The 144,179-nt window shown below is 41.9% G+C and overlaps 2 protein-coding genes across 4 annotated transcripts; both read right to left on the bottom strand.

Moving 5' to 3' along the window:
* Positions 1 to 35,541: 35,541 nt before the first annotated feature.
* Positions 35,542 to 101,759, bottom strand: TGFB2 (transforming growth factor beta 2). The gene is made up of 7 exons (XM_030499798.1): positions 100,282 to 101,759; positions 59,176 to 59,339; positions 44,305 to 44,437; positions 44,083 to 44,193; positions 41,671 to 41,845; positions 40,949 to 41,102; positions 35,542 to 39,115 (listed from the first exon to the last, which is right to left on the bottom strand). The coding sequence occupies exons 1-7, from the start codon at positions 100,622 to 100,624 to the stop codon at positions 38,957 to 38,959; spliced, it is 1,239 nt and encodes a 412-aa protein (XP_030355658.1). The 5' UTR covers positions 100,625 to 101,759; the 3' UTR covers positions 35,542 to 38,956.
* Positions 101,760 to 110,720: 8,961 nt separating this feature from the next.
* Positions 110,721 to 135,743, bottom strand: RRP15 (ribosomal RNA processing 15 homolog). Of its 3 annotated transcripts, XR_003993497.1 has the most exons (6): positions 135,633 to 135,743; positions 132,565 to 132,839; positions 130,560 to 130,657; positions 129,508 to 129,709; positions 116,600 to 116,718; positions 110,721 to 114,774 (listed from the first exon to the last, which is right to left on the bottom strand). XR_003993497.1 is itself a non-coding variant. In XM_030499642.1 (5 exons), the coding sequence occupies exons 1-5, from the start codon at positions 135,694 to 135,696 to the stop codon at positions 114,622 to 114,624; spliced, it is 792 nt and encodes a 263-aa protein (XP_030355502.1). In that variant the 5' UTR covers positions 135,697 to 135,741; the 3' UTR covers positions 110,721 to 114,621. The 3 variants fall into 3 exon arrangements, 2 of the variants coding, with proteins under 2 accessions (XP_030355502.1, XP_030355503.1); XM_030499642.1 differs by lacking the exon at positions 116,600 to 116,718 and having other exon boundaries at positions 135,633 to 135,741; XM_030499643.1 differs by lacking the exons at positions 110,721 to 114,774; positions 116,600 to 116,718 and adding an exon at positions 128,000 to 128,726.
* Positions 135,744 to 144,179: the final 8,436 nt, after the last annotated feature.

The raw sequence follows: 144,179 nt of genomic DNA on the forward strand, positions 1-144,179 counted from the left end.
ATAGCAAAAGAATATATACTGTCAACTTTAAAAAACCTGCAAATTACAAGTTGAGCCCAACAAGTCATGAAATCAGCATGGAAATTACACGGGCTTTTGTCTGTATGTTAATAACATGTTTGGGTTCATAGCAGTTGATGCCTTGTATTTGAGATTATAAAATGACTTTTTCAACCAACTCCTTTCCCCACACCTCCCAAAAATACTCAGCTCAGTGTGTTTTTGTGCATATAACATGCACAAAGCAGAGCTCAAGGTAACAAGTAGGCTGGTAAGGGACAAAGGCTTTCATTACACTAAATGTTCACCCAAGCAGACTGCTCAGGCATGCATATGCATACTGCAGCAGCCTCTGCTTTCAATCCGTGATTCCTGCAGTGCCATCACGGGAGATCAGACACCCTTTCCATGCTCTTCCTGGCAGGTACTGAGTTTGCCAGGATGCCAGGAAGTGGGATTTGAAGTATAAATGAGAAGACAGGCCCCTGCCTGCTCCAGCAGCTGGGTATGTGTGCATAGAAGAGCTTCTAATGAAGAAGAGAGAAACTGAGGCTTTTTCCAGAAGTGTTTATTTCGCAAGAGGTGGTTTTGACAGTCACCCCTCAAGGTACTTCATGTTTCGCACACCCTTATTCAATGGCACAGTGCTTTGTATAGCCTATGGGTTGTGCAAATGGATATAGGGATATAGTACTGTCCTTGAAATGAGAACAAAGGTTTTCCTGCAACACCCTGATTCCAGCACCTGGAAAGAAAGTCACTTATGACTCCAGACTGATAGGAAACTAAGCAATACAGGTGGGGATTGATCTTCATCAGTATTCAGCCAGGGACAGAACAAATTCATTGAGACTATGCTGTGACAGCTAGGACTGCCACAATTTCATGATGCAGTCCCTAGGGATGTATGCAAAAGGGATATTTCTCTGAGGTGCCAATGGCATCTGCTGTTCTTTTCCTCCTCTGTAAGGGTGGCCCTTTAAAATCATATACTGGTAGTTCTTGACCTTTCTAGGATCAGCCACAATGGCCAAAGGTTGGGAGGGAGCCAAGCCTACACCCATTCCCTGGCCTTCTTGCACATCTACTGTGAGGAGAACTCCGCTCCCAGCAATCAGGGTCCAAGGCCTGTTTAACACACACGGTGTAATAAGGAGATTTCCCAATTTTTCTTACTCCTGCAGCCTTTCAGTCCAAGTCACAGCTGAGTCCCAAGAGTTGTCCTATTAGAAAGCTGAACTTATTACTCACATTCCTTTTACTTTAAAGTTTCATTCAAATAGTTCTCTGCAAACGACAAGTTTTCTCCCTTCAGTGTAAAAGGGATACGATGTGCTGCAGAACAAAAGAACTAATTCGACAAAATTAAACATAAGCAAAGCCTCATCCATGTGACTTCTGCATAATCCAGCACAGCAGCACGTCCTGATAAGCAGAGCTGTGATCTCAGGTTTTAGACCCATTCATTTTAAAGACTAAGCATTTGATTCCTTCCCGCTGAGCTCTGTGAAGAGATAACTGACATCAGTTTTCTTTTTGTCTTTGCAGTTGTTGTAACCTCATTATTCTTTGAATTATCTTGGCAGTTAGTAATTTTTTAGGTTTAGTTGGTGCCATCTTGTCTGTAGAGCTCTACGGTTGAAAGTACAACATAAAGGAAGGTCACAGCACAAAGGAAAGGCAACCTTCATCTTCTAGTGCTTTTAGGACTCCTTTTATTAGTTATTCATTTTCTGCTACTTGCTTTTGGTTTTTGGCAATTGCATGATTTCATCCTGCCTTTGCAGCTCATGTGAATGCCCTGTGAATGCTAGAAAAGTTCCCTTTCTTTCTTCATGCTGCCTGTTTTTAGCATTTCAACTGGAGCTCTGTAATTGGGGTGAGGTAACACACCCTCATGACTCAAACCAGCTAATGTCCAAAATCACAGTAACCAAAAAGCCTACCATACATTGGCTTGTCGCTAGAAGCTGATATTCAGCAATGAACTATGAGAGGATTTGAGTAAAAGAGTCTGCCCTCCTCCTCCCACCCCTCTCTCTCTCTTTAGAAAATAAATGTCTGATTCATGCAAAAATAATGTATGAACCATTTGCACTGCATTAAAAAAAATCTGCTTGTTATTCTGAGACAATTCTGCCTTCTTTTGCCTGGAATCACATTGCTCTGCTTCGGATAACTTAGGGGTGAGCCAAAAATATAGGGCGGTATTTGCCAAAATATAGAAGCTAAAATTACACAAATGTAAGGATAGAAAATGGGAAAATGCAGTTTCTAATATGCTTTAGAGCAACTGCAAGAGCAGGAGCAACATTCCTACGACAACTGCTTCCCAGTGGCAAGTATCATTTCTATACATGCAGTAATTGCCATTAAATGTTATACTATCACTTGCCAACAGCGTTTACAGAGCAGTATCAGTGTGACCGCAGCATTCCACTGCACTTAAAATAGAAATTAGCAGTGGTAGGTTCGTCCTTATGGTCTAAGGGTGGGTAACAATTACTTGCCATTGCAAGGTCATTCTATGTGAGATGGCTGCTTTGTTCTACGACCACTGTAGCAGGGAGGAGGTTGGCAACGCTGCTTCTACTTTCATAACTCTGCTGCCTGTCAGATGGAAACTGTGCTATCAGATAGTAGACTGATCAGTTAATAGATGACTATCAATATTTGTCATCAATATGTGTGAAAAAGTTATTTCTCATGAGATGCAAGGAACTCCAGAAAAGTAAAGTATTAGTAATGCACGCTACCAAGTAGACATGCTCGATCTTCTGTTGTTTTCTGTGTTTAATTTCCGTCTCCAGTTGACTTCGATGGGTTTTCAACATATGCTTGAGGTTAAAAAGGCTTAAAGGCCATTTCTGAATTGTGATGCTTTCTAAATTAGGAGCTCCATTAATTGCTCATCTTGCAGAATGGAATTAAATTTAGTTGGCATATTCTAAATCACTTTCCAGGAATAAGTTAAATTCTGATTACATGCATTCCCAACTTCTATAAAACTCTTTTTGCACAGATTGCTTTCTTCTTTGTAAATCCCTATTGGATTCATGAGTTGTTATTTTATTTCACTTCTCTTCATATATTTTCAAGCCTCTGAGGTCTAAGTTCACTCCTGAAGTCAAATGGGTGAAATGCTGTTGACTTTCTGGCAATTCTGAAAGTGACAATTTTCTCTATCACATAAATTACCATATTTCCTGTTATTTATTTTATGATATTGGTATTTCACTCACACAATTTTTTCTGTACCCATAAAATTTTCCATCTGGGATACAGTTTTCTAATCCTTTTGTAAGCCCCTGTATTTTGTTTCACCTCTTAAAGAAATTTAATATTGTCAATCTGCAGTATTCTCTCTCGGAGACTGATGATCTAAAGTTTACTTTCTTGCTAAAGAAATCATTGGCATACAACCTGCCTGCACACATACCACCTGAGAATGAGGAAGGTGCTACAGTTTAAGTTATTCTTGTATGATATCATCATCATCATACATGTGAACTTCTTGTGGCTGAAAAGTCATTTTTTCCATGCAAACAAGGAAAGTGTGGGTATCCCTGGAGTTCTTTTGCAGAGAGAGAGACTCCACAACCCTTCATTGCTCTTCATCTTGTCACTGGGCACCACTGTAAAGAGTCTGGCATCATCCTTTTGGCACCCAGAGGATGAGATATTGATCTGCATTAATAAGATCCCCTCTCAGTCTTCTCTAGACTAGACAAGCACAGCTCCTGCAACCTCTGCTCATAAGAGGTGTGCTCCAGACCCCTGATCATCCTTGTGGCCTCCACTGGACATTCTCCAGCAGCTCCTTGTCTCTCTTGTGCTAAGGCTATCAGATTTATCAATGTCATGACCTACCCTTGGTGAATCTATGCTGACTGCTCCTGATGACCTTCTTCTCCTCTTCTGCTTGGCAATGACCTCCAGAATAACCTGCTCCATCACCTTCCCAGGGGTGGAGGTAAGGCTGACTTGCTGGTAGTTTCCTGGGTCCTCCTTCTGGCCCTTTTGAAGATGGGTGTAATACTGGCCTTCCTCCAGTCATTGTGCACCTCTCCTGTTCTCCATGATTATCAAAGATGATGGAGAGTGCAGAGCAACAACATCTCAATACTTTTATGTTATCCTGAGAAATGTCTGTTTGTAAAAGTCTCTTTGTGGTGGTAAATTTGTTAGCCTGATACTATAAAACTGTTTGAGAGCGGTCAGGTAACAATGATCCAAACATGTCCTTTGTTGAGGCTGCAACTCACCCAAACAGCTAAGGCAATGAAGAAGGAAGGCAGGGAGAGTCTGGACGAGGAATGAAATGTGCTGTGAAAGGGCTGCCTCCACTGCCTCCTGGCATATTATTATAGTGAGCTGTGACTGTAGTGTTGAGTGCCACAGCAGTGATATATTTTCATTTCACCAAATAATATTAGAGACATATGGTGCCCTTCACTTTGAAACTTTACCCAGACTTCAGAAACCTTGGGGCAGGGTTTTTTTATTCATCAGAGAAGATACTGTACACTAGTTCTAGTGTACTAATTTCATTGGAAGAATTTACAAATTGTTACAGGAGTAAGAGAAGAGGATTAGGTCTCAACCTGCTACCCAAATATTTTTTGCTTGATGGACTGTGGAGATACTTCTGGTAGCTTTACTTGAATTATCTCAGGTACCAGAAGTAGTCCAGCCAGAGCAGCTTGCAGCATGGTACAGGTTAATTCACATTCATAAGCAGGTAGGTTTATTAAATTTCTTTATTATTTGATATCTGGCACTACAGAACATTTTGCAATTCCAATTAAATGGAGCATTTTAAGACTATGCTAAATGTTTTCCTCACTTAGAACCTTGAAATCATGTTCCAGCTTTCAGCAGCTTATCTAAAGACAGCAATGTGCAAACCAGAAAAGTAAGAAATAGTGAGTTGCAGGGGATTCAAAATCACCTACAAATTCATGTTCCTGTTGATAAACAATTTTAACAAAATAAACTGGGAGGGGAATTTTGAAGAATCTGGAATATTTAATTCTGGAATTAACTGATTCCGCCCCCCCCCCCCCCCCCCCCCCCCCTCCGCTTTATTTTTTTATTTACTTACATTTTAAGAATCTGATAATTCTTTGGAACACCTAATTGCCAGTCAATATAATTTCCATTGACCCAAATCACATTTCTTTTTTTCTGTGTGTGATTCATACATCATCAAAATACATCATCAATACCCATGAATTCCTACCATGGAGATGCCTAACTCAAACCAAAGCCTTTCTCACCTCAAGCAACTTTTTGAAGCCAGACAAACATTCAGAGGGATTTTACTGGAGAGTGGGAGGGAAGCACATGGAACGAGAGAGGGTAGAGGCTCTGTAAGAGGAAGGTCAGTAAAAGCAGTGTGATATTCGCCAGGTGAATATGAGGAGTATCATGCTTCTCTCATTAATTCCTTAAAGCAAGTGTACTGAACATAAAACATAAATAACAACAGACACTGCTCTCTTAAACTGCTCAGAACTGAGTCAATTCAGTTGAGAAATGAAAAAAACCTTCTGAACCTGCAGCAAAGAAGCTAAATTCAGGATATCTTCCCAAATTCTGTTCTTTATGGCAGGACTGTAGAAATATATTTTTTTTCCTCTGAGGCTTTAAATTGTCTTCTGAAGAATATTGTTAACAGAAGGAAATCATCTGTTGAATGACTTATAACAAAGCAGTATTTGGCTGGTGCAGAATTCTCAAAGACATGTAGACTTTTCGTTGTAGTCAGAATATTAATATATGAAATTGTAATAATGATTTATTAATTAGCTGAGACTGTCATCACACTTTTCTATAGCTAATCTAAATGGCAACCACACTGGAGTCTGTTTTGTCTCATGTTCTCCCTTTCAGTAAAATCAAGCAGAGACACTTTGTTGGCCATCCGATATACTTTTATCTTTGCCTTCAAGGACCCTGGGGAAATGGAAACAAGGAAAGAATATGGAAAGAGGATTTGTACCTCATGACTTTGAGACTTTCCTTCAAGCCCTGCATTTTTTCCCCCTCCCTTTTCCTGTTCAATAAGATATCAAGAAAGAAAGCGAGCAAGGGGGGGTGGGAGGGGAGAGGGAGAGGAAGGAGCATTGGTTTGAACTTCTTCCAATGTCTAAACACTCAAAACAAAAGAATTATCTTTTAAGTTTTTTCTGAGCCAGGATTAGAGATGCATTTTTCAAGCTATAAAATTAAGAAAGTGTGTCTGGTTTTCATGTGTTTAGAGCAATCATCTCCAATCAGCAATTCAAATAAAACAGGGGAAGGGAGGAGTTTCAGTACACAGGGAAGCAGTGTCCCTAAAAACACCCAACTGTATAGCAAAAAGTGTTTGCAGAAACAGGTCAATTAGTTCAATTTCCTCCAAAATACTTACCATGCTTGCCAAGGTAGAAGACAGGGAGAGAGCTTATCATGCTACAGTTCATACCTAAAATATATTCTTAAAATATTCAAAGTGTTCCTTGGAGACTCAATAGGGATTCTTAGGTAGTTACTGAAGATATATGGAGTTAGTGAATGCTGAATTCCAAATAGGATCTACTAAAAGCTCATCTATCTTGAAACAACTTAATCGTCTTTGTTTAAGTCCAGGTGCTTTTTTAAGTTAACTCTGACGAGGTTTAGCAGAGAACTGGAGAATGAAGCAAGTAGGTGAGGTTAAATGAGTGGGATGAACAGGGAAGTTCATCCATAGAGTCGTGCAAAGAAGGCAGCTGCTGGGCCACTGAAGCTTATTTTCAGTTCTTCATTGAAACAAGGAGCAGAAGGGGCAAATAGTCATTTTGGAAGAATGTATTTTTCCCAACAACATTCAAAGCTATGCTTACTTCTGATTAAAATGAGGAACTTCACAAAGCATATGAGATCACCAAAGGCCTTTTAAAAATACATATATAGTTATTCTGCATTAATGAAATATCTTGAAGTATCAGGGAATGAATGACACTGCACCATTGCGTCTTCCCCTGTTAGGAGCTATGGCCCTTGGCATAGGCTCTTTTTCTTTTACACAGTCTAACAGACACAATAGTAGATGGCTAAAGCATCCCATAGATTTGTACTTTGTCTATAACCTCTTTCCACATTGTAACAATTTGTTGCTTGAGTGTAAACCTGATACTTTTGGCTTGAAAACAAAGTGTTAGGCAATCTGCAGAAATGAGCTCATCACTTTGGGCAAGGTGAAAAGGGTGTCTGTTGTGGTATACTCATTGTTGGCCCCCAGATATTAGTCAAATCTCTGAAAGGAAACCAGTTTTTAACATGGTGTCTATTTTCCTTTTTGTTAGCCTTTTTTCCATCTCTGGCTCTTCCATATTTTGGTATGTAGTCACTCTTTTCTTTCTCTCTTTTGGTGTGTGTTATGATTCAGACTCCTAGCATGCATTATCAAGCAGCTCTGTCTTGTAGGAACACTGTGGTAAACTTGAGTGAGGAGGATTTTTATGTCACCATTTCCCATACTCTACACTTGCATTTCCCTAGCTTGAGTAGTCTTGTCTAGGAGCAAACGTTTACAGATACTGTGGGAAAAGAAACAAGTATGGGAGAGAACTAGACAGTAGAAATTCCTTCCCATTCCTACACACACAGCAACTACTTCATGCACTGCTGCAGTTTGCTACATCAACCAATCTATACAATCACTTTATATAGTGCTATATGTTAGATGTTTGCACTTCTAGGTGGAAGTGAGAAGGGGACAGGCAGTTCTAAACATCCTATATGCATACAAAGGCAGGGTGCAAACATGAGGTACTCTTGGTCCTTGTGACTATCAAGTACAGCTCTCAACATGATGGAAAGACAATCCACAATCCTTCTGGAATCAGGCTTTCCCTTCAGCAGGCACAAAGCCTTAGTTCTTCATTACACTTGTAGTCTGTGCACCTCCTGCTCTCCGTATGGCTCTGATCAGTCAGCACAGGGCTCATGGTGTGCTAGCCAGTGGCAGGAAAGAGTCGGTGTTTCACTGCTTCACATTTGCAGGGCACATTTTAACTTAGAAACGCTACCGCTATTCACCAACAAACTTCTTCCTGAAAATGATGACAAACTCAGGTGACCTAGTAGCACTCAAGCTTTTTTTCACACATCAGACAGTGCAAAGTGCAATATATTCCATATCCAACTACAAACAGTCCAACCTTTCTTAAGTTGTCCTAAGGAGATACACAGATGCACAAAATTCAGGTATCCAGACACAGCTTATGGGTTTTGATCAAAATCCTAGAGCAAAGAAACCTGTTCTTTATTCATAGTTTCACCTGGCTCTCAGTTAGTTGGGTTTTTTGTAAAGAAACAAGCAAGCAAGCAAACAAAACCTTGACATGAACTTTGAGTTGGAAAATGCTTTTTTCTTATTCTTGGTTTAACTCACATCTTTCATTCTTTCCTCTGTTGAATATTTCCCAATGAGTTCTACAAACTAAGACATCTGAGGATTTTTCTTTTTTCTTACCACTGGGAGAAGAAAGTCTAAATTCCTTACTGAAAGGCTATTAAACGGGATTACTGCCTTTCTGCAGACTTGTTACACTCAGGTTCTCCCTCACTAGATCCCAGGCTCATCAGGTAGAGAGGCCAGCCACAGGAAAACCAGTTAGCAAGACATCTTTTTGACTGACCTCCAAGTTCTTCAAGCTCAGAATGAAGTCATCATTCTGGCAAACTGGGGGACAGAGGACCCTAGTGTCAACAGAGCGCAGTTCTTACTATGATGGGAAAAGTCTGAGATGAACTGAAAGTCAGCAAATTTTCAGATGTCTTCCTTGGAGGCCTCTCAGTAAGGAAGATTACTGAGACAGAACTACTGCAAGAGACATGAGTTCTAACTGGTTTACTGTTAAACTTGGATCAGAAACTGGCAGCAGACACCTTTTCACATGAATCATTTTCCAGCACCTTGAAGCACAATAGCATGTCACTAATAACACACATGCCCAATGTTTAGAACAGGAAAAATAGGAAACACCTGCGGTAGCTCTCTGGGGCTTGGCTCCTGCATGTGGACTGCTGCAATAAAAAGCACTGCAACAGTATAGTGGTTCCTATTAAAGCCTGTGGTATGTGGCGGTCCACTATCTCTGCCTCAGAGAATCCCCTGCTTAAGTGTAGAGTCCTGGGAAGGATAGGAAGGGGAAGATAACAGAGGGAGGAGGACAGGAACTTGAACTGCACAGCTACCTATAAAGGACTATTCAAACAATGGGTTTAGCACTGTAAAGGAGTGTCTGAGGTAGAGGGAAGACTATGATAAACTGGAATCTTTTCAAATCCAAGCACAGCTTCAAGAAGAAGAGTGTGTCTATGCAAGCAGGAAATGGCCCAAGACATCAGGCTAGAAAGAGACTTGGAGAGAGGTCCTCTGTGTCAGGCACAGGGTCCAGATTGGGAATGGCATGGGCTCCAGCTGAGAACTGGGGAAGTGAAAAGAGAAACAGATTTTAAATGAAGGCATAAACCCTGGGAAAACTGCAAATTGTAGAAAGGAATCATCAAAGAAACTGGTTTTGGTTTTTTTCATTTGGATCCTTTTGTGAGACCTTTATGAGTACGTTGCTTACAGCTGCTGTATCTGCAGAGGAGGAGCTGAAGGATGGTCGCAGTGCAGCACCACGCCACAAGATGGCAAGAACCAAAAGCTGACCTCAAACCATAATTCGGCTAGAACAATGCAATTACATTAACATTTGAAGATCCAAACCACCAAAAACACAACGTTAATGAAACTGGAAGTTGTTTCAGAAGATTTCTGGGGTTTTTTATTTTGCTCTTTGGCCTGTAGCTCTTCAGACAAAATCGGATCTGCACAACACGTCACGCACAGAAGGGATGAATACCCTCTGCAGTACGATCTCCTCCACGTCCTCCTAATTATTGGTCTCTTTGTCTGAAGAAACATGGGGGGAATCTTGTTTTCTCTGTCACCTCCTGTCTTAGTTTCTTTTACCTCCATTTCCCCCCTTTTCTTTATTTATTTCATGCCATACTTTACTTTTTCTAGCTCTCTTCTCAACTTGAAGTTTAATAAATTCTCATCCTTTTTAATGGCCTTCTCAAGTCCCTGAGCATGTTTACTTGCTGTGTCCCAACATTTTTCGTTTTCTTTCCAACTCCAAGTGAAACGCCACCCCCTTGGTCTTTAGGGGATGCTAAGTCCAGGCTAAGGGCAATCATTAGTTGTCAGATTAGAATCTAAGCTGTGCAAATTCCAGGAACATCATCAAAAGCCACAGCTCCATTCATGGTTTCAGTTTAGGTCTTTGGGGGAAAATGTCTACATTGCAAACACAGCAAGCTCACATAGCATTAACATTCTTGGTCCTGCCTCAGCACAGAGGTTGCATTAGATCATCTCTTGCAGTCTTCTTCCAGTGGGATGGTTCTTTGATAATCAGCAACTGTGTTGATAGAGTCAACACAGAGGCCAAACACCACAGAGGAGCTGCTCTCCTCCCCAAGGGTTGTGTTGTGGCTGAAACGAATTGACAGGCCAGTGTTAGGCAGTTTGCGCAGTTGTGTATGTTCTATGAATAAAGACAAGAGATAGTCTGCAGCTGGCAGGTTTTGCCAGCTCCACATTTACATGCAAAATACAGTTCTTAATGAGGTTGGGCTATATGGCCTCCTGAGGTGTTTTCCAGCCTCATTTATTCTATAAGCCTATGAAAATGGCATTAAAATTACATTACAAAACAACCCCAAGTATTCCACTGCAAGCTTTCATTTCACTCGAATGATGATTTCTTCTTAATAGCCTCGCTGGGGAACTTCTGAAAGTTCTGGGAACAAAACTTTCCCCAACCTCTGCTTTGGCAGGTGACAAACGCTGGCGAAACAACCTTCGATCAGGAACAAGCTGTGGCTCTCACCGTGCCTGACTTTGCAGCCCTGAGCTCCCGCTGAGCACTGCTCGCTCCTTAGAGCCGCTATGTCGGAGCCAGCGCAAGTCCAAAGTACACTGCCCACGCTGTGGGTCAGGTCTGCGTGTGCTGTGTGTAAGGGCTGAGGAATCTGGCACCCAGCACACACGATCCGCTGTACAGTCGGTCCCGAGCCCAAAACAAATACAATCGGTGCACTTTAAACATCCTGCCCACTTTGTGAGCATCTAGCGACTAACAGCCTTTATTTGTGCGCCAGCCTTTTCACATCGCCTGCAAATTTCAAACGAGTTCATAGCCATGGGAGTGCTAATTAAAACATTCAGCAGTTTTACTGTCTGAGCAGTGTAAATATGATGTAAAAAGAAAATTAAAGAGCATTTACACAGATGCATACTTGTTCATTGTAGCTATAAAATCTAGCTGCAGGGACCTGGCAAGAGCAAGAGTCTCTTATTCTTCAAAACATGTTATTCAGCAAAAAAAATTTAGACAACAAGCTTTAGCCTGGAAGAGTTATTCTTTGTTAGGTTCATTTTTTATTCATTTCTCCAAAGCCACACTTCCCTACATTTTTTTTTTTTCCCTGGTTTATAATACTGGTCACTCAATTTGTTGCTGAAATGGTTTAAGAGATGATTTGAAACCAAATATTTGTTTCACACTTTTGAGGTCACAGTCCACACACAAAACTTCTTTCCCTTTTACTCATGCAACAGCCTCTTTCGGACAGTGAACGCCAGTCACAGGGAATAAAATCCCCTGAAAATATGAGTGACAGGCTATGCCTAGCATAGGGAAGGCATTCTGGGGAATCTTATTTTCCAGTGCTGGTTGGTGTTTCAGTCTGGGATTTCAAGAACACCGACTACAGTTGTTTACACTGCAAAGAAAGGAGCTTTTTGATCAGGGGAAGCTGAGTCACTACTCCCTGTTAGTTTTATCATTTTGCAGAGAGCGAGAGCTGATGCCTGATCTTTCTCTGACCTTTTATTCAAACTTTTTTTTTCCCCTGCATTCCCGGGCTGTTATATTCTGTTTAATCATGTCTCTTTGATATCCAGAAGAATCAGATACTTTTTAGTTTGGGGTTACATGATGTCATAGGCAAAAGCAGCATAAATCCCATGAGGTTACACTCCGGTCGAAATGGTTCACTGAGAGGATGAGACTCAGTCCTAGAGCTTTTTTCTGGGTCCAGAGCTATTTCCAGGGCTGGGGGAAGGGGGGAGAAGGAGGGAGCTGGCTTTTTGTTTTGTTCTGTTTTGTTTTCCCACAGACATCGTAAGACAAAAAGACCACGGGTCGGGTAATGTAAGCAACAGACTGCAAAACCATTGCCAGAAATTGTAACCACCCCATCGTCTCCGAAGGAAAAAATTCATTTAAGTGACACATGTTAATAGTATTGAATTCAAAACACTTGTTTTGACATCCAGATGTTGGAAAGTGCCATATCCTGATTAAGAAAAGTATTTTCTGGTCTCTCAGATCTTCCTTCCTTATTTTGATCGCAGTTCAAGTTTTGGAGAAATTCTTTCCCACTACTGTCCACTGATCACATCACTGAAGTATTTCAAAATTTTAACTTGTTTCCTATAAGGAAAAAATGGAAAGCATAACCACAAATATTTATGTTAGTGTCAGTGCTTATTATTGGAAGCTTAGTTCAGTCTGCTGCAGTGCCATTGCAAGAGCATACCATCAGATATGGCATCCAGCTCCTCCAGGCATTTAAGAACAGCAGTAACAGGCACGATCTCTGTAACCTGGGGAAGACAGAGTATCCCAAATGGAAAGGTGTGAGTAACATGCAGAAATGTCCCCATGCAACTGCTTCTAATTGGAAAGCTTTGCAAAGGGATGGCAGTATTATCAGCAGGAATGAATTCTAGGAGTAAGCTGGTTTTGGAGTGCCTTGCTCATGGAAAAAATGAGAGAGCAAGATTTCAATGTTAACTCCTTCAGAGCAGGCACTGCCACCAGTGATGCTCTGCAGCTATGTGGTGGCTTAGCTGTCTGCTATTACATCAGGACCCAGAATTTTCCTGTAAGATGATGGTGACATTGGGAGAAATTCAGGGAGAGGGAATTTCAGCCACCATACAGCGAAGCCTTTTTGGCTTTCAGTACTTTCTAAGAGTACAGCAGGTAGGTGGTGAAATTCCCAAGTTTATAAAATTTTATTGACTGATAAAATGGGGGCTGTCTTTTTAAGAGGGAAGTGTCACTGGTGAGTCATGATGCAAATGCAGGGTGCCCTTTCCACAGCAGACAGACCATGTTTCCCTAGCTGAGTGTTGTGTGCTCTTCTTGTGGTTGTCCATCCCTGTAGGGATAGCATTACTCCTAACAGTGATAAGAAATGAAAGACTGTTATACTACTGAATTCTACAGTAATAAAGGGGAATATAATTATCTAAGAGAAATAGGTTTGGGATAGAAGGCTCAACAATGTTTCCACTAGCCTGCCTACTTCCACTTCTCGTTTAAATATGGTAGCCTAAATCCCACTGTTGTCTCTGTGACAAAAGATCCTCATTGTAGTCTTACTGCTGGGTTGTAGTCTTACTGCTATCTGTATAAATAAAGTCTAACAGCAATAGTGAGGGTTTATGCAATGTTGTAGCTTGCCTTTTATTGACTCTCTCGGGCTGCTTTAAAACAAAGACACAAAATACTGCCCTACTGCAGGAAAGCCTTCTCCCACTCCTCCTTCCCAGGTGGACAATCTCTTTTCAGCTGGGAAAACAAAGGGCCTTCTTTTGCTACAGGTTCAAATCTATCAACAAATAGAGCTAACTGACAGGAAGTTATTGAACTGTAAGGGCAATAACAGCAACAAAGACAGACAGCATCTCAGTAGCCTAATCAAAAGCCAAGAAGTTTGGGGCATGGTCAAGAACAAAATTCAAGTTCCCCCCATCCTTAGATCAGAGCCATAACCACAACTATATTCAATTTCTCTATTTAATATATGCTGGGGCATTTTCACCTATCAACCAAGCAGCCTCATTTTCTGGCATTTTGAGGTTTATGGCCCATTTCAGTTTCTTCCTTTACTTTATGGGAAAGACACATTTGCAAATATTGGGCAACATCTTGCAAAGTCTTGTCCTAACCTAACACGACTGAGCAGTGTGGGAGGAGGAAGCAATGACTTCCCCCTGACCTGTGTAGCTGACATGAAGTCTGCCAAGAATCACAGCCTCTTTGCTCAAGGGAACACAGGAGCAACTCTTCAGAGAGGAGGCGGGGAAGGGGGGAGCGGAGGTGGGGGCAGAAGTATGTCTCTACCCCCTCCTGTGCTCCATGTGGCAGAAGAGAGTGGCTGCACCACTTAAAAAGAAGTAGTAAATTCCTCTCCACCTTTTCCCCTCATCAGTAATTCACTTACGAAGGGTGGAGAGGTGTAGGTTTGCGCTGCTGCTTTCCGGATTGGTATGGTTTTGCAGTGCCCACAACGTGGGGTAGCGTATAAAATACAGAGTCTAGCCCATTTGGAAAAGAAACTGGTTTTCCTGCGTGGCCAGCAAGACAGAGCTGTGCTGTAAGGATGGAATTTCACAACAGAACAAAAATAAAGCACAGCGCTGTTCCAGGATTTCTCGATTCTTATTCTAAACAGCAATAAACCCACCTCCCAAACCCCAGGCCGGACGAAATATTAGCATTCCCTCCACTCTGGTTACAGCTCACATCTCTCTTAATACCTCTTGCTCTGCCATGAACTATTTGTATAAGAAAGGCTTATGTTTGAACTGGAATTGGCACAAATAGTTACCCATTGGATATTCCTTTTCTGCAGAAATCTGATCTCTTTCAGTGCTTCACAAATCACAGAATCCACTGAGGACAGAAGCCTGTGTTTTCTTCTTCTCCAAAGAGAATAAAAAATCATCAGTAACCCTGACAGCTTCCTGTAGTGTGGCTCTCACAGCTTATTCCAGATGAGCTGAACATTAAACTTGCCATAAAAATGTTATGATGGGAGGATGTATCTCCCACAGTACTCAGAAATTATTCAGTGAGTTTTACCATAATCATCCCCAGGCTGTAACCATTCCTCAGCTCTTCTAACAAGCGAAAACAGCCAGAATAAACTTAAAACCAGACCATAACAATGACAAATAATAGCAACAATTATCATAAGCAGCAAAAAATGACCCAAACTGGGCGCAGAAATGGCCATTGCTTCAGTGTGTTTTGTGAACAACTTTACCTCACCTGCTTGGGCACAGGGAAGCCACCGAGAGCAGCTTGCAAGGATTCACCCAAGCCTGTGTGACAGCAGGACTGAGCGGCAGCAGGGAGGCTGGCCCCATGCTTTTAGCAGGATATCTTTTATCCCTGCCTCCACCACATCCTCGCTGTGAGATCTTAGTGACTCAGCTGGCCTCAGGTTCCTCGCTGCGTAAAGCGAGGCACGCTCCTTTTACACGTTCTCAGCTCACTTTACAGTGGTGTATAAAGAACACTCAGCAGAGAAGTGGCTATTTGTAGCCTTTATTGATTGCTGTGAATGATCAGGCACTGACATCCATCAGGCTGCCTCTGGTTTCACCAGTGATTGCCAGCTGAGGATCTGCCCCCTATGGTTTTCTTCTCACTGAGCAGCTGCTGCTCCTTTATAGTCTATTTGGTTATGTCATCATTAGCTTTTTAAATAGGGGTAAGGAACCTTACAAATGCCTTATGCTCTCAAGAGATCTGGAATTTCTTTAAAAAAAAAAAAAGGAGTTCTGATGTTTCTCAAGCCTCCCTTCCTTTCCCCTTCTAAAAAGGCTGGAATGTTGTGGGAAATTACTCAGAATGTAATAAAAATGTACATGTTAAAAAAAAAAATTCAAATCTAACTCACAGCTTCCTTGGCTGGAGTGATGTCCCAGGGCTGGATCCAGCTCAGCAATGCTGTTTGGCCTTTCTCTAGTTTTCTCTTTCCAGGACCACATCCCTCATTTAGTCTCTGCTTCCAGGACCCTCTCTCTCACCCACACACACCACATAAATATACAGGCACATACAGCTCTGACACACAGTTCTTTCTATGGCACAGGATACCCCCAAAGCTTCTTTTCTCTTTTACAAAGTTAAAGCAGTCGCTGTGCAGAGCACCTCCCTCCTCTGCTCTCTGGTCTCCAGCTAGATACAAACAGTCCAAAATGCAGTTTATTTAGTGGATCTGCTTTTTTAACCATTTGGTCACTGCATCATTCATTTCTCCTCCAAACATATCTTACAAGAAGTAACAAAACCACTTCTGGAAAGTACCTGCTGTTCAGGTTTTCTTGTATTTTATATTGTTATTTTATGGCTGCTCATTTTACACAAACACACTTACAATTCACCAAAATTTCTCTGACAAATAACAACTGAAAATGAAAAGAAATGGAAAATGTGGATGTTAACTTTATGAAAGATCTTACTGAAGATTAAAGACACTTCAATATATAAAAGGGAGTTACTTCAAAGTTTTGCAAAACAAAAACAGCCCCAAATTTTATTGTTTTGGTAACAATTTGAACTTTCTGATCCAGAAGTCACTTCAAAAGGAACAGCGTTCAAACATATACATACATGAGTCAGTCTCTCCACCTCTTTTATACCCCTAAATACCTCTGCCATTACCATTTACCAATTTGCATGCTGTTTATGCCTTTTCCATAAAAAAAGGCAGAGCATTTTTGTAATTGACAGATCTATTGAAGACGATAATTGCTATTCAAATGAATATTACAGACTGAAGCTTGCTGACTTGAGGCTCAGGCTGAATTAAATGACTCACATGCATTTCAGCGGTGTAGAGATGGGTTTTTGAAAGCCAATTAAAAGCATAAATTGAGGAAAGCATTTCATGATGAGACTCAATCCTGAGCATGTAATAGGAAGTTGATCAGAGTGCTTGCACGCTTAACTACAAGCTTTAGTACCTTGCTTGGACATGCCATAAATGAGTATAGCTTAGATACATAAATAGTTTAGAAAACACTGTGTGCTTAAAATAACATTTTACCCTTTAAAAGCTCTTGTCCATTTCAAATTTTCCATCTCTTAGGCGGTATTGCCATTGAAGGACAGAGAGCTGAGCACGTTCTGTCCCTGGGACTTCCCAGCTGGGTCACTTCAGCTCCTGCAGGAACTCACCTCAAGATGGCCAATGTGCCCCTTTCCGTCATGTCATGTGGCCTGGACTTGCTCTGAATGAGTGAGATTTTCCTACTGCTAAATTCCCACTCAGCTCTGCTCTGAGAGATTTAAGCCAAAGGAGCTAAGAAGGGACCTCCGCGAAGGATGAATTTCACCCATTAAGTGCTCGTGTCTTGCCATTGCTGTTGCAAAGGCCATCTTGCCACTGCACATGGCCTGCGGCCAAGGAAAGGGAGCTCCACAGCTGAACACAGTAGCAAACGCAGACGGTCTCCCAGTCTTATCATTTGCAGTCATTTATTCAAATCTTGAATACACTTCTGGATGCCCTCATAAGTCCTCGCAAGTGTCGCATGCTGATGCAAACTGTACAGAAGTCACCCTTTCTCTGCACTGTGCTAGTTTTTCCAGGTTGATGGCTGACACTGACACTATCCAGTTTTACAGGATAGGTGTTCTTCAGATGAATGGCTCCCCAGTAATACTACAAAAGCAGTTGCAAAGAGAAAAAGAAGTAGCATGTCTCTGCTGCTCTACCACATTAGGACGCTGATATATTTAGAGAAGTATAGTGTTAAACTTAGACACAAACCCAACGTGCTGCTAGTCATGCTGCCGGGCTGAAGTGAACTGTATGCAGAGAAAAAGGAGCCAGCAACTGCCTTGCATGGCGTGGTTTCAGCAAAAACTCTCTCCTTGGCACATGGGAGCTGTCTGGGTCCAGAGCAGGGGACCAGGTGGGGCTGAGATGGTCCAGGGTCACTTCATCCTCTGCCTCTCCTGCCCTTCACAGTGTTATGAGCTCTGTGCATAGATGTGGTGATGAGGAAAATCTATGTTATTGATAAAGATATTAAACAGTCCTAGTCCCAATACAGACCCCTGAGGGATGCCACTTGTCACTGGTGTCCATCCAGACATTGAGCCACTGACTCAACTGACATTGACATTGACTCATTGTCATTGAGCACTGAAAAATTCTTTCATCATTTTCTGGAAAGTTCCATTAAAAGCTCTGGCCACAGAAGTCCTTTGTTCATTTTTGCTGCCAGAGCAGGGCTGGAGTTTGCAGAGCAGGTTTTAGGCACCCAGCTCCTACTGGCTTCTAGGGACACTTAAGGCAGCCAAACTCCCTGAGGCATTTCTTCTCTAAGACATGACAGGGTAATTCAGCAGGGTTTGTATATCAAGTAGGAGTGGAACAAGCTCTAACATCTCTGCTCCCTGTTGTAATAGTCCCTTTCTGTGTGCTGTTGAGTAATCTGACATCTAAAGTACTAGATGACTACTAGTTCCATCACTAGGAAGATGTCTTTCCTAACAAATCTTTCTGAAGTTCCTTTCAGGCTGGGAGCGTGCACCAGAGCCTCATCTGCACTAGAAGCAATTTGCTGGTATACAAGGTGTTGCTTATGCTTATTAAAAACATAGGCTATTTCTGCCCCAAAGTAATTACAGTCTAAGTGAGAGATGCTTTGCAAAACCTTTTTGTACTGAGAAGCTTTCATGTTTGTGCAGAAAAATAATTCTCCAGGAAATTGTGTTGAGGTTTGACTGCAATGATAATTTAAATTTAATATAAATAACATTTACAGATGAGAAAACATGAAAGAATGCAAAGGAGTACCAACAGCCCACTCCAGAGAGTTCTCAGAGCCATGATCCAAAATTATTATGGTTTGCTGGTAATGCCATGCATGCTTTGGTAGTGCAAGTCTAAATCTGATATTGGTGGGCATTATTCATCTGCAACAGCTTGTCACCACCACAAAATATAACACAAAAATCAAATTCTGTTGTAACACCCCAAATTCTCAGTGCTTTTTACAAATACCAACTACATCTTAGCTCCATAAAATGCTTAAAACCTCCTGGAGAAGAGCCAGGAGTGGAGAGCAGCTGTGTTGGTCTTAAAATTCCAAGTTCAGGTTTTGGAGCTTGTCTGAAGGAATGACAGTAAGCAATCAAATAAAAAGAAGCATAATTCTATAGCTGATTGTACTGGAATTTCTTGGAAAAAGAAACTCGTAGAATCACTGAAATGTCATTTTAGTGCCAGTGTGAAAATTACATCCAGATTACTTTGCTTGAACATTAATGATACTGGAGAGACAGGCAGTGTTAATTGCAGATTGTGTTGCAACCTAAGAAATCAGTGAATGCACCTGCCTTGCATAGATGGCAGCACTCTGCCTGCAACGAAATCACCTCTAAAACAAACATAGGCAACACTTCCCGATGCTGCTTGTACGTCAGAGATGTCTGATCCACATGGCACAGGGAACTGTGGCTAGTACTACAGCGTTTGAACTTTATGGTGGATGGCAGACAATCTAATGGGTAATTAAGCTAAGGGCTGTTCTACTACTCAGCTTTAATGAGGACTGTATTCCAAGGGTTTGAAAGTATGGAAAAGCATTCAGATATGATTTGCTGAGAGAATTACAAGGCATCTCAGTGCACACATAAGGACGATGCTGAGATGGAAGAATAGCTGACCATTTCGTCTGAGTAAACTATTACATAACAGCTAAGCTATAATAAAACCCTAATTCCAAATCAAATAAGTCTCCCAGACTGCTTAAAATGAGTCACCAACAGCTTTATAAACATACAAAATACTTGACAAGGAAGTCTCTGATAATTTTTTAGTAATTATGTCTGTGAATTGTTCTCTGCTGACATCACCATTAGGAATGGTTTCCCATAAGTTTGCACTGCCTGTTAACATCTGCTCATTAATCACTGGGGCTTTGAATATTTCTTTCATTACAAGTTTATTAGAGAGTTTACACTGTTTGTTCAGAGAGTTGTTTAATTAGCACAGAAACAATAGCTGAAGACAATACAGTTTTGGTTTGTGTGGGGTTTTTTTATGGCTTCAAAAGCCTCTTGACAAGACGTGATTTCACAAGACAGTCACAGATGATGAAATATCTGTGCATCTCAGAAATTTATAAGAAACAGAAAACCATTTTTCATGGGCTTCAAGGACACTTTCAAGCCATGTCTGTCATCTGAACAAAACAATAAGGGTTGAAATATGATTTGGAAGCAAATGCAGAACTAAAGCTGAGAGGTCAAGCAGTGTTTTTTTAAGACAGTTCTACAGGGTTGATACAGTGAACGGATAAAATTGGCCTAAAAATGAACATGAAAAAGGAAGGATGTAATCAGGGCCTGAAGAAAGAAGATCATCCCCAGGAATATGATTTTTGAGGAGAGAGGAGAGTCTAACAGTTACAGCACAGTGTTTTGGAGGCAGGAAGGTCCTAAGTTCAATGGCAGCTAAAGTATCACCACAGGCAGTTCACTTGACCTCTCTGGTACCTCTGTCAGCTAAGCTGTAAGCCTGACTTCCATGGAAATCCAGATGTTGCCTCTGAATTAAACTGTTCTGGGTAAATAAGTTACGAGAAGAACTGCATATCTGAAAAAACCTTTAGCCAGAGGTTACTAAAGGATATTACTAATGACAGACAAATGAGGAACATCAAAGACTGCCATATTTGTAGATACTGCAGCCAGAGATGATACTTTATGTAATGCTTGGAGGAAAATGAATAATGAGTTTCATTATATTTTTAGGAAGAAATAAGAACACCACAGTACAAAGACAAATGCTATTGTTAAATGAAAGCTAGAATGTTTTCAGAAACAGCAAACCTATAGCAGTAACTCAGCCATTTTAATAGGCTATAAAAGTGCAAATGAAATCCCATACAATCTATCTTACAAAACACAACACTAGGACCACTCACAGGCACTGCTTACTGGCAGAAAATATTTCAGATGCTCTGTAAACTCTTGTTCTGCACTACCTATGAAGATGCAAGCCTGTTTTCACACCAAGAAAAGGAATTGGAGGAAAGGGCCCATGAGAAGCCAGATAGGAAACAATGGTGATTGTCCCAAGGCCTGATCCCAGCCCAGCCTTGTGCCGAGAAGGTGAATGAGAAGCCTCCTAACTGGCAGTCCAGGTTGTGTGCAGATAACCCCAATCAGTTTTGCATTTGCATCTAGCATTTCAGCCTAGAAACTACAGGATGGCAGCAGCTATCTTTCATCTAGTCGTGCAGGAAAACACAAAGAAATCCTCAAGCAAGTAGGAAATTTGAGCTCTTTTTCCCTTCATTACCTGTAACCTACTGGGTAGAACCAAACCCACATCATGACACAGTAACTGCACTGCTCTCCTCATTAGCACAATGAAGTATTCAGCTGAAATAGATTCCTAAATAAATAAAAGAAACACTAATTACAGGACAGCAACCAAGGTTGTCAGAGGGAAATGTTTCTAGTGGTGGGCTCTTTGTCCTGAGTGGATGCACTGACTTGTGGTTCTGATAAGAGGATTAAGAGTGGGGCTGCCTCCTGTTTGCTTCCTCTGAAGAACAGTTTTGGAGGGAAGAGTGGCAGTAGAGGGTGATAGATGGTAACAGCTGGATGCAAAGGACAGGCTTTAATAAGTGGTTTTTGTCTTCATCAGGACCCAACTCCTCAGTACAGCTCTTCGCAAGATTAACTCCTGTGACAAGTCACATTTATGCACTCTCCACAGCTGAGGACTGTATGTAACGTCATACATGACCATATGTAGGTCCTGCATCATGGACTAAACCACAGAAGGAAGAAACACAGTTGATGGTGATCATAAGCCCAATGATAATGGACAGATCTGTTGGTCTTGTGATAATGTTTTTCAAGTTCCTCATGCTTGCTTTATTTTTATTCTATTTTTCCTGTATATCCTTCCTCAACAAGCAGAGTAGCAAGAGCTCCATCTAGGATGGGCTACTATACTGGAGTTGGATGGACTTTGGTGTTTACACCTTTCTTTGACACAAGCAGCTTTGGTTTGAAAACAGTGCCTAGAAATGAACAGGGATTTTGCCACTTTTTTTATTGCGTGCAAAATGCTAGGAATGTTTAAAAGTAACAGTAACCAAAGTAACAGTGAATAGGAAATAGGAGAGACATTTATCCCCTTAGAAACAGCTTTATTCCCCTTGCATTTGTACAGGAGCATAGACGTTTTCTGTCTGCTTTGGCACCAAAAGCAACTTTTTCAAACATCAGGAATTTTTCTGCCTTTTACAAGGGCTGCATATATTGGATGTGAAAGCAAGAAAATGGACCTCAGTTTTAAAGCACTTTATCGCTGCTACCAGCAGGACAGTGTAACAAATACAACATTCTCTTGAATGAGACAGGCTGCTGAAGAAATATATAATTTCACAACACTCCAAAGCCTTTGTCAGATGCTCTCATCTGAAGACATCAAAGCAACTGAAAAATGTGAACCAGGCTAAGATGAATGTATGTGTCACTCTGACTCCCCTGCTTGGGAGGTAAGTACAGTTCAGCATTAGAAAACAGGCATTTTTATTGCAACAGTGATCCAGCAAAATCAGTCACAATGGACCTGTTCCAAAGTCCATTAACATTCACAGAAAAATGAAGGTTTTTTCATTGATTTAATAGGCTTTTAATCAAACCTACTGCCTCTTCTACAATATCCATCTACTCTGATCTTTCAAAGAGAAGATTAGTACAAAGGAAAAGATGTACATGCTGCCACGAAGGTCATATTCACTGATCAACTACAGCACATGCCACAGACAGAATGTTGTGTACCTCAAGTTGACATCAAGAGCAATTCAGAGTTTGAAGAGAGTATTGAATAACAGCCTTTTAAGTACAGTAATTATAAGGTCTTTGAAACAAATACTAGCGTTGTGATTTGGGAAGCCTAAGGAATTTAATCAGCCGTTCTTGATCTAATTGCCAGTGTGACTTTCACTCTATCAGATGTGAGTTGTAATTGATTTGGAAAAGTTTTGCATATGATAGGCTTCTGGGTTCTCCTAACTTAATGCTTTATTTGTTTTATCAGACAACTTTCTAAGCACAATAGGTAACCTGGTCTGAAACTCTCACCTTTTTTCCTAGGACATAGGTGCTGAAATGACCAGAAGAATGAGTCTGGAAAGAGATTAGGTTTTGATAGTTACAAAGGGCCATAAATCACTTTCTATTGGCATCTAGTATTTTAATTTTAATGGAAAGAAAAATGAATCTTTATCTGAAATCCCAAGGACAGCTTCAGGAAAATGAAGGGAAATACTTCTTCCCAGAGTGGAATTCATTGCTGCAGGAAACACTGGAGTTAAATACTGTGTCTGGATTTCTACAGGACTGCAGTGGCATCATGAATAACAACTGTAATTTCAATGTATGGGTTCAAGCCTGCATGAATAAAGTCCTTGCAGGATTTGGACTTAGATCTCCAGATTTACTGAGGTAGGAACTTGTGTTCAGAGTTATGTGTGCATACAATGGAAAGAGATAAGGAAGGCTGAGCTGGCACAAGTGTTGTGGGAGGCTCCAGCAAAAGTTAATGCCCCCTATCAAAATACCTGACTTAGGTAAAAACTCTCCTTATTCAGGTGCAGAAATTGCAAACATAGTTGTTATTCGAGGGTAATGCATTTCACAGTCTTCTCTCTCTCCTAAATTCAGCATGGCACAGGGACTTTGGGAAGAGCAGCAAGCTGGTCCCATTAAGCCTGATTATGTGGCTGTCCCTCTTCCTATACAGCAGAAAAAGGGCAAGTGCGTTCTGTCAATGGAGGAGTGCAGAGCAGGGGACGTAAGGAGGCTGTAATGTGATGAAACACAACCTGGGCCTGATCCAGAGCTCAGTGAAGCCGATGGAAAGACTCATAATGAGCCTTGGATCCCGCTCTGGAGGGATTGTAACTGTGCTCCATGGGGAGCCCAGGACCCACCTTCACGGGCTGCACAGTGTGCCCTTGTCTTCACGCCAGGCAGAGCCAAACCACGCCAGGTTGTTTGTTATTGTTATTGTTATTTTTATTGTTATTGTTGTTATTGAAAGAAGTATTTTCACAGCAGTGAAGGTCAGATACGAACGATGACTCACTTGCACCGCAGATCTACACAAATAGCATGTGCTAAGATTACCATCTGGTATAACAATCTACATCACAAGACACCACATTTCCTGTTACCCAGGGTAAGTAAATTTCAAGCATGAGGGAAAATTTTAGCAAGTTTCCCCAAGTACCTTTGCAGAAAGAATAATGTGGCTTACACAGAGAGGGGAAGAGAAAGGGAAATTATGAGGTAAACGTTATTCCCCTCCCTCCTGCCCCCTCATCTCCCAAGAAGAAAAACATATTAAGTTTGCAGCTCTCATTTCTATCGTATTTAGAAAGTCAAATCTATGTAATGAATACCTGCCTGGAGGGAGGCCAGCAGGATGCTGACAGCCAGGCTTTCTGGACACTGTGTGAAATGGAGGGTGTACGTTTCACTCCCTTTCTCTGTCTCTTTTTCTTTCATTATTTATTTAACGTCAGGACAGCAGTGTGCGTGCCAAGGGCATTGGATCTCAGTGGTGCTGACAATGCTCTCCTCTCACAGAGGGAGCACAGCGGGGCTCATGACGAGCCCCCAAAGGGGAGAAAGGGACCATTCCTGCCCTGCCACAGCCTGGCTGCAGGGGATGTATGCACAGCCCATCTCACTGGGGACACTACTGGGGCAGCTTCCTAAGCAAGGCACAGGCAAAAGCACAGAGATGGAATAAAATGGCATATTTCCATGGATGCCAGTGGTTGTGGCAGGAGCTGACAGTCTTGTCCCAGCCAGAATGGCACCCACTAGTGTTACATCCACCCAAGTGAGCAAAGGGAAAAGAGGCTTTCTGTGACAGTGCTTAGCTCACCCATGAGAGGTGCTAGGGGTCATTTTTACTGCCTAGTCATGTTTCCCGATGTCGCTGAATATCAGTTTTCCATCTCCCTCCATCCTATCTGCCCTTCTGATCATGCTCACTTGAGAGGAGGCCACATCCCTGCTGGAAGCCCAGACCAGGGCTGAAGCTACATCTCAGGGTGAAGTTTCAACCCCACATCCTTTGCAGGTTGCCAAACATCACAGCTCCAACCTGCCATCTCACCCTCCAGCCATGGCACTGCGTCCCTCTCCTCGCAGGTCCAGTCACTTCCCATGAGCTGGGATGCGAGCTGACTCCTCCTCCAAACAGACTCCCAAAACATGTGGCTTTGGGATTTGGCAGGAGCTGAAAGAAAAGACCTGAGCTGCAGGAGGAGATAGATAAGTCTTTTCCAGACAAAACAGAGGTGAATAAAGCAAATAAATAAATAAAGCTGGGCAAGCCACTGGGTGCCAGAGGCGTTGTGCATGCGTGAGGTGGCTGGGAATCCCCTTTGGGATGCTGGCAAGGGTTTCTTTGGCCTGGAGGATTTAATGATGTCTTTCACCATGACTCAGTGCCGTTCACCATCAGCTGCAGAGAGACAGGCCTCTGCAAGGATGAGAGAGATTTCATCTCTTGCTCACATTTTCAGCCAAAATCTAGCACTTGGGACAAGGTTTCTTTCTTTCTGCTCATTTCTTTGCATGCTAAAGGGCTGCAGCCTGCTCTGTGGTGGAAATACTAGGAGACAGGGAGACAGCAGGGCAAGAAACACAGAAATAAAATGCAGAACCATAAGTGCTTTTCTTTCCCAGCCATGGGCCCACTTCCTGCCTGCCCTGCCCTACCCTACCCTGCCCTACCCCAGCACATCCCTTCCAAATTTCCCATCCAAAACTCTCTGTGACTCACACATGTTTTAAGCCATCTCAGGGTCAGTGCTGATGCCTAGCCATGATCAGATCTTCAGCCAGGATAAACTGGTGTAGCTCTGCCAGAGAAGCCTGAGATCAATGTCATCAGGAGAGAAAACCCTTTTAAGCGAGAAACTCTCTTGGTTTTCTCCACAGCTTTAGCTATTTACCTTGTGCAAGGGCAAAGATCAGGTCTTCCTCTATGCTCTGTGTAGGTCTAGGACTACTGTCAATGCCTACAAAATAACTGCTACATTCTGAATTAAAAAAGCAGTAAGAAATGCAAAGATCACGAGTTGAAAACCTGCACAGCCTGCTTGCTCGCTATTTTAATCCATGGCATCAACATAACAAAATTAGGATCTATAGAGCATGTAAGCTGGCAAACCTTTGTATACCAGCTTCTGAATCTCCATGAGAACTGCTGCCCAGTGGTGCTGAAAGGAGAAATCTCCCATTCTGCATTGGCTATTTGGTCCAAACAGCCTACAAATGCAGTGACTGCACCTCAAACTAAGTAAGAAATCAGCCATTATGCTTGAGAAAAGACTCAATCGTTATATGTTGGATTAAGAAGGTAATGTTTTTAGCACCCTGTGATCCAAAGAACCTTTAGAGAGACTTCAGAGAGTGAGATGCTCTCATGAGCTACTAACAGACATCAAGCATGGTAGTGTTCCCTGTGAAATGCAGCGCCCATTGAATATATGATGAAATACTCTGGTGCCCCAAAGCTAGTACCACCCACTTTTGTTTCTCATTCTGGTTTATCAAGGCTTGGCTCAGACTTGCACTGATGTAAATCAGGCCTTGCTTGAAACCACTGGACTTAACTAGTGCAGCAAATGGAGACCCAGCATGAAGGCTCAGCATGCATCAGGACAGTTTGAGATGTGATACAGTTATGCGCAACTTCACATCGTAGTGAACTGAAGCAAAAGCTCCCAAGCCCACAACTAGTTTTACATCATTTCTTTAAAGGATGATGTGCTGGACACAACAGATTTGGAAAGTTTTGAAGCAGGGCAACTGTAGGGATGTTGCACTTGCCCTGAGGCTGAAAACTGGGGGTGAGGGCTGCATTTTTAAAGGTATGTTTTCAGTTTGTAAAAACATTGCCTAAACCCATCTCTGAAACTTCAGTACCAAGAGTACAGATTTCATTAGCAACCCTGCAAGAACAAAACTGTGACTTCAGCACTTCTGAGTTATTCTTAACATATGAGCCATTTTCTGGAGAATCCAAACCTTTGATCAACTCTATGTGAAATACCTGTGACAGGAAGAAAACATTCAATGAGCCAGAGATTTCAACTATGAGCTTTCAAGCCATTTTATACCCTATATAATGCATATAAACCAATATAGTTTAAAGGGTATTTTATCATTCTATAAACTATCTTTTTAATATTTCAACATTTTTTCATTAGTTTCAAAAATGAAGGATAAACTCCTCTTCACATGTTCATGGTCTTTCATAGCATAAGGCAAAACAAATTGGGAACAAAGCAACAGGACTGCACAGAGACTGTAAATTTCAAACAAATGAAACTTCTGTATTTTTTAATAAAAATTTGTTGAGGTGGATTTGTTGTTGGGTTTGTGCTTTTTATGATTTGCTGCTTTTTTGATATCCTCCTATTTCGACCACTGTGCTTCAGGACCTGACCCTGCATCATCAATATTGAGGAGAAACTTACCACAAAAGACATGTTCATTGGTCAACACCTTTGAAGGATTATTTTAGACATCTTGATTGCTGGTCTCTATTTTTAGGTATATTACCTTGGTGTTTAGAAAATGCTGAATTCCAGTCTCCTGAACTGCACAACCATTATGTGACTGGAAGGCAGACTTCCCATGTATCTGTTTGCTTCAGTAAATCTTGCTCTTCAGTCCTGGAGCTTTGCAAAGCTGTCCATCAGCATGCTAAGAACCTCCAACCATTGGTAGAATAAGTAGTGATAAAATAATTCTACTTTAGCCATTCAAAGCTCATGAAGAGCAAATTCTACTTTTTGCTATTATCAGTACAGTTCAATTGAGAAATAACAGGATGTTTCCCTTATGCAATTAGACAAATGTCCTGGACAAAAAAGATGTTAAAACTTCCAAATTAACTTAGGTACTCAACCAGCAGACAGGCTGAATCCAGCTGCTTTAAAAGTGCTTTCATTCCTTCACAGTCTCTGGGCCTATCTGTAATACCTTCTGGTTCCATCTTGTGAGGTTTCTTGCAAAACATATTAGCCTCAGTAAGAAATCTTCAATTCCCACAGAGAATTGCATTTCAAAATGATGCTCCGTGCTAGTAAGTAATATTTTTCCTGGGCTTCCACATATGGCAGTATTTATCTTCAAAGTTTTCCTCTTTGGCTTGTAGGCTGGTTTGCAAACCAGATGGTCTTGTGTGGCCTAATTGTAAGATGATTTGTTGTGTGATTCAGTAGCATTGTTTATTTGTACAGTGGTTTGATGGAATTTGTAAACTGCATAATATTGTTTTACTGTGTTTTCTTTTATGAAAAAGCCACATCTTGCTCTGGCATTTGTGGCGGCGATTGTAATTAAACGTAGTTCTCAAGATACTTTGATCTCTGTTTACTTGCTGCATTAAACTAGGAACATAAAAACACAATATTTCTCATTTAAGCAGGAAACCAGTGCTGGATTTGAACGCTGAGTGAACACACGAAGTTTTCTCTTAGAAACCCCAGAAATACAATAATCAAACAAATCAAACAAGTAGGATGTTAATTGAATGGTGGAAATTAGATGGCTTTTCAGCACTGTCAACTTTATGATTTACTTAGGGCTAATGTTTTCGTCCCACTCCTAATAAGCCTTTCATACAGTTTCTGCTGAGATGTCTTTTCTTTTTTGAGACAGGAGTAGTTTTGCCCTACTTGATCACTGCATATGGTTACTTGTATTAATATAAGGGTTCCTTAGCTGTGAATACATTTAGGCTGCCAACTCTATAAAAAGATCTAAATTCTTTCTGGCCTTCCCACTCTGTTTCCATCATGAAAGGTGCCTCCAGTGGTCTGTTCAGTTTCTGGTAGTCAGATTTGTGGAGGGGTGACTGTGAAAGTGACCCCAAGAAAAACTTTGGAGAACACGGCTCCAAGTTTAGGAGATTTGGAGGCTTCTTCCAGTTTGAGGAACCCAGTTTCAAGCCAACCCACATTACTCAAAGTCACATGTATGTCTCCTTGCTATCGATGGTCTATACGGCAAACTGATGGACAGAGTTCAATGCCATACTCTTTCTCAAGAGATGTCTACATCAAGTCCAAGAAAATCAGCACCATGTACTCATGGCACCAATATAGCCAAACCTCAGAAGACAAGCTGCAGAAGGAAGAGATACAAGAAAATGATTTGTCCTGATTTAGCCTCTGGAAGTAGTTCCCTTAAAGCAAATGAAAAATTTTTGGTATGGATTAGGAATTATTTTAGTACAAAGATGGTGAGTATGCAACCTCTATTGAGTGATTTACAACAACTTGGGAATAAAGCAGAAGAATCACAGTCTTCTAAACAAATCCTGTAATTATCCCAGCAGGAAATATGGGTGCAATGATGAATCACACAGGAAGACTCTGATTGACCCATATTTTTTTACTTTGACATTTGCTACTTTTCTTCCCTTTTTACAATCACATTCTGTGGCAGATTACTCTTGAAAAGATTTCAAAGAAATAGATCAAGATTCAGAGACAGACACATAGCACCAAGTAACATAGGATCATGTCGAAGCTGAAACTAGACTGCTATGAAGCTGTTCTCACACAGAGCCTGGCCAGCCTAGGGATGTGCCATTGACAGAGACATTCGCTTCTAATGCACTTTCCCAAGCAGGTCTTTCTTTGGTGTAAAACCTTCTCATTGCTTGTTTCTGGAGATGCAGCTTACAGTTCTTGCTCTTTTTTGTGGTCATTTTTTGCTGAATCAGGTTCCTTCATGCTTAGATTTTCTCTTAGGTCAGGCAGTGGTTGAACATCAAGACATGTCTGAACACAGCTTGTCTTCAGCTGAGATTTACCTTATCTTAAAGGGCCATCGTGGCTTTATTCTCTTGTCAGGTTGCCACTACTTAGCAGTGAATAAAAGCCCAAAAGGAACTGAGAAGTGCAGCTAAACACTCCTCTAAGAGACCTCTGCCTTCCCTTCTCATTAGCTGGTGGAGGGTATTTGCACCAAGGTGCTTTGCCCAGTTATCACAGACAGGAGGGGACTGGGCTGTTTCTGGACAGGCTTGCCATTAGGACACTTCCGCAGTTGGACCAGTTCATGCTACAGATATATTTATATTTATTTAAAAAGAAAAATCCTGGAGAGAACATTGTCAAAGCTGAAAATATTTCAGATGTTTAGCTATTTCTTTTTCCTCAGATTCTTTTTTTTTTTCTCAACAAGAACCTGAAAACCTGACCTTTTCATTCTTGTTTCTAAAGCACCAAAGAAACAAGAACATGACTGTTTCACCTGGGAGGCTTTTTTGCTGTATGCCAGAGGCCTGGGGGAGAGGCCATTCCTCTGAAAAGAGCATGTTCTCCATTGAAAATCTGCTAAGAGCACAACTTCACTCTATTTCGTGCTCTGTTTCGGTTATTCTGCAGACTCAAGTAGATGTCGCCGTGTTATTTCAATACAGCTCATGGTCTCAAGCATTTCTTTCCAGTCAGGAACACTGGAAACTTGCTTTCATGTTTGAAATGAAAACTGATATAGTAATCTGACTGTATGACCCCAACAACCTGGAGTGCCAGTGACCGAATTCTGCTCTCAAGCTGAGCTATGAGTGCACAGCATGTCTGATTGGAGAGGATAAGGCAAATATACTTACCTGTTCTCTCAGAAGTCAAAGATATCTCAACAACCTCTGATAAAACTTTGCTGATAAATTCCTCTCTGGGCTGAATTCCAGCACCAAATCTTCAGCCTGAAAACTATTTGCAAAAGCTATAAGCAACTGAAAATGGTAGTTTCCCCTAGCTCTAGCCATGTAATATACCCATGCAATAAACACAGCACAAGAATTGAATCCAGCATTAAAGAATGCTATTTTCAATACTGCTGGATGAGATAAAAATGACAGCAACACCTTGTAAAATATACCACTTTAAGTGATAGTAAGATCTATTTCCTTCTCCAGAAAATCATCATATTCTTCATTTTTCTAGATTTCAAATATAAACTCAAATGTGTAATATAGATGGCATGTATATGTAGGCTACTGTGGCAGTCAATGTTAAAACACTTTACAAACACACAGGCTTTGTGTGGAGCCACCAGTAAAATGGCAAACTGAGCCTGACTGTTCTTAGCGAAATGACTTTAAAGCCTGGTTTGTGTCCCCTGTTGAAGTAGTTGTGCTGGAGTAAAGCTAAAGTAAGACAGCTGGGAATAAGACCACTTAGTTCAACTCAGTTGCCTCCAAAAGCAATTTCCTGCATCCAGCAACACAAGTTGCAAAACCAACCTGCTATGGCTGGAGTAACCCAGAAGTGGAACAGTCTCTGAAATTTCCTTTTTCCCTCCCGAGAGCCATAGAATAAGACTGCTAAGAATATAACTACTGAAGCTGCCCAGAAAGTGCAAAGATACTTAGCAAACAGGGGGAGAGGTTTACAAACACAGAAAAAAACCCCTGTCTAAATATTGCAGTCCAATGCAAATTTTAAAGAGGTCTTTAAGCTTATATGCACCACTTTAATCTTTGCATCCATAGAAATGGACCAAGCATGAGTCGATTCTTTCCTTTCTTGCTATGTGCATTCTCGCTCGCAGGTATGTGAATGCAGTTTCCATATATGCAACCTGTGACACATATTTTTGTATATACATATCCATTGGCTTCTGAGGACAGATCTCCCCCAGTGTGGGAGAGAGTCACTGATTCCTGCTACGCTGCTTACAAGGGGGAAGGAGGTCTGATCAGTGAGGTATTGTTTGAATGAGTCCATGAGGGTCTTGTGGAGACCAAGACACAATATTTTTGCACTCTTTACATGGATAGCCAACTGTTGAGAGTGTGTTTTAGGGCCTGCAGAGCACCTGGGGTGTTACAGCATTGCTTTAAGGAGCATGGCACTAGAGAAACCCAGGGATTTAATGCTTGAGATCTCTTCCTCAGTCCTTGGGATATGCACTGAGATTTCAGCTACTTGATAGACACCATCTGCTACCACAAAGCAGCGGAGCAACTTTTAATGCTAAAACATGAGATAGAGGCCAGAAGAGCAGTTAGGGTGCTTTGCTACAGGAAATGTTAACCAAAGTCATGTTAACAGCTCTCTTGACTGATAATGATCTCAAAACATATCGGTAACTTTCAGTTATTCCTAGGTAAATTCCTCCCTCTGTCCCTAAAGAAGCCCTCATTCCAAGACAAAGAATGAGAAATGGAAACAGCCCCATGGAAGCACAGCCAAGTCCAAAGCAAAAAGTACAACAAAAACCAGCCCAGTTTTCCTGTGGCTTTATGTAGGGCCTATACTTACGCTGACATAAACCTTCTGTTGTGTTCATCTTTCCTCCTTCACTTTTTGTGACCCAACTTCGTGTACATCGATTGGCTGTATTTGAGATGCAGGATCTGCAGTTATTCACCTCCTGTGTTATCCATCATAGCTGGATATCGATGGGAAAAAAATAAATTCAGCTCATATTCTTATTTGCAGTCTTTTGGCTTTTTTGTAATTGAGTGTTTCATAGAAGAAGCAGAAGAAACAACATATTTCAGAGTATCTCCAAATCCAGCTTTCCCTCCCAAATGTTCACAAATTGATCCAGACCACCTCTTTGAGAACAGGTTACACACTGCAGAGGAATGCATAACTTGCTATGAACTGCTGCGTATTTTGTCCTGTGTATTTACATTTTTCCAAAGGGGAGAAAAAGCAGTTTTTTCCGGATAAAGATATTTTCTGCTTTTGATGGATGAAATTAGTCTGCATATCCTTGGAGACTGCCAACAAGTTTACACTAGGAACTGGAATGAAGCCATTGATTCGTTTCACATGGGTTCCATCAGATGGCAAAAACCCCAACACATAGCCCCATAATGCTGGTCTTTTATCACTGAAGAAGGTGACCTAAGGAGTTGGTGACCCACTACTGGTTCTCTGGGAACCACCGTGATTATAGGGACACTGTGACTGTCTCTGACTGCCATTACTACGAATGGCAATTACATTTATACAACTTTGTGCTTTGGAAAAAAGAAATACAAGACTATTCTGTGAGACTTGCATCTGGCACGCTCAGAGCTATTCAAGTGCAAGAACTTCTGGCATGTTAAGCTCAGAGCCTTACACACCCCAGCAGTGAATCTGATGATTAAAGTCTGGTTACAAACCAATTGCAAGGATTGGACCCAACTGAATTCTGTAGAAGTGTTTCAGGTTTGAACACTACATCAGAGCCCCAAACACTTGATTTTCAACTTAGGTAAAATGTGTACTCGCATGTTTGTTAACATTTTGGTTTGATCCATCTCTAGTTAGTTGGACCAAATAGTTTGTAAGAAAGGACTCCTTTTAGTCATGGTGTACTTCACTGAACAAAAAGTGAAGTACACGTACTTCATCTACACTTTGCATATACTGTAGTCAGGTCGCATGTGTCATTTGTATCTTCCTTTTTCCCTTTCTTGTGGCAAATGTTTTTGCTGTGAGTTGCATGGATCTTTTAATTGGGACCTGCCTACAATACGTACAAACAGTGCCAAGACCCAGACACCGGTGACCACTGACCCCTCCTCCATTCCTGCCATCATCCTGGTTTGGCACTATAACGCCCCATTCAAAGGAAATATTTGTTTCTTGGACCACCATATGTTTTAAGAAAGGTTTATACCCCAGGGATTCTGTATTAGATTCCAGCAGGTTACTTCATTAAATGAGCATATCAAATTTGATTGGGAGTTCTCATCAACTTTCTGTTCCATTTAATTTTATTTTTATACAGATGAAGAAATTACTGTTACACCCATACCCACTGACAAGCCAACTACATTACTTCACATCTACTTTATAACCGCATATAATTACATAACCTCTTGGTTTATTTTCTTCCAGAACTCATGGCTCCTCATAGAATCTGTTCCGTCTGATCTAAGAGGCAGAATTTGGCCTAAAAAAGGGTTTTCAAGACATTTACATTGTTTGGTTTTTTTCCTGTATATTCCACATTTATTAACCACAATTCGATTCAAGCAGAGCAGCAAGGGCTTCACTGATACAGTCTGGAGAGGCTGTGTTAGCAAAAGGAAAGGGCAAGCCCAGCATCAAAATATTCTGCATAAATCTCATTATTGTGGGAGAGCTTCCATTTCTTCAGCCCCAGGCTATAAAATCTCTCTTAGCACACTGTGTTCCCTCCACTTTGTTCCTCTTTAGTTACAGGCACCACAACCAATTTCCCATATAGAATTTCCAATCAACATTCCTCCTCAAACCCTCCTGGTCTTCAGGAGATTTCAGAAATAAAGCAGAGATTAATCAATACTGCAAAGTATTCTCACCTCACTGCATGAGGGCTACCTTGGATAAGAATGGGGCTGGCCAATTACATCCATGTCAAAGCATATGGCTGGTTACAAAAAAATAGATAGGATGAAAATTGGTATCTGGCAATTTTTACAGGAACATAGTTTTGTGCTAGTATAACCTCACTGAAGTCAATTAAGGCAGATCACTGTAAGGCTGGAGTGTATCTGCAATGAAATGGCCTCTAAGATTGTTTTTAATGCTCATCCCAAGTTGCATCCTTAAAACTTATTCACAGGCCACATGGACCATTTGTTATAGTTTATCACAATAACACTAAACAATCTGGCATAAACATATTCTTTCATTCATGCCAAGAAATGGCATGCACCTCTCAGGTCCCAGAGAAGGCACCAGAAAGCGCAGATGTTCACCCCTTCGCATCATCAGTCCCTGGTCTGGAAGCATTTTCATATCTGATTTTATCAACTTTTAAAGTAATGACCTTTCTCCCATCAGTTTTATTTATTTAAGTGACCAGAGCTGCAAAAAGTCTGATAAAGAAAAGCTGCAATACCAGGTTGCTCCAAGCCCCGTCCAACCTGGTCTTGAACACTGCAGCCACAACTTCTCTGGGCAACCTGTGCCAGGGCCTCACCACCCTCATAGTGAAGAATTTCTTCATTAAATCTAATCTAAATGTCCCCTCTGTCAGTTTAAAGCCATTGCCCCCTGTTCTGTCACTATATGCCTTTGTGCAAAGCCCATCTCCAGATTTCTTGCAGGCCCCCTTTACGTATTGGAAGGCTTCTATAAGGTCATGAAACAGATGACCTTCTCATTTCCCAGAGCACTACAGACATGAGGAAGAAACTTCTTTGAGATCCTCTACCATAGAGGAAAGCCCCCCAGACTGGTGCCTGCAGCAACAGGACTGCCAGGGCATGGTTCTGGTGAAGGATCAGGCACAGTGGGGCTATGGGGTAGCATCACTCCTGCCCAGGGCAGTATCTATCCTGCACACACATGGGACAGCGGCGGCTGCTCAGAGCAGTCAACCAGAAGCCACTTCTTGTCTATAGCCCGACATATATACTGCAGTGGCTGAGGGAGAAGCAATCCTCAGAGCAGACGTGATTCATGCTCACCCTGGATGACTGTTCTTCATCTCAGCCTGTGCTGGACCGTGCGAAGGTCGCACACACTAAAATCACACACTTAATCAAGCTTTGCAGGGATTAAGCTGAGCCAGAGCTGAGGAGTCACCTATGCCAGAGGAACGCTACCATATGAAAGCAACACCAGCATATAATTGAAATAATTTATTTACCACTAGAGCACCACAAAAACAGACATACAATGTGTTAAAATACAGAGTAATCGATCACCAAAGTACAACACAGCTGTCCTTGAAGTTCCTTGGGTTTTTTTTTCTCCTTTAAACCATGCCAACCATACAATTGTATTCATGCTAAACACGTAAAAAATGCTGTCCTATCCCACCCAGCTAAGTGCTAAGATTGCGCCTCAGCCCTAGCCAACCCCTTGGATCCCATCTTTTAAGGTAATGACTGTTACCCACCAGTTCTCAGGGACTTTGCTCAGATCGTGGCAATTCTTCATGGTAAGGCCCCTACCACAAAGTCCTGTTGCAGACCCATCTCAACATCATCCAAGGGGAATTACATCAGACCTGAGTGGTGCTTAGGACTCATATTAACCCCCTCTTGTAGAGGGGAGTTTCACCCATGAGTTCCGCACATTGTAGGATCAGGCCTAACATCCTTGGTAATTAAAGGGAAATACATGCCTAATGAACAAAAAAACCAACCAAACAAAAGTAGGAGCTTTATAATAGAGTATTTTAAATACCATCAGTGCATTTTGAGGAAAAAAAAGTGAAAATAAAAGTATTCACTCTTGGGGTAATGACTTGGAGAAATAAAAGTTTTACACTTAAATTTAGAGCAAAACTCCAAACCCAAACCGAAATTTTCAGCAGCGTCCAGCGCATAGTGAGTATAGTTGGACAACTATGCTATCTCCTATTCCACTTTTTCAAGCTTCAAAACCAGTTTCGAGCTGCATTCCCATCGCAGGGAATTGCAAAAACATCTTTATGTTCTGCAAAATGCATTCATCCTTGTCTCCTTTCCTGTCCAACAAAAATACAGTTCCCATACTGAACCTGATAAAACTAATTTTGCTGCCGTATCCAGCAAAATCCAGAGTATTTCCTACCCTGAGGAGTTTCACTGAGTTCAGTGCATCTTCTCACTGGAGTAAGTCTGGCTCAAGCAAGTGTTAGCAGGACAGATTTTTCACTTGTTCATCTCAACTCACTAAATAAATCAGAAGTCTAACATACCTCCTCCTCTGCGCTGAGTCAACGGGTGGGATTAGATCATCTCTGGGGCTACGTTTCCATCTAGGCCATAAGCACAGGCTCTCCTGAAGTCCCGAGGAGCCGCGTGTGTGCAAGCTACTGCAGTCCTTCAGCTTTGCATCAGTGTTCTGTTGAAGCCAAAGAACATTGCACTTCTCAAAACTGGAGCTGACAACATCAAGCTCAGGAGCGTCCTCCTGACACCGCTCGGGTCAATGACAGAAAACGTCCTTCTCATCCAAGTCATATGTTTCTAACGCAGTTTTCCAGCTCTGCTGTGCAAAAGCCATTCGTCATGTGAAATGAACCGGATGTGCCTTCTTCAAGCTGTTTGTGCTAATTTAGGTTGGGGCTTTATTTAAATGAAGTATGCAACGTGGAACTTACTTTTTTATTTCTTGTTTTTTACTCCCTCTACAATATTTAAACACGTGTAACAACAACCAAATCCTAGGAACCCCATGTTCTTTTTTCCTTTATTTTTAAAGAAGCTTTAATGTAAACTCAATTGAAACACAAAAATTGGCAAAATTGCAAAAATCACAGGTCTGATCCTGCAAATCCTCACACACACACCCCAATAGCCTAAAGGGGCCTGCCATGCCAAATTAAAAGCAAAAGCTCCTCTGTTACCTGCAGCAGGAGCAGGACCAGTCACATGGACTAACTGCAGGGACAAATCCCCACTGCGTGCAAGGCCAAGGACACGGCCTCTGACCACAAACTGATCCCACTCAGAGCATAGCTGCGTCAAGACGCTTCCTACCAGCCTTCTGCACAGTGGTGAATGTCATTCCCTGCAAGGTTTCGCCTCGCTTCAGCCAGGCTGGGACATCTCTTCTTGCAACACCTCACTCCCTGCCCATCTGTTTGAATGTCTATAGCCGAAAGGAAATAAGAAGGTCAAGGAATCCGAACCGCATTGTGATTCCAAGTGTAAGAAATGGGGAACAACGGAGGAAGGAGGGGAAGGGGGGAGAGGGGAGAGATCGCTTTAATCCATCCTTTTTATAAAACAGAAAAACAAATGGAGTCAGGTAGCTTATGTCATAATGATGAACAATATACAAAGCACATGGATAGCAATTATTATAAAACATGTATTTGTAGTGCAAGTCAAAATATAGGGACTCTACTCATACTGGCCAGCTAGAGGGAAACACATGATTCTGAGTGATCAAAAAGAGCCCCAAATTCAAATTCAAACTCAGGAGAGCTGACAGTATTACAGAGTACAAAAATACGGTGAAAATTTACACATTACACATAAAGTACTTATTTTTTTAATAGTTTACAAATAGAGATCTACAGATATGTTTCCAATTAAGCTGGCTTTTACTACCCACCTATTGTAATACTCTAGGTATGGTTACATATACCAAAAGAACAAAAAAATCCCATAGCATAGCTATACAGCAACATATTAAGGTCTGAAGATTAGACCAGTACATGTTAAATATTTCACTGGTTTACTAAACTGACATTTTAAATCATTTACAGTAAAAAAAAAAAATCTTATAGACTTGTCTTTGAGACTGAAACAGAGTGTCCTTTATTAGTAAATTATTCAGTATTTAAAACAAGGGTTTGAGACCTTACAAGAAGCCTCTCTAGGCAGCTGGCATGAAAAAGAAGGTATTTTAAAGGCAGAGTTTCTCAATAATGTAATAACTGATTTCTACTTTAATGGAACTAAACTAACCATTACTTTTCTGATTCATTTGAGCTCGTGTTCCGTTAGGCTTTATATGCATTTCTGGCAGTTCTATTTGGTCTCCACTTTGTCCTCATTGGCTGGTTCTCTTTTTTCCAATGGTGATACTGAAATGTTCATTTGATAGTTTTTACACACAAATAAATAACGCACTGTTAACTCTACAACTAAGAGGAATGGGTAGGATGCCTATTGCGTAACGATACAAAGAGATCAAGTAAGGCACGGGACAGATACAGCAACTCCGCTTCATGGGATTTTCCTGTTTTTTTTCCTTTCACATAGTAACACTAACAAATTTCTTCCAGTGTTTATTTTTTAAAGGTTTTTTTTTTTTCTTTAACTTTGCTTCTTGTCTATCTCACACTATGTGTAGGTGAAATGTAGGATAAAGGCCTTCAATGTTTTGCTTCGGATGCCAGTTTAAAAACAAAAACAAAACAAACTTTCAAACAGTTCAGTCTAGTACCACTTTTTTTTCTTCTTTTTTGTGTTGGTTTTTTTTTTCCTTTTTAACACTGATGAACCTGGGTTTTCATTTGTCTTTCTTTCCTTCTTGCTCCCTCTTTCTGTTTTTCCTTGGTTATAATACACACACGTCACACTGTTTCAGGGGTATCCTTTAGCTGCACTTGCAAGACTTTACGATCATGTTGGACAGCTGTTCGATTTTGGGTGTTTTGCCAATGTAGTAGAGGATGGTGAGGGGTTCCAAATCCTGGGACACACAGCACGGAGAGGCAGAAGCTTCTGGATTTATGGTGTTATACAAGCTGAGTACCTAGGAGAAAGGAAAAAAAAGAGATTTAAGACAGCTACCTCATGCTCTCCTGACACTGAGGAGCAAATTCCTTTCTGCATCGCTTCCTCCCACAGAGCCTGAGAGAAAGCCCAAAGGAAGCAGTACGAAGATTCCTGGATTTTGGTATATTTTATGCTGCTTCTGTTCAACCTGATGTCACAACCTGCCTGAGTTTCCTAAGGTTTTATCAATACAGTCTTAAACCTCATTGCTGGAGCCTGCTTTGAAAGCACAGCCCTTTGAATCAACACACACACTGTATTGATATGGAAAGAAGAAACTGAAAGGTGTTTATCTGCGTCTTCAGACTGCCATTTGCTGTTACAGGATTTTGGCTTTACAAGTGCAGCAAAGGGAGAAAAGAGCCCGCCAGAGCAAAAGCTCCGCTCTTCCTTTCTGGCTTCATTTTACTAAGTCCATCAATGCCACCCTGCAAGCACCAAGACTCAAGCTGCAGTTACTCCTGTTGAGATCCAGCTGTGGTGAAGTTAGCAGCGCTGGTGCTTTATGGCACGTTGGATTCATATGCGTGGTTCTCTGCAAGGGAAGTATGTAGGGTTACCCGCTGATGATGCATAGGTATTTCTGAGGATGCCATTAATGTGTTTGCCAAACACCAAGTGACCTTTTCCTAGAACTTCAACACAACATTTGCAGCTTAGAGAGACAGAAGATCTGTTCAGGACAGCAACACTAACTACTTTATTAAGCAACTTCTGACTCCTTGGGCAACTATCCAAACCACGTATTTGTGACCATGATAGTTATTCTTCCTCTTTCCTTTAAAAACAAGTGCTGCTCCAAAATGCGTACGCTACTACTCCACACCAGCACAGAAACATACTTACCTTATTTATACCTCTGCCTGCTGACATTGCTAATAGTACAATGCCACAGCCAGTGACAGCTACAAAGGATAGCTATACCTGGGTCTGTAAACTCAGGATGAACATGCTACCGTGGCTTTATAGCCCAAAGGGAAAGCAAACTGCCCCTTGGACATGGAGAGTTCTCCCTGCTGGCTGACTTTAATCTGGTATTTTAAGGGAGGCTTGAAAAAGGGGAGATGTCATTCTTAATGTGGACATAAGGGTGAAATTCTTGCCTTATGACAACTGCGGTGCATACGTCTGCCTCTTGCATTTGCTGTCTAGACATCCTTATTGACAGTTGAGAGAAATAAGCATTTCACAACAGAATACTACTCATCCTAAGGTAGCTGGCTAAAATACTGCATCTAATCCCTAAAATAATAAGTCCCATCTCAGATGACTATGACAGCATCCCAGACACAAAGTTCCTCCTTTGCATTTAAATTTTCAAAGTACAAAAATGAATACATATTTTGGAGTAAAAGAACTACATCTATCAGTACATCTTCAGAAATTCAATGAAAGGTCATAGTAGGTGATAACTAGGCAATACAACTCAGCCCTTTTGTTACTCTAATAGTGCATCCCTCAGTGTCTTTGCTGACCAAACTTATTGTGCCATCTTCCGCTCATGCTGAATCATGAAAGGTCCCTTCCCAGGCAGCCTCCTAAAGCCACAGCAAGCTCATACTCCCCAAAAGCATTCAATTCCATCCACATCTCGTATCAATGAACACATTAAAAACATAAAATCTTTAGGCCAATACATCCTAATGCTTGAGGCCATGTGTGAGTCCCTCTAAAGGGCCACATTTCATCATCCTTAGTTACTGAGACAATAAATACAAGCTTTGGGCACTGGTGCTGATGTCAGTCCTAGAAACACATTTCACCCTGCAGTTAAAAACAGAAGCTAAAAATTAGGAAAAATGTTACTTACTCTGCTGTGCTGAGTATCTGAGCTCCATAAATATGGGCAGGCTCCTGCACAGAAATTAGCATGATATCCTTTAGGTTCATGAATCCATTTCCAGCCAAGATCCCTCTTGAAGTCAATATAAAGTGGACGCAGACAGCAATTATCCTGCACGTTCCTGGGAAATAAAATGCAGACAAACACATTGGTCATAAGAAAGACAACACAGGGAATAAAGATAATCCAGCTTCTTGCTCCGTGAATGATGCTTTACAGGCAGGTAAGTCTGAGTCCCAAGAACTCACATCCAAATCACATAAACAGTAGCTTATACTGTAATTGAAATCGAATACTTAGATATGGCAGGACTTGTTTACAGAGACAGTTAATGGTTTCCCTGGAGGACTAGTATTTTACTCCAGGACCTACCAAGTGGCCTCTCTGAGCAGGTGAGCAGAATAGAGGCGATAATTTGGCTGTCATTATGGGGCTGATGAGTCTGGGAATCATCCCAGGTAGAACTCAGCTTCTGCTTTCTAGAGCCACAACCTTCCCCGTTTGTCACTGTCTCTGCGAGACTGAAGACTGCTAGGCAGATACCTGCTGCACACAGACCCTGTGGGTCCACAAATGAGGGTGCAAGCTCTGTGTGAATGCATACCATAAAGAAACATCAAAAGCAACTGCATTACACCTCACAGGCTGGTACTACTGAGTAAGTATATGGAATATAGATGCATAGTTACCTAAAACAATAGGCAGCATCTAGAGCACGCTTCTTCCGCCGACTGGGCTGTTGCGACTCAAGTCTGTAGGAGGGTAATAACATTAGCAGAAGATGTGGGGTCTTCCCACTGTATTTTTTCCTATTGGACTTTAAAGCTTTCACATCACCACTGGAATATGTGTAGTCATCAATACCTTCAAAAAATACATTTTGGTGATAAACATTGTGTTGCTTTTTCTTCACAAATTAAATAAACCATCTCTTTAAAAAAAAGTCTCTCAGAAATGCTGGAGTCTGCTGAGCATGTTCACTGAGCAAGTGGGGGTGAATTTCAACCCAAGATCCCTAAGATATTCACAGTTGTCATGTTATCTATTGTTTAGCCCTCCCACATTTGTTTAGCCATTTAATGGCCTTTCAGCACGTTTACCAGAACTGTTGAAATAAGTAACAGAAAAGATAATTTCAATCGTTCCATCTGCATTGCTTAGTTTCAAATGCCCCAAAGCAGTGATGCTTTTGCAACTTTACTTACAGCAATATTCCCATCTTTTAACAGCTATGTACCCTCCAAAACCTTGTACCACCATTAAAGCCACTCTGGATACTTCACCTGCATTTCCCACTGCTCAATTCCATCCCATCAGTTTTCTCACTCTCATTTATCTTGTAAATTCTGTCTCCTATTGCCAGTTTATATAAATCTGCTAATTTTCCCCAGATAGTCAGTTATTCTAGCCCCTTCTTTTGAATGGGCATGGCAAGGACATTGATCGAAGTATTTCTTCTTAAAGTGGCAATACATGACCTCACATTTTGCATTTTCTCTTGAAACACTAACTGCCTTACTAGCTTCTTCAACATGGCAATATCACAGGCAAAAGTTCATAGCTCATGTTATGCCTGTTGTTAAGATCCTTTTGAAAATTAATCTCCTGAACCAGGTATTATTTAAAGAGAACACTTTTGGTTTTGTAACTTTTACAATTACAGCGACTAAATATAATACTAAAAACTGTTTAAATATACATAATGGCTTTAATCATACATACAGCATTTACTTCGAGAAAAAAAATCCAATACAGTGAAACAATGGTTAGAAAAGCTTAATACTTGACGAACAATATAGCCAAATCCTTGGAAAACAAATGAACCAAATCATGATATACTTAATGAGAACTGTATATACAGAATTTGGGTTCTAATATTGCCATAGTTTTATATGTACTGGTGGATGGTAACTACACCATGGTCAGTTAAATAACATTTCCCTTTTTGAAACTGAAACTTTAATGGCTTAAAAACACAAGGGACCTTACGTGAACTTGATATATTTACTCTATATCACCTTGTCTGCTGTCCATAAGAAGCACATATATCCATAACCCTAACTACACACTGTTGTTTACTTTTTAATGCCCACTCAATCCAATCTTTCTACCAAGCTGACAGCATAAAAAAATACTGCGTGTAACTAATATACCAGTATCTTGCAATAAAATCCACATGCCAATATAAATATATAGAGATAATCCATGTCAACTAATGTAGTTCTGTTGACTTCACATGAGAATCAGACTTCCACTGCTGGAGGTAGAAGCACATAGACAGACATACCATTACTGTTTCTTCAACTCCACAGTGCGCTAGCAGTCAAACACTGCAGGACATTTATACATGTCTAGAACCTACTGTTCAGCTCTTCCCAAAGTGACTGATGCCATTGCTCAGAGTAATTTAAAATATTACTGCTGTGAAAAGAAAAAATCCCAAACCAACAAACCCAAGAGTAGCTGGAGATAGTGGGAGAGCTGGAAGTACCTGTGCAGGTGCTCACAAAGACAGCGACCCTCTATACTCAGTAAGGACAAAGGAAGGTGTCTGAAGCAAAGCAGCCAGCTGCTGCTTTACCTATACTTTGCCACAATGAGTATTGTTTAACACTCATAAAACTCTCACACACGTATCTACTGCAAGTAGTTACATGCGTGCTAAACACCGTCCTAACTCTACTTTCCAGCAACAGCCTTCTGTCCTAAGCTTGAACCACTACAGTGCTAGGATGGACAGCAGTCAAAGGGTTTATCTTGAAAATATTCAGCAAGATTTCTTATGACTATTAACAGTGGATTGCCTACTGTGCAATAGTCTTCCCTACACCCCAAACTGTATGTGTGTGTGCATGCAGCAAACTACAACACAGACACTTAAGGACGCTGAAGCTGCCTTCATGCCATCTGGTTTTAGAATAGTTCAGCTGATAGTTCTACCCTTGTGCCTTCAGTATCATTTCTTACCAGCTGAGAATCCAGACTCTCAAACAAGCAAGTTTTCAATCAACTGAATGCCATTTAGAGAAGCAGTAACTGCTGTTTCCCTCCTCAATCAGTAAGTACCACAACATTTTAAAAAGGTTTTTTTCTTTCATTACCTGCAAATCTTGCTTCGAGCTCCTCACTTTTATTTGGGATGATATAATTATTGGAAGGCACGAAGGTGCAGCATGGACAATGTAAGCTAATCTTAAATCCAAGGTTCCTGTCTGCAAAACATAAAAGTAAGTTGGTTTTTTACACATGGAATGACCCTGAAACACTGCTGAGTTAATGGAGGAGCAGTTAGGGCAGGAGTGAAGGCAAAGAGCACTTGTCACCTCTGTGATGGAGCCATTCGTGTACAGCCTCAGTGACATCAAAAGACAACCATTCTCCTTCAGCTCTTGTTTTAACTACTTTGCTGTCGATGTAGCGCTGTCCTGGTGATGACAATTCTTTAGATTTTAGAACCTGCAAGAAACAACAAATGTGATGGCCTACAGGTTAACGTTTACCTGATTTTCCTTAAAATGGACTACCCACATTATAAAATAGTAAAGGAAACTATTACAGCTCAAACCTCTATGGAGCAGATGTACATTCAGACACATTTTCAGAAAGAATTTTCTTAGGGTGCATGGGGAAAGGAAGGTGATATAAAAACACACTAATGAAATCAGCTTATGCTCCCAAGCAAACATGTCACCACATTCCTTCCTAAGACAAACCACACAGAAAGACTGCCATGAAAACTTGTCCTGCAACACCAGTGGTCGAGAGATCATAGTAACTGGAGCATCGGAAGATGCTATTTTACCTTCTTCAGTAATACACTGGCTAGAGCACAATATCACATGCTAAAGTAAAGCCTGTACAATGGAGTCTGTACACTGAAGATATTATATTGCTCACCCATAACTAATCTGTATGGCATTGCCTTATTCATGCTTCCAGCCTTCTCTCTGATTCAGGTACTAGTCATACACTATACAGAAGAAAAGTTATTGTCCATCTAGGCAACCTGGGGGCATGCAGAGCCAGCCTGGTGTGAATTGTGGCCACACATGACTTGTACAACAAGGTGATGCTGCTTTCATCCAAACACTGATGCCAGCTGTATTTGTGTCAAGTTCCAGCTAAGCTTCCTACTGAGCATACAATAAAATAAATACCTGTGCAAAAGGAACCCAAGACACAGCACTGCAAGCCTAGAATTTCATATGCCCACAGTCTTCCTCTATCTCAACAATTCACCAAGTGCCTTCCTATATACAAGCATAGCCTGCTACTATTTACCCTAACTCTAGAACAAAACCAACCAGGCTGTTGGCTGCTAACAGGTTTCTGTTTTCCTGGTTATCACTATGTTGATGGTTTTGTGATGCAGGAGGCTGGAATGCCACACAACATTAAATCAACTTCAATGAAGATGCCACACGATAACATCACTTTGTTAACTTCTGGCATGCCAGCTGTGCAACTTCATATATTGTTTCAGGTTCTTCCTCTCTTCAACCATCCAAATCCATCTCCAAATGAGTAACTGACAATATCTCATTGTTTCCTTCTATTTTCTCAACCCAGACCAACCTGACATCCAGCAAATGCTGCTGGAATAAAACAATGGTGAAACTGTGTAATACATGTAAAGAAAAATATTTCAAAAGAGGTGTGAAATTATGTCATCATGATAAAATTAGGCTTTTCATAATTAAACAGAAAAGCAGGCTTGAAAAAGCCAGATTTTGTCCAACATATATAGTCTCCCTATTCGTTTCAAGGGAGTGCTGGATCTCTCACAGGCCAACAGTGCAGCTCCCACGGTAACATTTGTCATATGAGAACACCAGCAGCATGACAAGCTCTCTGCCTTCTTTCTGATCAACATATAAAGCAAAAAGAGATGAGAAGATGTTGGTCCAAATCCAGAAAAGTACTAAGTGGCCCTAGTAGGCGATGCTGAGTTCTCCAGTAAGAACTGAGGGCATGCAAACACTGAACACTGGGACTCCTTTTTATGAGGCAACCTTCAAACAAAGTGTTTGAACAACTGTTTATAGAGAGTCTGGCAGCAGCGAGGGGACTACCATTGCTCAGAAGTGCCAGAGGGATGAGAGAATCAGTAATCAATGCTGGGAAAGTCCCAGTCAAGTACAAATATAACTCTGCCTTCCCTTTGGTCTTTATCAGGTCAACCCGAGTGTTTCTGAGGATGTAATGCAGCTGTCATTATGCAAAGATGTGTTGGGGTGTGGGGGGGTGTGTAAGGCAAATGGGACACAAGAACTTGGCTCATTTCTCTTCCTTTCTGCACAGTCATATCTTTCCAAAGACTCCAGAAACTGCATACCTCAGTTTTGGCAGTGATGTAAGGATCTAAAAGCAAATAATGTGCCAAAAGCAATCTCCTGATGTTAACTCTAATTGGTCTAAGATATGTTCTGAATACTCAGCTGTGCCTTGGTATCCAAAATCAAATGTCTTTATCCCAAAGCCACCAAAAGACAAAGTTGAGGGCTGGCAGCGTGTACCTTGCATGAAAGACATTTTGTAAAAGTACAAGAAATCATCACTACACATATCCAGTGGTACAAAGAACTTCCATCCTCACTGAAGAACTGAATGACAAGAAAAGTTTTTGCAGGTTTCACAACTGTAGGACACTGTGGATTGAAAGAGCTAGATATTATCCATATTGTGGTATCTATGATATCTGAAAGTAAGGCTTCTCTCCCTGTTGTTTATGCTGCATGTTCAGGAAGAAAACTATGAAGAATGAGCTAAAAAGTCAGAAACTAAGTATGGCAGAATTTCCACAGCTGACATCATGGGTTAAAGAGGCACTAGCCTCTTAAGCAAAAGGCTGTTAAGTGTGATGAATGCCATACATAATGAAATTAGCACCTCTGTTTCAATCTCCTGAGCTAAGTAACTTTACAGTGTTAGGGTGATGTACTATCTTAACAACCTGATTGCTTGTAAGCAAGAATGTTCTAGACTCACCATTTCTATTTTTGCTGTCTTTTTCTGTTACATTACTGCAAGTGTGGAAAGCTAATGATGATACTGATGACACTGGATCCTCAGAGTCTACTGCTTCTCACAAAATAACCTGATGGACTCCACTTCTTTTCCTACACCAAACTCTGTTTCCATCCACACTGAAGCAATTGCACTTTACATGGTGCTAAACAAAGTGGCCTCTTTGTAGGAACCCATCATAAATTTTTACAGCTACAATATATTCTTCAAGTGAGTCTTCCAGAAATTACTACATGAGATAAGCCTTTTTTGGTTTTTTCTGCCATTTCCCCGTTGGCTTGCATCTTTGCCCTTTGCACTACATTTCTGGTCTTACCTTCTCCATCAGCAACATACCATTTTCTTCAAATACACCCTCAAGCATATATTCCCACTGAAAAAACTTCTCTTTCAGTATTTCCAATACTTTCTTTCTACTAGATCAACTAGTTGCAAAAACAAAGAAGAAAAGCCTTTTCTGTGCCTTGCAGCTTTTGTGCTTGAAAGCTTGTCTACTTCTTCCAACTTCACTGATTGGTCTTAGAAGAGATATTACCTTTACCTATAAACATTGCTTTGCCTCCCTATAAACATTGCCTTACCTTTATGCTTAGCCCATTGTAACCACATCAAACACTGTTATCAGAAATGTTGATGAACAACTTGTATCTGCAGGAGCGAAATTAAGCTTAAAAGGTCTTTGTGGAAAAGAGTTTTTCAGTGCACTAAAAATACTAACTGAAGACAAGGCGGGGAAAAAACCCCAAACCACAGGGGAGAAGGAAGACTGAGTTAAGTTTCCCCTTTAACCCTTTCTCATTTCGTTCTGGCACCTTGTCCATACGCTCCCCCTTAAAGAGGCAGAAAGAGTTTGGTGTGTCTGTGGGTCATGACGTGGATGGCCAGGGCTTTTGGGGTATGGAGTGCAACGCCACCTTCATGTAGAGATGACAGACTCAATCACTTGTGTGAGTAGGAGACAAGAGTTCCGACACACACAGCCTCATCTCCCTCACTTCTGAGTGACACATTTAAGTGCAGTGAAAGCTCAAGATCAACTAACTCAGAATTCAGGTTGTACAAAAATCTTTCTGAACATGGGGATGTTCTTCCAGGTATATCTATTTATTTGGTCTCACTTTCAGTAGTCATAATCCAACGCTGCCTTTTCTAATAAGGGATTACATAGGGAACATATGCGTGCGATCACATGTGGGAATGAGCTGAATAAAGGTGGAAGTGTTACCAAAAAGTTATCCAGCAGACTTCTAGCCCAGTAAGCAGAGTGATTTTAATTCAGTAGCAGTGCTTTAAATTCTAAGGACAATTTGGTTTTGTCTACCCTCTTCTTGTGCAGGATTCCTCTCTTTCACAGGAAGTCAAATAGTTAGCTAAAATGCTTGTTAATCTCTTCTTGACAAAGTATCTTGTACACTTACGCCCTGCCTTCTAGATATCTTTTTCTACGGCTACTATTAACCTTCCCCTCATCAATTAATCTTCTACCTTCTAAACAACACTTGGGGAAAAAATTATCCCACAAATACCCATGAAGATCCTCTAGATATCACATACATGCAGCTACTGTCAGCAGATCAAGGGAAAACAAGCATGTGAATAGACAAATAATACAGTTAATGGCAGAAAAGGGCTCATGAAGCAGCCAGATGCAAACAAAGCATTACTCTTGCCTGTACAGCTACCCATGTTGAGGAAGCCCAGTCAGGGATCTCCGTGATGACAGTGCTCACATGCCACCCTCATCAGGCCTGCCAGATTTCTGGTATTGTATAAATCCTGCAGAAATCTGCTCTTCACTGGTTCTGCAAAGGCATTCTGCTCAATCTGCAGAGGGATACCCTCTGCTCTGCCAGCAGGGATCTGTCTGTGCTCCTCACTGTCCGTTAGAGGAGCCCAGACCAGGATGCTATCTTGGAAGCATATCCCAAATCACCACAACCAGGGCATTCAGCAGTGAAAAGCTTTGGTTTTGTCACAAACTGGTTTCAGAACACTGACAAGTTGAGACTCCAGAAAATACTGATCTTTAAATTACTTCTGCCACCTGCTATGCTTATTTTTCAGATCAACTGGAGAGAATTAACTGATATTTAAGTATCAAGTAGCTGAATCTTCATTAAAATACCAGAGGATTAAATTGTTTATCCGTATGTACTCATTTACACTCTCAAGTAACTATCATGCAAGTTCTGTATAAAAACTGTATTAAAAAAAAAAAACCCAAGAATTGTCCTAATTTATATTTTATAAACCGTAAAGTACCCTGACAACACTACATAATTCATGATAACAAACAAGGCAGAACATTTGCAAAAGTAGCAGAAACATGGCTCCCTTAAAAAACAGGCCGTATCAGAGGCTGATACAAGCAGAACAGATGCATTTGGTGTCACTGTAATTATACTGGTTCAAAAACAAACCCAAAAAACCTCCAAAACCCAAGACTCTGTTAATAGAAACATAATTATTTTGCTCAAATTTTCCTTTGCCTACTTCCCTTCTCAAATATATACAGGCAGCTAAAGCAGGGGATAACTGAATGAACACATCAGTGTATGTATTCTAGACAATAACCACAGAGAGCAGACGCCAGAACAGCCTGTCTTCATGACTCATTACACACCTAAAAGGAAAAAAAAAGTGAAAGACACACTGGTTCTTTCAAATAACTAGAGCTCCAGAATAGCAACTTGCTCAGTTGCTATTCAGTTGCTATTTCAGATTCGATGGTCCGGCCAAGAACTACTTCTGGTCTTCTATAGTTACCACAATCAGATACAGAAGAATAGGGAAATTACAATTAAGCATAATTTACGATGGAATAGCTTTGGCTAATAAATTCATCAGCTCCCCAGCAAGCAAACAAACAACTGAGTGTGGTTCAGCAGTGATGGTACACAGGCTGATGCACCGACGACATACGTCAGCTGCAGCCAAGAACATCCTAGGACACATCAAAGCACAAGCTTTAGCAACAACAAGGGCATTTTATAGCTGGGTTTGAGAATTACAGTTGCCAACTGTTAGGAAATATTTTGGGTGACTGAGAGTTTCTTAAAACAAGTTGATGAACTTTCAAAGCATAGTAAGATCATATGGCCACTTAAAAAACCCTATCCTGTCTGCTGCATTGCCCTGGAACTTGGGATAGTCACTGCTGTCAGCCAGCGTGGGTTCTGCAACCACTGAATAGCAGTAAATATGACATTATCTTGTAAAAACCTGCTATTAATCTGGTTTTCCTCTCCATTCATTCTGATCTCCTCCCTCCAGATGCTGCTGGCTCCCTGGTAACTTCCTTCCTTCCCTTCTCTTCTCTGACATTTCAGACTCCTGTGATGTTCTTGAGTATTACAGCATCTTGGCAGGCTCACCAATCTCTCTCCTGCTTATCAGCCATTATCCATGGTTTCCATTGGAACTTCAAGCACCTTTTAAAATAATGGAAATAACCTGATATGTAAGCTCAAAGTAAATAAGCCCAAACAATGAGATCCAGTGGTAAATGATGTACTAGTGCTGGTTAACATCAGAACAGAGGTAAGTACACCTATCATGGCTGAAAACTGCTGTTGAGGAGAACCTGAACCAGAAGAAACCTGCAGGGGACTCTAGTCTAACCATCTGCCGTGGAATAACCACAAGCAGCCACTTGAGGTTTCCAAATTCTTGTGTACTATTCACCCTACTGAAAGATTCACTCGCTGCCTGGTTCCAGATTTCAAGTGTCTCCTCAGACAGCTCTCAGGGGCTTCATCCAGCCCTTTCTGAAGCTTCAGGTTAAGAAATGACCATGCTAATTCTCAATCCTTTCTCACATCCTAGTTGATCTTGATGTCTTTGATCCTGTCTTGGACACAAGAATAAGCAAACCCTTTATTCTGTTGCAAACCTCTCCAGTTTCTTACTCATTATATGTGGAAACACATGTTATAAAGTGCCAAGGCTCCATATAGTACCTTTTGCCAGGTAACTTGGAATCTACTGACTATCAAAATCTTAGCTTCTTCTTATCACCACTAGTGCAAGAGACTGAGTGCAAATCTCAGTGCAAATTTCCAAGCTCTTTTAGTAACCACTTCTGCAAAGGAGTAACTCAGACTCTGCCTTCAGTGCTGTGGAGTTAAAAGGGCTTTACAGCCCCCCTGCTTATCAATGGAAGTCTTTCCATTACTTGCAAAGGTCTCCGAATAAGGCTCAAACTGAGGGCAGAATCTTTAGAGACTAGTATATGAGATGCAGAGCTCCTGCCAAAATACAAAGGTATGGAGTACTTGCCAAAGCTTTAAAAAAAACCCCATAGCTCTCTGATCCATCTGCTCAGAACTTGCCAGACACGTTCTTCATGCAAACTTGCAAATAAAAAGAACATATTGCACACATAACCCAACCCCTTTTATATCTGGATGGGCTACAGCTGCAGTAGGATTCTCTTACAGTGTTGGCTGCTACTCGCTTAAAGGTAAAAGAAGGTGAAGTGGAAGGGGGATAAAGAGATGAGCAGCTAAAGCAGGCCAGAAAGAGAGGGGAAGTCAAGGATGCCATGGAATCACTGTGACTGACTCACTGCATTGCCCTGTGGTGAGGGGATAAGCTCTGGGAAGAGAATGAATCCTGAGAAGGGATTTCCCCTCCATTTGTTCCCCAAGCAGGGCCTTCCTCCTGCCACTGAAGATACATGTGCAGTGTAAGTTGGGGATACAGCCCTGAGGCCATTCAGCCTGATTTATGCTTAAGCAGGCAGGAAGACTCTGCACTGTATAAGCAATAAACAAGAACGGAGAGTCTGGGGTCCTTCTCCTGGAAGATTCAGAAATATTGAGTGCAATTTCCTGCTGTTTAGGAGATGTTAAGATAGCTCCAAAGAAAGATTTTATATAAAATGAAGCAAAACAAAACAAAAAATCCTGTAAACTTATCTAGCATTTAGTTTTAACTTGCCAGAGGCACATTGTGTTTTATTAAAATATCAACAAAGAGGAGCCAAAGTCAACAAAAACAGAGTGGGTTCTCCTGTCTTCCAGCCAAATCCCCCAGATCCTGCAGGATACTTCTGTGTTCACCTTCCCTCCTCTTCCTCAGTCTGTCCCTGACGCTGTATCTCATACTCATATGCACTTTACTGCAACACTTTGGAATGCAACTTTCTTTGCTATCTGAATATTTGAACCTCTTTTTCTTAGATGCTGTCTTCTTCCACAAGCTGCTCCTCTTTCTTCCCTTCCTCTTGCCTGCATTGTTCTCTGCAAGTCATGATTCTCCTTGTGGGTTTTTTTCCCCACCAGTCTGACTTCCAGCACATGGGGACCATCTGCTCCTGCGCCTTGAAGATTTCATTCTTGAAGAGCGTCCAGCCTTCCTGGACCCCTTTGTCCATCAGTAATGTTTCCCAAGGGACTCTCAAACAGCATCCTAAACAGGCCAAAGTCAGCCGTTCAGAAGGGTAAGGTAATAGTTTTGCTGACCTTCTTCCTGACTTCACCAGGGATAGAAAATTCAATCATTTCATGACCACTTTGCCCAAGGTGGCCCCCACCATTACATCACCCACTAGTCCTTCTCTGTTTGCCAACAGCAAATCCAGCCAGGCATCTCCCCTAGCTGGCTCACTCACCTGCTGGGTTAGGATGCTATCTTCCACACCATCCAAGAGCCTCCTAGACTGTTTCCTCTCTGCTGTGTGTACTTCCAGCAGACGTGTTAGGTTGAAGTCCCCCATGAGAACAAGGGCTAGCGATTGTGAAACTTCTCCCAGTTATTTGAGGAATGTTTCATCCATAGCTTCATCCTGGTTGGGTGGTCCATAACAGACTCCCACCAGGATATTAGCTCAGTTGGCCTTCCCCCTGATCTTCACCCACAAACATTCAACCTTCTCACAACATGAAATTCCAGGCAGTCGATGCAACCTCACCACCTCTCTTTCCTTGCCTGTCCTTTCTGAAGAGCCTGCAGCCATCCACTGCAGCACTCCAATCATGCGAATCATCCCACCACGTTTCTGTGATGGCAATCATACCATGATTTCTCTGCTGCACAGTGGCTTCCAGCTCCTCCTGTGTGTTGCCCATGCTGTGGGCATTGGCACAGACACATTTAAGTTGCCCTGTGGATTTGGCCTCCAACAGTGACATGCCATCTTCTGGCTCACTTCCCCAATGTATAATGTACACACACTGCAAATAGCAATAAATCTATCAGCTCAGTGCCCCACATTTCTGCGCACAGCAGTGTTGAGTTGCACTGGCTCATGCCAGTAGCTAATGGGGTATTATATACTTCCTAAAGTCATCTTCAATAACTGCTCTGTTCCTGGCAAGAAGTAGCTGCATCCGAGATAAGCTCTCAAATCATAGTGAATATGACACAGCAATAAATACTTCTCCTTGCACACGCTCATAGATTATTTGCCAGAGGTACTCCACACATGGTCTCCAGCACACTGACTTTTTTTGTAGGGAATACAGTATTTCAACCCCCCAAAATGGGTTCTAGAACAAGGAGAAAGCAGCAATTTGACTAAATACACTGCAAATTAACTTCCCCCAGTCCTGAGCTGCTGCTGAGGGGGCCAGGAAAGGAGAAGGAAGTTGGTATAGTAGAAAGTTATTAGGTCCACACTTTACACTGAGTTTGGCACATCAAAGAGCACCATACTGTACATCTGCCATTTAACATAACCTTGTAACCTTTCAAATTGCAAGAGTCTGGCTTCAGGACAGCAATACACGAATTGTGAGATCCAAATATACTACTTCAGATGTGGGTCACAGCGACGGCAGTCGATTAAAATCAAATGCCTCAGGTGATATCTGTAATACAGACATCCTGCGCCAGCTCGCAGCCACAAATCCTGCTTCCTGGTATTTTCTTCCGTGGCATTAGAGACGGCACTTTTTTGGCAAGGAAAGAGAGCAAGGCCCCTCTGTTCCTGATTATACGGAGATCAGTCTGGAGTAGCTCTGCTGCAGTCAGTGTAAATTGCCTCAGATTTGCACCGCGGAGATTTGGCCCACATCTATAGTAGCTCACTCTAAACGTATTCCCTAACTGAAAAACAAGACAAAACACTGTCTGAATTGAAAGTATTTGAACAACCGACTGTGGTTTAAATTTAAATCTGACTCATAATGGGGTAATATGTTCCACAGCATCTTCCTGCTCATACCTCCAAGCAGGGAGAGAGGCCCTTAAAGAAACGGGGGTTACCACTGTCTGGAGAGCAGACGGTCCTTCCTAGACCCTAAGCAAGCTCCACAGGAGCCCTCACAGCATGGATCAGGCCCCTTCCCAACATAGACCAAAGGTCTGCTCCTGCTTGCTCCAAATTCTTCATCACAATCCAGTGTGTCCCCAGGCTTCAATCTGGCACCGATTGCTTGCTGCAACACTGCACTACACTATGTTCTATGATATACCCCCCTGACCTGCAGCCTCTCAGGTACCCACACTCACAGCATCCTCTGATAACAACGACGATCAGAACCAGCACTTCTGTTGCATTTTTCATGATGCTTCATGACGTGTTAACAAAACATGGCACCGCTTCCGAAAGAAGTAATTATTACCTCTTATTGCTTGACCATCTGTACATAATAAAACTACCTTAAAAACAATACCACAATGCTATCTGAACGATGGCTTTTTGTCCTGTGAGGGTTTCCACTCACCCAGCTTTGCAGTGGTGCCTATTTACTTTTTTGTAATGTTTACTCATAAAAGACAAGCTTTTATTTTTTGAAGGGTGCAGGGACTTTATTCATAAATACAGAAGCACCTTAATAAAAGAAACATGTGACAAAGCCTTCAAAGCAGGCAAGAAAACTGATGAACAAAGACATTCCCGTAACAACTGAGCTTATCTGATCAAATTCCAATAAAGCCTGCATTTGGCATAAATCTTTAAAAACATAGCAAAGGCCACCGGAGGATGCTAAAACTTGTTTATTTAATACTATTCCTCCTCTCTTCCCCAAAAATAGTTTATCCTTTTATTATTTTTTGAAGTCTCAATGCACATTGGGAAGCTCACCGAGTGAACCCGGCGCAGTGGAAGGATGGGAGGAGAAATGTGGGAGAGCACTCACAGCATTGCTTCCTTCCTTCTTTCCTTCCCTCCAGCTTCCCACTCTCCAATGTGCTGATGATCAGCGGCACCAGCAGCACATTAACCCTCGCTTTCGGGCAGAAGAAACAACAGAAAAGATAGTGCATTTAAAGTATTTAAGTCTTCGTGGCTTCACTTATCCACAGCCAAGAAGAGACAGAAGCTTTTATATCAGCCTTATAAAAGAAACTTAATTCCTACTTCTATGAGATATATTATTTTCCATCCTAAGACTACATAATATGTGCACTGCACTTCCCATCTGCACAGGAATCCTTGAACACCAAGAGAAGTGTTCTGGGTGAAAATAGACAGTAAAGCAACTGTTTCTGCTCTCAGATATTACCACTTGGCCAACGGTGACAGACTCATCCAGGGCACCTCCGTGAGAATTCATCTCCAGGACCCACTGCCTGAAGAAACCTGGGGGGCAGCATGACCTGGCAAATACATCCATAGCCACTTACTCCCAGCATTAATATGATGGGGTGCTCCCTGCTCCAATCCTGCTTCTCAGGGAGGAACAGGGTCCTGCTGCTGCTGCACTGGGGAAAGGGAGCAAGGGGCCATGGCCGTAGCTCACCATGCCAAGCAGCCCCAGACTGCTTTCCCGAAGTCAGTGCAAACAAGGGCTGCAGGAAAACACAAAGTCCTTTTCTGATGTGGTTTGGAAAAGGGAGCCAAGTATAGCCTGAGGAGAGCTTAGCTGAAAAGGTGCAGTCTTGCAGTTCTTTTTTTATTTTAAGGGGTAGATCCATAAGGTCAGAGGACCACACAAAGAAAGAATCAGGAGGAGAAACAAAATATTTATGTTCTGCTTGCTTATTTTTTCCATTTACCCTGCACATCTGTCTCTGGCTGTTCCTAAAATAGTCCTTCAGAATAATATCGTCCCTTCTGCACCAATGGTATATATACCACTATTAAACTGCCACAGGACTAAATCAGAGCGCTCTTAGAGAGCAGTTAGGAGACTTGCATGTGTTCAGGGATGGTCACTTTTCTAGCAAACCACAAAAAGAAGGCTTCTGTCCCTCTCTTCCTGCTTGACTAAGAAAGATGAGGGGACAGGGGAACAACCATTCCCTGAAACTGCAGGTATGAGAGGAATTTCAAAATCCCTCATCAAGAAGATCTCCTCAAAGCAAAACAGCAGGCAACCCGAAACTTGAAAAACACCCTAATAATTAAATGTTGCTTATGCAAGACAAAACCCCACATTGTTCCTTCTGGGCACAACAGCCCTGGCAAGCCCTACACGTATCTCACAAGACAGGATGTAGTGCTTATGCATGGAGGAGTGGTGGATGCACATGCCAACTCCACTAGTAATCTCCTCTGCAAGGCTCACCTGCCGTGCATGGCTTTTCATGCTGAAAGCAAAGATACCTAAGTAAGTCTTCAACCCTTATTTGCCTCTCCCACTTCCACTGAAATGAGCATCTTCCTCATTCTCCCCTTTTACCACCAACATTTGTACCTTCTTCCACTGCTAGACACCCCTACCTGCACTATAAATATATCATTACACAGTCCTGAAGCTTATCTAGCATGACTATGGCACCAATGCCTCCTACCTATCCTTCAGCTCCTTACATTTTCTTCTTTCTAATCTCTAAAATTCACATACTAAGTTTTAAGATTCTTTCTATAGCACTGACCTACAATACATCATAGAATATCTCAAGTTGTAACGGAACCATAAGGACCATGGGTCCTTATGCTCCAATTTCTCCCTGCTTTTCCTTTTCCTGTTAAACACTGCATGCCAACCTCATGCGTTGTGATGGAGATTAGATGCAGCAGTATTTACAGACTCAGTATTTAGGGAGTAGATGCTCCTGCAGTAGAGCTGCTGGCAATGAACCCATGCAGTTCAGACCGGCCACCACTGAGCTAGAATACCTTTGTACAAGGTTTTGGGGAAAGCCGCATACAAGATTGCAAGAAATAAATATACCTAAAAGCAGTGAGAGAAATAACCACCAGAAGAAGGCTACAGGAGCTTGTAAGTAGTAAAGCAGAGAGAGGAACAGGCAGCTTTTATCATTTTAATAGGTGCTCTGCAAGGGAAATGCTCCAGAGACAGCTTGTCTCTCTACAGCAAAGTGACATGTCTAAAATATGCCTGGCACAAACACGCACTGAGAGCTCACTGCCTTTGGCTTGCCTGTTGCTTGGTGGAGAAAAGAGCTAATCCTACAATAACCTACACTCATTACTCACCTAACACTTCACTGAGCATACCCCACCCAGCCTAAAAAAGAAACTGCCTTATTCAACAGCTATATATTTATCCAAAGGACCCGAGTACCTGCCCTGGATGCAGGTGTCAGTCACTTCCATGGGCACAGGCTTGCTGGAGTCAGGCTCTCGCAAATAAACTCCAGCTGTTTCCCATCACAATGTGAAATCCCAGCCAAGCAAAGGCCCTTTCCTCCCTACCTCTGCTGAACCCTTTGTGTCCCATGTTCCTCAAACACAGAAAGGTGATGAACCAAGCTCAGGCAACCGCAGCTGTATTCCTGGCTAACAGCTCTCAAAAGCAGAACAACAGAAAGCCCGGAGATGCCATCAACTCCTTTTAGGATGTCTGAACAGTGAGGTCAAGCGAGAACAAACAATTGTTTCAACAGGCTGGTGCGGCAGTGTCACAGGGACTCTGTTATAGATGGATGACACCAGTGACTCTCATTAAAGATTCTTAGCTCTCTCTTTTAACAAATGACATGTTATTTATGCAACTCTTCTGCCAGCCTGCTCTTGGGAAGGAAGGCAGTCAGGTTGCAATCATGAAGCCAAGCACTCAGTAACCACCTGTGGATGTGAACAACATTCAGCTGAGAATCACACTTCTATGTTTAAACAATGTCTAACCAGTCCTTTCCTGCTGTAAGCCTCTAAGGCTGGCTTATATCATCACTTCAGCAAGCATGTGAAACCAAATTCCCCCCTCTCTGCACCAAGTCTGGCTTGCACTTGACCAGACCAGGCAGAAAAAGGTGAACACTGAAAGTGATGGAGAAGACTAAATCAAATTTACACCCACTTGATCTGAACCTGACTCTACAGTCAAATCCAGGACAGTGCTCAGGCATAGCTAATGAGGGCAGCAAGAACACAGCCAAGGAGGGGCTCAGTACACTTTAACAAGGTGGTATCCTATCTGGCAGGGGTTTCTGGAACAGTCTCGGGTGCTGAACAAGTCCCAGGTTGCTGGAACCATAAGTTTTACTCCATATAAAACTGCTGGGAGCTGAGCCCCTTTTGGTTGCTGTGTTTCTCAGCAAAGCAAACTATGCTTTAGATGAAATATGCTTTAGACAATACATGCAAAAACACACAGACTCTCTGTAAGTGACTTTAATGGCTTTAAAGTCTTTAAAGAGTAAATGACATCAATCTTATCAACAGGAGAGAGAAAGTCATGGGGTCATTTTCTTCCTCATGCCTCAGTCCTTGCATTGTCCACTCACTTGCCTGGGTTATTATACAGAAGCCAGGTCTGACACTCAATTATTAACAATGCCATTTCTATGAGGAACGGTTAACAGGCTTCTCCTGAACACAGGCCAGAAAGAGGAATTTGACTTCTATTTAAATTACAGTACAGGCCAGGTGCTGGGAGACAGAGATTCTGGGAATGATTTATTTGGTGTACTGTTCTGTCCTTTATCATTACATGATGAAATTATGGAGTCCTGAGGCACAATTGCAAGAAAATGCACATTTCAGCTTCATATGACTTTGAATAAAGTTCTTTCTAGGAAAAGCATGGGAAATTGAACCATCCCTGGCAGCGCTCAAGGCCAGATTGGACGGGGCTTGGAGCAACTTGGTCTAGTGGAAGGTGTCCCTGCCCATGGCAAGGAGTTGGAACTAGATGATCTTAAGGTCCCTTCCAACCTAAACCATTCTATGATTCTATGAAATAAGAGGCTACTTTGGAAAGATGGAACTCAGTTGCTTCTCCCCATGGTTTGTTCCACCTGCTAGATGGGTACAGGGTGGGTTTGCTAAAGAAAGACAGGGAGCTGACACGTGCGAGGTGCCAACCTACCTGGTACAGCTCTATCCTCTGCTCCGAGACACGTGCCTTCGAGTTCTGCAGGCGGAAGACCCTGAACTCGGCCTTCACCAAGTTGGAGGCGTTCTTCTCCATCGCTGAGACGTCAAATCTGACTATTCGGAAGTAAAGGCTGTAATAGCTCGGTGGGATGGCATCTGCAAGAAGGCAGTATGACTTTAGCACTTTATTTTATGATAAAATACACTGTTCCTTCAAACTGAAATACAAGACAGCCTCAGTAAGGGAAATATCTGCAGCATGATTCAGTTTCCAATGGACAATTTAATATTATTAACAATTTAATATTAAAAAAACCAACCCCACGTGTGTTTGATTATAGGAATACCATATTAAAAGAGATTAACAACTATTTCCAACTCTACATTCAGGTCATGCATTTAAACCTCCTCTCTTTCAACATAGTGGTGGAAAATCCCAGATGCTTATGAATTGGGAAAAAATCATAGCAGTTGGCATATGGCAAATGCCTTCAGACTTGCACAGACTTCACAGGGATCTGCTAAGACAACTAGTAACAGCAACCCATCCGATCTGTATGTTCTCTGAAGACCATTTCCCCCCAGAATATGGAGCGTAAATTAGCCAGCTGCAGATTTTGTTTCATATTTAGTTATTAAAGGATTTTACTGGAACAAAAGATTCATTCTGATTATAGTTACAAGGGCAGGAAGAGAAGAGGAAGAAGAAAGGGAGGGAAAAGGCAAGCAGAAGGTAGATATGGCTTTAAACTGAAAGAGCGTACATTTAAATTTGATATTAGGAAGTTCTTCCCTGTGAGGGTGCTGAGGCGCTGGCACAGGGTGCCCAGAGAAGCTGTGGCTGCCCCATCCCTGGCAGTGTTCAAGGCCAGGTTGGACACAGGGGCTTGGAGCAACCTGCTCTAGTGGAAGGTGTCCCTGCCCGTGGCAGGGGGTTGGAACTGGATGAGTTTTAAGGTCTCTTCCAACCCAAACCATTCTGTGATTCCATGATTATAAACTGGATCACATGCATTTTGACCACTTGGAAGCAGTAAAAGCCATAAACATAAAACACCTCACCATTTACCGGGAGGAAAGCAAAAAAAAGCAGTTAGAAAAATGGACTCAAGTATTCCGTAACAGTGCTAAACATATCAATTTAGGTTTCAAACCAGTCTTCTTCCTCCTTTCCAGCTGTAAACCCTGACTGAGGCTAAGCAGCAAAGCCCTTCTGCACAAGCCGGGTTACCCTAAAGGTTTCAGCAATCATCTGATGCCTTTCCACCCCATCCTGGCCAGCAACACAAAAAGAAACCTATTCTCTTAGAGTGTGAAAACTGAAGTGGATAACAGAAAGAGGAAAACTGCATATGGGGAGCGGGGAGGGGAATTTTCACTGAGGAAGTGAAGCTCACAAGCCTCCCTGCGGCCATGCCAGCAGGAAGACTCCAGATCATAATTACAAAACACGAAGTTTTCCCACATAAGTCAAGATTTGTCACGCAGTGGCAGGAGATGACAGCCTCATGTTAGGGAGTTGAGCAGTTCAGCAACCATGAAAGACCCATGCCTTGTCCGAAATCCCAGCAAGCCTCCTGCTCTGCTGCCTCCCTTGGCTACCGAGGCAATTAATCCAAGCATTTATCAATCGAATAAAGTACCTTTTTCTGGAAGATAACCTAATTCTTAATAGATAGAATACACACAAGTTATCATTTCTATGTAAAGAAATGGGGGAAGCCAAATGGAGTACATTTACCTTTATTTCTAAATGGTAAAAATTAAAGGTAGTTGGAATAAATCCTTCATAATATTTATCCATCTCAGTAAGGTATTAAAAACCTAAAGACCTTCTTCCAAATATTTAATGTTTCTAGACCGGCTGCTATTACCAGAACTTCTGAGCAACACAGGCCTCCCAGCTACACAAGGCAACACCAGTCGCAGTTACACATTTAATAAAGGGTTTGTTGGAGCTCTTTGAATAGCTCTAAGTTCAAACTGACTAGAGAATAAATACCAAGTATGAGGGATAAAGCAAATTTATTCTGTCTTCACAAACTTCATGAACATGCTGCCTCTACAGAATTGAGCCAACCACTCTTCCTTAAATGACCAGAGGTAAGAACTCCTGAAAATAACCCTAGCTATGAGAAAATCTTTGACAATAAAGAAATAATCTTGGCCTTAACTGTAGATGTATTAGAAGTGAGAGATGACAAGTTCTCAAATGCTTAAAGAAGTCCTCTGAAAGAGTACTTCTGAAAGCAGACCCTCAGTATGATCAAATGAGTAAGAGAGATAAACACGAACAGGAAGCCCCAGGGCTGCTTTATGATCCCATTTAATTAAAGAAACAGAAATAGGTTCTCAAATTTTCACATCTGCAGTGCTCGAGAATAAGCCCCGATGCATCACAATCAGTACTCTCAGCTACCAAGCTTATTGGCAGAAAACTGCTACAATCCCATAGTCAGAAGTAAAAGAAAAACGGATGCAAATTACCCCCACACCAGAACTGTTCCTCTCTCCCATGAGCAACACATTAGTGCTGGTCTCTCTCAAAATACCAAACGATGATCTTCATTTCAAAACATTTCGCTAATTCTTACAAAAGCTACTTGCTTCACAGATTATTTCATCATTTAAGAGACGAATATCTCTTCAACTTATTTTTATGCTATAGGAAACTCTGAGACTACTGCCTATTCTTCAGCCAAACCTAATCCTACTAGGAATATAATTTGGTATAATAATATGTATATATAAGATTGATGCTTCTGGAATGAGCTGTAGATTGTCCTTTCCTGTCATTTATTTGAGGCATCACCCTACCATTTCATTCCCTGTGGACAAGCCAAACAAGCAGCCAGCCGCTTGCCCTGGCTCAGACAAACCCTGTCCATCTTGACTTTACTGTAGATTGAAAAGTCCTATCTAACTGTCTGTTTGATTTCTACTTAGCTTCTTATTTCTAGAACTTTCTTGTGCTATACTTGTAGTCTTTCTTTTCAGTTTCTATATTTTAGATGCTGTATGTTACAAATCTGTGAATACGTATCTAAACACATTCTCCTGAGCCATTTTGCTCTCTTTCATATATCAATAGAGACAGAGAAGGAATGCTCTAGTGGTGAGCATGGTTTTGTGTTTCAGTATCTGCCTTTGTACACACAAAGAACAAGCATTTACCTTCCACTGGAAGGCAGGCATGGGATACCCACCATGAACAAGAATTCTTGTCTTACCGAAGCCTCATCTCTCTAAGATGGCTTTATACTTTGCAGAAACCCACACATGAGATTTGGTTTCTTTATTCGATCATTCATGACAGGATCCATGGGAAGTCAATTCAGGAAAAAGCATTATTCATGGACAGCTGAAAAAATTAGGGGTTTTATACTAGTTGGAACCCTTCCCCTGAAAAAGAATGGCTGACTACAGAATTGGGGATTATGTGAAAATTAATCAACATTAAGACTGAGAATTGAGACTTGCAAGTCTCCTTAAGGGAATGGAAAGAACCCTATGGAGTCTACAAGCTTTTGGATTAGCCTTTAAGTGATCTCAGATGCTGCCATTTATCTCTCTTTGTGATTCCACCTTAACCTGACAGTTCTATCAATTCAGACCCAGTTGGAGACCTCTGGACTCCCCTCTGGTTTTGGCCCAGTGACTCCAGTGGATGCCAGGATGACTCTGACCAAGTCAGTCTGCAAACACAGTTACCCCACTGCAGACTAGGCTCCTTAAGTATTCTTTGAACTATTATCATTAATGAGTGGAATTAAGTCAATATGTTCCCTGTAGCTAGAAAAACAGAGATTCCTTTTGTTTTGGAGAGAGGGAATAGTAAACGCAATGAAAGACTCCACTTTTATCATCCTTAAATTATTCATTAATTCAACCCTCAGAAAACTGAAGACTTCCAGCTGTAATAATCATAATCACAATCATCACAGTACAGTTGAGACAAGAGTTATAAAACACAGTTGGAGGGTGAAGGCATCATGTGTCCTTCTCCCCTTAGCCTGTTGAACACCAAGCATGACAAGTTTGGCTTTTTGTTCTTTTTGTTGTTGTTTTGGGGTTTTTTTGGGGGGGCAGTGGCATTGTTGGGTTTTTTCCCCCCTGAAACTTCATCAGTTGCTTTACACAGGACAGTCCAGGTTAATGGATGCCAGGTTAAAGCATATTCTGGTATGTGAGTGTTTAAGTGCATAGGACACTGTGGCTTCTGTGCCTCCTACTGGCTTTGTCCAGCATCCTCTAAGGTCCTGTGCCAGCAACTAGGACAGAAAGCAGCCCTGCTCTGGCAGACCAGAAAACCACTGATGGGAGACCTACTCCCAAATACTGAAGGGTCTGCAGTGTTGCTCCAGGTTGGAGCATTGTCAGCAGGAGAGACTGAACACATCCTCTGACCGACTGTCCAAAACAGCACGCAGACCCCGAGGCATTGCTTCTAGGAGAGCAAGATGCAGTCAAGCTCCCTTAAACCAAAAGCAGGAATGGAAGGAGTTTGTTTCATGCTGGAGATATTCCCCAAATCAGCAATCTCCTGCGTGAAAGGAATGACGCTTCTGCCTTCCACAGTTGTGTTTGCTGAGCTAAGCCCTGCACCCTGCATTTCCACAGCTTCCCTCACAAGTACTGCATGTGCTGACATTTCAGGAGAAACAAAACAATCTGACACAGCTCTGCTGAGAGTCCGGCTTTCATTCTGGAGAGGAAAAGGACCTCAATTCAATTGTATCCAAACGAGGCTTTCTTTTTCCCCTCTGAATTTTCATTTCTGCTATTCAAACAACAACAAAAAACTCAATTATATGCACAGCCCAAGTTAGGAAATGTAAACAACTTTTCTTTTCTTGTTGGAAGAGGCCAGACAGGCCGACTTCACACATACACCCACACAGGAAAGGCTGAGAGCTTCAATCTAATCCTTCCATCAAGGGCTTGTAATAAATGCTCCAAAGATTTATTTTTATTCTCTTTTTTGTTTATTAAACTTTGGAGGGTTTCTTTTCCTTTTTCTTTTCTTCCTGGTGCTTTGCCCATTCTTTATTACAGCAGCTACAAAACACGGAGTGCCCTTTTCTTCTCGCCCTCTCTTTTTTCCCCTCCTCATCTTTCTAACTGCAGTACATGAATGACCATGTAGTAGGCTTTGAAGCAGCACACGCAAATATTTACAAGAGTAGCTTGATTGTTATTAAATGCAGTTGTTATGCTTTCCACGCTCTGGCTAGCTTCCCTAACCCCTCTAACTATTAGGACCATTTAGGCTGTTTAGATTTCAGCTAACTGATAGCAAATCCTACAATTCTTCTTGTAACAAGCAGTATAATGTGACGTTTTTCTCCCTGTGTGAATTTTACTCACTGCTAAATAGAGAGCTGCCTTTAAAGACAAAGTAAAGGAAGCAGCATGAGCAAGACTGCTGGAAGGATGGGCAGCCTGTCAGCTGCAACGGCACATCATTCCAGCAGGATTGCATCCTTCCTGTCAGGCACACTCAGGTCACAAATCCTCCCCTTTTTTCCAGGGAAAGTCTCTCCAAGAAATTAGAAACTTGTTTAACACATCTGGGCTCCCAAAGCCCAGGGATAATTACTTTGCTCACCCCTCCTGACCCTGATGTGGCTGCAGAATCCTGCTGGAAACTGCCTCTCTGCAATGAAAGGGGATATGTAAATACAGTGGACCAAATTACGGAGGCCTACAGGTTATATTTGCGAACTGGGATTGGCCCTCGGAGGTAAATCAGTTGTACATCAACTTTCCATTAGCTCTGAAACTCTATCCTGCTGTGACACTATGAGCACATCCATTAGCTAATCAGTGCTCTTGGACAGAAACACTTCTACCGCTCTCCGCTCAGAGATCACTTCCAGCCTCTTCCAGCAAGGCTTCAAAGTCAGGCAGTACAAAAGCAGTGCAAGAGACTTACTCCAATATTCCAGTTGTTACCTACAAAGCTGCCAATGAGCTATTACCTTCATCTGTCATCAACCATTTGCTATTAAGGAGCGACACTGCACTGAATGTCAGAAAGGCCCAATGGCTCTGAAGCAGCTTTTCCTGCAGAACAGGGTGTGCATGCACCTACAGCACAATTTAAGACATGATACTTGTTATGACACCTGGTTTTGGTGAAAAACCCATGCCAGAAACTGGCAGCCAGGAACCTTCCACTGAATAACCCCTAGATACATAATTTATCCATGCAAAATGTTCACAATTGCGATGTGAACCATGTGCAGATGGTTCACAATTCCACATTTCCTGGTAACTTCAATCTTGGTATTTACTATATGTGGATATGCTGACACTTAACAAGAGGAACAGGCATACATAAAGGAAGACAGAGCCTTCTTCATCAGAAGAACAGACAGAAAGGGAACAGGTTGGGGACCCAATTGCTGCATGACCCTTTTGAGCATCAGAACAACTGAAGACTGAAATCAGAAGCCGCTTCGCTCTTTTACCATGAACACTGACCTCTGGACCTGTTAGTATGCAATCACTTCCCCTGCAGTCACACAGGGAAGCCTCAACAGAGCTTCACTAAGTGGAATTTAGAGTCTTGAGGTGATTTCCCTTGGAGATAACCCAAATAAACAAAGCCTCACTCCTACAGGGACTCCTACTGCAGCTCTTTAAACATGACTTTCTTTTACCAATTACACTAACAGTAGCCAATCCTGAAGATGTTTTCTTGTTTTGGTAACTACTTTTTATTTCAGTTAACATATTTTCCACTGCTGAACCACTTGTTATTGCTCTTTTAAAACACACTAAGCTCTATGACAACATATGAAAAGTAAACAACAAGCCCAGGACGTTCTCCAGACTGAAGAGATAGGTACAGTGAGGCAAAAATGGAATTTTCTGAAGATATTTTTATTAAATTATGTGTTTCTTACTTAAAAATCTGACAAGGGCCTTCCGGTTCTGCTGCTACTTCCTCATTGCTCCACCAAGCCTGAATCAAAAGATGACTAGCCAAAGCTATGACCTCAACAGCACAGTGATCTGCCAGTCTGGTTGCCAGTTAGCCAAGTTATTCCTTCAAGATACTCCTGTTGCTCTGGAGTTTGATGGACTTTGACACTATTACACTATTTTCTTTTGTACTCTTGGTTCCTTTCTGTAATGGTGAAAAACATTCTGCAGTTGTCATTGGGTCAAAATGCAAGTGGCACAGTAAGGACACCAAGACACTGATTAGCCACTGGAGAATCATAGAGTTAAACTGAAGTTTAGGCTAAGTTCTCATGAAAACAAGTAGTCAAACGCAACTCACATCATTGGTGCTGCCATAGCAAAGCTGCTGCATAGGATTCTTGATACAAAACAGGTTAAGTCTTTGTAGGCTCAGTCTGAAACACTATTTGGCCTAAAAAAATCCTTACTACACACATCAGCTAAAAAGAAGGAAGACAAAATATTTTGAACAATCAGCTATGGCTTTTTCTCTCCTCCCTCTCCTATGGGTGCCATATATGTTTGTTCATGTCCTATAAGGTGCAACATCAACAACCGAAAAGTCTATGGGGGCTATGACAGATTCCCCAGAATGAACCCTTCTTGACAAAGGTTCGAAACTATTTCATCACCCAAAAGGCAAAGAAAATTAAAATTTAATACCAAACAGAAAAATTGCAGGAGTATCTTCATGTGAAGATGACCAAAAGCTTCAAAGTTCACAAGATCATTCTCCTGGGAATGACAGAGGCATCACTGCCTCACACACTGCTGCTGCAAAGGGATGCAGAGGTAACATGGGTGCAGGCTCCCACAGAAAGACCCTGCTTCCCTTGCCAGACCGTGTTACAAATGCTCACGTGCAGCAAGCAGAAAGGGATTAACCTCTTTTCTCCTTTACGACAGGCTTTAAGGACAAAACTGGATTCCAAGTGTTTAGCACCCACTATTTTGAGGCTTTTTTTGTTAATGCCTTTTTTCTTTTTAATTTTTCCGAATGTTCCTAGAATGAAGCTTCCAACTGAATGGTTCTGGACTGATTTTCAAAGGGCCTGTCCTTCACTGTAAATCTTGCCTTCTCCTTAGCTCACCTTGCCCAAAAACACAAAGCAAAAACTCTCTGTCAGTCTGTGTGAGCTGACGTGTAGCCGCATATGTCTACCACGCCCCTGGGCAGCCTGTTTCAGTGTTTTACCGTCCCTCATTGTAAAGAATTTTGTCCTCACTTCCAGCCTGAATCTCCCCTCTTTTAGTTTAAAACCATCACCCCTTGCCTTATCGCAACAGGCCCTGCTAAGAAGTCCCGCCCCATCTTACAGGCCCCCTTTAGGCACTGGAAGCTGCTCTAAGGTGTCCCCGGAGTCTTCTCCAGGCTGAACAACCCCAACCCTCTCAGCCTCTCCAGCCTTCACCTAACTGGTCCATACAGTACCGGTCCACTGGTCTGTGCTGGGTGTCAGTGGGATCAGCTCCTGTGTTTTCCTGGACTGGGCCACTAAAGAACAAATACCCCACAAAAGCGACGCCCTGTGAGAGCAGAGGCAGCAAGAACTAACCAGTGTGTGTGATCAAAACACGATGCTCGTAGAATAACTCTCTTCAAGGGGAGGCTGTAAGCCCTGCGGTGTATTGCCATGCTAGTCTAACCTTCCCTCTACACCTCCCCTGTCCCCCACCATTGCTCATTTGCAAAGAAGATACTTAAGAAGTGCTTAATAAAAGTCCTTCCAAACAAGCTATGCAATTTATTTTGGAGGAAATCAGTTGCCTATGCAGGCTGACTTGAACAAAAAAGACAGACTTGTGGAACATATAGAAAAACACCTGAAGGTACGGACTACAGAGTGCATGCATGAGTTTACACCCTCAAATCTATGCTAAGATAAATCAGCAGAGATTGCAAAAGCTTGTGTTATTACTACGTTACAGCCATGGGGCAGTCATGAGGCAATTACAAGCCACAATCCTGGTCCCTTAAGAACTCTGTTTTGAGAATGCTTTCTGCTGAGTAAGACCGAATTCTTCTAAGAAAGCACACTTTTCTTTTGCAACAAGAAAAGCAAGGATTGTCCAGAAGACCACTTCTGCTATAAACCGAAACTGAGTATTAACTTACAGAAGACTCAGACTGAGTACTGAACCTAGAATCAACTGGCTGGATCCAAACCCCTGAAGCTGAAGCAGGATCAAAAGCCAGCTGGTATCACTGAAACCTCTGTCCTGTCCCTTTCACGAAAACAAACCCAAAACTCCAAGCCAGGCAGACTTGGTGTAACCACTGCCAAATACTACCAGTTCTTAACAAGGAGAGTGGGGCCCCTCGGAGGGGATGGCCCCTCTGCGAACAAAGCAGCACATGTAGCACAGCCCCACGCCTGACCTTTCTCCCCCAGCAAGAAAAGCTATTTGCCTATTTGCAAAAGCTGGAGTAGCTGGAAACTGGGATAAACTAGCACCTCGCATGGCAACACCTCTGAGTCCCTCTCAGGCACATGGTGCTCAGTGGACACCTTCTGCCCCTGCCTTTAATATTGCTTCAATATAAATCTCCAGAAGAAAAATTCCCTCACATGAACTCACCAGACCCTCCCCTCTGCTTGCCTTTAAAGCTTTCCAGGCCGTTGGCTTATTTTCTCTCTTCCATGCTGAAACGCAGAGGTTGGGTAACACGAACACCACTGATGCATCACATGAGAGCTATTTTCAGGTCTAAGTTTTGAGCTGTTGAGCAATGCTTAACTGGGGTAACCTAATTACTCAGGAGTATTCTGGAGAGCAGCAAATGCTGAATTTTCCATTCTGGACCATCTTTAAGCACACACAAATCTTTCAGCATTTTAGAAAGTCTGAAAGACCTGACCTCAACTCTCCTCTCCTCAAAGTCCTATTTACACATCACCCATCATGCAAAGGAGCCAAGTGGGAATGTAAACACAACCCATACTGCTATCTTTGTTTCTCAACAAAGAAATGTTAATCTTGTGTCAGGTTTAAACATACGGGGTAAAGAAAGAGAACAACAGCCTGCTCTCTCAAACATAACCCCTCTATAATCTCACTGCTGCTTATGCAACCCTACAGCCTTAATAGTGAGAAAGAAAACATCTTCGATGCATCCCTAGCTCCCGGGTCGAATGCCATTGTAGCAAGCCTGCGTCTATGCATTCCCAAGAGGAGTCTGACAGATCCTCTGCTGCTGGGAAGATGCATGACAAGCTAACAGGAAAGCTGCTGCATCCGTCGACAAGCATTAGAACAAGTTATAGAGTTACTAAAGCCTCTCCCAAACCCGAGTGAAGTCACTGACAAAACATTCCCATCACTTTCAAAAGGACCAGGAATTTACCCCGACACTCGTAAGCACAGAAAGGATTTTCAACACAAGAAAACAGTCTCCAGCCTCTCTGCCTCCTGTTCTCTGTGACTTTAGTCTGCCAACAAAAGGTCGTTCAGCTTTCAGCAGTTATTTTGTGAACATTCAGGGAAAAAGAACTCCTTTCAAATCCCCATCAGGATCCTTTGAATGAAATCCCGGGTTATCATGTATCACCACTGAAATCAAATATGTAAATAGATGTGTGTTGTGTTTGGAAGCTTCTCAGGTATGTACTTTGCTATTCTGCTTACACTGGAATGCAAGAAAAATACTCCTAGTGTCTTTCATCTCTCTCCATGAAGGGCTGTTCCTCTTTCAGCTAGGAATCATAAGCAAGAATTGCAAGTACAATTGCCTATCTCCTCTTAAAAAAAAAAAAAGAGGGAGGGGGGTCCAAAAAGTTAAAAATGACACAAAGCTTTCTCAATGGCAAACACCTGACTTGCTGGCACTGTTCAGCTGAGTTTTTAAAGTGAACTGACTTAAACTCAGTGACTTAAAACAGATCAACCTTCCGCCATTCACAAGCCTGACAGTTTTCCTTGTAACAATGACCTCTTTTCTTTTTCATTGAAGAGGTTGCCCCATTCCTGGCAGTGTTCAAGGCCAGGTTGGATGGGGTTGAAGCAACCTGGTCTAGTGGAAGGTGTCCCTGCCAGTGGCAGGGAGTTGGAACTGGATGAGCTTTAAGGTCCTTTCCAAACCAAACCAGTCTGTGATTCTATCTATGATTTCCCAACCTTCTTCTAGTTAAATGCTCTTGAAGTGGTATCTTCACAAGCAATCTTTTAACAGGAAGCCTCTCCACTGGTGGGCTGAGGAAGCAGACATGACCACAAGTCCAGCTGCATTACTTGTATATCGTGTTGCTTTACACAGAGACATTGGGCTGCTGACTGCAGTGGCTAAAACCCCCTCAGCAGCTGTCATACCCCAAAACCCTACGTAACCTTGAATAGTTTTTATATACAAAAACATTCTACCTTTTCTTAACTATTCTAGGATTCTTCTCAAAGCAGATTCGGTGTAACGTTAGGTATATGTGCGTGCCTTTAAGGAAGTCTATGTATGTATGTTTATTTATTTATGTTTTTAAATCTTTCTTCTTCCTGGCTCCTTTCTCCTGAATTTCACTTGCACTGACAGCTTCTTTTAAGGTAACCCATCATATATCTATGTCTGTAAAATTAGGCCATTCACTAAACATCAGTTCAGTACAGCATCCACTTCGACAGCAAACACGCTCATCACAGGCTCTGGCTTGTGTCTTTAGTGCTGGATGACTTGAGCTGTGTTTTAAACCTGCGAATACGCATCTGCAGTTTAATCTTCTGTGGAAAAGAGCTTTTAGTCACAAGTATTGTCATGAAACGCAAGAGGATGGCTGGAAATCCCTCGTGTATGTCCTAAGGATTATATACCGTCACGATGACACGATTCTATGTAAAAATCTACTTTACAAGGACTTTGCAGAACAAAGCTGCACTGGAGAGAGAAACAGACAACTGGAAAACATTTTGAATTATTTAAAGAACTAAGAAAACTTTCCCCAAATCCAATTTTCTCTAACAGTGTCACAACAACCACAAAGCGTCATACATGACAAACTCAGTGGTGTTGAAATCAAGGAAATGGCAGGGAAAGGACATTCCCAGGCTGTTTCACAACTCAGTTTAAGCTGTTCATTCTGCTGTGTTTATGTGTGTCTCTACCTTCGCACAGAATAATCCAAGTTTCATTTCTCTTGTTTTCAAGTCAGATGTTTTATTTCCCCTCTTATTCATCTGCAGGGTGGTTCAACCAACTGGAAGTGAATGTATGTGAAGTGGTAAAATCATTCTGAATATGTAATAGAATAACCAGGCAAAAAGCCTACCACTCTGCTTCAGAGAAAGAGCATAGGCATTAGTTTCACTTTAAACACAGCCCTACCAAAGTCATCCTATTAGCTTTTCTGCACAGCTATATGCTTGAGAACCTTCCTGGCAAAGCCCCTAGCAGGGAGAATGGGATGAATCCAGCCCTCATGAAGCTCCTCAGCCTGAGAAGAGTTCACAGGACCAAATCCTTCATGCATCTCACATTTGCACAGCAATTTTTGTTACTGCTTTCCCAACCCACCCAAGCCATGTTTTGGAAAGGGCTCTTCTGTGCAGGAGCAATAATGGGTGATAGCTTTCAGGCCTATGCTGTTAGCGGCCTTCCGGTTCAAACTGGAGAGGTGAAAATGAGTGTCAACTTCCTGTGAGCATGCAGAGATTTACTTGCTAGGCTGAGCTCATCCCATTCATCTCAAGCTGGCCAATGCTCCACCGGCCTCCCCAGCCTGGATTAAATTCCAGTCTAGACAGAGCCATCCAGTCTCCCCCCAGAATTTGCTTTTTAAAATCAGGAGTACAGTTTTAACTGACAGAAGTTCGATAACACAGATCCCTTGCACAGGAATGAAATTGAACAGTGAACCCTGCGTCCCACAGAACCCAGAAGGGCGGCAGTCTTTGCCCTGTCATGGATGACTGTACTGAGCAAGAGTATATACTATAAACCATATCCTAAGTTGCTTATCCTGTTAACATGGGCCTAGAAGGGGTAAAGTCCTACTGCCATAGGTCTGGAGCACAAAGTGCTGCCTGTTACCTATGGCTGCACAGTGTGACACATACAGTGATGAACCTTTGAACTGCTGTCTCCTAACAGTGAGCTGTGCGTTTCCTCCCTCCATCTGCATACTTAGCCCCATGACCACAGCTTTTAAGCACGCATCTATTATTCATCGCAGTTGGTGGTAGCTCTTTTGCTGCTTCACCTCACTTGGAGATCTCCCATCATTTCATTCCTTTAAACCACTCAGCCATTTCCCCTCTTCAATTAGTCCTTCAAAACTCTCCTTCCTTTTTAAGCTTATTATTATCTTTCATTAGAGCATTTTGTGGTGCCCTCTAAAGGAGAACAAAATGAAATACCCCTCCAATTACAGTCATGGGTACAGTGGAGTAATATACAACTTGTAAGAAACCGAGCCAATGCACAGATTCATAATGAAGGTAACACCATCAAGTTTCATTCTCTTCTGGAAGAGAGTAAAATTGAATATAAAATCATAAAACATACAAAATAGTCCTCTGCAAATGAAAGGCCTCTGCCTGTGAAAATAGTTTCCAGGTCCATGGTTTTAATTACTACATAAATGAATGGAAAACAGGATTAAGGAATTTGCACAATTGTTACACATCATATTTGGAATTGTAGCTTTTTTTTTTTTTTTCAGCTATAAAGGAATAATCTAATAAAGTCCAACTGAACTGGATCCAGCTTCTCCCTGATATGTCGGTTTGGTAGACAAGAATCTGAAATAATTTTCCAGCAGCACTCACATGGGACTGAAATATCCAATATTGGGATGATTTTGCAAAGCTTCCTCATTCCTTCTCAGGCTTTGGATTTTATGATGTGCACAGATTAAAAATGTTTAGGAGTTCCAGTCATTCCAGTTTGCTCATTTACCAGCTCTGTTTGTAAACAAGATTTCAAGCACTGATTGAATGATCTCCTCTAAAGGAGAAGTCCTCTGGGTAGACAAACCCATCTAGGTACAAAAGCAAAGTGTGCACAGGACCAAAAGTGTTAAAACTGCTCTTGTGCCCTTGTAAGAATCCATTCACATTCACAGACACAAAAGCTTGGGGCTTTTCATCCACGGCTAGAGTAGACCTTTCTTTTTTCCCCCTTTCTTTTTCTGTTTTTCCTTTACTGCCATGCACATTGATTTTAGTCTGAATAAACTGCCCATGAGTGATTGTTCTTTACATGTCTTCATGTGTCAGTTACCCAGGAAAAATTTAGCATGCTCTACCAGCTCATTCAAGCTTTATTTCCTCCAGCTTAAAATCTCTCCAACTCTCCTTCACAGGCCTGCTCTTCATCTCCAGCTGGACTGAAATGCGGTAAATATTACACTTACAAGGTAACAGGTCTGGAATGCAAAGCATCTAGAGCTCAGCAGAGTCTCTTCTTGGCATCTCAGCATACGTACTTTGTTGCCTAGTGCCAAGCAGTATTCAACTGGCTTTATTCAATTCAAATGAAGATATTAAATCCCAGGGCTGTATAAACATCATTTACAAAACAAAACCATAGTTAAAAGAAATGCCTTCCTAAGGGAAGAGACAAGAGCTACTTGCCTTTTTAGAGCCCCCCAAAAGCGCAGTGTCTCGAATAAACATTTTTTTATCATCCTTCATAAATGAAAGATAAGAGAAAGATGATAAAGGCTGGTTTGTCGTGCCTTGTCCTCCTGTAGGAACTTCCCTATGACATTACCATCTGCACAATAGCAAGGACCAATGCATGCAAACCCCTGACATTTCATAACAGAACAGCACTGAGAGCCAACCGAAGGCCTTTCCCATATGGAGGGTCTGGCACCCGTTTGACCACTGCCCTGCTTATACGTAATTAGTCTAACCACTGAATGAACTAGGGAAGCAATGGTGAAGGCATCTGCTCAAAGCTACCAAGGCAGAAGAGGATGCATTTCCCTGGCCTTTTCCTTGCATACTGCTGATACTGAAGAATACGAACAGAGTCATAAAGAAACAATTAAGTTCAAATTCCCTTTATAATCAAGCAATATTGTATGGCACCACACAGCATGGCTTGGGAAGGAAAACTCCAAGCACTTCTCACCTGCTAACCTAGGGCTGTGTCCACACAGGCTCAGTCTTGACAACTGCTAACTTCCATGTGCCCTGTTGAGAACTGCTAGAGCCCCTAAGGCTGGAAGAGCTCATCCAAATTTAATGTTTGCTCCTGCTAATTTAACTGCACGGATTAGATGCTTCATGTCAAGCACAACAAGTTAGGAAGAGACAAGATTTTCAGCTTTAAAACTTCTCTTCCATGTGAACACAATGGCTGGCCATGCCTATGTACCAACACGTATTTAGCTCTGAATGGTAGAGCTGGCTATGTTGCAAAGACTTTTGAAGTGAGATGCACTGACTTGTTCAGGAAGCATTTAAAGATCTGGATAGGGAAAAATGGTAATGCAGTGTGTAGCATTCAAAATGCAGGTTAGAAGTAAACCCATCTTTCTCTTCCTTCCACAGCAGTCAGTGGTCTCAGAACTTTCTGTGGCACTGTAAGTAAACATAAATGGATTTTCCTCTTATTGCAAGTTGCAGAACTGCCCACCTAAATGGGCTGAAGCTGTAACAGTGTTGAGTTAGTAGTGTCTGTAAAAGGAGCAAAGATCCAACTAAGACACCTATGCAGTAATACATAGAGAGTAGAGGTACCCAATTTTTCCTCTGAGAGGTGATGTTAATTACAAAAGTAATCTCATTCTGTGATACAAAGTTTAAAGCAAATACAAGTTTACTAATTACATATAGGCTATATGGTGCTCACATACCTAGAGGCACAAAGTTGTGCCTTGCTAATCTAATCCTCAGAAGCATGAAAGCCCACTCTCCTCCCCACATGTGAGGAGTGTGACTACTCCACGATGACATGCCTGCAGAACAGCAGCAGTAATGCTAAACAGAATACTAAAAATACCCCATACATTAAACCACCAGCCAAAGAATCCTTTTACCATTAAGCCGGGCCACCCAAACTGCTCACAGACCCTACTGGCAGATAAAGACAGATGGCCATGTGTGCAGAGAACAGTATCTTGCCATGATCTGCCACTGGTAAGCAAGGGCAAGAAGATTCCCACCTTCTCCTGTTGGGAAGGAGAGATGGCCAAAGAAATACATAACAGCTCAGTATTAGACATGAGAGAAGCAGAATATTGTTAAGTAACAGCCCAACTTCAGACTCTCCTTGTTGATACCAGAACTGGAACTGCATTGCCCTGGACCGAAACGCAGGTTTTACCTCCCAAAATACAAAGTAGAAATAAGCAAAATCCCTTTGAATCTGAAAAGGGACCAATACTCAGCACAGACTCCAGACTAGTGTCTGACTCCAGACAATGGGAACACCATTGATTCCCAGGCACTGCTGTTCCAGTTGAACTTTTCTTTTTAACCCAATGCTAGAAATAGATATTGATGACTAGAAGTGACTTACTCCAACAGTCAAAACCACTCTTTTCCAGTCTGATCTAAACTGTGACCTTCAAACTTTAATGGTCCAAGCACTTTAAGAGTGAGTAAATAATGCCACTGCGAGCAAGTAAGAGCCTCCCCAGCTCGCTCCAGAACAGTGATAAGATTTTAAATAAATCAATAAATTTTTTAAAATGTATTGCCAAAAAAAAAACTATCGTCAAGAGTTTGAGCTTTTCAAGTTCTAGTATTTGTTACTGCTATCACAGAACTTTGTTATTTCTGATATTCTTAAAAAAATAAGAAGAAGAAAGGAAAAAAAAAAATGAAGAAAAAGATTGTTTTTCTGAAACATTTTAGGCTAAATAGAAAGATGTCCTAGACAGCTTCCCGAGTCTTAAAACCATCCAATTTCAAATATTGGTTAATGTAAATCTGGAAAGTTGCCTTGTCTGGAGTAAAATTATATACAGATTGAAAAAGGATTAAGTTTTTTGTTTCAATATATGCACTTTTTGAATGTTAACCTTCCAGTGTCTGCAGTGGAAGAGGAGAGGTAGGGAATAAGGAGAACAGAGAATGGTACAGTTCACTGCTGTTGCTGCAGGTACATGCTCTCTTTTCGCAATACACAAGGCAACACAGGCCATTACAGGCACTCGACTGTTAATATTGAGACCTCTCCTTGTGACAGGTCAACACATGAGGAAATGACACAAATTCATACCATAGTGGGCACTCAGTTCTTGTCTGTGCTATTCATAGCTGAGCGTTCAGGTTTACAAGGCTAGAATAGTTCTTCTGTGTCCAAATAAAACAGCTAGATGGATCCAGTTGGATTTTCCAAAGTGCAAGATAAACTTCTTTCCTCGAGACACTACGAACATCCTCCGCTCCAAGCGTGGCCACCTGCTTCGGATTCAACTGCAGAGGATTGGCCTTTAGATATACATCACAAAGACTGAATTTCTGATTCCTTTTTATAGGTGAGTCTCATCACACATTGATGAGACGTAACAGAACCGTGGTACAGGACAGCTCTGCACCCCCTGAGTGACAGGGGTTCAGATGCACACCTTGAGAAGGCTCATAGCATTGCTAAAACAATGGAACTACACCTGAGCTTAACAACAGATGACTTTTTCCCTGCTATTTTTAATGGTAAATTTTGCTCAATCAATTTAAACGCTTCACCTCTACCTGAAGTTTCACCTCTTTTGTTTTCCAATTTTTGCAATAATTGCAGAAAAATTGGCTTCATATTTGCAAGCAACTTCTACTTCATACTTTTTTGGGCATGCATCAATGTTTGAGACAAAATTCACTGGAGAAAGAGGCATGCATACAAACACACACACATATGCACACGAAGAAACCAAAAATATAAAAGAATATGTATTTCAGACTAACAAGATGATATCCAACTAAATATTAGAAAAAGATGTTCTGACCATTTATGATTCAGAAGGATCCAAAAATAACACAGACTCAAGACAGAGATCACATTCAGTGAAAGAGCTCCACAAATTGCATCATACAACAGCATGACTGTGATAATGAATATGGATAGCAATTACAGAATCAACGTCTGCATTTCTTAAAGATCAAAACAGACTAGGAATGCATCAATGGCTTCTTGGAATATCCTAAAGAATGATTTGAAAGCATATTAGTTCAAAGAAGCATGAAAAGTATGATGGCTCTTCACAGCAAGTTTAAACTATTCTTCTCTACATGCAGTATTCGTCATACTTCTCACTGGTGGGGCTCTGCAGGTATTTAGCTGGCCTGTGCCTACAGAAGTAGGGCTCCAGAAATAGTCTTTACTGCTTCAGTCAAATGACATTGGCACAAATTACACAGGATGTTCAAGCTTCTTATAAACCATGTTCACAGAAGGAACATCACGCTGGAAAATAAATAGGTTTTGAAATTGGGAACTGTCCAGAGAGTCTGTTGTTGAGTTGGGTGTTTTGTTTGAAGCACTGGTTGTATACCCTGGTGCCAGGATCCTTCTAAACACTGATAAGAAAAGAACACCTGACAGTGAAATGTTATACATTATCTACACAAAACACAGCATGCTTCAGGACCATTCTAGCTCTACCCAATCGCAGGCTGACCTACTATCAAAAGGAAAAGCTCCACATCTCAGAGATAGAACTTCAGAATTCACAGTGAAGGTGTCTTCAAAATACAGATGCAAATTACATCTATAATGATGCTTTTTTCCTGGCTTTGTCTATTTGACACACAGATACTGTAACACTGCGGGATCATAGATTCAAATGAGAAGTATGGGACACCAGCTAACTACCCTACAGTCACGCCAAGTAACAAAGAACAACTATTTGCTATTATCAAATTTACACAACAATAGGTTAATTTTACATACAGAAAAGTATTACTGGAACCTAGAAGGCATAAAAACATATTATGAAGTAATTGCGAATACTAACATGACTGAGAGCCAAAAAATGGTTTAACTGCAAGGCTCCAGAGTCTGATGTAGGAGAACAAAGACTGAACAGCTGTATGAATGTAATAGGTCAAAATGGAACGGGACAAAAATACAACCAACAATTTTTAAGGCAGTAATATTATTACGTTGGAGTCCACCTTGCTCACTAAGAGAAGTTATGGAACTGCTGTGTTACTTTTTCAGGCACTCCTGGCCTCAGGATGATCAAAATAGAGAAGACAATTGTGTGGACCAGAAAGAGTAAAATGAAGTACTGAAAAAAACACCCCCCAAAAAAATTAATTAGCATATTTTTTAGACTGTGATATTCAGTGTAGTTTTCTCTCTGTTTTGATGTGGTTCCATATTTCACCTAACTGTAGCTGGCAGTGAAGTGTCTATTTTAAACCAATAACCCACGAGGCCTCTAAAATAGTGCAACTTCCAAAAACTTCTATGCTTGACCTTTAAAAGGAGACTAAAAGAACATGACACACCGGCAATGGTGGGAGACCAGACCACTTGCCAAGCAGATCCTTTGTAATCTCACCTTCTACCCCACCATGTATAAATTATACTGTCTAGAAAGAAGGACTACTCAGTGACTTCTCACATAGAAACACCGGCAAGTTTTGGGGAGATTAAATATGCCATTAAATACGTCACCTACCTATCTAGATTTGCCACTTAGAAAAATTAGAACTTTGCAGTTGACTTCAAAAAGGAATTAAAAGAAACACAATGCAAGCACCTCAGAAGCAGACTCTGCTCTCAGCTCAGTTGGTATTAATCAGGGCAGATCTCCCTGCACTGGACACAACTGCTTCAAGTTTTGGCAGCTAAGGATCCAGTTCATGAGCACATAGTTCATTCTGAAAGTAGGTTATCATAGTGCTAATCTAACGATTAGGTGAACAGCATCTACTTATGATAAAGCACTCTACGGTTAAACCGGCACTGCTTGCCTAAAGCAAACACATAAGGCCACCTTCTCCCTTGCCAGCTACCCCAACGGTGGAGGGAAGGACACGTGGATACAGCAAGGGAGCCACTCAGACTGGAAAGAGAGGAAAGGTAAAAAAGATGAGTTCATGTGCAAAGTAACATAATCCATGGGATCAAATATAGGCCATCGGAAAACATCATGCTCAGAAATCACTAATAATCAGAGGAGATGAAGCACCGCTGTCCTAGAGACCTGGACTATGCTGGCATGAAACTCAAGTAGTCCCTGTCCAAAGAAACAAAGCCTTAAAAAACCAGAATATTATATTTCTCATAAATATCAATTGTATGCCCTGGAATAGCAAACCTAGCCAATGATACAGCTTTGTTCTGATTTCTTGAAAAGAGTATGAAAAAGGTTACTTTTGAATTCATTTGGTTATTTCAAAACAGAGGCCTGAGAGAAAATGCTTAGATGTCATTTCTCCATTCTTTTCATAGCATCCATTTTTTGAAATTCCATCTGAAAAAAAGGAACAACAACAATAATGCAAAATGGGGAGGGTCAGAGCTGAGTCTTCTCATTTGACAGCCTCCTGTAGGCATCTGTGGAGACAGCTGAGTAAAAGATAATAGAGAATGCTACTCATGATCCCTTGGATTGGTTTTTAAAACAAAAAATAAGGTATAATCATGACACTGTTCAAATTTGCCAAGTGACATTCACACACAGCTAGCAACTCAGTTTGCTGCTTGCAATGTATTTCCAAAGGCGGCATTCTCAAGGTCTGTACCACTCCTCAAGTATGCATCAAGCTACAAACAAATTAGTTGACCAGGTGGTAAATAACAGCCACAGCACAATGTAAAAAAACCCCAAATGAGCCCTGGTTAGAAGCACCGACTCCACGCACAGATGTATTCAATCCCTCCCTCCATTCTTCTACAAGCAAAGCGGGTCTAATACACAGCCTTGGATGCAGAGGACTATGGACATCTGCACATTTTTCTACACTTACCTAAGCTTCTGAAAAGAGCTGCCACAAAACACTACATTACTCTTTATCTACTTTTCTGTTCCTTATTGATTTTAGCAGCAATAACACTTGTATATGAGAAAAAATGGTTTTAAATATAGTGTCGAGTACATAGTAGCGGAAGGTTGGGATAGGTTCTAACCTATGCTCGCTATTAAAAAAAGGGGGGAGTGTATAAGGGGAATAAGTAGTGAGGAACTAAAAACAGAACAAGAGTGGAAAAATATTCAACCAAACTATTTGTTAGCACCTGGAAGAAAACAAGGAGTTGAGTAACAGCTCACATGGACTTGTCAGAAGCAATTAGCATCCAAACAACCTGAAGTGCCTTCAGGACTGGATAACAAGCTTTGCAAATAGAGGAGAAACCACAGGTGACATTTATCTTGACTTCAGTGAGTTTGGACAGTGACATGCCCAGCAGCAAATGAAGGAGATGTGGGCTAGACAAAAAACATACAGTGGTTAAGTTATAAGACTAGAAAACTACCCTGAGAAAGCAGTTACCAGAGGTTCCTAGTTAAAATACAAGCATCTACCCAACTAGGTGCTGCAGAGGAATGATATTACTACAGAGCTATAAAACACAAACTAATGAGTAAATTTGGTCTGCTCAGCCAAAGATGACTACTAAGGTGTTACATAAAAACAGCATTCAGGTATGTAAACAGCTGCCACAAAAAGCAGGGGAATGACCCATTTTCCATGTCCATGATGATTGTATGATTCTGTGATGGATAAATCATGAGTAATTCTGAGCTGCAGCAATGAAAGTTTGTGCTAGACACCACGAAAACCATGAAGGATAACAATGATGCACTAGAATAGATTGCTCAGGGAGGCTGTGATGGTGACTGGAAGCCTTTAAGAAAAGGTTACACAAATATCTATCTGGAATATCACGGCTACAGTCTACACTCTCTTCTAAAGCAGGACCAATGGAGCAGCCTCTTTAAGTCCCTCCAGCTCCAAAGTTTCTTCTGTGATAACTGGACAACTTGGTAGGCTGCTGCAACTATACTGCAACTAGCTAATAAACCATAACAGTTCCTTAAGTTAGAGAGATAAGCCCTGTAATAAAAGAATTTATACCAGGATATTTAAGATGTATAATAATTCACATATAATGAGTAGATTCTCTGTGGTATTAATACCAAGTTCATGCTTAAAACAACACAGTAAATAATTATAACTGATACTCCATCCCCTGGTATTGAATTCCCCAAACTAAGATGCTACGTTGTACAGTGCTTTCCTCCACTGCGTTATCTTGGGATTGCTTGTTATATTGCTTGAAAAGTTATATCCAGTGTGAGGAGTGATGGCAAAGTTTTAGTAAAATTACTATGATATGCTGCGCTTTTTTTTTCCCCTTAGTCTTTGGCATTATTTCATGCTAAACTTTGAACTTGCTGCTTTCACTGATGTGCATTTCAAGTTTAAAGCAGAACAGTCCAATAGCTGAAGCCAAAAGTTTGACCTCCATTATAACTGTTGTAATCTTCTGGGAAAATATCCTCTTGACTCTTAATTTCTCTTTTCAGACTCACCATGCTGCTGACGAGAAATAGTAGTTATTGGGGCTATAAGGCCAAGATTAATGTCTGGCCCTGGAAAAGCAAAAAAAAAAAAAAACACCAATAGGACTGAATGACACATGAAGTTTCTCCATGTCTCATGTACGATTACTTCCTACATAAGCATTTTGGACTAGAGTAGCCACAAGATAATGAACACTGTCACATGAAGAAACATTTAAGCTCACATGAAAGTCTCTGGGTTTGAGCACACATGCCTTTTGCAGCATAACTGATTACACCACAGAGCATCATTATCTGACTTGTCATCTTAGACATGAAGGTCTGTAGGGCTGGGAGAAGTACTGCAAGATCAACAGCACCTCACGCAACAGGGTCTTGATCTCTCACTGGGGTTTGAGCAACTACTGTAATACAAGTATTACAGCATTCTTCACTTTGTCTCAGTTGGACAGTGTTTTTAGATGGATGCAGCATGTTTCTATCAAGAAATATTTGGCTGCGCTTCTACTGGAGTGAAATGATCCCTGTAAATACATGGACAAATTGTGGTTGGCCCTTGGCTCCACACATCAGAAAACCTTTCTGTCAGCAGCTGCAATATGGGGTGAAAGTTGGCTGATGCACTAGCAGAACCAGAATGGGAGCAAAGAAAAGGATCTCTGTTATGGGAGCTGTGGAGAGCCCTGACTCACTAAAAGCGGGCAGTTACAGCCTCCCCAGCTGGACTGTTCCTACCCATGGATGTTTTACTTAGCACCTCTCAATAAGATGAAAAGAGGTGGGAGGAAGGACTATCCAGAATAAGTTTCTTTCTTCTTTTTCATTTTTTCCAGCACAGAAGAACAAGACTGCTTTCACATAGATTTTTTTCTTTGGTGACATCAATAAAATGTTTAAAGTTCCTTGTCAAAAGTGATTAAAAATTTGTAAACAACATGGAATAGCTGCCAGTGCCCTTGAATTAGGAGTGCGCATGCCTACCTGTTTACCTGTCAGTACGCAAAATGCTTCATAATGCTAAAAGCAAGATGTGTATTTTGGTATTTACTTGAGGTTGACAAAGTCTCTAAGGCTCTCACAGACTAACTTCAAGTCAGAAACATGAATTCTTACCACAAAGACTGAAGGACCGAATGCCACCTGCATAGCACATGGGATGTATTTGCTCTTCATGGTATTGGCTGCTTTTAGCCAAGTCAGCCACCAGCAATTTTTGAGTCAAACCTGAGGAACGTGAATTGCAACAATCCAAACTAGAAATTTGCAAAGCTCGTTTTACTACAGCCAGGCTTTCACAAAAGAACATAAAACAAAGCCTCTTTCATTTGCCAAATTATTTCTTCCACCTTGGAAAACTGCATGGGAGGATGAGAGAAGATTCATCATGACACTGAGGCTTCATACTGCTTTGAGGTTTCCCATCACTTGTTGATGCATGTGCAACAATCAGCTCCTCCGATGAGTTACCTTTTGTCACCAGTGATTCAGGCAGCTGTGTCTTTAGGCCAACCCAGGAACCCCTCATCATTTGCTGACTTCATCCAAGGTTCATAGTAAAAGCTCAACCAGTCACATACAGTGAAATATACCACTTCTGAAGGCAGCATGACAGATTCAGGCATGTCTTTCTTGGAGGCAAATAACAGGAAGCCTTCTCCACCACAGTAGTTTTCACACTGGGACCTCTTCTGAAACATGTCTCTGATGAAACCACGAAAGAGGACAGGTGCTCCCGAACTACTCCTTCAAGGCTTAGAAGTCAAGTCTTCTCACTCATGAACTTCTGATGACAGTCCCAACAGTGGAGACCAAGGAATTACATTTAGATAGATTTTACCAGGAAACCTGCAAAATTTCATTTCAAAGAATACTGTACAAACAAGTTGCTGACAGCAACTTGTCTGCAGGTCCCCAGAGCCAGAATGCAATGCTGAAACAGTCCTGCCCAAAACTTCATTCCAACAATAGGGCTTAGTACTTTGCAATCCTCAGAGCTCCAAAACCAAACCCACAAATAGAAATGCACCCAGAACGATGAAAAAAAGGAAAAAATAAAAAATTATTATAATAAAAAGATACAGGAATCAACACTACAGTGTGCATCGAACCCTAAATCATAGAATCACAGAATGGTTTGGGTTGGAAGAGACCTTAAACATCATCTACCATGGGCAGGGACACCTCACACTAGACCATGTTGCCCAAGGCTCTGTCCATCCTGGACTTGAACACTGCCAGGGACGGAGCATTTACCACTTCTCTGGGCACCCTGTGCCAGTGCCTCACCACCCTCACAGTAAAGAACTCCTTCCTTAAATCTAACCTGAACTTCTCCTGTTTAAGTTTAAACTCATCACCCCTTGTCCTCTTACTAGAGTCCCTGATGAAGAGTCCCTCTCCAGCATCCTTGTAGGATGTATCTAACCTTGTATCTAACCTGAACTTCCCCTGTTTAAGTTTAAACCAATCACCCCTTGTCCTATCGCAACAGTCCATGATGCAGAGTCCCTCTCCAGCATTCTTGTAGCCCCCTTCAGACACTGGAAGCTGCTCTGATGTCTCCACGCAGCTTCTCTCCTCCAGGCTGAACAGCCCCAACTTCCTCAGCCTGTCTTCATAAAGGAGGTGCTCCTCTGGATATGCTACATATAATGGAACAGGATAAACCATAGACCTAGATCCTATTCTTAACAGAAGAATCATATGTGGACAATTATACGAAAAAGGGATTCATACAAGGCGATAGTGACGTGGCCAGGCACACAGGAGCACCCGTCTTCTCCTACTTGGGTATTCAAAATTGCAAACACAGAAAATTGCACTGGATTGCTCAGCACAGATTAGTATTATTAATCTATTGCTATTTTTAAAAGCAAGTTGCTCTCTCCTCTCTTTTTTCTCTCAAATGAGCGGCCTCACTGCTCAGCTGTTCTAACTGGAAGATCTAAAGGCAGTCAGGAAATTTCAGGAGTGCCTTGCAGAGAGTGGAGGAGATGAAAGCGAGTCCCACGGCACCGGCTCTGCTCCTCTTGCCCCACCTCTGCCAGGAAGCACTCCTGTATCCCTGGCAAGCAGCATGGCTGGCTGCCTCCTCTTGCTCAGCCAAGGGTCCAGGGAACAGCCTTTCCAAACCATTCCCTGGCTGGAGGAGGAAATGAAAGCAAGTCATTTTCAAGAAAAGCAGATTGGATGGTCCAACCCTTCCACTCTGGGGAGGAAAGGAAAAAAATAAGGAATAAAAAGGAATTGTTCAAGAAGTAAAAATGTAACAGGAAAAAAAGATAAAAGAAAACTGTGCTTTTTTTTTTTTTTTTGCATTGCAGAGAACATCCACAGACTCAAAGCACAAGCAACACATCTTTAAATGATTGAGATAAAGACTGTGGGTAATAGATGAATGCTAGAGACAGAAGGAAGTGAAAGTTTTTAGCCACATTAAAATCACACATTCTTTCCTGCTTCGTAACAGTAATTACAATTAAAAATATTTACAACCTGGTCCCATGTAACTCGGGAACAGAAAAGTACAGAGATTGTAAACCTCTCTTTAGGGAAAACTCTCCAGCCAGTAGAAGACAGTGCCAGTGCTGCCTGCATGTAGGAAATGCACACATGGAGGTGCTCGGCTTTCAACTCCTTCCTCTACTTTTCACCTGAACTAAGTCTAGGAAGCTGCTAAAAACCTAGAGCCCTGAAGAACTTCATGGGCTTTAGCACAGAAAATGTGGCTGCTTGCTGAGCCCATTGACCACTACAGAGATGGACATGGAAGGATTAGGAGTTGCAGAACAAACAGTGCAGTACAACAAAGCTTGGAGGAGCTCATCTGCAGACCTTCTTGTACAGCTAGCCCCAAATCACGCTATAACATCGTGGCTATCAGATAGGAGATTAATGTTGAATATCTGGTCATTCTCTCAAAGATATCCCTGAAGATACCGGCTAGTTAACTCCAATTTAGCATTAAGAGAATGTACTCAATGAGAGTATTAACTCTTTGATATTCCTAATTCCAAGGTCCTTATTACTAAGTCCCAGTTACTAGGATGAGTTATGATCCATCATGCCCTCTACACTATTTTTAACACAAGTGAAATTTCTTTTTAGGTTAAGGGCTCAGACCTCTGGGTGGGGTAAGAACACCTCCACTAACTACTTTGAAACATGGAGTCACCAACTGAGTCAGTAACTTGGAGGTCTCCCACGCCTTGTGCTATTGAATGTGGAAAAGAAACCAAACAACCCTATTTTCCTTTCAAAATTATGGTTTCTGGCAACAGATCTAACCTCACAGCTGGAGTGTCTGGCCTCTCGCTTCTCTTAGGAATGAGATGCCAACTGTATGAGCACTAGATAAGCCATCACCGCCTACCTCCTGCTCTGTAGTAGGGAGCTGTGGGTGGCACCGCTCCCACCAGCACAAGGGCAACCAACTCTGCCAGGCAGGGTGCTCTCAATCCCTTCATTCCCCAGCCAGTATTGATACTGGGGGTATTCAGTATCATCCCAGTCTAGGTGCAGGACCGTGCACTTGGCCTTGGTGAACCTCATGAGGTTCGCATGGGCCCACTTCTCAGGCTTGTCCAAGTCCCTCTGGATGGCATTCCTTCCCTCTAGCATGTTAACTGCACCATTCAGCTTCATGTCATTGGTGAAGGTGCACTCAATCCCACTGTCTATGTCACTGGTGAAGATATTAAACAGTCCTGGTCCCAGTACGGACCCCTGAGGGATGCCATTCGTCACTGGTGTCCATCCAGACATTGAGCTATTGACCACTACCCTCTGGATGTGACCATCCAGCCAATTCCTCATCCACCTAACAGTCCACCCATCAAATCCATCTCTCTCCAATTTAGAGAGATGGATGTTGTGGGGAACCATGTCAAAAGCTTTACAGAAGTCCAGACAGACAGCATCCATAGCCTTTCCTTTGTCCACTGATGTAGTAACTCCATCATAGAAGGCCACTAGGTTGGTCAGGCAGGACTTGCCCTTGGTGAAGACGCGCTGGCTGTCTCGAATCACCTCCCTGTCCTCCATGGCTCCTAGAAGGATCTGTTCCATGATCTTCCCAGGCACAGAGGGGAGGCTGGCAGGTCGGCAGTTCCCAGGGTCCTCCTTTCTACCCTTTTACAAATGGATGTGATATTGCCCTTTTCCCAATCACCAGGGACTTGCACCTTGGCCTTCCTGACCCCATCTCTGCACAACAGGGCAGTGTCCCTATACTCTTCCCAGGATACCTGTCCCTGCTTCCACCATGCGTTTCCTTCTTGCCCTTTAGTTTGATCAGCATGTCTCGACTCATCCATGCCAGCCTCTCACCTTCTTTGATTTCTTACACACGGGGATCAAGAGCTCCTGTGCTCTATGGAAAGCATCCTTAAAAATCTGCCAGCTCTGTTCTGCTCCCTTGTCCCTGAGGGCAGTTTCCCAGGGGATCCTATTGACTAACTCCTTGAATAGCTGGAAGTTGGTTTTCCTAACATTCAGGTCCCGACTATACTCTTTGCCTGTCCCACCTCCCTCATGATCACTGCACACAGAGGTGATTGCCTTATGTTCTGCACAAAATCAGGAAGTCTCAAAGAACTGCACACATTGAGGTTTAGAATTATGAAGGAGAAGTCATACAGAGATTGATACAACAATGAGCTAAATCAATTGCACAAAAGTGTTTATGGAGAAAACTAGAAAGGGTACCACACGTAAGCTAGAAAGGACACAGTAAGACTGCTCAGGTCAGAAAACTGCCCGTTTCTGAACCAAATGAAACCATAAGAAGATAAAATTTAAAACTGCAACTATGTATTACAAATAAAAGCAATAGCTGCTGAGAACTACTACATAAGAAAGTAAGAACTGCAGGTAACAGGTGAGAAAAATCATAGGGGCGTACCAGCTTCATGGCCAAGAAATATAAAGATGAGATTTACTGAAGTACTAAGGAAGCTTACTAGTGATATTCATCCATTACAAGATAAAAACTGTTGAAATAATATGAGAAATATGAAATATACTTCCATAGCTAAAAATGCCAGACAATCATAAGATGGAAAGATTTGGTTTTTATTCTGGCAGCAACTCAGAAGGTCTTAAAACAATAGCTACTACCATGAGACACTGTAAAACAAGCAAGACCAGATAACTTGCATTAAGATGTTTTAAAAGGCTACTCAAGGAACTACCTAAATCATTAAAACTGGCTTTCAATAAATCCCAAACACTATTAAGTATCTTAAGGATTTGAGGCAGAAGATATTTGCTAATATATAATCCTAAACAGGGCAATGCATTTTAACTCACATACACCATCAGCCTTACACTTACCCCCAAAAAAAATACGGAAAGTGCACGAATAAGAATCAGCTCAGAGGAGCTAAGGGAGTATAACCAACATCAGCTCAAGAAAAACATATCCCACCGGTCCAGTACCTTACTGACACTGGTAGTCCTGTTGGTAACACAGCTCTTTTAATATCATCTGCTTGGGTAGCTGCAAGACATTTAAGCTGGTGCTACATAATGATTTCGTAAGGAAACACAAATAACAGGACACCAACACGGCCAGGCAGCAAATGAATCAAAGCCTTGCATTTTAATGAGACTCAAAATACGATGCAATACAGCAAACTGTAACTGAGGACAAGCTTCTAACTAGGTCCCATATGACTCGTTTTGCTGTACTCTGCTATCTAATATTTTTATCTGTCACCTGAAAGGAAAATAAAGCATCATTAACCAATGGCAGATGAAATAATGACATAGATGTGACAAAGAAGAAGATGCATCATGAATACAGTGACTTGAATCTTGAATTGTCAAGATGTAAATGTCAGTAGAATCAGTATGAAACTACAGCTCTAGGACAGAGAAACTAGACCATACTTACAGAGTAGGGGACTCCATCCTGACAGTCAGGACCTCTGAAAATGACTTGGGTAGGAAGGAACCCTGATGGATATTTCCCGAACATGAACTTTTACTTCTCCTCGTAGCACTCCTGGTAAAGCTATGGCTGAAACTAGCTGCTTAAACTGTGTAATAGTGAATTAGAGCAGAGCCTACAACATGCACAATCTTGGTAATGCCACAGCCACTGTTGAAATACTGTGTCCAATACCGTAGCCCACAATCTCAGCAGTATATGAATAAAGCAGAGGAGTTTCAGAGGGAAACAGTAACTGAAAAGGCTAGGAAGTATCTCAAGGAGTACAACATATTCAACTTAAAAGAGCTGTGGCTCAATCACAATCTACGGATCTGAAACATGCTCAAAGCTGGGTAAAGCAGCCCATGCTGAGCTCCTGGCTGCCTCATTGCCTCATGGGTCTTCCAGCAGCCACCCCAGCTTGCTCTCAGCCACATCAGTTCCTGTCTGCAAGACTTCCTTCTCCTACACAATGTCCACAAATTTGGTAATGAGTCTTCAAAATAGCAAGTGAAGGTTTAAACCAGGTTCAAAAGCTAGAACTTGAAGCTAAACAGCTTTAAACACCAAGATGCTTGTTTCTAGTGAATCTAATTAGTCACCAGAATAATTTACCAGGTACGGTGCGAACCCCTTCTCAGAAAGGAATCAATTTGGCTGGAAAATGCAGATGGGGAGAACAGCAGGCCATCATGATGCCTTCCAGCTTTTTAATTCCTAAGTGTCCATTCTAACTTAAGGCCTCCAAGAACAATATCAGTCTCACCCTTTCTAAAATATGATATGATATCAATTAGTCATTAGCTGTGAGTGTGGAGACCTGGAATATCATACCCTGAGAAGAACATCTCAGCAAGGATGAGATGAGTATCTCCTTCAGTTCTAAGGCACCATTCATGTTCAGTTGGAAACCTGCTTGTAGGTCTGGCTGTCATTACATTAAGGCACTTTTTGACACTGTAGTATTTCCTGAGATTAAACAAGAACCAAGCCTTTTAGTTTCATATCCTACATCAAATGACTTGGGATCAAACCTCATCTCAACAGGACATAGGAAGTACCACATAGATAAAAGACAAACCAATGTTTTTTCTTTTAAAGAAAAATAAGAACAAACAAAACCCCATCAACCTGTGGTAGATGTTGCGTCCTCCCAGGCTTTGAAAAGTATATAGTAGTAGTATAAACATGATACAAAACAGCATTCAGGATGTTTCTAATCAGCAAAGCAGATTTACCTTACCCAGCCTTCATCTGAACAAAAAGCTGGGATTCTCAAAGGCTACAAAGGAACCACTTCTTGAGGTGCTGCTTAAAACCCCATCCACAATGACTGTTCTGCTTGCCTACACAATGCACGGACTCCAGTTTCAAGCTCACAAAGAAAAACCTGGAGTGGCTTTACTGACTCAAATTAAATTGATCCAGCTTTTCATCAATGCAAAAAAGTACCTCAAAAGTTAATTTGTTATTTCATGAGCCACTTTGACACACAGCAAGTCAGAGAGGCTTTACATAAAGCCACTTGCACCTTCATGCTACAAGCACAGGTCCTGCTCCCAAACTACTTGGCTTTCCAGCTTGTAAACTCGGCATACATCATGCACCAAACTGACTTTCAGAAGTTGGTCTCCCAGCTCCACCTCTAGAACTAACTTTTAAGCTTTGATTGATAACACAAAACCACCTTGTTGGCTTAGCCCTGACCTTTCTTTACAGTCCAGTGCACAGAGATTTGCCACATTCTTGTTCACAGCCTCTAGATTCCTCCGTGCTCCAGGCGCTGAGGTCTGATTTTGCACGTGTTCGTAAGAAGCCTCTGGATGTGAAGAGATTAGCTTCTAGACAAAAACTCGCTGTAGGGAGGATGATAGAGATATATTATGGCATGTTTATTTGCCAAGACCTTTGCAGTCATATGGTCATTTATTTTAGACAGAGGGAGATGTGGAATACCTAAGAAGTACAGGACATGAACTCATGCCTCCTCTGCATTCTGCAGTTCTTGCCATATTGCTGCCATATGCTGTTCCCAGATGACATCTGCCATCAAATGCTCCCATCAACAAGCTACTAAGGTGTTTATTTTAAATAGTGAGCCCTTTTTTTTCTCCTCCAAAGCCTTATGCAGAAGAACATCTCCAGTGGCAACTCAATAAAAGAGAAAGCACCACATTACAGTAATACGTCCCCATATATCTTAAAGATGTGGCCATTCCCTGAAACAAAGGAACAGCACTTAATACCTGATCCAAAGACTTTTGCAGTCAATGGAAAGACTTCCAATGTTTCAGCAGGCTTTGGACCAGGGCCCTTAATCTGGGGAACATACTCTGAAAAGGCAGAAAAATTGAAAGGTCTGACTGTATCACATGTATAGCTGGCCTTGTGGCAAGCGTGCATGAGGCAGATTCCTTTCCCGATTCTACCTCAACAAATACACTTCCAGCCAGAGAAAATTAAGTCTCCCAATAAAGTGGGTAAATAATAGGACTCCAACTTGGAAGGAGGTAAGTTCCTTCAGACGTACAATATTGTTCTAACTCAGGCTCTGGCCACCTTTATAAAGATCTCTTTTTCCAGACGCTTTTGGGGCTCTTTTCTTCCCTGATCAGCAAGGGGAATGTGAAATTTCCAAATACATGGCTCCTAGCATCAGGGAGAAATGTAAGCTGGGACGGGGGAATCCAGATTCAAAGAGGGAGAGAAAGCTCAGACCCCCGACAATTGTTCTGCGTCCATCCTAACTGGGACAAAGCTGCTCCCTTAGCTCCCTTCTTGCCAAGCTGTGTATCCTGGCAAGGAGCCTTCTCAGTTCCTATCACACCATCAGATCAGAACAGCAGATTTCTTTTCAATAAAGCTGGAACTTGTTCCTCACTCACAAACCTACAGATGTATGTATGTCTGCTGCAATAGCCTGCCATTATACACTAGGTAAACATGCAGCAAGCGCAACAAGTGAAAAGTACAGACATCTTTCAGCGTACCTCAATGTTGAAATGCGGCTACTTCACCTCCAAAGCGTGCATCAGGAAGAACTTGAGTACAGAGCAGTGACTGGCACAAGACATACACAGCCCTTGCACCGCCAGGGGGGCCCAGAGCCAACTACAAGTGCCAAGAAAACTGGGCTGGATCTCTCAGAGATTGGGTGAGAATGAGAACACCAAGGATCTGCATGGATCCAACACACCTCCAGGCAGTTTAAAACATCACATCATGTTGGAGAATACAATATATCGCTTATCCTTCCCTAAGGGCAAACATCTCCTATATCCCCTGAAGGCATTTGGATGAAGAAATTAACTGCCAGTGCTGCATGTGTCAGTGGACATGACCCTTGGTATCCATAAATTTTGCTTACTAGGTATTCATTAAGTGTTATTTCAGTATTGTCCAGCCAACTGGATTTATTTCTGCATCAAACCCTCAAAGCACAAAGGCCACAAACTGCAATGCAGAGGGCAGAGCTGCTCCTCCATCATCACATTCTTGGGGTACCAGAGACATCTCTCAGCTTTGCTAACCTGGGCCACCCCCAGGACCAAGCAGAGGTGGGACAAGCAGCAAAAGCCTGCCACAGACTCTGGTGAATGCTGGATCCCAACCTTGCTGTCCCTGTTAGCCACTTCTGTCATTATTTCAACCTATTACTGCCTCTCAAAGAGGGTACATTTGCTGCATCGTTTTTACACATCACTTGGAAGATGGGAAGTTCTGCAGGTGGTGTTCTTCATAGTGCACATCCGAGCAATCCTAGAAAAGATCTTTATGACTGTTTGCCCAAAGCCCCCAAAAAGTCATTTATTAGACAATGCCCACTCAAGTAAGCAAGGACTACTCTCTTTTCAATTTGGGGTACTGGACACCATCTGTAAACACAACTGTAGCTCAGGATTAGTATTACTGTGCAGAAGCCTTCATCAAGTATGGGATTGCTAGGTACTCTCCAACCACTTCAGAAGAGTCAGTGCTGCCAAGACCTACTAGTTTTTCAGCCTCCTGAGTACAAAGTCCACCCACAGGGCTGGGGGGTTTTGTGGGCTGTGTTTTTGGTTGTTGCTTCTTTTTTCCCCACACCAAGGAATGAAAACCAACAAGCTGTGATTCCCATCTTTCACTCATCGCTATGGTAAAGACAAGTTACCACCGCTATTTCAGCTGAGCTAGCTGCTGGATTGCAACTGCTATACGTAAACAAAAACAAGTAAGAGAAGGAACTTCAACAGGCTTAGCTCGCCTTTTAAAATTCAAGGCAAGGGTTTAAAAAGAGATAAAAACACTGGATACTAACACCAGCCAAACAGGGAAAAATAACAAAGTTGTAAGCCTGAAAAACTGAAATGGAAAGAATGACAGATTTACTGCTGCATTTGATGCACATAACCACTGATAGACTCTCCCCAGGAAGTGTTGAAATTGCCATCACTGAAATGAATCCAGAAGCTAAAAATTAAATTATCTTTCCCAGAACATTCCAATTTGGACTTTGGCAACAACAGATGTTTTAATGCTCTTAAATATATGCACGCGTGTGTGTGCACGCATGCACACACGCACACATACACTTTAGTACAGTATCCTCTTTCAAGCAAGACCTCCCTCTTAGTTTTCACAAAGTCAGACTGAACTCATGGTCCTTCTGCAGTCTTTTCTTCAGTCTCTGCTCAAATGCACAACTGTCAGATTAAGCAACCCATAAGGAGTCTTACAGCAGCTCCAAGTTATGAATGAATGGTTATTTGTGGACTCGCCTGTCAAGACAGATGCGGTATTTGTCAGTGCAGTGTGGGTTAGATATGGTGGGAAGGAGCCAAACAAGCAAAGTGAAAGGTCAGTATCACAACGTTTCCCTGCCTCAGTTCGCCTAAAAGGATGCCAGAGCTTTTGCTGAAGTGTAATACAGTAGTCTATATTCATGCAACATACCATGTTTACTTGAAAAGCAACATTCTAACATAAGAATACATTAGTATACATAAGGAAAGCAGAAGAAAAATGGCTGCAGAGAGAAAGAAGAACAGGAGCATTCTTGTGCAAGCAAGGTACAACAGAGGGACAAATCCCAAACTGGCAGAAAACAACATGTCTTTACTAATTTGGTGATACTTGAATCAAGACCACCCTGTGGAAGTTGAAACACAAGCATTGTTTTTCTTGCATTAAAATGTAGTACTATGAGGTTAATTCATGTTGGAAGGGACATCCAGTTCAATCTCCAGCTCAAGGCAGGGTCAGCTATGAAGTCGCTTCCTCTTTTATAAAGTTATTTATAATAACCTGAAGTCAACATCACACTGTGCTAGGTCTTGTATAACAATAAGAAGAGGCTCCTGCCCTTAAGGGGGTCTCAATGAGGAAAAGCTCAGCTCTACAGTAAGGATCCATATGTCAATGAGCATCACACATGAATTAAAAGGAACCCTCGCTCACTGTCCAAATTAAAACCTGAACGAGGGAGAGATGTTCTCAAGATCCTCTCCACACTCTCAGCCATAAATCTGCTGCAGGCATGCCTGTGAGGTCTAGCATCTCCTGGAAACCAAACATGGATGCCAGAGAACCCAAACGGCAACACAAGATGCATTTCCACAGTGAAAGAGCAGTCTCTCTGTGCTACTGCCTAAACCCATCCCACCTGATCTCCTCTGTGAGGAGCCAGGAGCTTTCCAAGCAGCATGCATGAACTGCCAAGTGGTTGGTTCCCTCTGGAAAACCTGGCTGGTTTAGACAACACTGTGCTACCCAAAGGGGCAACTTCTCTGGTCTGGACCAACTTGCAGAGCACCAAAAACATGTATAAGCCTGCTCACCAGACAGGTCTAACAAAGCCAGGTCTAGCACTTCATTTCTCCAGGGCCAATCCTGTGTCATTCAAGCAAGGAGAACCACAGTACTAAACAGGCTCATGAGTCATTCATACATTCAAAAACAACTGGTCACATTGAGAGGAGGTGAAACAACCCTTCACATTAAGGGGTTTTTTTAATTCCTCATCCTCTTGCCCCGGGCATATCTTTGAGTTTCTCCTCTATACCTTGGAGCTGATGTCCTGTACAGTTGGGTATCCAGCTACAGTCACTTAACAGCAGAAGGACAGACAAGACAAGCACTGGGGAGCTGTTTTAAGAAGAAACATAGCTGCTTTGGATAAGACCACTACAGGAAGCCAACTGACAGTGATGCTGGAGCTAGGCACCTACTAGTCACCACAACAGATTGAAAGGGAAACAAGCAACAGCCTGTGGTTGAAGGCAGGATGCAAACTTTCCCTAAACAGCAACCAAAACAAACTTTTTAGTCGTAACAAATCAGCAGAAACACTGGTAACACAGTATTACAGTAAATAATACCTGGGGAGCGTATCATCCTCAAGCTAAAAACTGCCTGTTTGAAAACAGGCAGCATGTGGTTTCACAACAGGAGCGGAAACATTTGTGTGTCTTCATTCATGACTTGTTTTGTCACCGTACCCTGGGGTTCCTCTTTTTATGTGTAATACAGGAGCAGTCTAGTGCAGACACTGCAAAGGCAAAAGAAGGCAGCTGCCCAACAGGGTCAGTGTTCTTTGGCACCACGGGAGTACTGAAGAGCTCCATCGTTCCTCTCTAAAAACCCCTATAAAGCATTTCCTTCTCACTGCGTTCTGATGCCCGAATGACAGGTTTCGATGCAGCGAGAGGGATTTGAACTGTCTGGCTTTGTTCATCCCTGCAAACACACCTCAAACTGGTCTCCATTTTGGGAAGCTAATTAGGCAGACACACAGCCTTAATGTTAATTGAGTCCATTCACATGTGCAAAGCTCTACACAAGTTTCAGAACCATGCTGCAGAAGCTCACCAAGGATGACAGCCATGAGTTCTCACTCATCTTTGGTGCGGGCAGGACTCTCAAACTGACAGCAAAACATTGGAAGCAAAACACTGGAAGTAAAACACTGGAAGTAGTAATTCCAAAGTAGCACAGCCATCCTGATGGCTGCTACTGTTCTCACACAGTGTGCCAAGGATGAGCAAGGCTAAAACCAGCAGCTAATGAAGATGATGCTCTGCTTTCGCACACTATCACCTACTCCCATCCAGTCCTGCAGTTAAGTGGAACCAGCAAGAGTGCCATGGCTCTTGGCACTCCTGCTTGTGGCTACAGATGTGCAGAAGACAAGGACACATTTCCAGACAGGTCTCTAGGAGTGTACAACACTCAAAATGCCATCAGGCTGGGGCTGTGGAGCAGCAGTGGCAGTGATGCACATCTGACCTTCTCACTTGCCAAATTAAACTGCCTCTTTTAAAACAGACACCAGAGAGAAACTCAAGGAAGGTTATAGAAAGGACTCAGGAATACAGCCCTACATTTATGTCTTGTAAGTCTGCTGACCTTGCAGTGTTAAAGAGGGGTGTCATGGGTGTTTTGCTTTTCTGTAGGCTTCAGAGATCACATACCATGCCAGACCAGCTTGTGGTCCTCCCCCTCTCCCAGCCTGGTGCCCTGCTGATAATTCAGAAGGCAGGCAGGACACACAAGTGGTGCCCCCCACCATCTGCTCTATGTGAATGTAAGAGAGCTCTTAGATTTCAGCTGCCCTTCGTTAGCGCACCAGAGCATGTTATTTGATTATCCGTCTTAGTATATAGGGGACTACTGTCCAGAAAATTACCCTTCCCCTTTTTAAAGCCATTTCCAATTTCCTGGTTTTTTTCCATTACCACCTAGGAAGACTGCAGTAAGTGCCATTCATGAGCAAGGAGCATTCCCACATCTCTCCTCAGGGAATCCTTTGCACTGCTTCAGGTCTTCTCTGCTAACCAGACAGTAAGCCTGGCAAACACCTCCTACAAGAGGTGCTTAGAGCACAACCATAGGGCCAGCATAGTTATAGGAGGCTTTAAAATAAGGTATTCCTTCCAAGACCACTTCCATACCATCAACAACATAGGAAACCCTGAAAGATTAAGTTCTGTGTTCTGCTAAACGTAAATGCACACGAGCCACTCCGGTGTTAACATCACGGTAATGATACAGTCAGTGCCAGCAGACATGAGCACAGCGTTCCTGCACGAGCAATTCTGGTACCCTGAAGACAAGGAGCCCACATACGTATAATTGCTGGTAAATCGAGTCCTTGTTGATAAAGTAGAAGCATGTCATTGTGCCCAGCCAGTTTATAATGTTGTCTTTCATGAGGCAAATATTCAGCAGAATGACGGGTCTATGTAAAGCAATATTCATGGTACCGAGCTCCTGAGAAGACTAATCCTACCACTCGGTGCAGGCTGGAACCTGTGGAAGCTCCTTCATACTGAAGTATTTTAAAGTCAATGCAAACCCAGGCCCAAACCCAGAAGTGTGATTTCTTAGGCTACTGAGTACTTAGACACCTATCTCTCAAGAGCAGCTCTTGACCATGATAAAAACTGCCATGAATGAAGATGACAGAACTGGGCCCCAGCCCTGCAGCATACATGTGTTACCTGTTCTTCTCAAGTATCCCAGTTATGCATCAGTATTACAATGCACAACCCTTAACTGTGCTTGCATTAGATTCCTGTTTATTATCAGTACAATGGTGATTATTACCCAGCCTCCAATAAATAAATAGCTTCATTATCAGGCCCTAGATAATCAATGAAGAACTGGTAAGTAACCAACTTCTAACGTGATCCACCTTTCACAGAAATCAGTATTAAACATCTACTCAGGTAACTTCACCTAGGCACAGAACTCGCAAGATCTCTTTCTGATGTGCTCAGCTTCTATATCCCAGCCCCTTTCCAAACCACTCTATAAAATAGCTCAAGTTCCAGCTGACAACTGGACTTAGGAGAGATTCAGACCTTCAGTACCTAACCCACGCTGTCACCAGCACAACACAGGCAGGCGTGCCTGACAGACAGAAGCTTTTTGGTTTTTCAAAACCTCTCTGTAGCACTTTTTTCCGCTGCTACTTTTCACATCTGTTGGTTTTGGGTCCGGCAGTCCCCACCTCACTGAATTTCCACATACACTCTGACTCGATGTGTCCTTAACCTCAAACGGACTGTCAAGCCAGATGCCCCCTTATTTCCTCAGTACAAACTATCGGTAAACCTTAGCATAACTTCACTTTGAGCCTTAAACTAACAGCATGTGAAAAGATTAATATGAATAAATTCAAAACTAATCAGATCCCTTCTTTAAATGTTGACACAGTATTATTTATATCCCATAAATACCTTCTTGACTAAAATTCATCCCAGGAGATTGGCATCTTGCCAGTTCTATTCATATTTACTGTATTTATACAGTACAGTTGGCCAAGGATAATATTTAAGACAAAATATGCCTTAGGGCATATACAATATCTCTTATAGTTTTCCTTTTAAATCTCCTCATTGCTAAAAATATTTAGCCTGAACTTTACAGAATGCCCCACAAAGACCTATCAGCGATCCGTAGTGATATATTGCTGACTATGAGTATAATTAGAGCATATTTGTAATACTTGGGTTGTAGTCAGTTACTGCATGCTAACAACTTGTGGTAAAAACTGAACCGCTGCTCTTTCCCATGCCTGCCTTCCAGCAGCTTTTGACCTCCAGTGCGTTCACACCGATCCCCTTCTCCCCTCGGATGCAGCAGAATCCGTAGAGTTAAAAATACTCGCTCCAAGATGTCTAGGAGAAAGCGCCAGAGCTGCGCTTTCCATTTCTTCCTTTAGAATGTGGTGGAGCGATTTCTGCCCTTCTGTCTTTTTTGGAAAGGTTCACTCCATCCAGCATAACTAGAGAGCAGTGGAAAAACAGTTAACCTACTTACTCTGATGTTAGCGACAGCCCTTGCACAGTAGTACTGGATCGGCTGCTTAACCGCCCCTCCGATCCCAAACGTCTGATGCACTCTGTTGGTAGATACCTGCAATCTCCTTTGCTCTTCTAAACCCTTCCTATCGATACTTCAGCACGAATCTGGCCTCTCTGACAAAGTTTTAAAAATAGATCCTCTTTTGTCAGCACCATCCAAGTCACACACCACAGATATTTTAATTTTCTGGAAAGTATGCGGCTGCATTTTGGACTATTGGTTCTTTGTAGTTTGCTCATGTGAGGAAATAGGACAGACATATTCAGAGTGGGTGCATTTTACAACTCTCTGCTCCAGGGTCAATTCCAGAAGCCAAGGCACCACTACTGGTGCCCCTAACCTCTGCTCATAGGGGCTCATCCCTCTGCTCAGGGCACAACCTGGTAGGTCTCAAAGCGGAGTGCTGACTTCCACCAAAACCACCAGCAAAATACTACAGTATTCCAACGTGGAAAACAGGCACGATGTCTGTGTTCTCGCTATGAATTACCTAAACCTATCTGCTCATACCCACTTGGCTCCAAATAGCCTTTTTTTTTTTTTTTCTCCTTTTTAAAGTATTTCTTCCCCGAGGGTAACAAGGGTGGAGTGTATTTATCATGGCTATTAAGGATAGTGCCATAATTACAATAATATAATGGCTCTGACTGCCAGGATGTCCTGTACCTGATGCTGTCATTTAAGAATAAAGGAAGAAAGGGGAGGCAGCTGCACTGAGCACAGGCTTTGGATACCTTGGCTGGCATCCTAGGACTATCACATGCAAGATGGAGCAAGCCTCAGAGCTACAACTTGCTGAACTAAAAATAAATAAGGGGAAAATGCAATTAGAAACTCTAGGATAAAGTTACCAAAATGGCTGCATTATCTATTTAAGCAAGAGGTATGTGCTTTTCAGAAACAGGCAGCAAGAATATAGGGCATCAAATGGTGGGGGAGGGAAGAGAAGGAAAAGGGAGCTAAATGAAAGGAGTAGGAACGGGGCTTTGGATATGTGAACAGTGAAGTTATTTTCTGCTTCTGGTATTTCACTTTCCTCGGTGTGGTGATGAGCTAGATTCTTTTAAGGGAGTGCAGTGCTTTTTCTGGTTTTCTCTTCTATACACTTAACCTTCACTACCAAAACAAAAAGGCACATCACTGTGATTATCAATCATTCTAAGTGGATTTGGTCAGCACATTTGTATTTTTTTTGCCCTCTTTTTTCATTTTCTCCCATTTTTTTTACTGCAAAACGTGGCATGGATCACCAGAAGGTCGTTAAAAACAGCAAAAGGCAGACGGGCTGAGACAGGTTCCAACAACCGAGGCTACCCAGAAGGGAAAACTTTGGCTGTACCTGAAGTGAAAGCACCCATGAATCGAAAGGGGAGGCTGGCTAAAGTGGGAAGAGGAGGGAGGACCTATATGTCCCTGTAGCACCAACCCAAGCAGCAACCAGTCTATGGGACAACAGAAGGGACACAGGCAGAAGAGGAGCCAGTGACTTCTTTTTTAAAGACCTCCTTTTCTTTTCAGTTATGGAGAGATGGAAATCTGCCCGATCCAGACACTCCAAAGGAAACAACAGCAGTGGAAAGATATTGGCTCTTTTCGGAGGCTGCACAGGGGGCTGTGGGGGAGCTAAACCCAGTGCTGGGAAGCGCTCGGGACCCTGCCCAGGTACATGGTGATGGAAAGCAGCACCACCTCTGGGGACTCCTGGGTGATTTCAAAGGGGACTGGGGGGCCAGCTGACCCCCAGACCCACCCAGGCATAAGGATACCCACCACATAACACAAAGCCACCACATAGAAGATGCTAAGGACAAGAGCAACCCGAGCAAAGGCGGCACAACACTATGCACAGGGCTGGTGTTTGAAGGTGCTGGGCACTGCCAAGCCTCGGGGGCGAAACTAACACGCACATGCACAAACACAGAGGACTTACTTTCGGGGTAAAAAGGCTGCATGTCTATTTTGTAAACTTCTTTGGCATAATACTCCTCGTCGCTCCTCTCCCTCTCGCAAGTGGCAGCTCTGTGGTTGGCTTTCTCTTGCAGCAGGTCCCTGGTGCTGTTATAGATGGAGATGACCTCCGGGGGCACCTCCTCGGGCTCGGGGTACTCGTCCGGGGGACTGGTGAGCTTCAGCTTGCTCAAAATCTGCCCCCGGATCGCCTCGATCCTCTTGCGCATAAACTGATCCATGTCGAGGGTGCTGCAGGTAGACAGGCTGAAAGCCACGGTGGCCAGATCCACGGTGAGAAACACGCTCAGGAGATAGCAGTGCATTTTAAGTGTTTAAATACAGCGCCCCCCCGGAAAAAAAGTGACTTTAACAACGAACAACAACTACTACAGAAAAAAAAAATTATTACAAAAAAATAAAGGAAGAATTAAAAAATAAAAAAGGGGGATGTGTGCAAACAAAGGGAAGATCTGCAGACAAAATGCAGTTCAGAACCGGACTGCAAGGGCGACTTGCAATCGAAACGCGTCAGTGAAAAAAAAGAGCAATAATAATTACAATAATAAAAGGGGGAAAAAAGCACAAGTTGCTACAACTCGGTAAAATTCGGGGGGTGGAGTGAGCCGGGCGGCGGAAGAAAAAAGGGAGGAAAAAGCCCCCAGACGGATAAAACAAATCTGCGAATCAAGTAAATGGGAAAGAGCCCGTTCTCGGCGCGCTGGCGGGGCGGCTGGAGAGAAAAAGTGGAGGAAAAAGGGAAAAAAAGGGGGGGGGGGGGGGGGGGGGGGGAAGGGTTAAAAAAGGGAAAAAGAAGAAGGGGGGGGGGAGCGGCGGCGCTGGGCACTCCCGGGCGCTGCCGCAGCCGGCGGGGCAGAGCGTGCGGGCGCGGCGCTGAGCCCCGCCGAGCGCCCGCGGCTCCCGGCGGCAGCGGCACCGCCCCGCGCCCGGCGGCGCTCGGCGCTCAGCGCTCAGCGCCCGCGGTGGCGGCGGCAGAGCAGCGCACGTGTGCGCCCGAGCGCCGGCCCCCGCGGCCGGGACGAGCGGCAGCGCCTGTGCCCGGCGGAGGCGGCGGCAGCAGGGAGCGGCGGCGGCGGCGATCCCGGGTCCGGCCGCGTCCCGCAGGCTGCTGCGTGCGCCCCGCGCCGCATGCACCGACCCACCCCCGCGCCGCCGAGCTCCTTTTTCCAGCTCCCTCCTCTTCCTCCTCCTTTTCCCAAACGCCAACCCCAACGCCGCAGTCAGCGAGGAGGCAGCGCCGCCGCCGCCCCGACAGCCTCCACCGCGGATCCGCGGCCGCAGCGCCGCTCTCCTCCTCCTCCTCCCCGGCGAAGGCTGGGGCACACGGCGCGGCTCGGCACGGCTCCCGGCGGATCTTAGCCGTGCTCCGCCCGGCACCCCCCGCCCGCCGGCCCCTCGGCGCGCCCTGCGAGCAGCGGACGGGTGCCAGCAGATAACATCACGGCCGCGCAGGGACGGGGAGATTTATAAGGTCTCTCCCCGCCCCACGTGCTCGCCTCGCCGCGGAGTGACGGGGAGGGGCTGCGGGGAAGCGGAGGGCTCCGATGGACGCCGCCCGCTTATTTATTGCCCTCCGTGAGCACCGAGAGGGGGGACTCGCTGCAGCGCAGCTGAGGTGCTTCAGCCCGGGGTGGGGAGGAGGAGAAGAAGGAAGCAGCACAGAGAGGAGAGTAGAAAGCGGCTCTGCCAGGCTGTTTTCTTCTTACTATTTATTTGAGGGTTTAATGGTTCTTGCACCTATTATTAAAGTAATTAGGCCAAACACCATCTTTGCCTTAGAGGAAGAATTACTCGCCTCTTGGGAATGATAGAATGGTTTGGGTTGGAAGGGACCTTAAGACCATCCAGTTCCAACCCTGTGCCATGGGCAGGGACACCTTCCACTAGAGCAGGTTACTCCAAGCCCTGTCCAGCCTGGCCTTGAACACTGCCAGGGATGAGGCAGCTTCACAGTGAAGAACTTCTTCCTTATACCTAACCTGAACTTTCCCTGTTTCACTTTGAACCCATCACCCCTTGTCCTATCACTACAGTCCCTAATGAAGAGTCCCTCTCTGGCATACAGGGAAGCACCTGGACGTGTTTCTGTAGAAGGACACAGGCAGAGGGTGAGGATGGGGTCGCTGCTCCATCAGCAGGGTGTAGACAGTCCCTGTTTCCCTTTGCCTTGCTCCTGGGCTTTGCTTCCAAGCTCATTGTGGGCAGTTCTCATCGCTCCCTGCTGATGGACATCCCCACTTGGTCATTGGTGCTACCCACTGAGCAGGGACATGGGAGAGATGAGGTTTTGCTCCTTCTCTGAGGTCTCCTCTTCTGTCAGAAGTGTGCAAATACATCCTTATCGCACTGGACAGAACCTCTCGAGCCCAAAATGCTTAAGGCTGTACCTGCAGTTCAATTTTCCGCTGCCTCTTTTGGCCACAGCAAACACTACAGGCTCCATCCATGCCTGCTCCACTGCATTTGTGCAGGGAACATCTCACACTTTGACCTCAGGAGGACAGCTGCCCCTCTGCCCTGGGGACATCACCATCTACTGGGCATCCCTCAACCTTACACCATACAGCTCTTTCGCAGTCCATTTATCACCCTGTACATAAGCATGAACATTAGAAAGCGAGCAAGTAGCCTTTTTCTTTATCCCCATCCATTTCAGCCCTATATTCCCTTCTGAATTAAGTCATGACAGGTTTTACTTGCCAGGAATTTCCAATCCTACCCTCCTACGTAGGACAAGGCTGTTTCTTGCCAGAGCAGGAACCTCTGCTTTGTCTCCAGAGATGGAGAAACACATAGAAGCAGTACTCAAATGCCACAGGGATTCAGAAGCACAGCCGGGCCACTGCACAAACAGGTAGACACACACAGGAGAAGTGAGAGAGGATGACTGAGGTCTGAGATTACAATGCGCATCACATAAGGTATAAACCAGCAAAACACCACCAAAGACTTCCTCTGGCTGACCACATCTTGGGAACTGTCTTCATTCTGCAAAATGCTTGAGCCTTTACAGGTATGGGTAGACACACAGACTCTGAAAGTAAACTTATTTTGTTCTTTGGAAGTATGTGGGGATGTACAGACACAGCCGAGACTGCGTCCTGATGCAAGAGTTAATGGTGCTTTCCACTTCAGTCTGTGAATTCCTGCAAGGCCAGATTAAACATCTCTGCCACAACATCACGCTTTTACGGCTGTTCATGTCAATGTCCTGCTCCCACTGACCTCAAAAACACAGCTGCAGTGTTAGGAATGGCAATGCTTCCAAAATCATTCAAATAAACAAGCAAGCCCAACATGTAGCCTCAGCTGGTTTCACTTCTGCAACACACCTGTACAAAACCAAGGGGACAGTTCCTCGAGCTGTTACATCTCACAGCTCCACGGCTGCTCCAACCAGCTGAGGAATCGGCTCTGTTACACAAGGCACCTCAACCACAAATACTTCTGAAGAGAAGGGTTATTAAATGATTTCCTCCAAAAGCTACAGCTGAAACCATGGAGAAATTCCTGACGCAGCATCTATGGCCCTGCAACACTTGGCTGCTGTAAGTGCACTGCCCAACACCTGCCCTGGGGGCTTTGGAGCAACCACGGGGACAACGCTTGACACCCTTCTGTTGGAAACTTCCCATCTCCTCTTAGGAGACCTCTGCAGACACAGCCCTGCCAGATCCCAAAGTTTGCTTCTTGCAGGTTTATTTGTATTCCAATTCAGAGGAAAAAAACCCAAACCAAAACAGAACAACAACAAACTTTGCAGTGTCCTTCACAAACACTGGAGCACTAGAGATGCCCCATGGAGACATCTGCGTGTTCGTGTGCCTGGCCGGCCATGCTGGCCACACAGCCAGAGGTGCTGGAGGTCTAAGCTCCAGAGGAGCCTTCCACTAAGCCAGGCTGACAGCAAACCAGTCCGACTAGATTTTGGAAGTTGCTGAGATTCCTTCTGATTTGGTAACATTTCCTCAGAGTCTTTCAGGCCAGCTAGGAAAAGGAAGAATTAAATCTTGGTTTTGTTCTCATTCAAGACAACCTGTTTGCTTCCCTTCTGACCCTCTCAGGGTGACACAGGGTGTTGGGCTTCTGTGGGTGCAGGTCTCTGTTCTGCCTCCCCACTGCAACACAGCTCAATTCCCTAAAACTTTCTGGTCTCACCACATTGATGCTTTTGCCAGGCAGAATTCCCGGGTGCAGGAGCAGAGATGGGCTTCAGTTTCTCCTTTCCAAAAGCCACAGTCACTTAAGCTAAATGCCCATCAGGCACGTAAGACCCACCACACATTCCTGAGCTGCTCCAGTTCACCCCAGGAGGGACACCTCCTTTGCCAACCAAATCACGCCAATACACATCCACATTTATAAGCACCAACTTCCCATTTTGCAAATGGAAAATATCTGGAACACAGACATCATTATAGACACCAGGAGATTACCTGTTCTTCTAAAAATCAATCCCCTGCACATACAAGTTTGGGGGCTTTTTGCCATGGAATTCCTGCAAACTAGGATCAAAAAGGTGATGTTTTTACCTTGCAACACACAGAAAAGGCAATCAAAAATTGTCAGGAATGACAATGCCCAACTGTGTGCACTCTGCAAAGCTGGCTCAAGAGTAACAGCATCAGAATTCAGTTATCACATGCCCTTCTGCGCAGGTAATCCAGCTCCCCTGCTCTACCTTTATTTTGCAGGAGTGATGTATCTATTAAAATCATCCTCATTATGGCTTTGTGTTTTAGCCTAAAAAGCTTTTTGTTTTTTTCTTCCTTCCAAAATGGTTTTAATTTAACAATTACCTGTTCATTTCAAAAGCTGCTCGGATTATCAGACGCTGAAGTTTAACTCAACCCACATTTATCTGTTCCCTGTGCCTGTATGAAATGGACTTATCCTGTGGGGCTTCTGTCAGTGGAAGCTTTGTAAGTCAAAAAGCAGGAATGGGCCCTTAGCATGCATACAGGGAAAGAACAGAACTTAATCTGTTTTGGAGCTTTTAATTCAATACAATACTGTCTTTTTATATATATATATTTTAATAAACAGTGTTTATTAGAAAAACAGGGACACCTGGAAAGTTACTTCACTGAACGCAAAGGTTTCATGTTTCCTATTAACTTAAAAATTACACAGTCAGGATTTTACAATTTGTGGTTTCTTTTGAGATTGTTTTGGTTATAGGCAAATGCGCTGTGTGAAATACAAAGGCAATAATCTCTCCGAAACTGCTGACGACCAGGTCATTAAGTAAGGTGGCTGGCTCCATTTCATGAACTAAAGAACACTGTTGGAAGAAGGAATAACGTTTAAAAGTTAAGAGGTGACTTTTGTAAGCGCTCACACTGATGACGAGTGCAGGATGATTGCACAATTAATTCTTTGTGGCACGCACAGAAATCTGCAGCCCTGACTGTGGTCGTGTAGAATCTCAGTCATTCTGATGCAGGGTGCTAGGCAAAAACATGTTTGAATTCTCCTTTTTATACAACTACGTGTACCGAGGTTCAACTCCTGGAGCCAAAGTGACACCTAATAAAGGTGAGGCAAAGAGGATGACAAATAATGGAAAGTTGTAATATATACCATAATAAAACCTTAGATTTTACTGTTTATTATCCTTAGTGAAGCAGAAGTCCATACTCCTGCGCTGCACATTTCATTAGTGCACGCAGTAATGCCTGGATGAATTTGAGAGCAAATCCTGCTGACCTTACTAACACAAGCAGTCCCGCTGCCCCTCAGATTGTGTTTCACACAACCACAGCCCACTGCTGCAACACTCATGTTCCAGAAGATAAAGGCTACTTTATAGAACATGCTGTTTGACACGCAAGACTGCCATCCGTATTTACATATACATACGTAACTACTTGTCAACTTGCAAATCAAAGGTATGTTTCTGATTATATAGAGAGTGCCTCTTTGTAGGAATGAGAAATTTAATATATTTTATATGTAGGAATAAACGAGAACTTATTTTTATATATATTTGTAGATATACACACATTTTTACGTATTTTATGAGCATATTTTTTATATACACACATACATATGTCTAAAAAAATTAAAGTTCTACAAATATTCAGTTCTACAAGTTTATATTCTACAAATATGAAGTTCTACAAGATCAACAATTTCAGTGAAAACAATCACAAGAGGTGCTGAGAGATTATAGCTGTCCTTTAGAGTAATCCCCCCCCCCAAAAAAAAAAATCTTATGGATAAGAGGAAAAAGGGAACAGAAAGGAATGTGACTATCAGTCTCTATTTCAGTGCTCAGGTTATTATCTACATCTTACATGGCTTGGATTTGACAACCCAGATAATAGCTTTCCTGTAGTAAAGTTGCTCTCCCTCTCTGAAGAGCACAGCTGGACATCAGGGGGTTTAGGGAAGCAATATAACAATCAGTGGGCTAAAACCACCTATCCTGAAGATATACGTGTTTCCTATAAATGCCGCACACATCCATGCTGCATCCAAAGAGGTTTCTGCTTCCAACAGCCAATTCCCATCTTTAAATCAGTTAAGACTAAAGTCTTGATAAAAATTCTATGAATACCAGAGAACTTCCCCTATGGTTACAGCTCCCAGAGCCTGATCCCCTCATGTGCTCTTCCAAATCTGCTTGTCAGCCCCAAGGATGCCACGCTAATCTTCTCTGTATCTATCCAGTTTTAGTCTATGTACAACTAAAAAACCCCCAGCCTTCTTTAATCCTAGCACCTGTGGTTTTAATCACCACAGGAAATCCTGTTTCCACTAAAGTCAGTAAGGCTTAAAATATCAGCAGAGGAAAATGATCAGATTCACCAACTAAAAATAAAAGTAATTTGAAAAAGGGGGAGAAATATAAACCCAGTGGCTTATACACCAGCGGGTCTTGACGTCTACTTATAGCAAGCATGACAAAGTAAAGACAGCAGAATAAAAGTCATCCCTTTAATCTCAATGTTTGAACTCCTGACCTGCATCTCTTCCTCAGTGTTACAGCTGTTCCCTTCTATTTCTGAACTGCTCAGTGATGATTTGGGTTACACCTCATTAAGTAACATGTAAATAATAGCTATAAACACTGTATTCCTAACAGAGAGTCTATAGCAGTTTGTTCAACTCATTAAAACAACAAACAGAAAAACCCAAACCCAAAACAAAACTCACAATACAAAGCTTTTGTGCTGCACTCACCAAACTAGCTCCAGAGAAGGTCTTTGTGGCACCTCTCAGCCTTACATGTTTTTAAACCCATTTTTTATCCCTGGCTACCGAAATCAATGAAACCAATGTTCTCGGATGCCTGATCAAACCGCATCTTTTCAGCCAGATGGTTTAAGCTTGATAACTCCATCTAAAGACAGGAAGATCCATTTCTGTGACAGTGATAATTTTGAGCCAGATGTAGATTATTTTAGAGCTGGATCTAAAACAGGACACCTATATGGAGTGGTAAAGGTTTTCAGCACCTACTCCTCCTGAACCGATGCTGTCTGGCTGTAGGCCACATGAAGAACTTGTGCAACACTGCTACTTTTAAGCTCTAAAAGCATGTATGATTCCCCCCTAGCTGAATGGTTTGCATTGGGAGCATGCTTAGTAAAGTGCTCTCCAGAAGGAGGACTACCTGAGAGCATCTCCCCTACCATCCAAGGCAGGCTCTGGGTTAAGGACAAGAATCTTTAAAAGAAAAAGGAAAAATCAAAAGAATTGTGGTGTTTTCCACAAATTTAAGAGCCCTACATTTTCTAGAAAAATGAGAGAAAGGTATTACGCAAACAAGATTTAAGAACAACAGATACCAAGAATGGGAGAACTGTATTAAACATTTCAAAGCCCAATTTGTTCTTTGGACACTAACTTCTGAACATCATGGATATAGACTGACAGCTGAAATGCCTACGCTCACAAATATAAGTGTCATTTGAATATCAACCTCATTAACAGCTAAGTCAAAGCTTAGAAAAGCCTATACATTGGTTGAGAAATGCAGACCATAACATTGACATTATGAAAAGACACAGAGGTATTTCCCTTTTTACCTGAACTATCTTCCTTACAAAAAACCCTCATTTCCCTTCTGCTTTAATTCTAAGCAATGACACCAAAACTTTAAATAAAAGAATGCTCCAGCAATAATAAAAACAGGCAACAGAGAAGACGGAAAGGACAGCAGTGGCACCAGCAATGCTGATCTGACCTGCCGACCGGTATGTCAGAAAGGTGTTCAGCACCCTGCAAGGCCTGACTGGTCCCTTTGTTAACACAACCCACAAGAAAGAAATGGCAATATATCATGCCCTCAAGCTGGATTTGTTTGATCAATCTTCTTACTGGAAGTGTATTTATACTTAGGTCTAATACATTGTTTTGGCAGAGTAACAAGTTCTTAAACAAGCCCTTAAAGATGATCGGGGGTCTGGAGCACCTCTCTTACGAGGAGACATTGCAGGAGCTGGGCTTGTTTAGAGAAGTCTGAGAGGGGATCTCATCAATGCAGATCAGTATCTCAAAAGCAGGTGCCAGGAGGATGGTGCCAGACTCTTTTCAGTGGTGCCCAGCAACAGGACAAGGAGCAATGGCCATAAACTAAAACCAAGAAGTGTCACCTCAACATGAGGAAGAACTTTACATTGAGGGTGGCAGAGCCCTGGAACAGGCTGCCCAGGGCGGGTGTGGAGTTTCAAATCCACCATGGACATGTTCTTGTGTAACCTGCTATGGGTGGCCCTGCCTTGGCAGGGGGTTGGACTGGATGATCTACAGAAGTCCCTCCCAACACTAATGATACTGTGATTCTGTGAAACTGAGGATCTTGCCTGAAGGTTCTGAAATTCATAGTCTTTTTCTGCTATTATGAAGTGGCACCAAGTAGAGAATTTTGTGAAGCCTTTTCTTATTAAAAAAAATATTTCATAAGCACATAACAAGATACTGTCAAGTATTTCAGTCACCTAAACCCCAACTGTATACAAAACTACACTATTGTTACCAACATGTAGCTGTGCAACACCCTTTACTTATGAACTGTAAGCTCTTTTGGAACTCACTGGGATTGTAACTGAGGAAACAGACCTACAACACAATGGTGGATAGGCTATCAGCATGGGTTTTGTTACTCTTTATCTCTAATGAGCACCAGGAGATGGTGACTCTATGGATGTCCAGGCAGGTATACAAAGTCTCAATTACAAAGTGCAGTAAGCTCATGTACTGAGCCCTGTAGTAACAGTTTACATTCATCTGCCAAAACCTCAGGCACTCTTCCTGAGATGGACAGAGACTAGTATTTGTCCCTGGATACAGGTACCTTAAGCAAAAGGCTGCTTCAGAAGCACACTTTCAGGAATCTCTGCCGCTGGCAGAGCTGGCAGTGAAGGACAGGCAGTGAAGGACTGTTGATGTCTGTATTTCTACCTACAGCTACCTACTCTTGTAATACGTTATTGCCTACATACTTTGTGATTTATGGATCACTTGAAAAACAAAGAAAATCCTCTTTAGATAAAACATACACAACCCAAAAGTTAATGCAAACATCCACATAATCAAGACAGCCTTTCATTACCATTTTGCTTGGATCAAGCAACACTTGTATGTATTCCCGCTCTGAACAATAGGAAAGTCCTCCTTTTCTGGGAAAGAAAAAAAGTTCAAAGCAACAAAGTGACTGAATAGCCACAGGCTCTCAGTCACAACCTCCAAGATTATGTTCATAATGCAGTTTATAATGGCCTCATAAACGGCTAGTGGAATCTTTAAGGACCTCAATATTCAAAGAAGTTTTAAAACTATCACAAACAACACTGTTGATCTATTTGTGATCAAACATGCCTATAATAGACATGATTTGAAGACCCGATTAGTACATAACATCAGCAGGCTGTATACTTAACCATTTCTAAATTACACATTAAATTTCTGATAAGAAGTGTAAACCAGTCTATCTTTCAAGTGAACCGTTTCTATTAATTATTTACCTACTTCTGAAAACACTTACGTCTGTAAGAAATCCTAGTGTTATCAAACCACAATGCAAGTTGGATCCTGGTTAGCAGTTCACAGTTACCACCACATATACTGAAAACAGAATTAAGAAACACTAGGAAAATGTTGCAAAATAATGCTCAGAACATTCACTCACTAGCATGAGAGAATGGGCTATTAAAATCACTGAGGCACTGTGAAGAAATAATGGGTTTTATAAGTATTCCTAAAATCACCTTCCAAAGTGCCTCTTGGAAACCATTTGTGCTCATGAGGTCACATGCGAAGATCTGACGAAAGTGTCCTAATTCATTGTACAATTTGTTATCCAGAAGATTAAACACATGGATTTAAGTAAAAAGAAATCATTCCAAAGGATGAAGCATTACACAAGCACAAGCATCTTTGTTGTTGAAGCTATTCAGTTTGACTGGAGTTTTATTACAACATGTCCCTTAAGACAGAATAGCAATTAAACAGATGCATTTGAAAACAAAATGGTTTGTCTAAGAAATATCAGCCATCCTTATCAGTCGGAAAAAGAATGATTCAGGAAAAGCCCTTATCTGCTAGATCATCTACAGAGGCAAAACCTTTGAGGCTTACATACTGACAAGAGGTTAAAAGCTACTGCTTTAGAACAGGAGTAGATCAACAGCATTCCATAATCTGGTAACCAAGACCTTGTCCACTCTCCAGTGTCTACCACTGAGGTCCTAAAGTCCAAGTTTAACATCTTATTTAGTACTAGGATCCTATCAATTTATTAAGATCCTAAGAGTCTTCACTTCCTCAACCCTTCTCCTGGCCTTCTTACTGCTTACCTCAGCAAGTCTTGAAGAAATCATTGAGCAATTTGCAGGGGCTGGAAGTGAACAGCATTGATGACTGCTCTGTGTGGATATTAACTATGCCAGGACTCATTTCATAAGAATGAGGAGTTTGTCATTATAAGTTGCACAGACGGTTGTGTGCCAGATGACTTCTACTTCTGCCTTCCTCCCTCGAGACAGCTACTGAGCCAGCTCTGAACAGATGCAGCTTTACAGACCACCTTCTTCTGGAAGCATCAGATAGTCAAAACACTTTTATGGCCTCCAACCATTTCTCTCTCTAAAACAAAACACACACACACAAAGCCCTATCTCCTCTAGAAAGCAGCTTCCAGCTCTTTCGTTCTGAGAACCTGCCTCACAGCTGCAGAAGCAGGAGCTCTTCCCTCCATGTTTTAGCAGGGAAGACACTGTGGTGCAGTACCATCAGGCACAAGGATACTCCACCATCACACACAAAGTGTTTCCTTAACAGCAGGCTGCAGAAAAGCAGAGAGAAGATAGTAAGATGGTTCTCTCTTTATTTCCTCCATAGGCCAACTCATGCTCTCCTTGCTGAAAAAGAATTAGCACAATTAACATGAAGAGAAATTAGACCAGAGGATAAGAAACATGGGGAAGAGCTGACCTTGTGACTTCCTCTATTAAACACAACTTTGTTGCTTTGCATGCAATCCATACAATATTAAACTCTACATATCTAGAGCTGGCTTAAAGCCTAACAAAACTGGAACCACCCCATCCTTATTGGCTTTATATAGATAGGTACAGAAATACACAAAGTTGAGATGATTCATGCTCTCTGGAATGAAGGGCAGCGGCACAGCTTTGCTTAAGCAGAGATATTCATGGGAGCAGGCAAAACAGACCGAGCACTCTGCTGGCTGGGAAAAGCTGCTGAAGGTTGTTCTTGGTAGCTATGGAAAAGGAAGAACATTACTGGAAAAGCGGGTGGGGAGGCGGGTAGAGCCTGATCCTACAGCTGAGAGAGGAGACTGGCAGGGGTATGGGCCAAAAAGGGCTTAGCTCTTCTCTTGAACTGCTAGTCCATTACAATAAAGCTCGTGAAATAAATCGCCCACCAAATGCCTAAAGTTAAAATATACACTTCCACCTGCCACAAAGAGCCTGGAGCTTATTCCACTTTAGGAGGTAGTTACCAATCTAAGTTACTCTATGAGTTTCTCTGCATATGGCACAAGCAAAGGACATGGCAAAGGCAAGGTGCAGCATCAAAACCTGAAAAATATACGATATAGGTAATGAGTCTTATGCTTCTGAAAAGGCAACAAATGCTCTCCGCTTACAGGCAAAAAGTACTGCTATGAAATGAAAGCTCAAGGTATTCTTAGCAATATCAACATACTCCATGTTTTTTCTTAAATACACAAATGACACTTCATTGCCTTAATCAAAACATCACTTCAAAAATGCACAAGCAATACCCAAACACCCAAGTATTTCTAGAAAGAGTCTGAGAGTATTTTTAATGCCATAATGTCACAGTTCCTAAGAAAAACTAGGTTGTTTTCCAAAGTTTGATCTCGGGCAGATACTAGTGATATCAAACAAAAGAACAACTGCAGATTTAAAAGTGCTGATATAATTTTTCCACACAAACTAACTGAGCTCTGTAGAAAGAAAGCAATGTCAGATTAGACTATTATGCCGCTATTCTGCTTAAGTAGCTACTTGAAATTTATTGTAGTCTATCATTGTATTGCACCAATGAGATGCCAACTCTTGCTGAACAGCTATACAGATATCTGGCCTTCAGAAGCCCAGACAACTATATGTCAAACTTCTGTGGTTTTGCCACTTGATATTTTGGGTGTATGCCTTCATTTGTGATAATAAATATCAGGCCACAAACTAATGTCTCCTCAGATATCTAATATGTTTAACACTCAAAGCAGCTTGAAAATCTAAACATTTCTGCTGTTAGCTTTGAGTTCTCCTCAAAGAATTATGCTACAGTATATACACCAGATGAATAGGCTAGGGATAACACAAGCATTGCCAGTTGTTAGGATGGGTTTCTCTGCCATTTTGTATGTATATTTTTTCTCCTGCAGTATATACAAAGTTCAAACCCCCCCCTTCTCAGTGCCTTTGCTGGGGAAAATCCAAATCCTCTGTCCTACACAGATTTCAATGCTATCTTGCATATAAGCAGGTACAAAGAAAGGTTTGTATGCAAGACATCTGTAGAAACAGACAGAATAGTACTGTGCTTTTTAAGTATCAATTAATAGGCCCCAAGGCATTTTCTTCACATAGGAAGTGTGATAGAAAAGTTAAACAAATGACACATCATCAGCCAGCGAGTCTGGAACAGTGAAGGGAGCAGAATTCAACCCTAGCCTCTCATTTAGAACACCATCATCACAACACACTTCTTTCTGTATGCATATGCTTATAAAGAATATATTCTTCTTATGTATGTTAGCTTCTGGACCTCTGGACCTTTGCAACTAAACAACTAATTAGGAGAAACTGCTATGGCTTGAACAAAGACAAAGAGTGTTACCCTGACAGATGTCTTCCAAAATCTGCTACTGTTATAGTATGCACCTAAGAGGAAGGGCTTTTGTTTGACCCTTTACAGACCTCAGGAATTAGCATTACAGCTGCCTAAACCCACAGGATGTATCCTGGAGGTCCAGCTCCGTGCTGAAAAAGGCCAGAACACCAGAACTGCAAATGAGGAAACACTGAACACAATTTTATGCAGTATTGCTAGAAAAGCCCTCTCTCCTCCAACAAAAATAATAGCAATGATTGTCCTTTCCTCTCTTATCAGTCTCTTAGCTTATACAACTTCAGACTTGCAATGGAAAAAACCATGCATCCATATATATAACAAAATATAAAAGCCAATCAGTAAGGTCAAGTCTCTCTTTTTACAATTATGTTTCCAGAGTTGTCTCCAATCAAACTAATGCTCCAAGACCAGAACTATCACATTAATGGTCACTTTTCTTTATTATCTACAAAACCTTCTCTGGCCAAAGTAGTAAAGACTCTATAGGAGTCTGATAACTTTACAAGGTGACAGCATCTCTGTGTTTATTGTAAGCCATTTCTATTGTGAATTGCTAACAACTTTCAAAGTGCAATGCTGATTTGGAAATGCAGGCACACTAATACATCACTTGCCATGACTAATGTATAAACTTTTAATGACCTTGGCAAAATCAGTCTTTCATTGGGCAGGTGCCACTATTTTGACTGTACAAAATGTTTTGGAAATATGTTGAAAATTATACATGTTTTGGAAAATATTTCAGGATTTCAGTATAGCAAATGAAGCTGTATTAAATAAAAGTTTGACATGAAGGAGAAAACACTCCAAAGTTGTGCAAGTCTTTTTCTTTTTTTTCTTTAAAAAGATATCCTCCAAGTGTTGTACATTCACAGAATGCTGACTTTTTATCCAAAGAAAATAAAGAAGATAAAACATTATCTTGAATGGTTTTCAGTTTCATTCAGTCACTGTCATCTTCTTGTTTCAGACCACCTCCTTCTTCAATACTGCCTTCTCCATCGCTTTCCTTGTCCCAGTCTTTCATAGATGCTCCCATCATGAAGTCATCACGCAGTATATTCCATTCTGGCCCCTCTTCAGACTTCACTTCACCCTGAATGTTTGAGGAAGGAGAACAGAGAAAGATGAGATCAATATGAAAGGCAGTAAAAGATGGAAGCTCTTCATGCAATCAAAATAACACCTCTCATGCAATTTGAATCAGTTAGCTCTTTATGCAAATGAAATATGCAGGTCAATCATAAATGACTTGATGCTAAAAAGCAAACTTGTTTTAACCAACCAATAAAAGAAATATGGGAAAAAAACAATTATTCCTCATGGATGAAACGGTCAACCCTGGGCATGGCTTCCTTTATTAAAATCTTTCTTGGCAATCACAATGGATCCATGATATCATTTATTAACCCCCAGGTGCTGCTTCATTAGAACACTTCTTGGCATATTTCTGAAACACAAATATGGATTTAATAAAGGCCTAACCCCCCCCCCAATTTAATATTTAACATATTCTGCGATATATGAACCAAATCCCCTTTACGTGGATGATTACCTCACTACCTGGGCTTGTCATATGGTACAAAGCTGCCTCTAAAACAAACAAACTTGATCTACACTCAGCAAGCCAACAACACCTTACTCCAAATTTCCTACCTCTTGAAAGTGGATAAACTGAGGCCACACTACATGGACTGGTGAATAATAAAGAAAAGCAACAGGAGTGTAGTTTTAGGTTAGCACTGAAAACAGTGCTCGGCTGCAGTTCTTCGAAGTGACAGATCACATTTGGGCAGTGCAACAGCCCCATCCTGTGGCAGCAGTTTTAAAGAACAGCTTGAAGCTATTCCTGCATTCTTACTGAAGGAAAATAGTAAAACCTGCTCAATGTACTGAAGGATTTCAGTGGTTTAAGACTTCGCAGCAAAACTCTTCTGAAGAACAACGTGGCTCAGTGTCCAGCATGTAAGCGAAGAATTGTCCTACCAAAGTGGAATCAGGGGCACGGATAACAACAACTTACTTTAGCAGGCTCTTTAAAACAAAGTTAATACCTGTATCTCAGGTGTGCTTTTCCCACTCCCATACTCAACAGGACAGACCTCAACTGACTCATCTCCTGATACTGTATAAAGCATGGAGGTTCTCTCTTACAGCATCCTCTGCAGACACAGATTTGATGACTACATGCAAAACCCATAGTGAAAGTGTGATTGCTGTAGACATTTGTTCGTGCCTCTTCTCTGTCATCCATCTACGAATATGCGATACACAGAACCATAACATATATAGGCAGATGTCCATGGAATCTCTAGCAGAAAGCAGCATCCAGAATTTAATAGAAATGAGGAATAGAGAATGCAGGTCCATCACTGTAAATCTAACACATCGTATCACACCAACAGGAGTTGAGTACAGAAAGTCTGTCAAATGAGGTATGTATTTTTAGTGGGCAATCAAAGCAGAAATGCTAAATGTGATTTCAGCAGTTCTTTTTGAAAGAGTACTGTCACAAAAAGGGGGTAACAAGTCTTAACACTTCCAAAAAGGAATCTCTCAGGACCCAGTCCTGAGATGGATTTTTTTGTCTTCACAGTTGTTCTCAGTAATGCCTACTCCTACGAGTAACACACCCGTCCCAACAACCCCCCTTTTCTCAGGGAAATGCCTTCTAACCACCTTTCACTCTTGCAGCAATTCACTTCAAATATCCAGTAAATCCTGAAATCATCTCAGACAGGGTAATCGATTACCTATAATTAGAGAGTTATAAATAAGGTAGGTCCCTTACACACACCTTAAGGCATTCACACGGGAATAATCTGTATTAGGGTAACACATGTACTCTGGTCTGTGACACAAGGAGACAGTAGCTTCCCCCCGACACCTTCTTAAGAGTATTTCAGTTGTTTTATGTTTACCTTTGGCACAGTAGGGAAAGGCTGAAAGCACTAAAAAGTCACCAAGCAGAGAGCTTCATTTACCCCAGACTTTTTATAAATCACTGTTTGAACATGCCGCAGAGTTAAACTTGAAATACCTAAATGGAAAAAAAAAAATCTCATCTCTCTTACAAAACAATGCAATTTTCCTATCTCTTTTGAACAATAAAACCAACAGAAAATCCTTTTTTCCCCCCAGATGTGCAGAACAGGGGTTTGGGGTTTTGTTTTTTGTTTCTAAATAGCACAAACCAATACATTATTGTCAGCAACGACAGTGAAAGGCTCAGGGTTTGAAAAGCCCAATGCTCAAATTCATCACAAGCTACTATTCAGCCTTCTTTCTGGCTATGTCAAGTGAACAACGGGACAAAAGCAGGACCTCAACAAAAGAGGGATGCTGATCCTTCATAGCATTACTCACTATGTAAGGGACCACAAAGGTTTGAATAGAGTTTTACAACAAGCCCCAAGGAGAGGTAGCATGTCCATGCCTCAAAGATGAGGATTAAATGCTGGAAAGCAAATATTTCATCAATTTTAAGCAAGCCCCCCCCCCAGTGAAGAAAACCCCGTATTTCGTGTCTTCATTCCTAACTCATTTATTGCTCTCTTTTCCCCTCAGAATAAAAACCTCCCTAAATCTATTGTAGCACAAAACATTCCTGAAGTCTTAAGAAAACACGCAGCAAGACTGTTTGTATAATCAACAATTAGTTCAACTGTCACATCACTTCCCAACTTGCTCTGTATAAGAATGTTAATACACTTGGGTTTTCAGTGCCATAATCTGGTTTCATCTAAATAAAACAAAACTCATTCTTGGCACGTGGAAAATAAACCAGCTTTCATTCTACAACTTTTCAGCCACTTTTGAACTTCCAGTCAGCTGCTCATCCACGTCTCCCACATTTCACTACAACACTGAAGTCCCCTTTGAACATCCCCAAATGAAAACAAAGCAAGCTATAAAAACATTCGCGTGTAATGCTACATAAAGTGGGTCCTTTGGTAAGGCAAGGAGTGAAAAATTCTGGTGTTGCTTTTTTCCCCCCTCCTTTATTATACATGCATATATTTGGATGCGTTTGTTCTTTGCCTGAAGATGCGGCAACCTATTTCAAAAGGTCTTAGAGACAGCAGTTAGTAAAGTATCTCAGGAGTTACTGGTACATGACAAGTCACTTGTTATCATGAGCTGAACTAAGACAGAACAAAATGCACAGCGTGGTTACTCTAGTGCAGATGCTTATATGGTGGGACAGACCAATAGTCCAGTTGAAGAAGAGATGATCTAAATAAAACAAACACCATCTTGCCTCCTTGGTATGCCACCTAAGCTATCACAGCATTCGCTCAAGCCTGACACAAGTAGGGCTCTGTAGCCCAAACTAATTCTGGTTTGAAGACATACCCTTTAAAATCTGTACCAGGACAAGATGAACTGAAATTCTTAGCCAAGTCCTAATAAAACCACCCAAAACCAAAGCTTAGGCCTGTCACCTAGAACAAACTGCCTTGCAGGATCTGAGGTAGAATTGCCTCCTGGATGCTTTTGGAGGAACTGGCCTATGAAAGCCCCACGGCATCATCGCGATACAGCTACATGATCCAGGTCAAGTTAGAAATCACCCCGTTTCAGTTCAATTCTTTACGGAGCTACATAATCCACTCTTGGTAAATGACATTACAGTAAGTATCTTCAACTGAGACTTGCCAAACTCAACACCAGAGTTGCGGCAGAGTGCACTGCCACTCAGGTGGGAGATCTATCCTCTCTACCCCTTCTGAAGTTGTCAGAAGCAGCAGTGAGATACTTGCAACTGCACATAGCTGCTTCAGTCTGCAAACAAGTGCCTTAGCTCAAAGCCTGCTGTCCTTGAAACCTTAAGGGAATTAAGTTCAGTCTAAGCCACACTGTCACTTTCATCTGTCGCTTTACTGGCACTGCAACATTCTAAAACCAGAGCAAGAAAGTTTGCCAGAGCTTTTCAAAACCCTACACACACGCAAACCGAGTCCCATAATGCTTCTTGGTAAGTAATGGCATGAAAAGCTGTATCTTGAAATCAGATTGCACAGATTAAAGACAGTATTTCATTCTGCTTTCCACCAGCTCATGTCACTTGAGCATACCCACTTCTGCATATGCAAAGCGGCGCACATACATCACCGCAGAGATTTCACTACAGCCTGTGTCCAGAAGACAGTAACTGCAGGGTGTTAACAAATGAACACTTTTCAGACCTAGAAATTACAGTTGACACACTGGACTCTCCTTGCTTTTGCTCCAAGTACAAGATGAAATGCCACAGCTTGCAGGGCCATCTCTCTTTACATCTCTCATGTCCCTGAGCTTGCAGGGGCATCGCGCTCATACAATAAACGTTTATTTGTACCTGTCAGAGAAGGAATTTCTAACATAAATATCTCTCCAGCAACAACTTTAAGCCCTGAGAAAACAATTCTAACATGTCTAATTAATTTGAACTGCCTCCCCAAGTTCCTCTGTTTTGCTCAATACAAACATCTGAGACCTTGAAACACAGGGAGGCTTTTGTCATGACGAAGTTAAAAAGCGTAGCTGCCAAAATGCATTCTCACATACAGCTGACAATTACGTTCCCAGCCAGCCTGCATCTTGCTCCCAATGACTGCTGCTATTCTGTTTCTCATCCCCACGCAAGTTGGTTTATACCTAGCTCAAAAGTCCCTAGCATAGACATACACTGATGTGTGTTAAAATATCAATTAAATAAAATTAAAACACACTTTATAGAAGGGGAAGGAAATTGAAAACACCAGCATAATCATTTCTTCTAAATTCATTTGCCAGGATATCTAAGCTCACAGGCTAAGAAAATAAGATTCCTCTAGGCTGGGAAGAAATAAAGCAAGCTGCAGCTGAAGTAACTAAAGCAGCAATATAAGCAGAAAACAAGATATAATGATTTTTAACAGAAGAACACTAGGATCTAATCATCAGTGCTGTCTGCAAGTTTATCTAATTTGAATTATGGCGAGATCTTAACTATAAGAAAGGTTGCTATGTACACCCGATCCCACAGAACTGGAAACCAAGAATATAGCCTGTACCACTACTATTATGAACTTTTGAGCTTAAGTCTCACAGCAACTCACTTTGGGAAGCATTTTTCAGCTTGCAGAACATTCAAACTGCACAACGGAAGTCTATTTTGCTGCAGCATAATTCTGCACAATCATTTATTCCTTAGGGTGAGAGTTATTCAATACCCATTTGCATCCTCTCTCGAAATAAGAAATCAGAGTGACTGAACTAAATTGCCTTGGCATGTCTGAATTGACTCTACAATGTGGGTATCAACAGTAACACAGGAGATTTACTCACACCACATGTCACAGATTCTAGTGTGCACAAGAGGGAGTGTGAGTAAATCTCACAGTGTGAGATTTACACTCACTCTTGTGCACACCAGAATCTATACTGGCATTTCTAATAAATAAGAATGAAATGTTTTTAGACTGTGTTTTGAAACCTGTTGTTCCTGTTCTAACTTCTCTGCAAGTAACACACTGGAATTATTACAACAAGGACAACAAATACTGACTTTCCTTTTGAGCACAGCCAGAAGACCACCCAGAGCTTAATGACCTGCATGAGGAATCTCCCCATCCTCATATCCTCCTCTAGGATTTACTACAATTGAGGATGTGTGAATGGGAAGGAATGCTTTGGGTTGGCACGCAGAGGTTTAAACATGCCCCAACCTTAAGAGGGGTCAGAACTGAATCACAGAATTTCTAAAAACAAATACTCAACTGGACTTAAGAAAATTCATTAGCACTGTTATTAAATTCTCAATTGCAAAGAAGAATCACAGAAAGCGCTTATGCGAGAACACATTTCTTCAGCCTTAGCTCATCAGAAAACTCACAGATCAGTATTTCTGTCAGGAAAAGCAAAAATAGTTTAAGAATTCAAGCATAACACAGGGCCCTTCTGCATACAGGGTGCTCTGGAACTCCTCAGCCTGTGCTGTGCTCCAGCTCCAACAGCAGCCACTTCGGAAAACCTTCGGCTTGCCAAAGAATTTTACCATCCTGCAGTAATGAAGACATGATGGAATTTAAAGATCAGCTTAAATATTATACAAATCTACAACATCCTTGTTGCAAGTTGCACAGTTCCCAAACATCAAGAATTCAACAATTTGAACCTGGAAAATAGGCAGATCCAGCAAGAGCACCTAGTAAAAACCATCTGGTAAGGACCTTCAATGTGCTATATTTCAGAAGTCAAGTATTAATGTCTTTCAACAGTCTACTTTAGACAAACATTTTTGAGTCACAACAAATCTTTCTTAGATGTCACACATTTATGCAAGGCACTTACACACTATCTCGCTGGGTACCTAAAGCCTTCTGCAGGTTTCTGTAACAGCTTGCCTGCTAGCACAGTAAGGAAACATGCACAGTAAGGAAACATGCACAGTAAGGAAACATGCACAGTAAGGAAACATGCACAGTAAGGAAACATGCACAGTAAGGAAACATGCACAGTAAGGAAACATGCACAGTAAGGAAACATGCACAGTAAGGAAACATGCACAGTAAGGAAACATGCACAGTAAGGTAAGGAAACATGCACAGTAAGGAAACATGCACAGTAAGGAAACATGCACAGTAAGGAAACATGCACAGTAAGGAAACATGCACAGTAAGGAAACATGCACAGTAAGGAACATGCACAGTAAGGAAACATGCACAGTAAGGAAACATGCACAGTAAGGAAACATGCACAGTAAGGAAACATGCACAGTAAGGAAACATGCACAGTAAGGAAACATGCACAGTAAGGAAACATGCACAGTAAGGAAACATGCACAGTAAGGAAACATGCACAGTAAGGAAACATGCAGGCCCACAGCTGTTTAGAGTATATTTTGATCCTTTTTTAGAATAAATTAGCATCTTGCAGATTTTTGAATAATCTGAATGTGACTCAAGATTATTCCCTACAAACGATGCTGAAATATCCACTGGTTTTCATTATGATTCAGCAAGAGGCATAACAGAGCAAGTCCCAGAAGGCTGTCTCTAACAACGAAGGCTGCAGTAATGACCAAGTCCTTCACTTCCAGCACTTAAGAAATCATTTCTCAGAGTAGCTGATGAGGAAGAAGTGGGGCTAATAAAAAGCCTCCTCTTCCTGACTCGGGATTTCCACTTACATGAGTCCCAAAACAAGTACAGGGATCCAAAAAACTATGAGGCAGGAGGGGAAGAAAACGGGAGAAAAATAAAAAAGAACTTGCCTTTATGTAATTTTATTACTTAATATGAAATACTGAATTTTTTATGACTACTAAGCAGCTTGAATGGCTAAACCTCCCTACCCTCACTGCTCCTGCTTTTAGTTAAATGACTTTCTCAACATATCCTAAATGTTTCCAAATCCGAGGCTCTTTATATTCCTGTTATTTCCCTCACACTGTTGCGGGTGAGTGGCAAACTCATTAAGCAACAGACCATACCCCTCAACACTCCCAGCCCGCTTTCTAAAAGCAGTTTAAATTTTCAAAGCAAATACATCATCTGCTCGCAATCCCAATCCCTTATCTTTAACCATCTGGCTATCCTTTCTCTTCATTTCTAACCCTTACACTTCTACATTTCTGTATGGGTTTTCCCAATGCCTGCAGGTGGAGAAGAAATGGCACAGACCGGATGCAGAACACTGTCCCAGATTCTGCAACAAGCTGAAAAGAGATCAGATCTTTCCATGAAGACAGCTTTAGTATCACTCGTAATAACAAGTAGGATTAAAAGAAGTGTATTTTCTAAGCTTTCAGTAAATTTCAAAAACAGTCATTAAGAACTGGCCAGATTTTCCCATAGGAAAAACACAAACCAAACCTGAATTTGACAACCTTCTACTCACTGAAAGCAGTCTGACCCACCACTCCTGAAGTCTACCAAGATAAATAGATGAGTAGGTGCCCACAGACATTTATAATACACATCTGCTAGTTCAACACTTTGGAAATCAGAACATTTTATATCTTAATAAAACTTCAAAGTAAGAGAATCACTTTGCAAGATAATTCCCAATAGAAAATGCTTAGATGGTGGAAAGAAACTGGTTCAGATAGAAAAGCTCCACCCAATCCTTCCTACTTCCAGAGAACACTTGTTTTATAAGCCTTATGAAATGTTTAGATGTGTCTTTTTCTAAGTACGCTGCCCTGCCTATAAGAGTTATGAACAAAGCCAAAAGCGGAGAGCTGCTTTTATAAGGCTTCCAATTCAATTTACCAGATAAAATTCTAATCGGATTTGACTTTTTGTGCTTTGTACTCTTACAGGAGGATCAAAAGAAGATGTATACCACAAGTTTTCCAAATATGGTTGGTTTAGGCTTGGTTTTACGGAAAAAAAAAAAGCCTTGCAACATCTTCTGGGGAAAACCGAATACCATCATAGTATCCTGTGCACTAACAAACAAACAGCAAAGCAAGTTAATCTCAAATACGACAGATGGAGCTGTCTCAGTGTTGCCTGACATTTCAATCACAAGTCCCTGTTTATATTCGCTTACAAAATTTGACAGACTTCAATGCTTCATGCTGAAGGCTTTCACAATGTTTCAACTAAAATCACCTCGTTCTTTTTCACAGAAAGATGAACACAACTTATTTTGTCTACAGCTCTAAGGAGGAAAGAGACAAACATTTCCTACAGCCATCGATTAAAACCTTGCATCATTCATTCCTTCTGAACGTAAAAGATCAGTTAAGGATGTATTTTGGAACTGGGAATGTGTCTTTTGCTATCTCCATGAATATTTTCCCAGATCTGGCCAAGTTATAAACAACTGGAGGACTGCCCTTCCCAGACCTCAGGTCATCACCTCAGTAGATACGATAGGTATTTATTATCCAGTTTCTCTTGAGATATCTGTCCTCACTGATCACATACTATCTGCACCTCAGAAGACAGCATTAAACTGGACCATGTGTGACTCATAATGACAAATGGGGCCGAGGTATTTCTGTGCGAGCAGTTGTCAGGGTTGCTCTCGCTTTAGGCACCAGGACACCAAGCTGCATGCTTGGCCCTTGGGTACAGGGGAAGAGAACCTGGCAGTAACATAAAACGAAGAGGATAAAAAAAGAGGTTGATGGAAACAGAGTGCAAAATCACAGTCTTTTTCCCATTCTGACTTCCGACCGAGTATGTGAAAGAGAGAGCAGAAAGGGAAATCTGAGGATAAAAACATAGGGAAAAGGGTGAACCTAGTGAAATACAGGTGTCACACAGCCTGTAATCCTCTTATCTGGAGCTGAACTCACAGTGTAAAATTCTTCACATCTATAAATCAAATACACATTTAAATACTGACAAAGACCTACATTCCCATGTTAACACAGATGTGTGTTACTAGCTATGGCAACAGATAGGGAACTGAGCTTGTAAATCTTAGAAACCTAACCCTGCTGATGACCCAAACTAGGTAAGTCAATACATGTTCCTGTAAAAGATTTAAAACAAAATGTCACCATCAAACAACTTCTAGTACTGCACAACAACCCTTTACCTTAAAGAACACAAGGAATTTGAGATACAGCAAACTGGTGGCAGGCTGTACTGCATTTATCCCTCAGGATAATAAATCAGAATACAGCATGCAATTCGGCAGTCAGCAACCTTTTGGTACAAACCAAAAAACTACATTAAAAAGCATCAGCTCCAAACATATAGGGGGTGACCTTCAAGAGAATATACACACATTTAGGAAAAACAGATACGAATGCATTATATATAAAGGAATCCAAATTCACAGAATCATAGAATGGTTAGAGTTGGAAGCGACCTTAAAGCTCATCACATTCCAACAGCCTGCCACAGGCAGAGACACCTTCCGCTACAGCAGGTTGCTCCAAGCCCCATCCAACCTGGCCTTGAACACTGCCAGGGATGGGGCAGCCACAACCTGTGCCAGGGCCTCACCATCCTCATAATGAAAAATTTCTTCCTAATGTCTAATCTAAATCTACCCTCTTTCAGTTTAAAGCCATTCCTCCTTGTTCTATCACTACACATCCTTGCAAAAAGTCTCTCTCCAGCTTTCTTTAGGCCCCCTTTAGGTACTGGAAGACTGTTATAAGGTTTCCCCTTATGGAGCCTTCTCTTCTCCAGGCTGAACAAGCCCAGCTCTCTCAGCCTGTCTCCAGAGCAGAACTGCTCCAGCCCTCCCAGCATCTCTGTGGCCTCCTCTGGACTCATTCAAGCAGGTCCAAGTCCCTCTTGTGTTGGGGGCCCAAGAGCTGAATGCAGTACTCCAGGTGGGGTCTATGAGAGTGGAGTAGATCCTCCTGTGCATGTGATAAGAAGGCATTTATTGGAACTGGGAGAACACATCTACTCTGGCTGCAGCTGAACTAGATTAATACTTGGCTGCACCCTCAAATCTGCTGGAACACATGCACGCCTGGTTACTCCTTCAATTAGTTGTGTAAAACCAGCACACAACAGCTGTAGTAATAAACTTCTGATACTCTGCAATGTCATTATCGCCTAAGAAAAAAATGTTTCCTTACTACTGTCCCTCCAAACAGGTATATGGATGAAAACAAGATTTCCCCCCCCCCCCCCCCCCATTTCTACACCATGGAAAAAAAGCAGAGCAACATGGCAATGGCCAGTACGTACAAAGCTGCAAGAAGGCGGCAGTCACTCTCACAGGTTTTAAACATGTCCAATTTTGAGCTGGAAAGCACATTTATATTCCCATCTAAAATGAAAAATGAAAGCCCGCATGCCAATTCTTGTGTCCCAGCAAGAACAGCAGTCAGAGTCAGAAGTGTAGGACTCCTCCTGCCCTTGAACAATCTTCAAACTACTGTTTAAAGTATTTATGAGTATTAAAAGTCTTATGAAGAAAAATCTATGTAAACCTGTGGTAAACCTGACTCTAATCACTGTGTTTACAAACTACTCCACAAACACCAGGAGCATTTATAAAATACACTTCAGGCAGAAGGAACATATCTGGAAAAGCATTTCATTTCAAGTCCCATATGAGCAATAGCTGATATGAAATAGCACTTGTATTCTCCGCTCATCTTCCTTCCCATCAATAAATTACTTTAGAATAGGTACTATTTTGAGACCAATACACCAATTTTTTCCAGATGTCAACACAACACAGGAAGCAAAATTGTACCTTCAAGTCATGCAGTCAGCACGGTTTACCTGCTGACTTACTGATTACAACTACCTTGCACAATTTGGATCATGGTTACTGAAGCAGACCAGGAACTCCTGCACTGGAATGCTCTGCCACAGATGGTGTAAGGAAACTTCCAGATTGAAGCAAACACAGATGATTCAGAAAATCATGCTAATTCAAAGGTTGATGAGTGCAGGTTATGCTTATCACAAACTATCTTTCATGCCAGTTATTTATATGTCACTGGAAAATGTTTTACCACCCCAGTAATGCTCTACACGGAGTATCACTAATGACAAGAAAAAAAGACAAGATGAGAGCTTCTGGTGCTGAATGACCCTGTTGTAACTGACATGAAACAAGAGAGAAGAGCTGAGGCTGCTCTGGGAATATTAACTCTGAATTTCTTTGTTTTCTTACAATGATGATTTCAAAACCTCATGTAATTCAGTACATCAGTCAACATGTCTGTGCAGCTCTAAGAGATCAGAAACTTCACTCAGTCTTGGAAGCAAAGATAGTTCCCTAAATCATAATCCTAAAAACACCCTGGAATTTCTTAAGCACCTAAAGAAAACAAAGGATTCCTACAAGGAATCCTTTACTGCCACCACCTGCTTCTGTATGTCTTCTACAGACATAAAGATGGCCTATGTAGGGCTGGAAAGACAGCATCTCCAACATGTACCTTTCTTAAACCTGTAGTTTAGTAATGTTTCTTATAGTATCTTACAGGTGGGAAGCTGCAAGATACAACCAACACATACTGAAATGAAACTCTGGTCTGTATGGATTGTGTAGAACAAGACTGAAAGCTCTCTTATCTCCCAGTAAATGCTTCCCCCCCCCAAAAAAAAAAAAAACAGGAAAAATATTACACAAGTCAGCTGGCTCAGCAAGGATTAAGAAATACCTTGATAAACAGCTAATGATATCAAAGGCAAAGCTTTTGGCTCCAGCTCACAAAAGTAATTACTCTCATCTGGGCACACAAAACCCCAAGAAGGGCAACAGTTTCACATGGCACAGGAAAATGTTCACAGCCTTACAGTCTTTCTTTCCTAGCTACGCCAGCTTGGCGTACACCAAGTAATACTGGCTAAAAGTATACAAGGCTATAAACAACATTCTCACAGGGCACAGGTTGCTCCTCCTCCTCTTCATCAGTGCCTGAAGCTGATGGAAATAGGGAACAAACTTTAAGTGCTGTGCTGCTGTGAAATTCCACTGCTACAGATGGGCCTTTGCAGAGCATTTGATGTCTTTTTCTCACCCATACATACACCTAACTAAACAGTCAACCATAAAAGCACTTTATAAGGGGTTTCTTCAACAACTCCTAACATTTGGAAGAAGCCACCACACAGCAGTGAAGTGTAGAGCAAGAAAAAGCATTTGCCCATTCTCACAAATATAGTCAGGTCTCCTTTCATAACCTCACAAGGCTGGAGTTGAGAAAGGTTTGCTTTCACTGGTAAAACTTTATTCTGCTATTTTTCCTGCTGACTGCTTGTTTTATGTGGGTGGGGTAGTGTATTTATTGTTCTGGACTGCGTTTTAATTGATGGCAGAGTGCCTGGAGTTTGGGATTGGCATCTCTTACATTGTTTTTGTTGAGATAAATAAATGTATTTCCCCTCTTTTTAAAAAAAAATTAAATACATGCCATATTCTCAACTGCTAAAAACAAAGCAGGCTGCTAAAAAAACCCCAAACCAACCAACCAACAGCTTTCAGATGGCACAAACAATCCAAACTCCTGCTGCAAGGAATTCACCACCCAAAAGCCTCATCCCTGCTTATTACCCTCTGAAAACCCTCAAAGACCAAGCAGCAGAGATATTACAGTGGAGAACAGCAGTACTGTTCAGTGTAATTCTGAGGAGGAGACTGAAGATCAGATTTTGGCCTCAGTCTCAAGCATCAACAACTACAAGGATGGGAGCCTGCTAAGTGGGTAAGATATGTTGTCAAGGGAAAAATAAGGCAGATTAAGAACAGCTTGAAAATGAGTTATTGAAGAGTTTGGTTCAGCACTGAATAGAGTCACCAAAGCAAATGCAACAAGGGAGAGAGGGAGTGGGGTGGTCTATACAAGCAGAAAAGGTTATCAAAAAAAAAAAATCCCAACCAAAACCCCCAACCCCTTCCCCAAACCTGCAAGAATAGCCGTAAAGAACTCCAAAATCCCAAGTTTTTGTAGCAGCACCTGTATCAATACTCAAACCCAACAGTAACTAGCCAGCATCTAAAGCATCTCCAGAGCACTTTAATGGAAAGACACTGTTAACGATGCTGCCAAAATAAGCCGCTTTTAAATGTACAGAAACATTTGCTATCTATGTTTTCTGACCTAGTAATTAGAAAATTGCCCTGCTGCAATCTGAGACAGAGAAGAAAGGTCCTAGTTTTTGCTTGGCTATTGATTCAATGCCTACTACAACACTACTTGGCACTGCTATCACTCCAGTGTTGTTCTGCTATTCCAGGGGGAGGAAAAAACCCCAAGCAAACCCCAAACCTAAATCACACACACGCATGCCCCCCACCCCAAACAAGCAAGCTGGAATTATTTAGGGAGAAATAAAGTGTCAGCACCAAGCTAAATTGTTCTCATTATCCAAAGAATTTAAAAAAATACTTTAATATTACACTTGCATGAAAGTTGTATGAGCTCTTCATGCCAGGCAGTGTTTCAGCATGCTCCCCAAGTGCACACAAACAGAAAACATATGACAAACTGTTGTCTCCCAACTGATTAAAGTATTTCTTCCTGGCACAGAAAAGCACTTAGTTAACTGCTGTGAGTCCAGGCCAAGAGAAGTATTCCACCCACTACTAAGCACAAAGTTCAAACCTGAACACAAATACACTTCAAAAAACATGCAGCTTCTGAAATACAAGAAAGAATATGTCAGAGCAACTTGTTTTCAACCCTAAAGCTACTTAGTGAGTTGAAAGGACTGATAAAGACTTGGATGAGTCCAACTATACTGTGTCTCTCCTGAGCACGTTTGGAAAAAGTGGAATGTGTTAAAATACTTCTTTCCAAAACATTCTAACAGCAATAAAGCCACATCAGCCTAACAAATACACACACACAGAATTAGGGAAATAAAAGTCTACATATAATGCTTAATATGTCTCAGTTTCTATTTTGTATTCACTTGCATGGCAAGGCCCTTCCGTTCCAGATACCATAATCATCCAGAGAAGTGAGTCTGAAATGTCCCAAATCGTCAGTACATGCAAGTAGTACAGACTAACACACCATGTAAGATGAAAAGCCCCTGTGCCTTTAACAGTTTTAAAGAACTGATAGCTACCACTGGCCAAATTCCAAATGTCACAATACACTAAAATCTAGCAGTTTGGTCCATGGTTGGTGCAAAATCCATGATAAAAATCAAATTTTTCACATTCCTTTTCTAAACACACAACTAAACCAAGTTATTTGTACACAAGCTCTTATCAGAAGAGCTTCCAATGTTTTACGCCTTGGTACTCAAAAAACAGGGAAAACAAGCTAAGAGCTACTTGCTCCCTTCATAGTTAGTCTCAATAAAACCCAAGCACTTGGATCACAGCTGCTCTGAAGAGCAGGTACATTAGTGGACAGTAGTTAAACTGAGAAGGGATCTTGTGTGAATTTTTTCTCTCAGACAAAGCCTACCTGTTTACTTTTTGTGGCCTTTCCAGCAGGATTCTTGCTTCCTTTAGCACCCTCTGCGTTTCTTAAGACATCGATGAAATCTTTCTTTGAAACAGACGACAGCAGTTTAGCACGCTGCCTGTCAGATCTCCCAGCTTTCTTCACCTTCTCATCAACGTTCTTTTGGTGTGTCCTGACAGCATTAAATAACTGTACAACTCCTCTGGGACAGGGAAAAAAAAACACCAACAAAACAAAGTTTTTAACTCAAGTTCCCTTTATGGAAATGAATCCCCTACCTAAGCAATGGATCAGTGAAAATGCTGGATGGCTTCTAGCTCCCCAAAATGGTTACTTAGAGCCTCAGTTAAGAAGTCACATTTACTAAGCGTAAAAGACTTTGAGTTCTCACTCTTCCTTCACACTTATTGCTAGAAATCAGTTAACAAACAAATGCACAAGTAAGTATTCAGACACCAAAGCAAGCACAGTAACATAGCACTGAGGTAAGTTCAAGAACATTTTCATCTCCAGGAGCATGTTACTTGTGCTACATTCAGCTATTAAATTCTTCAGGCAAGATCTAAAGGGCAGCTGAAGTAGAGGGACAAGGCAGATGAATGAGTAAGGAGACAGATACAGACAGCACATCAAGGTATTCAACTAGTTCTATGACACTAAACTACCACAATGCAGAACAGGCAACTGAACTTAAGACATGGATCTGGTGAATCCTCTGTGGAGAAGGAAAAACCAGAGTAATAGAAGCAACTGTTCCACATTTTGAAAGCATTAAATTAACAAAATAAGGGGATTCAGCAAAGCACTTCTGTTAAGCAAACATTAAATTCCCATCTAAATTTTTACTCTTTCATAAAGCTTCTGAAATCTTTTGTTGAACTTGATATTGTACAATGCAGACCAGTATATAAATCACTTGGCTCCTAGTAGGCACTTCTTAAGAGTTCAATCTGATTGGAAACAGATTACCTGCACAGGCCTTTTCTTCCCCTTTTCCTCCTCTTTTCGTTATATATACATATATAAGGAAAGCATTCAGAAAAACTCTTTACCTTGTGGCAATTCTCTGAAGATTTCTTTCTCTGTCTCGGTCTTTGACAACATCTGGCTTCACTCGGCACATCATTTCCCACTCCCGCTTTTTATCGAGCTGTGTTATAAATATTGTGATGTGAAACAACATGGACATTTGAGAATGCAGCATACTTTGATGGAGTATGTAGCAGGAGGAAAAGAAATAGAAGATAAATCAACAAAGCTCAGTTGGATTTGAGAGTAAGGGGAACTCCACTACAGGGCTGGACAACAGGTCTCAAGGCAAGTCTCTTGCACTGACACACCAGGGGCCATAGTCAAATCTCAAAGAGTCACTTGATTTTTGGTAACAAAAGCTAGGAAAGACTCACACCAGAATGATGCCTCTGGCTCAAGACAAGCAGAAAGAGTCTAAAAAAAACCTCAAATGCTTTCACACTGACTGCTATAGGCAAGGAAATTATTCAGAGATAGCTTTCAACTACTAGACTTCACAAGCTGATCACAGAGAAAGTTATACATAATAAAATCCTGGGTCTATCAAGACAGGCATGTTGCATTTTGAGCCTTGGGAATTTGACTTCCCGCGCTGAATTAATCACAGTACAGCACTGTGACCAACAGTGACACACAGCAAAGACTACAATGGGCAGAACAAGAGGAAGAGCACCAAGTGCCCACTGGAGAACAGCAATTGTGTACAACACTGATTTTTGCTGGGGTTTTTTTTGAGGCTCTGTTTCAAAAGCAAACTGATCTGCTTTCCCATTTCCAGAAGCCACAATACCGCCAGCTTTATTTTTGCTACAGTATGAGAACATTGTATTTCCCCAGCCTCTTGCTTCAGGAGTAAGGCAGTGAAATTTTTTTTCCTCTCTTTTAACAGTATTCTAGGCCTGGTGATGTTGCACTAAGTCTGTTTTATGCAAGAAGTCCTTCATGAAATTTCAGAGCCCTTGTCTTTATAATTCCAGGCAGACTACTACGAATTTGTGAGTTTATGACCATGTTTTGGCCTTTGATCAAAAGAACTGCCCTATTCTAGCTTCCATCAGCAAGAAATTAATGGAAGGCAGACTATTCTGAAGTTTTTCTAAGGGTAAACAAGTCAGTTTGGGGACCTTCAACCCACCTCTGCTTTGCAGTTATCTCGCATACTTACTGGATGAGAACAGGTATTTAGGACAACCGTAACTGAGCAGATGCTGAACTGAAACTCCCTGTATTTAAAAGGCAGGCCATGGCATAACCACTGCATGTCCCAAACCGTCAGATGGATAACCTGGTTATCCCATTGAAACACAACTGGTACGATGAGACATCAGAACTATTAATGTATTTTTAGCCTGAAGGTAAATCAATCACAGCCTGGAAATTAAAAGTTCCACTAAAGACACAAACAAATTACTTAATTGCCAACACAGTTTTGTTTTCTTCATAGCAGTTTCAGAACCAGCAGCAATTTAGGGCATGGGCACTGTAACAGAAAACTCCTACCAGGGAAATCATCGAGGGGAGCAAACAAGGATTCACAACCGCATCAGTGATTAATGCAATCTCAACCTAGAGGTATTTGATTTTGGAAACCACAGCAGAACTTAAATGAAAGCAGTTTTCTCCTCTTTCTCCCTCTCACTTTCAGTGAGAGAGAACTATTTCAACTTGTAATGCCAACAAAGTGAATTATAGCCCAAATGAACAACAGCAATAGAAACCTAAGCTTAAAGCAGCTGCCTTCACCCTCTCAACAAGAAACACACCTGAAGTTGACAGCCTGGAACAGTCCTGCTGCCAAAGATCATCCTGCCTGATGGCCCAGAAAAAGCAGTAAGGGAAAAAGCCCTACAGCATGACTGTCTGGAAAGTAAAAAAACAACCTGAAGCTACTTGAGATCACTGTGGAGAAGAGACTCCAAAACTGAGACAGTCTCAGATCATTCTCTGAGATCCCCACTGAGGGGATCTTCCATATATCTCCATCTGACTGTGACTGCACAATGAAATACTGCATCTTTTCCTCACCTTCATCCTCTTCTCCAGCCTTTCTTGTTTTTCCTTTGCTTTCTCTTTCTCCAGGTTTTTATTCTTGGCCAAGATGATGGACTTATTTTGTGGAATCTTTTTGTTGAGCACTTTTGCCATGGCATCTGCCCAGCCTGCACTTGGGCCAGCTTTGGAGCTAGTTGCCTCTTCAACCTCATTGCCAAGGGCTGCTGTTTCACCTTCATCATCACCATCCAGGGCTTCGCCTCCTGATGAGTAGCTGTCTTCTGGAAGCCCTGAGCTTAACTCTGAATCTAGGGGTAAAAAAAGGGAACAACAAAAAAAAAAAAAGAAGTATCAGGAGTTCTGTTTCTAGTAAGGATGCATGACTAGCATAATTTGTTCCATATGTAAATGTTATTCGAGTTCAGGGTCATGTTCTGCTTGCTGTCATTGAATTAATTGAATTCCTCAAGCAGGCATACACCACCATAATGAATTTATTAGAAAGCATCCAGTGCAAGTGCTTGCTCATCTCACTGATGATTTGAAGTGATTTATGAGGTTGGGTAAAAGGGAAAAGGCAGCTTTGGATATTTATTATTAGATTAATGAATAATTCGATGTTTAGGAGTGGTAATTTCAGGGAAAAAAATGTATTTTCTGGTTCAAAAATTGTAATGTATAAATGCATACACACATCTACAAATGTACACACACACAAACTGCAACAGTGACATCTAGCGTTTAAATGCAAAAGCCACATGGATGAAAACGAAGTGTGGGGGGGCATTTCTTGCATGAAAGCAAAATCTGCTCAAGGAAAATAACGCCAGCAAACCCCCCTTATTACCTAAGCATAATGAACACAGCGAGGAGACTGCTTTGTGAAATACAGAATCAAGACAGTTGTCAGGTAGCTCAAAAAAATGCAGAGGCACTGAACTTTTCTGGTAGAAGTAACTGCTCGAGTTCCTGATACACAAATAGAACACCCCCAAATTTAAGTTTCCTTACCCTATGCCCCCTTCAAAACAAAACAAGAAGCTAAAAGACTGAAATCTGGAATCAAACAGTAGCAAGACAGGAGAGAGCGGCCCACTAGACGGCAATTTAAACACATGAAGAATCTACCCTCATTAGTCTGTTCATAGCAAAAACAAAGTATTTGACGGGGTGGACGATTAACTAGAATGAAACGGGCTGCAAGTACAGTATTAATGATATTCCCTATTAATCAATTGCCTATTTAATTACTTAACAAACATAAACATACACTGTTGCCAGACTAACTCATTACTCTGCCTTCTTCATGTGCCTTTTCAAACCAGAAAAAACCCCAAAGTAGCATCGAAACAGTGGCGCAAACCAACTTAAACCAAAATCTCTAGTGCCCACGCATGTTTATAGAGGTTTGGATAGTATTTAGTTATCAAAAAATGGAAAGAAGAAAAATTATATATTTATCAATCCACTGCATGTGTATCTCCACATCCCAGTTCTTACATGTGGAACCACTTGTCTAGTTTTCACCCCTAGACCTTGTCCATGCTAGAAAACTGCTATCTAGATTTTAAACAAGGAATTATCCCCAACTTACAACTTTTTATACATACAGTAGCTAACAGCTACCAAAAGTCTAAACCCGAATTCCACACACTGTTCAGGACCAACTTCCACAGTCAGCCATAGAATCACAGAATGGTTTGGGTTGGAAAGGACCTTCAGATCATCCAGTTCAACCCCCTTCCATGGGCAGGGACACCTCACACTAGACCATGTCACCCAAGACCCTGCCCAACCTGGCCATGAATGACCTCCAACCCACTGCCAGGGATGAAGCATTCATAACCTCCCTGGGCAACCTATTCCAGCGCCCCACCACCCTCACAGCAAAGAACTTCTTCCTTACATCTAACCTAAACTTCCCCTGTTTAAGTTTGAACCCGTTTCCCCTTGTCCTAAAGATTCATCAGACTTATCAAAAGGAAAACTGTAAAAGCATGTGTTAGGTCTCCTTTATATACTACTTTGTCAATAAAATAGCACGATAGTACCAACATTTCGTTTTCAACAATTACAGAAAGATGAACAAGGCTTCAACAACCTGCCATGACTTACTCTTTAATACAACACTATGAGATAAAGCAGAGGCATTTCAAACTAACTTAAAACTAGATTACCTCTATCAGAAACAGGACCTGGGGCTCTATTTTCAATTCCAAAGACTAAAGCCCAGCATAGATTTAATATAAAAAGACCTAACTGGGGAGGGGGCAATATGCATACATCCCCATACTTTATTCTCCCAACCTTGCTCAATGACCTAGGTGTAGACACACACAGTTAAAACCAGCAATCATTCAGAAACGAGTTCTGAAAGAAGCTCCCATGCAAAGCTTCCCCTTGGGTTGTTTTGACCCTCAAACCAAACAGAACCACTGCACTGGCCACAACCTTGATTCCCCCCAGAATAAAAGGAGGAAAAAAATTGCAATTACATTATATAATTAAGAAGCAATCACAACTAGCTAGCTATACCCCCACAACACATGGAAATGCAAGAATGAGTGGAGAACCATGCGATACAGGATGCAGTATGTGTTTGTGCTCTCCCGGTGGATTACTGTAGTAGGCGTATCCCAAAGCTTTTCCCCGGAGCAGGAAGCAGATCGCCGCCTCGTACAGACGAAATCACACACACACACACGCAGCTCATGGCACCGCGTAGTGCTTCTCCCCCTCCCCAAAAAAACGGGGGTACCCCAGAGAAACACAGCAGCAAAGTTATTTTGACGGGCCCAGCGAATAAACGAGCCGCTGCTGGTAGTCCAAGCCTAAAGCAGCGGAAAGAAGGCCCGATGCACCAGCGCAGGGCAAGGCAAGGCTGGGGCCGCTCACCACCCCAGCAGCAGAGCCTCAGGGCACCCCGCTGCCTCCCCTGCACCGCGAAGGGGCTTCGACAGGCGGCTGGGCCGAGGCTTTCGCTCCCGCTCCCCCGCTCCAGCACTATGCCCAGGCTCCGGAGGGGACAGAGAGGAGTGGCAGCCGAGGCCGGGCACACTCAGAAGCCCGCCCGAGCAGAGAGGGACCCAACCGCCCGTTACCGCTGTCCGCCTGCTCGCCCTCCGCCGCCTCGCCTCCACGTGGGGCCGCTACGGCAGCCGCCATCTTCACCACGGCCCGCCCACTGTCGCGTTGAGTTCCGGCCTCACCGCGCCGCGAATCCGCGTTCCGGCTCCCAAGGTTCCGGGAAGCGGCTGCCCGTGGAGAGGCGGGAAGGCGCCTCAGGGAGCGGGGCAGGGGTTGATGGTGGTGGTTGTAACTGAGCGATCGGCAGAGATCAATAACTGCTAAAGGAGAGGGGTCTGAGCGGGCTTCTCCTCTCCCTCAGGTGCGGGGCTGCTGCTCCTTCCAGACCCTGCGAGCCTCCTCCTCCTCCCTTGGAGGCTGTTCGGCATCGGGCAACGCTGTTTTGGGGTCACCCCACCCAGGCACGGAGATGTGGGTTCGCGTTTTCGTATCATAGAATCAACTGGGTGGGAAAAGAGCTTTAAGACCATCAAATCCAACCTTTACACCACCACTAACCCATGGCACTGAGGGCCTCATCTACACGTTGTGAGCACTGCAGGGACGGTGACTCCAGCAGTGCCCTGGGCAGCCTGTTCCAATGCCTGAGCACCCTCTGGGGAAGGAGTTGTTCCTCATCTCCATCTAAACCTGCCCTGGTGCAGCTTGAGGTTGTTACCTCTTGTCCTATTGCTTGTTACTTGGGAGAAGAGACTGACCCCACCTCACTAAAACCTCCTGTCAGGTAGCTGTAGAGGGCGATAAGGTCGCCCCTGTTTATTCTCTGGGGTTGTTTAGCCTCTTCTCCAGACTAAACCACCACAGTTCCCTCAGCTGCTCCTCATCGGGCTTGTGCTGCAGAGAAAGCCTGCCTCAGTCTGAGCCAAAACGTGGAGGGTGCTCCAGCAAAAGCTGAAACCCAGCCAAGCTCAGGCCGGTTATTCTCTTCCACTTTGGGGAGTCACTGTGAACGTGCAGTGATAAAAACACATTGGTGGTGTATTTACTGCAGGTTGTGTGGTGGGAAGAAGAGTTTGAAGTCTTACCTTCGTAATGCTGATGTCCTCAAGAAAACTTGGGCACGCTTTCAAACGTTGCCCCAAAGGAGGGTGGTTTTCAACATGAGGAGGAATGAAAAAGTGAAATTATCTTTTGTTGGCTTTTCATGCAGTCAAATAAAAAAAAAAAAAAAACCACCCCAAAAAACCCCAAACCCAAACACCCCACCCCCCAAAAAACCCCCAAAAAAGAAAGAACAAAACCAAAACAACAACCACCCCCCCAAAAAAAACCCCAAAATAAAAAAGAACCACACAAATGAACATTTACTACATCCTTATAAAGATTTACCGGTTTTGTGCTGATGCCACATACTGCTTTGAATGCATTTTTTCCTACACTAGAGACTGTTTACTGCGCTAGAGACCGTCCTCTGAGGTTACTCTCAGTCTTTAAGGTTACCTGCACTAGCTAATATCTGCAGAAGGGGTGAGCTCAGACCTCCTTGGACACTAAAAGGCACATGGGCCCCAGATAGGTGAGTAGGTCATGGACCTGCTGTAAACAATTCTGCTTTACTTCTGTGTGTCCAAAAGGATATGTTCCACCGCAGAACGGGCTGGGATGTTAACCTCTCCATGACAATCACTGTATCCACCTAACTTACACTGATATAATGCTTAGCATGAGTAATTTAAGTCCCAGACCACTGACTATGCTTTACATTCTTTTACAGAATTTTCAGATTAGGAGTTTAGGATGCTAGAAATTTTTGCAAAGTCCTGTTCAATTGATGAACTGAAATCCCTTTCTGTTAATGGTAGTTGTTTTTAGCACTGGGTGATCAGAAGAGCAAACTATCCACCATGTATAGGGGGAGAAAAAAAAAAAAAAAGAAAAGAAAAACCTTACCTTAGGTTATAGAGTTTCTTATCTTAGTAACACTACATTTCTGTCACTTCACAACTAGTAAATGGACACATGGATTTTAAGGCCAGACTAATGCTACCCACCATCCAATTACTCACTTCAATGCATCTGCAAGAAGTACCTCTTGAAAAAAGCACCACCTAGAACACCAAAACTGTAAAAGAAGCAAATCTTCTTACACACCTTCTTACCTAAAAGCACTCAAACAAACAAAATTTAGTTATCAAGAACTGCTATCACTGTAACAATTGAATATGCTGTAGCCAGAAGCTCCAGGATTCCTTGGAGCCCCAAAGGTGTAATACAAATAACTTTGGACATTGAAAAGCGTATCTATGGATGAGAGTATAGCTAGTAATGTGTCTGAGAAGATTTGCCCAAAACAATTCTTGTCTTAGGTCATAATCATTAAGCATGATCATTTGGGTGAAACACCTCACCCCTTTGCACATTCTTTGACACCTTAGAGAGCCTGTATGCATGAACATGTATTAAAATAAGGAATGGTGCCTCGTGTTGTAAATGAGGTGCAAGGCAATGCTATACGTAGATATTAATGATCTCAGACTGGTGTTTTGATTTTAAGTGGCTCTTGGTTTTTAAATCTCAATTATCATATGGTAGTGTACATATGGTAGCGAACAAACACCTCTCACCCCCCCAAAAACCAACAAAACCAACCAAAAAAACCTCCCAAAAATAAAAAACAAACAAAAACAACCCCAAAACAAAAAAAAAAAACCAAAAACCAAACAAAAAAAAAAAGGGGGGGGAACCCCAAACCAAAAAACAACCTACAGGAGAAAAATGTTCCATGAGGAGTATTCGTCACTATTTTGCAGGTTTTACAATCATTAAAATGCTACTTTTTGCACCTGTATTTTTGTAACTAAATACTTAATTTGTTGTTGCTACTCTGCACAGTCAGTGACCTGTGTGTTTGTGCTTCTGACATTCCTTTTTTTGCTGTCCTAAGGATAGCAAATTCCTTCTGACACCTCAGTATCAGGTGTAAAAATGAGAAGTTGCAGAAAGGTCAGAAAAGAGCCACAGATATTATTACATGGCTGTGGAAACTGTTTCACAAGGAAAGGAGCTATTAGGAAAGAATTTCAGTGTAATTCATTGTCACAAGCAAAGAGAAACCCCGTGTGGAAAAACTGGGGCCTCTGCTACGAGCTGCACAGTAAGAAGGAAACCATAAACATCCCCATGATGTTTAATGGAGAAGCCCAAGCTTTACAGGAGACGTAATTCCTAATGTTTTACACTGTAGGGCTCAAATCCTAGGATGTCTGCCAATAATAAGCACTAACCATTTGGTCAAGTCTGCTATGTGATGATAAAGACACTGTTTGCTTAGCATCATTCATCTCTGAATCACATTGTGTTGGAAGGGACACTGCTAGGAGAAGGTTATTAAACTGCATAGACAAAAAGCTCTTCCAGCATGGCAATTACAGTCCTCATTTCCTAGTACACATACCTTACTGAACATGTCTTACTCTTGGTAGCATATTTGTCTTGGAAGTATGTCAAAATCTTCAGCTTAAGTCCTGTAATGGGTTCCAATAAATGACGGTTCTGTACCTTCTTCCCTCAGACTGAATTAACAAGTTACATCTCTGGTAACATACTTCTCCCCACAAGCATTATCCCAAAGCATTTGTCAGGAAATTTTTTGCCAAACCTCATTTCAAATGACTGTCATTGCCTCTCATCGCTCTGGTCTGGATGTTTTTCTGCATTGAAATTGTGGTCTGAGGAACGCTGGAGATATAACCACCCTACAAAATCTTTCCAGTGCAGGCAAAGCAGCAGTTACCTCCCAGTTTATCATTGTCAGCAGTGCCTGAAGAGCAGCAGATGCACAAGCTGGCATTCCGCCTGTACAGGTCTGTAGTAAAACCATGGCTAATGAGACAGTACATGAAACTTTGATCTGTGGATGCAGCAGAGCCAACATCTGAAAAACAAGCTGTGAAGAGGATGGCACCGGAAGTTTCAACCCTAACTTTTTTAAGTTTTTAAATGTGTTCATTATTATTTTGGCTTAAGGTTTAAATATCTACAATACTGGGACACAGCCCACTTGAAGTGGTTACTATATATTCCTCATTACAAAAATAGCAGCAGCAAAATGAAGACAAAACTTCCCTTTGGTTTCTCTTTGGGAAGCACAGCTGAGAGTACAGCTCCTCTGTCCTCTTCTATTCTAGAGTTACAGTGAACACTTAGCAATGCACTAAGCAAAGCGACTGGCGTCTGCTATATGCCTGTTGTCAGTTGTCCCCAGGAAAGATGTTTGCATGACGTATTTCAACACAAATGTGCAGACACATGCCCAAATGCGTGGTGGGTTAATGTAGAAGAAAACAAGGTCAGAGAAACATATCTTGAGCTTAAACAAGGTAGTAAAGTTTTGTATTATCCTTAGTTCTTGAGGGAGAGCGCTGCACAGACTTGTCCCATTCTGTGTAAAGATACTCTTCCGTGTGCAGACAGAATTACCCTTACTCTAAAAAGTTCAGTCATGCTGTAGATATCATTTGTGATCTTCATCCCTGAGTGTTGCCTCTCAGATATCCTAGGTGCAGGCCACTGAGAGCCTTAGAGGTAGGAGTCCAGTTTTTACTTAACTGGATAGGTGTGGAAATAAACGCAGGACATGCTGCATCCAGTGGCTTTTGGATCAAGTTCTTCTTGCTTAAATTTCAGTAGAATAGAAATGAAAAGATAATATAATTGTGATAATTTCTAATATAACCCCTTGTTCTGTGCTAGAAATTGTAATCCTCATCCCCGAGAATTGACCATTGTAGCATCCCTCTTAGATTTCTGTGTCATTATCCACAGCTTCCCAAGTATTAAACCTTTATTATCCCAACTGAACAGCTCAGTGTTTCTGCTCTGTCCAGCTGTGTTTTCTTTTCCGGCTTTCCCCTAAGGCTGCTACCACTCTCTTCCCCTTGAATTTATGAACAAATTGCCTTGACTCACACATATCCCCTGAACAACTACCCTTTCGGTTCCGATGAAGGCTGAATCCCAAGACAGGATAATAAAGTTCAAAACCTTTGCCACTTTTTTAAGTCATATTTACAGCCTGATACCTGCGCTAAAAGAGATCAATAACACCACAAGGAAGATGAGTGTAATAAAACTTTCCAGTGCCCCAAGATTTAAACATGTTTATTCTCATTTCCATTTCTTTGGTTTAGCTGATGCCATGTTTCCCCCCCAACTTTTCAGGGTATTTGCAGATGAAGAAAGAAGAGCAGTTCAGGAGTAAGTCACAGAATACTGTGCTGTCATATAATAACTACTGCTCTAATCTCATATACAATAAAACTCATATAAACTGACATTCAGTAAATCATAATAAAATACCACCTTGTCCTCTGTAAATACTTTGCCTCATGAAAGTTCTGGTCCAGCTCCCAGCAAAGTCAGGTGGAAACTTCCTGTATCTTTCAGTGGGGAATTCATTTGGCCTCTGAGCTTCACAAGCAGTGAGGTAAATCTTCATCTTTTTAGGAGAGACACAGAGAGGGGTAAATACAACATTTTCAAACCTTTATGCCTCTATTTGTGAGCATAAATACATGTTTTTAGACTGAATATTTGTACAACTGTTAGCTACCCAATCAAAGAAACCCATAGGAAAGCCAGGAAGGACAAGTCTCATGTCCATTAAAAAAAAAAGGGGGGGATTTGGTTCTGAAGCTGAGTCATGGACTGAAAAACAATGCTAAAAAGGAAATTGTGAAAGCTTGCCCATTGAATGTGGCAGGTTATCACATTGTGTTTGTGATTTGCTGTTTTCCTAACTTCAAGTGTTCGAGTTTGCAACTGCCTGTATTATTTGACACAATTTATTTTGCATGTAATTACTGATTCTTATATATTAGCTTTCAACCGGTACCATGGTGCCATTTGAAATACAGCTTTCTGGTTTAAGAGATATGTAAGCTTATATGTCATGTTAAGGAGTAATTACTATTTTCTCCCACATCAATATGAGAAAATGAAAGAGAGATAAAAGGGCTTACTGTACCCGGTAGCTAAATCTGAAATTCCTCTCTCTTTCTTCTTCACTAATTCCATTCATTCATTCAGGCTCAATAACTATTCTTAGTACTATATTGCATAGGAATGAATTATAGTAGTGATTACCTGACTTAATAGCATTCAAAACATGAACTAGTAACTGGAAGTTTAGGAATTCCTGTCAGATTTTCTCCATTTTATCAATACCTGAATTGCAGAAGTTATCTGAGCCATTTTTTCTCTTTTGCTCAGTTTCAATGAGCAAACGAGAAAAAGAACCTGTGCCCAAATATGTGGTTTCATATCCTGAGTAGATTTTAAATGTTAAGGACTTGTGAAGGAGGGCATATGGGAGAACAAAACAGTCAATGAATATTTTATCCAAATCTTTCAGACTTTGGAGGTTTCTTTTTTTCATTTAAATTATTGTCAAATTCATCATATCCGATAATTTTAAGGAATTCTCAGTAATGGTTAGAAAAGAGAAGAAAAACAAACTTCCAAATATGAAAAAGCAGAAGAGCTTAGGTAAGCTTAGAAAGTTGCCTCCTGCTCTCCAGAAATTACAGAAGAGACTGTGGCTTGAGCCTGTCTGAAGCAGAAAATATTCCAAATATGTAATAACCATATCTTAATAAAAGCCTCCAGTTGTGACAAAAGTCACAATTGAGTCACAAAAGTCACAATTGTGAATAGTGACCAAGCTGTAGGCAGGGGCATTTACGGTAAATTCTGACAATGAAAACTTCTCACCAGTTATAAAGCAACAAACTGCAGAGAAAGATAACTCTGTAAGGTGATCAATTAGAAGATGGGTCATTTACTACTACAAAAATAGACTCAGAGAAGTTTATATACGTTTTTATTTAAAAGGTTTGTCTGTTAACCAAATCTTTTAAAATTATTCCAAATTATTACATCAAATTGTAAAACCTCCCTAAACCTACTTTTTAAATATTTATAACAGTCTTAACAAAACCAAGTGAAACCTCACTGCAGCGATTTCACATCAGCAATAAAAGTAATTAATTATAATAGAGATGCAGAAGCACCAGTCAAAAATAGTATTGTAGCTACGAAGCAAAAACTGTGTTGAGTATTATTGTATCCTCATCAATTATCCCTTGTACAATTGTGTACAAGAGCTAAAGAAAGATTTCATTCTAGCTTAAAAATTTCATTATGTATTTAATTTCACTGTAAGACAGGGAAATTCTGGGGGAGTAGCTAGAGTTGACCTTTACTTTCAAACTTGTTTGCACAAGAACAGCAACTGCATCTATTTTTATGCTTCATTTAATACCCAATTTTGATACACCTACCTTTAATAGCACCTGCTTGCATAAGTTAGCCCGCTCTACTCAGTAGGAAAAAAAAAATAAAAATAAATAAAATCCAACTTCAAAAAGCTTCTAAATCCCTATTCAGCAAGACGGTCTCATACCTCTGAGCTCTCAGCCCGTGAACTCTCTCCATTAGTACTCGTGATCTTGAACACGTGCTTAATAAGCATGTGTGTAATTACCTTGATGAAGCCTGAATACACGAGGTTGCGGGCACCTGAGCTGTAACTGGGATGTGCTACTTGCACCTGAGTGCTGATGAAAACCCATGATTCTCATATCAGCAAATCTGCTGTAAAATGATTAAGTTTTAATTTTTTTTCTCCTGACAGCTGAAGAGCAATGGGAATTGCTTTACAACTGATCTCCTGTCATACTCTCAGGTTTTCAAGTAATGCTGAGTTTTTAAGAACTTGAACTTTGCTAGTAGTAAAGTTCACTTTACTGATAGCAAAGTATTTAAAGAACACTTTCAACATGGGAAACTAAACTTTGCATTTAGATGTATTGCTGCAAAGTAATTTGTTTCTAAAAATCAATTCCTCCTCCTCCACTCCTTCCTCTTCACAGTGGAGATCATTTACAAATCTGGATCCAGCTAATACTCCTCCAGCTGGATGAGAACTTGGCTTACAGCTGTAGTTAAGACTGATTTAAACAAGCTGAGATCTATTAAGTCTTGCCATGCCTGGAACGTATTTAGAGGGACCTCAACTCTCTAGTGAGCAGTGTGTTATATAAGTTTAGAGATAGAGAAGTAAAGGGAAAGGAAAAGGTGGTTCTGTCAAGCAAGAAGCTCATGCTGTTAAGTATGAGAGACTCATCATCTAGCCCATCTTCATTAAGTTTCCTTTTCTCTATGTTCTTGCAACAGGCACCCTCCCAGGTAACATTGGGGTTATTTTTCAGAATCTTTTAGGAGGCCTTCTTCTTTGATAAAAGACAAGTGGGTAAATTCCTGGTTCCCCTGAAGTCAGGGGCAGATCTCTCGCTATTTTCAGGGGAAACAAAATTTCATGCCATATTTTTATTCTCTTTGTAAAGTTATAACTACTAATGATTAAGCTCATTTTCTTGACTGTAAACCTCTAGAGGTTTATCCTGATGATGATATATATATAAAAAATATATATAATGGCCAAATCTGTTATGGTAAAATTACTCTTTCAGCTTCCATATGAATGCTGGCATTAACTAAACTTGAATCGCTTCTTTATTTTTTTCCTCCAACCACAACAGAAGTTATTATTGCAAATGAAC

The sequence above is a fragment of the Strigops habroptila genome, chromosome 10, assembly GCF_004027225.2.
Source record: "Strigops habroptila isolate Jane chromosome 10, bStrHab1.2.pri, whole genome shotgun sequence".
NCBI classification, from domain to species: domain Eukaryota; kingdom Metazoa; phylum Chordata; class Aves; order Psittaciformes; family Psittacidae; genus Strigops; species Strigops habroptila.

What these genes read in the sequence shown, in the direction of transcription:
- TGFB2 (XM_030499798.1), bottom strand. Translation starts at nt 100,624, where the DNA reads ATGCACTGCTATCTCCTGAGCGTGTTTCTCACCGTGGATCTGGCCACC. An exon ending in CGAATGGCTCCATCACAGAG is followed by an intron (nt 44,194 to 44,304) that starts GTGACAAGTGCT and finishes TATGTTTTGCAG; the next exon opens with ACAGGAACCTTGGATTTAAG. An exon ending in GATGCTGCCTATTGTTTTAG is followed by an intron (nt 41,103 to 41,670) that starts GTAACTATGCAT and finishes TTTATTTCCCAG; the next exon opens with GAACGTGCAGGATAATTGCT.
- RRP15 (XM_030499642.1), bottom strand. Translation starts at nt 135,696, where the DNA reads ATGGCGGCTGCCGTAGCGGCCCCACGTGGAGGCGAGGCGGCGGAGGGC. An exon ending in GGGCGAGCAGGCGGACAGCG is followed by an intron (nt 132,840 to 135,632) that starts GTAACGGGCGGT and finishes TTTTACCCCTAG; the next exon opens with ATTCAGAGTTAAGCTCAGGG. An exon ending in GGCTGGAGAAGAGGATGAAG is followed by an intron (nt 130,658 to 132,564) that starts GTGAGGAAAAGA and finishes TTTATAACACAG; the next exon opens with CTCGATAAAAAGCGGGAGTG.